This window comes from Xiphophorus couchianus, chromosome 16 (assembly GCF_001444195.1).
Source record: "Xiphophorus couchianus chromosome 16, X_couchianus-1.0, whole genome shotgun sequence".
Taxonomy (NCBI): Eukaryota; Metazoa; Chordata; class Actinopteri; order Cyprinodontiformes; family Poeciliidae; genus Xiphophorus; species Xiphophorus couchianus.
The window spans coordinates 8,398,091-8,511,856 of NC_040243.1; the positions used below are offsets into that span (position 1 = coordinate 8,398,091).

The 113,766-nt window shown below is 36.3% G+C and overlaps 1 protein-coding gene and 1 long non-coding RNA gene across 2 annotated transcripts; one reads left to right on the forward strand and one right to left on the reverse strand.

Annotated features, from left to right (window-relative positions):
- The first annotated feature begins 967 nt into the window (after window positions 1-967).
- LOC114160469 (uncharacterized) lies at window positions 968-2,019 on the forward strand. The gene is made up of 2 exons (XR_003598769.1): window positions 968-1,605; window positions 1,682-2,019. It is a non-coding gene; the product is annotated as an uncharacterized LOC114160469 (long non-coding RNA).
- On the reverse strand, window positions 1,803-82,636 carry hs3st4 (heparan sulfate (glucosamine) 3-O-sulfotransferase 4). Its single transcript, XM_028043070.1, has 2 exons — window positions 81,133-82,636; window positions 1,803-3,784 (listed from the first exon to the last, which is right to left on the reverse strand). The coding sequence occupies exons 1-2, from the start codon at window positions 81,726-81,728 to the stop codon at window positions 3,130-3,132; spliced, it is 1,251 nt and encodes a 416-aa protein (XP_027898871.1). The 5' UTR covers window positions 81,729-82,636; the 3' UTR covers window positions 1,803-3,129.
- Between the last annotated feature and the right edge of the window lie 31,130 nt (window positions 82,637-113,766).

Below are 113,766 nucleotides of genomic sequence, written 5' to 3' on the forward strand. Positions count from 1 at the left end.
TTATGCAGTATACATGAAGAGGAGCATCATAACAAAAGCCATAATGCTCCGCTTGTGAAAGTATATCTGTTGTGTCTCCCCTTGACACTCAGAAAGAAATTCTGGCCACACTGCCAGACAGGACATTTAAAAAAAAGAGAAAAAGAAAACGAAAACCGCAAATCTTATTCCAACAAACTTACTGTTAGAATAAAACTTCTTACAGGATTTTATAGGATGAGTCCTAGTTCTGTACACTCCCCATTGTTACATTTAATTTATTGTACTTTATTTTTTGCTAATCTTAATCCCATTTTATCAGAGAGTCTTAATTTTCCACCATCAATTAATTAAAGATGCCATGAGAAACACTGTAGTACTGGATATTTTCTCTAAAGGTGTTACAGAAGCACCACAATGCATCACAGTCCTATATAAATATATTTTACACACACATACACGCACATATACCTATATATATATAAAAAAAATTCCCTTCTCACCCACCGCGGGTGGTTCTTATCCTCTGAGCTCGGGTCCTCTACCAGAGGCCTGGGAGCTTGAGGGTTCTGCGCAGTATCTTGGCTGTGCCAAGGACTGCACATTTTTGGACTGAGATGTCTGATGTTGTTCCTGGGATCTGTTGTAGCCATTGGTCCAGTTTGGGGGTGACTGCCCTGAGGGCCCCGATGACCACAGGCACCACTGTGGTCTTCACCTTCCAGGCCCTCTCCAGTTCCTCCCTGAGGCCCTGGTATTTCTCTAGTTTCTCGTGCTCCTTTTTCCTGATGTTGCAGTCGCTTGGTATTGCTACATCTACCACAACGGCTTTCCTCTGTTGTTTATCCACTACGACAATGTCTGGTTGGTTCGCCATTACCAACCAGACATTGGTAATATATATATATATATATATATATATATATATATATATATATATATATATATATAATCACATGGAGTTGCCCCCACTGGGAGAGCACATGAAGGGCAGTTTAACATGTCTTTTATGTATTATAATACTCGCAGGATGTACCCCGGTGCCCTGACTGATTCTAAAACAAGCCGAGGGTATATAAACCCAAAAGGTGTACGTGCATATATGTTTTTCTTAATGAGAGGTTGGATTCCACATTTCACTTTGGAGAGAAATTCCCTCAAGCGTGTAATCCTGAAAAATGCAAATGACAGCAAAAGTGCATATTCATAGAACGAAAATGGAGTCCTCATCTTTCCTAATAACACTGTGGGGGGCCTTTTGTGGATTTCTTTGAGCATATTTACACTGAGTAGGAGGGACTTTCAGGGTTAGAAGGTGGTTTGTACATGCTCTAAACCACAAAGAGACACTGTTATTGAATAAATTATGACTTTTTTTTTTCTAAATGTATGATTAATATGTCATCCTTGCAACTCGGTTATCTTCACAGCGAACCATCTTTGTGAAGCTGTATTCCCGCATGCAACACCAGCTACGAAGAGAACGTGTGAGCAGAGAGACAGGAGGGGGAAGAGAAATGGGAATGAGGTAAAAGTGCTGAGAGATTGTCAGGAAAACACCAAGGGAGGGCTGCACAGAAAAGCCTCAAAGTGGAAGTTGTAACTCTGCAATGGCGCGACTCCGAGGTGAGTGTTCAGGCTTGGTGCTGTAAAGGGCAGCGCGGAGCTTACTTTGATTGAATCAATTGCTCTGTGTAAGTAGCTGCTGGTGTCGGCCTCCCCGGGGTGACAGAGAGGTCTGCAGAGAGTGAACCAATCCAGCCATCCATGGCAAGAGAACAAGAAGAATTAAGAGAGCAATGCATCATAGCTGTAGCAACCAGTGATGTGAAGCAGACTGTATTTATTGACTCATTGACTGTATTGATTGTCTCAATTGATGAAAAGTTCAGAGACAAAGCACAGACACACAGTGAGTTATGCAAAACAAAAAATAATAAGGTGATGGGTTATGGTGCTTCAGTGCTTGGGCAAATGGCTAATTTCACAGCAAAACCCTGTTGATCATGCCTTTGCTAATAAACTTCATGTTACACCACATTTACCAGGCAGAAACTGTCTCGTTCAAGTTAAGCACATACAGTAATGGCTTGGTAATTTACCTGGGCCTGTATGTGGCTTTACCTTGACAGCAAATTCTGTCTGACATTGACTTTGTTCCAGCGGCAGCAGTTTATTTAACACACCATTAATCTCTAATGACAGAGGACCGTGCTGCAGCAGATGTTTGGTAACAAACTCCTGCTCGGTCCTGCGGTGTTGCTTTTCCCCCTTGTTGACATGTATTATGTGACAAAAGAAGGGTCATAAGGAAAACAGAAGGATAGCAGTTAGCTGGCTAGGTTCTGGCAGATGTGCAAGAAAAGTATGGGCTCATTTCTAAAATTAAAACAGGGCAACAGAAACTTTTGCATTAAAGTGTACGGTCATCAGTATGCTAATGTTTAATACTGCTCTGAAAAAATCCAATACTTGAAAGATGGCCAGTGTGATCTAGCTAGTCACTTGAATTTTTGTGCAATTATTAATTGCCAAGCAACCAGAGCAGTGGCAGAACAGAGTAAGTGAACACTTTAGTAAACTTACAAGGATTGTTTCCACTCACAATATGGTCAACATGAAGGATGAGCTCATGTCAAAGTAAAATAGTACTTTATATGTTCTCCTTTCTGTCTTCCAAAGCAGCAAGACCTTGTAAAAAAAATAATACAGGGCACTTCATGGCCTTGATAGTTGAAATAGAATATCTTTTTTGTGCTGGATGCTGGTGAGTGGGTGTGAGGGCAACAAATAGCAGGAAAGTAAAGGGAGAAGAAACGGGCAGAGTTTACCCTTAGGGCTTATGAGGTAAGGACACTTAACTCATCACATGCATTGCCATAGTCAATGTGATTTTTATCAATTATATGCTTTAAAAACAAAATGAATAAATCATCTCATTTACACAAATATAAATATATTTTATGTTTAGTATACACAATAATGATTTGCCAACTTCAAGAAAAAGCATGTCAGTAAACTCTTGCTAATGGATACACAAACTGCAAGGAGAGCCATGATTGATTGGGGCACTCAAGTACTCTCTTAAGATGAAGTGGGACAATGGTTGTTTGAGTGAGAAGGCTGGTGGTGTGGCTCAGCGGTGCCATGCTAGTCCTGAGAGCTACGAGAAACACTGTCCTCCTCTAGCTCCCATTCAAAGTTCTGGCCAGTCATTTGGTAGAACATCATGTTAAAGGGTTTGTAGAACTTGTGCAGCCGCCGAATCACATCCGGGTCTATTTTGGGGTGAGTTCTTCCTTTGGACTTTCCAAGGCACCTGGGGGTGCTGCTGTCCTCTGGCTTCTTTAGACATGGGAATCCCTTAGTTTTATTGAAGTAGAAGTGTTTATCTGTGACAATCCGCTTTAAGCCCAAGAAGTCCTGCACTTTAGCCATTTCTCCGGCAGGGTCCACGATCAGACGCTCCCCACTTACAAAGTGCATCTGGGAAAGAGGGAAATACTGCATCCAGCTCTCCAGGTGAAGTGCATATATTCCAATACGCAAAGCACTCCAAGAGGCATCAATAAGCCCCAGCGTCCGGTTCTTAAAAGCCAGAACCTCAAAGGTGGGGATCTCGGGTTTCTTAGATAAGGTCTGTGTATAGTCTGAAATGGCTCTAGTGACAGGATTACGCACAACAATAATAAGCTTGATGTCCTTGGCCATGGAGTGGATGCGCTTGGGGGCATGGTTAGTCACAAAATAGCTGGGTGTCTTCTCCATGGTGATCTGCCCCTCCAGCGTAGAAGGCATCAGGTCTCTGGGAACAGAGAGAACACAAAAAAGAGCAGCTTAGGATAACATTATTCCCAACACCTCTTGCAGTGTAAATACAACACCCAAGGACATGGTGAAAGCAAATTTTGTACATTTATTAGCAGAGTATTATTTGAAATTACAAGGGGAAAAGAACTGGTATTATCACTGGACATTATGTTGTAAGGAGAAACATACAGCTAATTACATCCATGGAGTAATATGCCAGAGATAAAAGAAGGAAGATGAAACGGCAGGCAAGCAAGTATGCTCATTGCTTAATTGACTCCATCTGTGTTACTCCAGGAGCTGTTTTGGAACTTTAATAATGAGTTCACTGCATATCATTAATACTGGGGTGCCTGGGGTATTGTTTTGTCATACATTTATTATGCATGCCAGGCTCAAACTCCGTGCAGGCAGTTTTATTTCTTACCCACATGTACTTCCATTGCAATAGGTGAAAGCAGCTCCTTCTTCCCCCCTGTACTACATATAAGGTTACATGGAAGGCAGCTATAATTAATTATCAAATTAAAGGAAATGATTCCTAGTTTGCTGGCAATGGCCTGAAGTTGAGATATTTATTTGGGGGGTAATGGGAAGCTATTTGCAGTTGCTCTAAATGTTCTGTTCAGCTCACCAGGCCTGTAATATAATATGTACAGCATGACAGAGCAAGGGAAAATGTTCTTTCTGTGGTTTACATTTTTATGTCAATAATAAAGCATAGCGATTGCCATGGGCGAAACCTTATCAAATGTTTACACTCATGTTCGTTTCAATCCGTGTGGTTTTCTTTGTTTGTAGGCTATGTGATTTAGTGCTAAATTGGTATACTAAATCCTGTGTGAGACATGCAGATTATTTAACAACTAACACATATGAACACAGCTCCTGCTTCATTTTTTGATGTGGTGTAAAATGAAGCAGGAGCAAGGACTGTGCTTTTGAAAATGTGTGCACAACCAGTCAGCCATCCTGAAAGTCTGCAAGAACTTCTCCATCATTCTAGTATTAAAGCTTTCCCCCCCATGCCCCTCTTGCAGGAGTATGTTTTTTCCATTACACTGCCCTGCACCACAAACCCACAGTTGTTACCATATAGTCACATCAATCATTTGCATCTTGGACATATTCTAAATTAACTGTTCTCCAAGAAAGAATCCAATTTAGTCTGCTAAACATAAGAGCTGTTATGCACATATCGACCCCCCTCACACACATTCATCCATGGACACTGGGCTGAAAGTCTCACAAGTGGCCTGGTAATTGCATCTCAGTAGCAGTATTGCCTTCCTGATGGGTAATTTCCCTCTGGATTATGTTTGTCTCTTGACAGTATAGAACTGTGGTTACTTCTGGGCCTGTAATGGGATATCAAACATATCTACAGATAGCTTGGTGACTAGAAAGAGTATTAGTTTTCATTATATTTCCTCACTCGCCACCCCCTTCCCTCTAGAGTAATGAATGGCTAAAGATTTTTGTAACCTTTCAAGGACTTTGGCGCTGTCTGCTATTCAACTCCAAAGTACAGTGGGAGGTCTGAGGGTGCAACATCAACATGGAGTGGAAAAATAAATAAAACTCTAATATATCACCTCAAATCACCTTGAAGCAACCAATATGGACATGAGGTGTAATATCTCACTGGCAATCTTTGGAGCATATCCAATTGACAGGACAGATGTGCACTGTTCAAGGTTATTTTTTTAAAGCATGTACATAAAGCCCTCTTCCTAATCATGCTCAGTGCTTATTGTCAAACATTTAATTATACAACAATGGAAACGGTACAAGCAAAGTACTTTGTCATTGTGCTTTTGATTGGGAATCAGTCATGGATCATGTACGTCTAAAATGTCAGTGGGATGGTGAGGCGGGATGGAAATCAAAACGCTGATAAACAAGCTAATTTCTTCATGCATGGCAAATGTCTCCTCTGGCCTTGCAGTCTAGTGGAACTGAAGTAAACACGAGCAAACAGTTAACTCTCACTTTTTTCCTCTCTCTGCATCAGCTGCTCTGCTCAAGCACAGGTCATTCAGGTGGGTAGTTAGATAAAATCCATAGCGCTAAAGAGGCCTTCGTGGCCATCTGCTGTTTACTGCTTCACATTGAGAATATAACACACAACATTTATTTTCTTGCATTCACATGTCCATATATTTATTTACATAGCAAACAGAAGTGTGAAGACACACTTATGGAGCCCCATGCTCTTTAATGAGTAATATTTAATGCTCAGTGCTTTAGAAGCATGAGTCATTCATCAAGAATTGCTGGCAAAAACTTTATTACATTTAGGAAAATAATAACCTAAGCAATACATTAATATTAAGACTATGTTACTCTTTTAAATTATATTTCCCCTGTTGAATTAGGGTTGTGTACAAGAACTTGGCTGGAAATTCCACTTCACACCTACTGTTTGTACAATTCAAACCTGGAGAATGCCCAGTCATCTTCAAAGGCTGATTCATCATTCAGAATATGCAATAACTGCAATTATATTACATTTTTATGTTTGTTAAGAGAGATTTTTGGTAGATAATCAAGGTTCCTCCATGTCCAAACACCCACACCAAAAAGGATTGTGGAGGATGCCCAAGTCCTTATTTACAGACATGCATAAATTTGTTGGTACCATTCCACAGTAAACAACAACAAACTACTTCCTCTGAAACAATTTGAAACTGACAAATGTTTAATAGCATCCATTATTATTTATGCCATGGTGATCACAAATCACATTTAGTTGTTTTTTATTACTGATTTGGTTGCATATTATTTGCATAAAAAACTACTGGTGTCACAGTTTCCAGTTTATGTATTTGTATTTAAGGGTAAAAGGTGTATATTGAGGAAGATCACGTCCTGTCAGGTTTTTAAAGTATGTGTGTCATCTTTGATACACTGTAGGTTTGAATAGTTTATGTATATAAGGATCAAGAATGGAACATGTAATATTTCACCGTGTCACTATGGGATACATACATTTTTCCTTAATCTTAATGTTTCGCTATTTTAATATTGAAGGATCAACTGATGGAGTACAAATAAAATTAACAAAATGGTTTAAAATGACATAGATAGTGACAGGAAGTGACCTTGCTGCTAAGCTTAGAAGGTCTTACACGGCTTGCTTAACTCTTTTTTAATCATCCACATTATGCATCTCCTCAACCTTGCTCCATGAACAACATAGCTTTTAATAATAACACCAGCTGTGGCAACAGGAACATGAAGCTGCTTCGGATTCCTGAAGTCTTTACCTTGTATATGGACATTTAGAAGCATATTTCTTATGCCCTCGCAGAGCTCTCACCTAGACTTTCTCTAGTCCGTCTTCTATGATCTCTATTGATGCCAATAGCTCATATTTACTTGTGAGTAAATGATAAAGCAAGACAGGGAAATGAAAATCCCCCTCTAATTTATATTGATCAAATTTTAGCTGTTTAATATCAGTGGGTTAAAGTTCCTCTGTGTAATGTCAACTAGAATCCACTTTTCTACAGGAGAACACTCATAACAAGCCTGAAAGTTCATGAAGTGCATAACTTGGAGAAAGTTTCACTGAAATACAAGCATCTCATTTTAGTAAATATAAAAAAAGTAAATATATATTGACTCAGTAAAAGAGAACATCTTATTTTTAAAGATAGAATTACATTTAAGCCTGTAGTATAGAATAAGATTGATGTGATGAAAGACATTTCATCACAAATGAGAAAAAAAGACATTTCAGTAATTTTATATACAAAATATGTTTCTTTCTAAGCTACACTGTCAGTAATTTTTTTTTCTTTGACTGCAGGCAAACAATTTAGATTTAAGGAGTATGTGAATTTTTTATTGTATTATCCAATGTAGTACTGACAGTATCAATCGGGTTTGAACATCCATTTCTAAACAGAAGTCAATGTGGACATTTGAAGGGAAAGATATGGTGGGCAGCTTGCAATGAATAACACAAATAATTTCCCAGGAGTGACATGTTTGTGATTAGAGCAGCATACGTAAACAAACAAAAAAAATCATTTCAGGGCAAAAAGGAGAAAACCCCTCTCCCCCAAAACCTAGTCAAATGAATCATTTGTTCCTTAGCTCTCGACGATGGATGCGTACATGTTTGAGGAGGAAAGTTATCAGAGCGGGGTAAAGTAACAGCACATCTGACCTCAGCACTTGAGCATTGTGTTAGTATTTCTTTGGGGGTCAAGACTTAAAGCTACTCACTAGATATAATTCTGTAGTATTCTGAAAGGAGGAGAGCTATTGAAGATTATTTATTTGGTCAATCAATGAATAAAAAATACTCTTGTGACTCCAGGAATGAAACTTGGACCAGAGGGAGGTTTTCCAACTCTTGCATTACCAAGATTAAAAGGATACTGCCTTGCCGATATTTACATTAAGTTTTTTTATCCTTATTTTCCATCGCAATCTTTACACACTGTCAATTTATTTCTTGGCTTTTTTAAAAACTGCATCTTCTATATAGCATCCTTTGCCTTAATAGTTTAATCCTATGGCCTTTCAAACTAAATATGTGTAAAAATAGATGTGAACACTGTTTCTTTTTTCTTTATTTGAAGACATGAAAAGAGGCAATATGATAGAGCATATTAAATATTTTATCAGCGTGCTACAGCTTTTGAGCAGCAGTGAGAAAGAGGCAGAAAAATCAGGCCAAGACCGCTCGTCATCCTTCAAGTACAGGCACTTTGTCTTACACTATATATATATATATATATATATATATATATATATATATATATATATATATATATAGTATATTTAGTTTTTCTGTGTTCCATTAATTTTTTTATTTTTTATTTTACATTGGAGGCCGAATAAACTCAACTGATCAAAAAGCAATACCACTCTTGTGCATCATCATTTGGGCAATGATTCAACAGCAGCAAACCAGTTCTCAAATCACATGTTTAGGACATACTGACCTTGCTCCTTTGAACATATGATCACAAAATCATTGGTATATGATCCTAGTAACAATGTAGATTTCACTAGAAGCAAAGAATTGTTATAGGTTTTCAGTTCCATTTTATTTCCTTGACCTACTTGTTTGCAATTAAACATGATTGCATTTGCTGTGTTTTAGACCTTCATGCAGTTTCTCTCCAGTCTTGCAAAAGATTCTCTGAACAGTGCAGCAAATTATTTTCACATTTATGCAGATTACTGTTCTCAATGGTGTCTGGCAAAGCTGTGTTATAATAGCAGCAATATTCCTTTTAGCACTGCCGTATCTCTGGAGTTGACGTCATTAACGCTTTGAAAGATGCAGAAGACATGCAGTTACTGTCTGCACTGTGACATAGCTGTAAAAATTACAGTTCAGTTTTAAACCACATTTTTTCTTCCCAATAAAGTCACTTTTTGTTTGTCTTTCATATGAAATCCTTATTAAATGCATTGAGATATTGGGTATTTGACTTAATGAGAAAAAAGTTAAAGCATATGAATATGTTCGCTATCAATGCATGTATTGCATTTCTTCTTTTTTTGTAGGAAAAAAGAGTGTCAATCATACTGGCATAGACCTTTAAAACATTGTTATTTTTTATTGCATTTATTTTAGCAATGTTATACACGTTGCACTGCAGAAAAAATAAGAGTATAACAAATTAAAACATCAAAAACCTTCCTCTCTCTAAATAGGCTCATAATCTTGTACTTCTGCAGAAACTGTGGACTTGAATATTTGAGGACAACAGTGACAGCTGGTCCTGATCAAAACCTTATTCCCTACTCTCTTCCTGAGTTTCCCCCAAAGACCTTCCCACTTCCAACAGTGGATAAGCCAGGTACTTCTATGCTCGCATCACCAGACTGTAGTGCTGAGATCTGAAGCTCGGCTCAGATGGCCATTGGAAGTAGAAGACTGATATAAATTAAGACAATTGGGGAAATAAAGCGAATGTTTAGGAACATGCCATTCATTTCCATTGTTCTGTTCTTAATAGTATGAGCCAGGAATTATTGTATTATGCAATCAAATCCAGATAGAAAATGTGAACAATCTTATCTTGGATTCCAGACCGGGAGATTTCTTCCTTTTTTAAACCCCTGTTTCTAATCTTGTCATCATTGCCTACAGAAGAGCTCTGATTTCTCCTCATAAATCTAGAAATAAACATAAAGCACAGATCCTTATATAATAGTTCATCTGTGCAGTAGAAGAACTTCAATGTGTCATTTTTCTTGAAGATTATCTTCTTTTTTGTTCTTTACTTGTTTGCCTCTTACTTTATCCCATGATGCCCTGATGGGAGCACTTCAGGATAAAATTCCCCCTGTTTGATCTGCATTGACCTCAATACTTACCCACTGATAGTCACAGCTAAAACGAAGGCTTTCATGACATCTTAGTTCCCTTGCCAGAGGATCACAAAACAACCACATTTGCTAATTTTGTGGTCAGAACAAAAACAGACACCTTCCAAGGACACATTTGAAAGGCTATATAGAAAATGAAATAGTACAATTAACAGGCGAGTCCATACAAAACAAAGATTTCAGTTCTTTTGTTCTTTACACTGATTACAGTATTCCCAGAGCTACTTTATAGCATATGAAGGACAAACATTTGTTGTTGTTTTTTGCCTCCTCCAGTGATATTCACTTACAGCCTTATCAAAATGCATATTAGTTGAAAGAAAAGCACAAAAAAGCTACTCTAATTGAAAGTCACACCTGAGTACATCAGAGTCAAAGGCTGAAATTTACATCCTGGAAATGTAGCAGATCCTGTTCAGTTGAGCAGAACCAATTAATATGACAGTTTGGACATGATAGATTTGCTAGCCTGAGAAAACTGGCTGAATCCAATCATTTAAGTTGGCCGCTGACAGAACTCTGCACCTGTTTAACTGCAGCATGTGGGATACTGGTTCAAATGAACAATCGCGCAAACAATGATTTATTTATTTTATTTTTTTATGTGCTACCTTCATATTAGTTGACACTCTTGCCAATTAACTGTTATAACGGCCTGAGATATAAATCTTTAACATAAGAAGGTTTCTGGTATTTCTAAGGACACGATGCTCTGTTACAGAATTCCACATTACAATAAGATAAAAGATCAAAAATTGTGTATAAGAAAACTAACAAAACCATTGCACATTGCCAAATTAATTAAAATGTCCCCAAATGACACATCTGTGATTCACATTGTTTCTTAAAGCAGGTGATTAATTTTAAGCGTCACATGCAGATAAATATTAATTATTTGTACAGTATGTGACTCTACCAATGTACTCCTCATATTAGGTGCATCAAATGTTGGTAAAACTCTTTAAACAATGAAATAGAAATCATAGTCACTATTTTCCTATCCTTTTTGTGTTTCATTACTGTAGGTCAGTGTGACACTCAAAAGGAGAACGCTTCAGGGCGTTTTGCGGACAACAAGTGAAAATGACTAGAAGACAGATGGAATTATTTTAGCTGTCTTTGCCTTCACAAGAAGTATACAGCAGCTCACAAAAATACTAAAATCTCTATCACCATTACAGATCTTTCTCCATTTCCATCTCACATGGTTCTCTTTGAACTTCTATTATACTAAAGCCCTGACACCCCTTAAGTAAGTACTTTTACTATATATAAATATAATGTAAGAATATTTTTATACCTGGCATTAGTAGTGTAATTTAAATGAATCAATAATAAAACCATAAGCAGTTTTATTACAGGAAGTGCTACAAATGTCTTAAAATTGTCCATAAGAAGACTCTGTGAATAGAGGTTTATGCATAGATTAAACTATTTCACTTGTGTTGCGGCTTTTCGTTCTCTGAAAGAAAATGTAAAACAAAAAAAGGGTGTGAGATGTTTTCTCTGTGATTTTTAGCTGTTAACTGGTCAGCAACTAAATGTGACAAAACAGAAATGATTTTCTCTCCTGAGGAGGGGAGCCAGTCACTCTATCTGGCAGATTGCTGGTGTGTGGTGTTAGATTTTGATCATATTTATGAGACTGCTCTGATAGTCCTTTGTAAACAACATATTTCATTTTAAATATGGTGGGACTCGAATGATAAGTGCCAGTGTATCATGTTTATGTTGTCTTATATTCTTGCCATTGATGTGCTCACTTTGCTTTAACGTTTTTGATTCTTTGAATGCGATTTAGGGTTATGGTTTATCAAACGTAAGGAACATATATCTCATATGTCCTTGAGCACATGTGTTTTGCATTCAACAAATATTAAGGAAACTAAATAAGAAAAAGAATAACAAAGAGTATTTTAACAATAAATACCTTGTTCCCTTGTTTTCTTTTTACAACATGTGCAGCAGTGCCAATGCACCTTCAGTTCAACTGTTTTGCACAATCCCAAGATGCTTTTCCAGAGGATTTAGTTCATTGAATTATTCACCTTAAATTATTGATATCCACTGTGCTGCCAGTAGTGGAATATAGTGAGGTAGGACTAAAAGATAGCAAAAATGACACTGGGAAGAAAGTCTTTGTCAGTGTGTAATTTGGTATCCTTATCAACTTTATTAAATTTAGATCTCTGTTCCTAAACACTTTAAGTCATTGACCACTAATGGATTTGCACTCTCTGTCTCGATTGTTGGCTCACGCTGATAAGCTTTTCACATTAGTGACAGCATCAGCCTTTCAAGCTCTTAAGATCGACAGAACCAACATTAGGGAAACGACTTCCTTCCTAAACAGTTTTTATGGCAATATAAATGTTGGTTAGACCTTCATAAAAATAAATTTCAGAACTTTTACAAAAAGTCAATTTCAAACTCTTTACAGTTTTCTTCCATTAGACGTTTGATGTCTTATTAAGTCCAGATGGTATGTGTAGTTAGCTGAATCGAAAAGAGTGTCACAGTGGCATGAAGTCACCATTTATTGTTGCAAAATCAGCAAGAAGTGGAGCCAGATTACTCAGATTAAACAATAATGCTGGATAATCCCAGTTTTCTGATCCTAAAGAATTACACAAAGCATTCAACAGCACAATATTTATCTGTCTGCAGCCTGCTTTCACAAAGCTCTTGGCTGCCCTGCAGCATCTGGTTAGAAAGGGGTTGCTGTCTGTTTGTGCTGCTGGTGTATTCAATTAGCACCCAAACCACCATACCTCTCTTTAGCACAGGGGTTCACCAACAGTCACGGAGCAAGTTCTCAAAATAGCCAATGTCATTAGGGAGCACTGCCAAATAAATAATTTCATTTAATGTTTTTACATTGAAGTAATAACATTTGTTTATATTTAGAATAAAAAAAGTAAATTATAAAAAAAAAATTAAAATAAATTGCTTTATGCATAAAACTTTTTTATGGTTAAAGTTCAGAACTGCGCAGACGCTTGCAGGATATTATCGGAGGGCAGCAGCGCCTGCAGCTGTACGGCTGCATCCACTTTGTCTACCTTAAGATTTTCTTTAAAGTAAAAAAAGAAAATAATAATTTCTGAAATTTTTATTACCGAACCCTCTTTACAATTAACTAAATTGTGGAGAAAAAAAAAGACCTTATGTATCAAAACATCTTGTACCTAGCGCACATCTGAGTCTGTGGAGGTCAAAGGGCACGCCAAGACTTAAATCTTATTGGTCAGTTTGCTTTTGTTTATTTGCCAGGTTGGCGCTTTTTCTGTAAGCTAAAACTGAATGAGCAGAGTTTGAACCTCCCGTAGTTCTAAGAGCGGTTTGGATCCCGGCGGAACTTTTTACCGTGTTCGGTTCTGGTGGGTTGCCGTGTTATGAACTTGTTTGATGTTTCCCGAACTGGAGAGCTGATGGGTCACCCGCTAGCTGACATCTGCTGCTCTTCCTGAGCATCTCAGACAGCAGGTTAAACAATTTAATTTAGTCTTAATGTTCCCCAAAAGAGTAAAAATTAAGCAAACATTGTTGCTTCACCTTCTCCTCCTTTGAACGTCTGATACAACCTGGACCTAGGAATCAACGTCCTCCTCTTTCCGTGGATCACACGAGTAGGCTTCGCTTCCATGTCTTTATTATTTAGCGTCGTTTGTGTAAAAGAAAAAGGGGTGCGCTGCTTTAGTGGTTTAGGTTTGTGCTGGTTTTGTGCAACGCGCACATGATGCGCATTGGAGAGATGGTTGTGCTCCTGCAGGTCAGGTGCAGTGATAGTTTTGTGCCTTCCGATATGTCGGACATTTTTTCTCGACATCTGCTGATGTCAGCCAATAGGTGACCCGTCAGCTTTTAAGTTCGCAAAACCACAAAAAAAGCTAATAAACCGGCAACCTGCCAGAACTGCGCTCACTGTAAAATGCTCAGGCGGGATCTTAGAACAACGGGAGGTTCAAACTCCACTCATTAATTTTTAGCTCACAGAAAAAGCAAACTGACCAATAAGATTTAGGCATGCCCTTTGACCCCCACAGATTCACATATACAAAATATTTTGGCACAAAAGATCTTTTTCTTCTCTCCACAATTTTGTTAATAGTAAAGAGGGTTGGAGAATAAAAAAATACAATACAATAACTTTTTTTTTATTTAAAGGAAAATCTCACAGTGCATACAGCTATACAGCTGCAGATGTGGGCAATTTAGAATCACACAAAAAAGCTCCAAAAGGGAATCAAACTTAAAACTCTGAATTAAGAACTTCTGATCACATAATAGCAATTAACCATATCTGCCATGGTAAATTATTACTGATAACTATTTTCAGTAGTCCCTAACATTAATATGATCAGGCAGCATGTAATCATATATATATATACTATTGTTATAAAGGCTGAGCCAAGAAAATTTATGTCTGTATCAAACAAGTAGCCCTTTGTGTTACTCTGTACCCGTGAAGTAGCTCCCAGTCTCAAAAAGGTTGGTGACCCCTGCTCTAGCACATGAACCCATGAAGCAAAAGTGTGCTGTGTGGAAGAGACACCCTAATTACAAAAAAACAGATTTATTTTTTTTCTGTCAAGAAACCTAATCAAAGTTTTTAGTCAAAGTGATTAAGAAAAGTGTTTTAGGGTGAGAGTTGAGCTAAAAAAAAAGGTCATTGAAAACCCCCCCCACTATAGTTTGCATAAATTTCAGACCATCACATGCAAGAATAAACTATAGATTTTTCAAGTAATCTTCCTTTCAACTTATTTCCATTATTGACAGCACCATTTATGAACCTTTAACATCTCTAAACCTGTCCTGGCCTGTTGCACAGCAGTATTGATTGTAGTGAGGATCATCACATTGTGCTGAGAGGAGAACCATGTTCAATTATATTCAACAACAACAACAAAAAAAAACACCCTTGAAACTTTAAGCAAAGGTAATTTCATTAAGTCCTTTCAAACCATCACACATGCATACACACGTAAATTCCTCCTGAAAGCTATGACACATATCTTGTTTTTGAATTTAGTCCAGTGAAGAATGTGACCGAAATGTTTAAAAAAATGTTTATGGTGCTTTGATTCTGCATAATCAAATTGTAAACATGGTTCAAAGATAATAATATTTACATATTTGTAAAAAAACAGAAGCAGCGATGGAATCATAGCAAACAACACGCTCAGTTACAATTAGCTTTTATGTCAAACTGTGTGTGACAATATGCTGTATGATTTTTATGCCCCTGTAAACTAAGTGATTTTGTTGAGACAGGGATGTTTGGGCTGTAACATCTGGATGTGAGGAAATAGGCTGCTAAGAATGTTATAATCACGCAGACAAGGACTAAGCTGCACCATTAGGAGCTAAGCTGACCTATCAGTCGGGCTTTTGCTAATCCAAATTGTGCTTTAGCTGGCAGAGATTGCTACAGTTCAGACAGACTGTTGGGAGGGGTGGAAAAAAAGGAAACAGTTCACCTGCCATGTGAGCTGCTATCACGGATGAGATATTTATCTGTCAGCATTATGCAAGCACATGAGCAGGGGGTATTTTTTTCCCCACTTAGGAAAGCTCATTTTCGTGATTGATATTACACTTATTCTCCGTGTAAATACCGGCTATGGCCAGTTCAAAATGCCTAAAGCTCGCTTTTACTTTATGCAGATTAAATGGCCGTACCTGTTGTAGCATCATGTTCCAATCAGTTGAGTGACAGTTTTATTTACAGCTGTGACATGAGCACATCTTATGTCAGATTGTGAGTATTTTAATCTGTTTCTGCAATTTAATGGATATGAAAGGCCAGTTCGGCTTGAGGACATCTTTTTTTTTTTTTAATCAAAATTGGACTTTTAAAAAAAGGCCAGCCTATAGGATGACTACTTTATCACAATTTTATGTATGACTACACCTAATATAAGCAGCTCACAGTTTGTTCCATACATGAAACGTGTTACCCGAGCTGACATGGCACTGGGGAAATTAATTTGCCACAGTCATATAATGGTTAGTTATTCAATCACTGTTAGATTTAATCTAACACTATAATCTCTGCGGGCCATTCCTCCTCGCGGAGTGTCGTAGCTGTAAAGACTGAGGGGATAAAAGAATGGATTAGACAGGGAGTCCACTATGAACAGGACCTAACTCTGCAGCACAAGTGGGCTGCTGTCAGAGAGAAAATATGAAAACAGCTCCTAAACAACCGCTCCACTAAATGCCTCTCTTTATAGCAAGAATTACTTCATATCATGGCTTCTGAGCTTTCTGGCTTCTGTCATCTATATTTAATAATTTTCAAGATCAAAGCAAGGCAAGTCCCTTCCCACTCTTCTCACTCAAAAACTCAAAAACTGTTTTACCAGCCGAACAACATTCAAAGCTCTCACTGCACAGAACCCCTCTGCTAGACCTCTGACCTATTTATTATGGTGGTTCTGCTTTATTTCAGATGCTTGCAGCTGCAGCCCCCCAAAAAGATATTCTTTATCACTGAGGAAATGGACAGAAAACACCTCAGCTGTGAAATGGCTGTTATAAGTCATTGAACATCTCACTTGTTTTTAATACTCAAGATGGTGGGTGATATGAGGATGTAATCCTTGAATGGTTCTCGATATACCCCTCAGCCCTTTGAGCAGCTTGTTTGAGCACTTTCAGTAAACCCCGGTACACACCCTTAATCTCCCCTGCAGAGGTAGTTTTACACAGCAAGTGAATCTGCTATAAACACACAACAAATGCAGGATAATGTTTTGGAGATATACAGATTAGCTTCTGTAATCCAGACTGCCAAAGGGAGAGCTTAAAGAGAAAAGTGTCAACTGTTTATATATAGAATAAAACCTAGTATTAAACCTTAATCTTTAAAAGCTATTTTCTATTGTCACATGTTTAGGTTCATTCTAATGGAAGAATCAGGTTCATTTGTTCAAATTTAAGTGATACAGGCAACCCAAGCTTCTTTTTGAAGATTTTCAACTTTGTTTAAGCTAGTTTTTGAATAAAATTTAATTAGTTTTTATTCTGTAAATCACACAAAAAAATAAAACATCTGGCTTTTAAACAGATGCAAAAGTACGTTTTTTTTTTTTTTTTTGCGGCACTCCCACCCAAGTTATTCTTTTGGGATCTGCTGAACTGCTAATTTAATTGGACAAGTTCATGTGAAAAAATAAGAGTGAAAAACACATATCACTTCTATTAGTTATATTATTAAAGCCAAAACAAAACACTGTTTGCAACTACTCCTACTTGTGAAAGAATCCTGTTCTGTTTTGAAATGTTGTTATATTCCACAATGACAAATTAGAGGGGGTGTGTGCAAAGATTGGAGGCTAGTGGGTGATAGATTTTAAAATTTACTCTTTGATTAAATCCCGGCACAGAAGTTTTACTTTATTGTTCCCACAAACTGCTTTGAGCGTCACAAGACCTCATTTCACTGATTCATAAAAGCAAAGGCGGGCACAAAATAATGTCTGAATTTCAGCACACTTGGCCCACTTAACATGATTTATTTGCGTTGTTTGAGATGGTGGGTATTTTGACTCATGTATTAAACAATATTCATGCTGTCAAAGGCTGTAGGTTCCAAAAGGTCTGTGCATGAGCAGCCATGCAGTATGTGTAAATGGGACGGGCTCTAGCACCGTGGGATCAGTTTGCTGTTTGATAACACAACTGATATTCTGAATATGATAAAATAATTCTTTCTGGCATAGAAGACAAACTGTATAACTTTAGTTCTGCTTTAGCCGCAAAAACAAAGACTATAGATATTACTTAGCTCTGAAGGCTCTGAAGGCTAGAGATTCTCCTGAAAAAAAAAAAAAATCTCATTGGGAAAGTTTGTGGCAAGTGACCAGGTAAGTGCACATCATTTGAGTAAATACTATAAGTATCTGGTTTCCCCCCATGTGTGACAATAATGTAGAACAAATGATGCTGTTAGATTTCTTGACATATTCTGTCAATAAAAGTGTTTAAAGTTTGTCTGTTTAAAAAAAAAATGTAATCATGGTGCAGGGATTTTAAGTAAGTAAGCCACAGACTGCAGTTTTTAGATTTTCCTGTTAATGGGTGCATTTTATTCACAGACCTTGGACCTTTAGCTGTTCATATTAATATGTTTACTTGTAGCTTCATAATAATAACTTCATAAATATGACTTTAGATCATTAAGAAAAAAAAGCTAAATAAAAAACACATCTTACCTCTGGCATCTTATTAAGTCACAGTTAAATTAGTGTTTGTCACAGTTCACAGGAGTTTGTGTTTTGATTTTCATTTGCTGTTCCTCTCTAATTACTTCCAGGTTTATTATTGTTAGAAAATGTCTTGCCATTTTCAGCTGTTATTACCATTAAAGTGTCACCATATTTGTCTATTCAGTTGCATTCAGTTTCTTAGTTGTACATCTGTTTGCCCTATGAAGTGTTTGTCTCACTATACTGAATTTGCAGTACCTGGAATCAGATTTAGCTATTTTCTTAAAACACAGAAAAGAAAAAAAAACAAAGTGCACATTTACCTTTTGTTTATTCAGAGTTGCAGTCCAAATTTTGCAAATATGAACCATAATTGGGTTATTAATTGTGGCCGTATTTGGATCCTATCTTTGCCAAAGACAACTTGCTGACTGGATAATGCACCAAAAGTGGTACTGTGCTCCACAGTACCTGGATGCATGCACATATTAGCTGATAAATGCATATTTGCAAATTGATTTTGTGTGTCAAACTGAAGGAAATGTTGCCATCGAACCACTTCTGTCAACATTATCTGTCTTTAAATGCAAATCAACAGTACTTGGTTGAATCCTGATTACTTAGAAAGCAAAACAGGTGCAGCTTTATTGAACAGTTGACTGCATGCTAATTTTCCTGAGAAACAAACAAACTGCTGACGTGAAAATTCTTTATCAATAGCTACTTCTTAAAACAGGTAAACATCTAACATGGTGCATAAATGAGTTAAAGCAATTTACCCACATAGGCTGAGTAACATGTTCTAATTACTTCGAAACCTGCTTCACTACAACCCCTGGCAAAAAGTATGGACTCACCAGTCTTGGATGAGCACTCATTCAGACATTTCATGCTGTAAAACAAACTCAGATCAAAAACATGATACAATATTAAGGTCGTTCCAAAGTGCAACTTGTTGGCCTTCAGGAATACTCAAAGAAATGAAGAGAAACTATTGTGGGAGTCAGTGAATGATACTTTAATTGACCAAGCACAGGGAAATAAACATGGAATCACTCAGGTCTGAGGAAAAAAGTGTGGAATCACTCAAATTGGAGGTAGAAAAAAAAGGACACACCCAGTCTATTTCCTTTCCCTAAATGGACACCTGCCCCAGATTAGATGTGCCCGTTAGTGTGCAGTTCAAAACACCTGCAGTCATGACACCTTGGAGGGCTGCTGGACGAAGTGGAGTGGTGAGAACCATGGCTCCAACAAGAGAAATGTCCCTTGAAACAAAAGAGAGGATTGTGAAACTTCTTGAGGAAGGTAACCCTTCACGCATGGTTGCTAAAGATGTGGGCTGTTCACAGTCAGCTGTATCCAAGATATGGACCAAATACAAACAGCATGGAATGGTTGTCAAAGCCAAGCGTACTGGTAGACCAAGAAAGACATCAAAGCGTCAAGACAAACAACTTAAGGCCATTTGTCTTGAAAACCGAAAAAGTACAACTAAACAGATGAAGCCTGCGACAGACTGGCGACCTGTCCGGGGTGTACCCCGCCTCTCGCCCGGAACGTAGCTGGAGATAGGCACCAGCAACCCTCCCGACCCCATTAGGGACAAGGGTGAACAGAAAATGGATGGATGGATGGATGGATAAACAGATGAAGCATAAATGGGAGGAAGTTGGAGTCAATGTATGTGACCGAACCGTAAGAAATCGCCTAAAGGAGATGGGATTTCAATACAGGAAAGCTAAACGAAAACCAGCATTGACACCTAAACATAAAAGAACGAGACTCCAATGGGCTAAGGAGAGGCAATCATGGACTGTGGATGACTGGATGAAAGTTGTCTTCAGTGATGAGTCAAGAATCTGCATTGGACAAGGTGATGATGCTGGAACTTTTGTTTGGTGCCGTTCCAGTGAGATTTATGAAGAGGCCTGCCTGAAGAAAACAACCAAATTTCCACAGTCCTTGATGATATGGGGCTGCATGTCAGGCAAAGGCACTGGGGAGATGACTGTGGTTAATTCTTCTATCAATGCACAAGTTTACATTGACATTTTGGACAGTTTTCTCATCCCTTCAATTGAACAGATGTTTGGTGATGATGAAATAATTTTCCAAGATGACAATGCATCGTGCCATCGGGCAAAAACAGTGAAGGCATTCCTTGAAGAAAGACACATTCAGTCGATGTCATGGCCTGCAAATAGTCCAGATCTCAACCCAATTGAAAACCTGTGGTGGAGATTGAAAAAAATGGTCCACAAGAAGGGTCCAACCAGCAAAGCTGATCTGGCAACTGCTATCAAAGAGAGTTGGCACCAAATTGATGCAGAATACTGTTTGTCACTCATCAAGTCCATGCCTCACAGACTGAAAGCTGTTATAAAAGCCAAAGGTGGTGCAACTAAATACTAGTGATGTATGTTGAATGGTCTTTTGTTTATGCGTTTTTCATGATTCCATACTTTTTTCCTCAGAATTGAGTGATTCCATATTTATTCCCCTGTGTTTGGTCAATTACAGTATCATTCACTGACTCCCACAATAGTTTCTCTTCATTTCTTTGAGTGTTCCTGAAGGCCAACAAGTTGCACTTTGGAACGACCTTAATATTGTATCATGTTTTTGATCTGAGTTTGTTTTACAGCATGAAATGTCTGAATGAGTGCTCATCCAAGACTGGTGAGTCCATACTTTTTGCCAGGGGTTGTATTTCCAGCCTTCTGCATTTCACATCAGTATTCAATTAAGTCTTGTGATCAGATGATTTGGCAGAGCAAACTGCACTGCAGCTATTCTGAGCTTCTTCTTCTCTTGTGCAGGGACTCTTCTATTGAAAATACCCTTAACCAAAGATATATTCTTCAACCAGTCTTAGCGCATGAAGATAAAAGCAAACAAAAAAACGTTTCAGACATCCCATTTACATAAAAAATATGGCATGTCAAGTGTTGGGATCGCTTTAATTCAACACCATTTTCTAAAACTGAAATAAAAAACCTTGTACACTTGTATTGTTGATATTCAGCTTTCCTTCAGTTCACTGATTTTTGTGCCTCTATACATCATTAAACCCTCCGAGCTGTTTACCGATTTATCATCCGCATAAAACAGTCCCGGTATAAACACCAATCTGACCAATCCTTGAACTCTTCATGTTGCGCTCCAGTGAATATGGACTCTCCCTTTTCATAAAATAAAAGCTCAGCTCATTTGAAGAATCTAATTTCACAATCATTCCTAGCTCATAAATTGAATAGGACACTGGGGTGTGTAATGTTACACAATAAATTAATTTCCTAACGACTCTTGTACATACAAGCAATATATTCTCATAAAAGCAGTCATAAAGCAGAGAGCCCCACGTTTTATTTGAGAGCTTACAGAAACAGGGAACAAAAGCTCTTTGTAGCAGACATGTATTGTAATACTCAGTTGTCGCTCATAACATGATATATTATATCTCTAAATTCTTCAATAACAATCTACTTAAGTGATAAGTGTTAAAGGAAATAGAAAAATCGCTTCATTAGAGGAAATCTCGAGAGATTCTGTCACTCGAAAGCTAAAAATGCGTTAAAGAAAACTGTCATCTCTGTTTATTTACATCTGTTTGAAGCAATATTTGGGATAAACTGGGAATAGGCAATGCAGACTCAGAGAAAATTGCAACACTGGTCCCCACTGTACACTTTCACTGCTTATTTCTCGATTGTTTCCGTACTGTATTAGGTCTTCCTTCCCTAAAATCTGTTTCTGTCAGCGCTTGCCTGCACAATAGTCATGACCTGCAGAAAACAATACCTTCAGGCTGTTTCCTCTGATATAAAACAAATGCAGAAATTGGTTCTGTGACTAATGGTATTAGTTTGAGGTTGCTCATAAAAGTTTTGACCCAAATGCTGATTAAAAACAGTCAATGGAATATATACAAAATTTTCAGGAAATAACAATAAAATCATGGTTTTTCTCAGAATGCCATTAAAAGTATTTAAATTCCAAGGAAATTGTGGCACAGGGGCAAAAGTGGAAGCAGAAAGCAAAGAGATTACAATTTCTTAGCAAAAATACAGTAGATGAAATCAGCAAAATGTGAACTGACCAAAAAGACAGAAAGATAGAAAATAAACATAGAAAAGTTGAGCTCAATCTCTAAAGCACATTTGGAAGCCCTCTGAAAATATATAATCTGTGATATTTAGCAATCCGGTGTATGTTTTGTAGCCATTGTCAATTTTAAATTTTAAAACATCTGTTGCACGTTTAAGAGATCCAAGCGATTTGCCACAGTTTTTGCTACATCTTAGTACATTTGCATGGATCTTCATTAAGTTGTGTCATCTTTCTGGACAGATGCTGGTGTTATCAGCAACACGTACCACTTGGATTATTGCATCCAGTTTTCAAAGTGCAACTATCAGCTGACGGCCATTCGAACTGCTTGGAAGTTATGGAACCTATGAAACTAAGAATGCTTTCAGCACAGATAATCTCAGATAAAGTGAAATGGGTGCAGGATTATGTATGTTTTTAGTGGACAGTTTCTGTTTCTGGGTGGTTAAAAACCTGTCTGGACAAATTTTCTCCATTAATCCTCTTAATATGAACATGGTGTTAAAAACCTCAGCAATTTAGATAATATATTTTAATATTCATCAGCTGCCCTGGAATGCAGCGTATTTTTCTAGTTTTAACAAGCTGAGGAAGAGCAGCGACTGATTTTCAGGGGCATAAGGTTTCTGAGCCAGGAGAATTTCAGGATTTATTATGAGAAACAATATTATTGCAGACTTCACCTGATGATTGCCTCATTATAAATTGTCTCCGCATTGACTTTTACCTCACTGAGACAGAAGGCTATTAGAGAATGCTTTATTCTCTCTCTGCATGTTCATTATTTGTCAGCTCTCAAATAAAAATCCTGAACTGACCGGCCCCGGGCCTGTTAGGGAAAATTCAGATAAGCCTCGTATGCATATATTTGTTGTTGTTTTCACTTATTGTAAATGTCCAAAAAATTATGATGCATAATAATGATAATGACTTTTTGCAAACAATTGTTGTTCTTTTACATGCCTCATTTCTTAAACAGATCTGCAGTGTGCAGTAAGAAAAGGGAAACAAGGGCTTTGTTTCAACCGCTTGAGACATTTCTGGGACAGAATGATGAAATCTGTGAGAGATTTATATAATTAAAAAAGATGAAGCACAAAGCCATTTGAGCAGCTCTTTATTCATGACAATTTAATGTGCAGTTTGTGACAGGCACCAATCTCATGACCACAGTCCTGGACGTTTTCATTGAAACTTGTAATTATTCATGTTGTTTAAGTGCTTAAAGGGAAAGTAAAGTTTAATTTGACTGGCATTACAAAGATTTTCTTGAAGGCTATTAGGTGCGTTTCCTTCTCAGCAAAGCTTTGTGAGGTTTATGTGAAGCTTAAGGTTAGGGTTAGTGCTAAAGTGTCGGCAGGTGTTAAACAAATGCTTTATCTCTGAAAGTGCCAGAAGAAGCTGGTAATTTGTGTCTCTTAAAGGTTCATTTTTTTCCCAAAGATCAGTTTTTTTCTTGTGCCTGACATGCAGCTAATCAAATCAAACATTTATTAAGGTGATTTGATTACTGTATTGCAACATAGCCTACCCATAATAACAGCTATCACCTGAACAGCTGTTGGTGAAGTACAATATGGATGTTCTTACATTATTATTATTATTATTATTATTATAGAAATAGTTGACTAAATGTTTTGCACCAATCTGCTTTTAGACATGCGCCCCATTGTGCTGAGTCATGACTGAACGAACACCTTGACATGAGGTGAAGTTTCAGAGAAATCAGATGGATCATATCTCTCAGCAAATAAACACCAACACTCCAGACATTCCTGCATCATGATTTTCCTTACCATTAACTGGGGGATTATGGTTGCTCACTCATCCCAAATACGTCTTATACTAAATAAAAAGCAATGCGTTCAGCTCAGGCAGTTCTACACTCAATATAGTGCATTAAAGTTTAGGTGAATTATAGCGTCTCTCAAAAGATTGTAAAACCCCCCCCAAAAACAATCAAATGAAAATCAACCATAGCAATGTAATAGTTTGAGACTGCACATACAAATACAGCTTTTAAATAAAAAAAAAATTACTTTTTGGTCTTGATATGATCTGTACATGATATATGTCACAAAAACCAATTATTTGCATCAGGTATTGCTAAGGTGGAACAAAATATATATTATTTACTAAGATGGTACAGAATCACCGGATTCTGACCGAATAATGCTGCTGCTGCGTGTTCCTGTGAATATGGTGCAGAGGTTTATTTTGTTGTTAGACCATATCAAGATATTTACACCTGCTCAGAAATAGAAGCAAACTGAATGGTTTATTTGGATCTAGAATTCTCACACTGTAACATTTATGGATGGCACTATTCTGCGTTTCACGGTTTCACACATGTTCTAAAGATTGATTATGACAATCTAAGGTTAATATTTAAAAAACATTCCACAGTAAATTCATGCATTTATGCATATTAGCTGCATATTGCCTGAACTTGTTCCAAAGTGATCAGTTACCAGTATTGATAGGTAATATTAGCTAATGTTGTCATTCCTTTACAATAAAGAATGCTGTTGATGGTGTGAATAATGTGGCAGTTTCTACAACTGTTAGGGCGACCGGTTGCCAAAAATATTTTCCTTTAGTGATACACCATATTAAGATTTAATAGTATAGCCAGTGGGCTGTCTGTCAGTAATGTTGTTTTAGATGCTTATACAAAAATGCATTGTCATAAGCTTTTTATTGGTCAATTTGATGCTTTAAGGTTTGTTTCATGACAATTTACTTTACTTAGAAGAAACGCTAAAGGCCGTACAATTCCTCCATTTTAAAGCATACAAAAATGTTTTATTTAGACCATAATACATATTGTCTAAATGCATTCCCTGTTGCTTTAAAGACATCACATTTCCTTGCAGGCATAGTGTTTTGATGATATGACACTCTATTGCAGTGTTTTCAAGTGCGTGTTTATTGGCCCCAGACAATCCTCCACCTCTGCTGCAAGCTGATGTGACAGAGAGTCCCGTCTGGCTGTCATTTGCCCTGACCGTGACAGAGGAGCACATGGCTGTGAGCTGCATACACATCCCCATGCGCTGAATCTGCGTAAAACATTGACATTTTATCTCAGCCGGAATGAGAAGTGTGCAAACCCCGAAAGTCAACACCACTGTCTGTTACAGAAATAGTTTTGAAGTGGCTCTGAATACCTGTCAAGACGTATCAGTGTTGTTCCTTATGGCCATTTTAACTGAAGCAGCAGCAACACCCCCCCCCCCCCCCCCCCACACACACACACACACACCCACGCCCACACCCACACACACACACAAATCACAATGGAAGCTAATACAGCTGAGCTAAACTCCTTGCCCCAAAGCTGACAGTCTCGTCTGCCGGTACGCGTGTGTACATTTTAATAAAGACACAGTAATATCTACATAAATCCAGACCTGAAATTACTTCCCAGGTCTATATTTTCTAATTAACCAATAAGTCATTGACTTAATTGCTTTTGCCGAAGCATTTTCTTCATTTTATCTAGACCTACTTTCACTACTGTAAACAAGGGTGTAAATCACATCTCATTATTGGGGGAGGACCATAAACAGGGAAATTTTTTAAGAGCAATTTTTTGGAGGGGGGTGGGGTCGGCAAAGTTACAGTCAAATGTAACGTAAAATGTGGTTTAAAATTCCCGTCCCCCCGGGATGTGGATTTTAATTAATTATTTTCATTCCGCTTTCTTAAGTATTATTTATGAACATTAGATTTAATTAAATTTTTGAACATTTTTAAAAATGTTTCACAGATTTATTGTTTACTTCTAGTGTCCTGTTAATGACTGTAAATATGTTTTAAGTTTAGTGCTTCATTTGACAACGCACACTGCTGTAAGCAGTCACCCTACACCAGGTTATTTGTCTCTGTTTTATAATAGTTATATGAGAAAATTCTTTTCAAAATTACTTAAACCTGCAGTATGTAACATTAACAAAAAGTGTCAGAAGGCTAGAGGTGGTGTGAGCAGCACATACATGAGGATTATCGACCGCGGTAAGACCTCCTCATGGCTGTTTCTGATTGAGCTGTGTATTTCTACAGATGGCTGCTGGACCCCCAGGAAGAAGGCAACACAGATTTATTTCTTCACAGAATATCTGTCACAGAATATACTGTCAGGACATTGTTAGAGTTTTAGCAAAATGCTTTTTTTTTGCACATACTGAAGTTACATACTTCAGCTTTGACCAGTGACAAGATGTGAATTCTTGATTTTTTAAATTGTATTTAAGAAGCATTACATTAATTTTATTATTGTTTCAGATATTATGATATTATTTCTAAAATTATTTCAAAATTAAAAATTTGGGACAAGAGAAAAGCTACAACTTATCTTCTTTATTCAGTTTTGCATGGATTTCAAATATCTTTATTCACTGCTCTTACTTATTTTGTTTTGCTGTGATTAATGAACTTTCATACTTTTTTTATTGAATGTGGATTTTAATTAATTATTTTCATTTTGCTTTCCTACGTATTATTTATTATTAGATTTAATTAAATTTTTATGATTTTTCAAAATGTTTCACAGATTTATTGTTTATTTCTAGTGTCCTGTTAATTATCGTTATGAATTGAAGTAATTTTTTTCAAGCTCTCACTTCTATTTTCTAACTTCAGCTGAATACGTATTTTTCTTTAGTTTCCTTTTTTCATAGACTCTTCTTTTGTCCCACTTTGTGTTGACCTTGTTGTATATAAAAGTGCTGTGTAAATAAAGACTAGCAACCACCTTGTAATAAACATACCACTTTTGCTACCACAGGGTAATGGCAATGCACCAAGTTGTTTGCAATAGTGGAAATAGGTAAATATTGTTAGAGACCCAAGAAAAATTCACTTTCTTTCCATATCTTTATTTTGATGCACTTATCTTCTAAAAGAAAGAAAAATACTTTCCAGGTAAGAGTGGGATTTTATTTGATGTTTTTGAATGTTTTATTCAATAAATAGCTCAAGGAGACCTTATCCATTGTCTAAAATAAATACTGTTTTCAAATTCTTTAATTTCATTGCACTCAACATTATGATGATAAATATTGATACGGTATTTTTGTCCTCTAATTCCAAAGCCAAAAAGTATTTGTAACTGTAATAAAGGTTAAAATCCCCGTTTAGTTTTTATTCAATCAGTTAGTGTTCATTTAATAATGTTCTATAGAAACAAGACGGCCAGTGAGATGCATCAAAACACTGTTTTAAAGGATCAGAATAAATAGAATACACAAGATGAATGTTTATTAATTTTAAGTTATTTATTAGCTGTTATTTTATTAATTATAAAATAATCATATTATTTATCACTTTCCTAATGCAATTAGGAAAGTGATAAATACAATTCCACAATGATGGAAATGTGAGTTAAAAAAGAAGAATATTGATTTTGCTCTCATTTAAATTTCCCCAGAACAATGGTTGAGATTGAATTATTAAACAATAGCTTTACTATTTAGTGAAACATCTCACTCTTTTTCCACGCTGGGTGATTTGTGGATGTAGTACAGGGTAGTGATCAGGTATTGTTGCAGTTGAGGGGTCTGCCATAGTAGTTCATGGTGACATCTCCAAAGTATAGATGTGAGCTCTGTGAATATGACTCATTTTAGCCTATACAGGTAGCATACATTACATAAAAATGAGAGAAATTCACAAACATTATAAGAACTCAGTTTACTGAGGTAAATGCATGTAGGTCAGCTACATATAAACATTGACCCCCATACAACTATTGAGGAAAAATTCTTACCGTGATGATGATTAAATTTAGCATTGAGTGCTAAAGTTACTTGCTTTTACCTTTATAACTTTTCTGACCTTTTAAAACTGACAGGTCACTAAAACTATTCACTTGTAGCTAACACACATAGCAGGGCATGTCTTTTGTAGTTGTAGACTACTGTGGTTATGGTCTTCATGTGACATTCAAGTTATGTTTGTTTATGTAGAAAAAAAAATATATATGTTTGTTAAAAAAAAATATTTTTGTGTGTAGAGCATATTTTCAACAAGCAATATGCGAGTCTGTAAAATGAGACAGTATTTTGACGGATTGTGCTTTTATGCTCCGACATACCTATCCCTTTTCAACTTCCTTTACAAAGTGCATGAGTGTACCGTTCTTCCTTAGTGTACCGTTCTTCCTTATCAGATTAGGGTTGTATTCACATTGACAACTTTTCAACAAATATAGCCAGCTGGAGATACATTCTTTACCGTCAGATCTGCTGACGGCAACCTTCCTCCTTTGTCATCTGAGTGTAAGATATGCATCTTTCTCTTGTTAACCGTGTTATAAAGGTAAGGAATGCTGTGCCAGAACTAGTCTTTCACATTACTTGTATTCAATGGCAAGTTATTTCAGCGGGTTGACTGCACGTCATGGAGATTTTTTGTCATTTAGAACAGCAGCCAACTGAGACTGATCAACTCACTCAGGATTTCTTCAGGGAATAGCGTTCTGAAATACCATGCTTGTTCTGCTTACCATAAACAAAACGGGAATATTTTTAGATTTGTCAAGACATGGCACAGATATGAAAATACAAATATTTGTGGGGTTTTTTCTTCCATATGAGCGACTTGAGAATGTTGTCAGTCTGTCTTTACCTGACTGACTCCTGGGTTATTCTGCCTTTTTCTTCTGTGAACCTGCATGAACTGCTGTTGTACCTTAACACTGGAATAAATTTTAAATAAATCTTGTCTAAACGGCTGTCATTCCCTCAGAGTACAGCTCTTTCAAAGGTTCCACAAAAGAAGATGGCGAGGCTATTACCCTCATAGGCAGAAGTGTTTTGATAGCTTTCTTGATAGGGTGGCCTTGTGATATGTTGTGAAGGAAAATAGGAAGCAAATGTAAGTCATTGTAGTTAAATGCTATCGAACGTACAGCATGGATCAAGGCCTAAAACCTCACTGCAGCCAATTAAATATAACTCTGCCTCAGACTGATTTAAGAGATGTTAGGTTATCAGGTCACTCCTATTTTCAAGCAATTAGTCCGCTGCACTGTCAATGTGCTTGCAAAGGCTGAGTTTCTCACGTAACATTAAGAGTTTAAGACTGAGTGCATTACATCAGTTAGCTCAATTCAAAACGTTTGACCTTTACTGCCTCAAATACTATCGTGTTTTCTGCTCAGTGCATTTTACAGTTAAGGGGTTGTACATATCACAGCGAGAGCTGATCTGTCTTGACCCCACTGGGTGGCGAGGGGGGACTTCTCTTTAATAAGGACCTCGTGCTGCCAAAGTTGGTCTTTTTGATAGATATAAAACAGAAAATACATTTTGAGATGTGAGTAATCTTCCTATATAAATGTAATGAATTAATGTTTTTAGATAATAATCATAATGATGATTATGATTGATATTAGTAATGCTGGCAGGGTTAGGTTTTGTTTATACTTTCAATTACAGAAAAACGTGTCACATTTTTTTTCTTCCTATTTTTCTTGCTTATTTGCATGGGGACAATTATTTAGTTTAAGTTAGCTAATTTGGAGTTCTTGGCCCCAGATGGCCTTAGCATAAAACAGTTTAAAAGACAGCAAAATAATATAGCAAGTTACAATATCATAAAAAACATAAATCCTAAAATTAGCTTAAAACAGACCACAATGAAACAAGAAACATCATGAAATCGTTATGGGCAGGTTGTTTACCATGACTACAAGATTGATCTTCTTTAAGAAACTGCTTCAGTCTTAATACAGAAATGAATCAGTTTCAAGTCCTTATGTAAAGAATTTCACATATTCCACGTATTAACGGCTCACACAGTTAAAATTGTTTGTTATAATACAGCTTCTATTTTTATGCTTTATTACGCTTGTTAATGACTGTCACAATGTTTGTATCCTATTTCCCCGGATTTCTAAGTTCATAAAATGGGGAAAATAACTAAACAGATAATAATTAGCTGATGGAAATCCAAATCTGACCAGACAACAACTCGGGGCAAGCAACAGTTTTTAAAAAGATTGAACAGATTGGCCAATAAGCAGCAAACTAATGGCTGGAGGACTGATCCTGATAAAACTAATGAACCCTGACTGTTGGAACAGGAAGTGATGATCATTTAAATATTAATGTGCAGACTCAGATGGCTGTTTTGCTTAAAGATATACAGATATAAAATATTATTTACTTTTCATGTTGCCACATAGAATTATTCAATGCTCTTAAATCTTCCTGTGAAACCATCTTTAACCTCACATTACTGTTAAAGTATCATTAGAAACACAACTGCTAAGAAAAAAGTAGAAAAAAAGACTTTGTCTTCTTTATGTGACTTTGTGCATTATCACCCCTGTGGCTCTGAAGTGGATTTGTCGTAAAGTTTGATGTTCCCTGCACAAAATCAGATTTTATGTACTGTAGCTACAACTAAACAAAGAACGCAACAATTCTTCTTCTGCTTTTGGCTTGCAGCTCACCAGTAACTGAATTATTGATGTCTTCATGTCAGATTTGTGAGGCAGCCATCCAGCTTTGTCTGACGTTTACCAGGTTAATCAGTCTGCAACATTAAAGAACAGATTTTCACGCATTGTCACATAAAAATTACATTTGAACTGGGAGGATTCGGTTCTACCGGTGTAACTCACAAGACGGAATGGCACTCAAGAGAGAACAACAGACTCAGATACAAACAATATCATTAAATATGGATGCTTGTCTTCTTTTTGAAAACATTGTATTTGACCAAGTAATGGATTGTTCACACAGCAATTGAGGCATAAAAACGACAGCTATTCAAGCAAAACAATGCAGCCCTTTGAGATTATATGATCGCAGCAAAACAAAAAAAAAATATTTATATGTTGTGTTTTACTAGTACAACAGAAGAGTAACTTCAAACACTATTATGATTGTTTTTATACAGATTTTACATTTTAAACTTCTTTGGTTTCCCTATTATGATATTCAATATTAATTGTCTACACTGTTGAAAAACTTCTGTAGCCGTTTTGCCTTTCTTACTGGAAAGAAAACCAACTTATTTTTCCTCTCTGTTCCTTTCAAGTTAAAGGATGAGCAGGCAGTTTTTGGGAAAGGAACAAATGTGATGTTGTTAAATGGATTAACATATGTGTCACCTTTAAACTTCGCTAGTAACAGTGGGTAATAGCTGTAGGTGAGAACACCTTCGCTAACACTGACTGAGCCATTTATGTTGGTTTGCTCTTCTCTCGGACAAAACTGTGTGGTTTTAATAAAAATCTGCAGAAATAGATAGGTAATATTTATCTATGTATGTGAACTAATTCGCTGACAGTTTGATGAATTTTATTTCAGTGTGCAGTGAAGTAATTATTTTATGCCAAGAATCCTGTAGAAATGGAAACTCAGTTTGTGGGATTAACATGTCAATGATTTGTTTTCAAGCAGTAGAAGGAAATTCAGAGTAAGGTAGTACTTTCACACCTAGCAGGGAATCACAATTAATAGAACAATTTATTGCAGTTTACTAAAAGTATTTATGTAAACCTTATCATGTCTGCTAACTTCTACTGAACATGTGTCTTTTACATCCAACAGGGCTTCCATTACTGTTAATGGACGTAATGCTGAATGACTGATTCTTTGAGTAATTTGATTTCACAGTTGTGATGAGATGTAAATATAGACATCTGCTCAGCATAAAAGAAGGTGACTTCCATGTTGTAAAATAAAACTAAACAACCTAAGCAATTTCTGTGAGGAGTAAATACTACTTATGTATTTTTGTATTAAATTAGAATAAATGATTTTCATTTTTTTCCTTAATTTTGTCTAAAATCTGTTTATTTACATTGACAGAATAACATCTGTTCCATTTTTTTTGTTGTTTGTTTTTATGTTAGCCAGCTGAAGCATTTCCTTACTTTTTTTGATAATAATCCTCATGTTAAAGACATTTATGTCTTCATGGAAAGATGAAGAAATTGAAGGAAAAGTGGAAAATGTTCTTGCCAATGACACCTACAGCAGCGACAGTAAGATGTGCCCAAATAAAAAAGCAGAAAAACATCTACTGGCAAGTGTGGGTGTATTTAAAGAAAGAAGCATGGCTTCTTTATATATCTATATATATATATCTATCTATATATATATATATATATATATATATATATATATATATATAGATAGATATATATATATAGATATAGATATATATATATATATATATTTTTTTTTTTTTAAAGAGCAGTTTATGTTTACATGATTTATTTGAAAAGGCTTGTGGACCTCATATCCACTAAGACCTGGAAGAGAGATAAGCTTGCCCCTTCAATGTGTTGTTACCATGGGAACAATAAGTAAGGATTATACTGAGGCCATGTTTTCATTGGAGGAAAAAGTCCTGAAGAGAAAGAATGAAAAAAAAAAGACTCTGCTTTATATGCTTTGTATAAGTTTGACAAATTAATCTCATAGGTTCAAAACTTAGCCAATGGCACTCAGTTTAAAAAAAGGCTCTGCTAACATCAAGAAGCATATTGACTATAGATCAGTTTTAATCTTAGTAAGATTTTAAACTGTGAATGTTTCAGATTCAGTAAATCTCAGTTGTAGTAGCATAATTATGAAATTGCAGTAGCTTTTTGTAAAAGTGATAAGACATCCTGTAGTTATTTTTATTTTACATCATGAAACATACATACAATTCAGCAAACATTATAAGGCGTTTTTGGCAACTGAATACCACAATACAGAGCATAATTGTGACGTGTCAGAGGAAAATAATGTATAGTTTCCATTGCTTTTAACCAAAGAGAAATCTGAAAAGTGTGGCATATATGCAGTTCCTGAGTCAATGCATTGTAGATCCACATATTTCTCCTCTTGCCGCTGCAAGTCTTTGGTCTCTATCAGTTTTGCACATTTACATCTTTCTTCTTACATATAAACATGAATTTAGAAATCTTGTCACAGATTCTTATGTGGATTTAGACTTGGTAATTCCAACACTTGAATATGCCTTGATCTATGTTATACCTTTGTATCGCTGGCTGTATGTTTAGGCTTGTTGCCCTGGTGATGGGTAAACCTCTGCCAGCCCTGTAAAAGTATATAAAATCCTCCAACAGGCTCTCTTTGAGCATTGACCTATATTTAGCCAAATTCTTAAACTCTGATCAGTCACAACCATGTTTTAAGGGGAGAACAATTTTAAGGGTGTTTTTCCAACGCACATAGAGTTTTGAATGTAGGGTAAGAAGCTACATTGTTTGATCTCATCTGAGCATCTTCCACATGTTGGCTGTGTCCTCAACATGACATGCAGCGACTGAATAGAGAACCTATTATGGCTTTCTCTTAACAATCAAAGGATCTTGGCACTCTTCAATAAAAGTAAAAGATTTGTAGACTGAACAACTACTAGTTGTTCTGATGTCATATTTTCCCAGCTGAGCATTGTAGTTGGGTCATACTAGTATTTCTGTCATTTAGATGTTCATTGAATATGTTTTTAATAAATGTACTCGACAATAAACATATTCACATCTTAATCCTTAACATGTCTGGTGTGTTTTTGAGGATCATGATGCTTTTCTCACTAACATTATACAAAATACCATTAAAAATGTAACAGAGCAGTGGTATTTAAACTGAGATTATAATATAAACAGATGAACTCTGATTTCTTGAAGCAAGTAAATTTTATTTAGGCAAAAAAGAGTAAAAGAGGCTGAATACAAATGCACACTACACTTTTCTGATTTTTGCATGTAAAGACAAAATTGAAAATCACATTTTTTTGTGTGTTCACAATTTTGCAAAACATTGTGTTATTTTGTCAAGAAAAAAGTCCTAGTGAAAAACGTTAATGGGACCTGGAGGTGGGTATTGTGTATTTTTCAGGCACATTTCATTGCACAATCAATTGTGTTAACTTCAATTGTTATAAGAAAAAAAAATACTTAAAAAAAAATCTGACTTCGCAATTTGATGCCTATAAACCATTCTTAGGATCGTTAGACTGAGAAGCAGTAGTAGTAGTTTTGCTTTTAGTTTTGACTGTAAAACGAATTAATAAAAATTATGCTATGAGCAACTTTTGACTTTTCAATTTATAAAGTTGTTACTGTGTGACAAATCTTCACTCAACAGAACATGTTGACAATTTTCTCTAAAACTCAAACACAACTTTGAATTTACTGAATCCCCAAACTAATGTTGGAACATTCATAACCTGAGGCCTGTTAGTTGTGCCAGTCCCTGCACAGCTCTTAATTACCAACTGATGCCTAGATGTGAAATCCATAAATTTTTCAGTAACTACTAATGAGAAGGAGTTAGTGATCGCAATTAAAAGGTGTTATTAAATTCTTCTCTGAACCTTTATTACAGCTTCTATGAAAGATAATGTTTCTGTGTACCTACTGTTACCTGGCAAGCTGATTTATTTCCAACAGCTGAAAGAAAAATATATCTACAGTAATTACAATTTATTCAGCTGGATGGAAATTATTTTTGCTGTTAATCTTAAATTCTTTGTTCCAAGAAAATTGTCAGGGGAGATGGTGCTAAATTTTCATTTCTTTTCTCATTCACAATAGGAGTTGGTTAACTAACTTTCTCTCTTCCACCTAATATACTGTGGTGTTGTAAATTGCAACACATTTAAGTCCATAAACAGATTCAAAACAGGCTTAAAAAAGATCAGCCATTACAACAGCAAAATCTGGAAATGGTACAGCGTCGCTAAGCCACATACTCTTTTAGTAATCCTTTAAAACCCAACAAATTCAGGGAATTTGGGAAACTAATGTCACGCTTGACCTCTCTCACATGGCTGTGCTGCTTTAGTTTAACAGGATATAGAGATGGGCTTTTGATGTCTAAATCAGTGCTTGGCACAAGTTGCAATGTGCAGCTTCACCAAGTTAAGCTGGTAACTGGTTGCTGGTGAGGATCACTCAGTTATTTGGTCTGCTGAATCAATAAAATAATGGTAAAAAAGACAAACTAATTGAGAGTGTTAAGTGTTCTCAGACCAAATGAGGCACGATAAAATGCATCCTTAGAAAAATAAAACGGTAGCTTTTGGAACACAGAATGTCATTACATTTTTTGGGTAACCAAAGACATAAAGGCCCATGGTTGCATGCCCAACACAGAAAAACCATCAACAGAATCCCATGATTTCTAATTATACTGGAGAAATTCTAAATTTGCCTGTCTGCCATTCTCATTAAACCATGATGTGTTGTCTATTATGTTTCAAACCAGTGACAAATGCAGGCAGACCGAGAAAATCAAGATGAAAATGTTTGTTTGCAAAGCTTGTGTCAGACATCCGAGATAAATTTAAGATGCAGTCACTAAAAGAGTATTTTCTATCAGAATTCTTTGCTGCAAAATACAGCTTCTCTTGATGCATTGTGCTAGTTTTGCTTCTTGGTGACAATGAAAGACTGTAAAAAATAGACAATGATCAAAGGCACATCTGGGACTGGTGAGAAGAAAAAGAATTCATCAGCAGTCGGAGAAAGTGGGTCTGCAGTACACGCCATCTAAAAGCAAAGCAGAAACTGCAGAGTCGTTCCTCACGCATCTCCTCTGAGAGCCAGGTGCTCAAAATCACCTGAGGTCACCAACTGTCCTCCCACGTGGAAATTTGTGCCCTCTGCAGGCACTATCAATGTTTAAAAGCTTTGTAAGCGTGGAGATACTGAGAGGCAGAGAGGTTTGTCATAGAACACTAAAAGCAAGAGAAAAACAGTGCTAGAGTGACGATCAGAAGACAAAAAAGCTGGGTTTGGGGAATGGAAGCTGAATTGAGAAGAGGTGGTCATTTTTGCTCACTTTTCAGTAACTATCTCTAAAACCTCTTATTGCAAAACCCCACAAAGTGGACCATATAATTTGGCCAGTTTGTCTCTCACAAATCGGCTAATTGAAATCTCTAGTTGACAGCTGACCAAGACACAAGTATGAAAAACTGACAGGAGACAAAACAGACTGCTTCAGGAAAGCCAAATCAATCTATAGAATCTTAAACCTGCATCCACACAGGAACATAACTCAGCCTTTCCACTAAAAACTCCATAATAGAGTCTTCTAAAATTATTTTGCACTTAAGAGTCATGCCTATGAGTTAAAGGCTGGTATAATTAAACACTTAGTGGCAACATATGCACCAGATTTAATTATTCCCCATAGCTGCAGAGAAAGAAAACCTGATGCCTTTTTCAGTGATGTGGCACTTTTAGGGATAATGCTCAGCTCTGGTAGTCAGCCAAGTCACCATGTTGTAACATCATAATACTCTGTGTGTCTGCGTGCACACGCATCTCACAGGGAGTCACTTTCAGCATGACTGAGATCCAGAAACCTGCCGTGTAAATTACAACTACCTCAGCTACCGGCTAGAAATGGGCTTGTAGGGAAAGTCTTGAGATGATCCGCGTCATCACTTTGTGTCAGGTTATTTTTGGGAGAAAACAGCAGGTATGTGAAAGGATGTCCCTGATTTTGGAAATCTGCATGGACAAGTGTAGCGAGGTTGACGCCTGGTGAATGTTTTCTTTGACTAAGGCTGAATCATTGTACTGCTGCAGATATTGAATTGATGAAACTCTGACACTTATAGATAAATTCACAAATCTGTTTGCAGGAACTTAATGCGTGTAGTCCAGAGTTGGCACATTGCACTGCTTGTTATTCTAGATTCCTTTATACTCTATTTAGGTGGTTTTATGATACCTTCAGCTTTGGATTCTGAAAACCAAACACTAGTTAAACTAGTTTTTTGCATGACACAAAAGCTATAGTTTTCTGTATCATGCAGACTGTATGAAAAAAATATAGTTTGTTAAAAATTGGTAGTAATTCTGATGTAGGAGACTAGTAAGTGACATTACTAGCTTCACAAAAATAGGGCATGAATGTCAGCAACAGTACAGCTGATTCGGACTACTCTATCTTGCAATTGCAAATTACAGCACTGGACTAAGGCATAGAACAGACTGAGTGTTTCTGTGAAATGTGAAAAGTTTTTAATTATACTGAAAGAAAATCTTCATATTATGTATCTTTGTGGGCTGCACAGTGGTGCAGTTGGTAGAGCTGTTGCCTTGCAGCAAGAAGGTCCTGGGTTCGATTCCCGGCCTTTCTGCACAGAGTTTTCATGTTCTCCCTGTGCACGCATGGGTTCTCTCCGGGTTCTCCGGCTTCCTCCCACAGTCCAAAAACATGACTGTTAGGTATATTGGTCTCTATATTCTCTCTAGGTGTGAATGTGTGTGTGCATGGTTGTGTGTCCTGTCTGTTTCTGTGTTGCCCTGCGACAGACTGGCGACCTGTTCAGGTTGTACCCTGCCTGTTGCCCGGAACATTACCTGGGATAGGCACCAGCACCCCTCCTGACCCCACTAAGGGACAAGGGTGTAATTAATGACAACTAAATATATTTTTTGATTTCCAGATTTAAAAAAAAAACTTAGGTAGACATTCAGCTTAATGACATATACAGTGCTTTTTTCCTCTCAGAATAAACCCTAAAAAACATTAAAATGTAAGCACATATGCAGGGCACCCTGAGGTTCCATCCTGGGGTTCATTTTCTATGATATCTACATGCCCAAACTAGCTCAGATTATAGGAAATGATAAAATAAGTTACCATAATTACCCTTTTCTACAGCTCTACGTCACAGTTTCACCAGGTGACTATGAGCCCATTCAAGCAATCATTGAGCTGACGCTTAGAACAAATCAATGAATAGATGTGGCATAACATTCCCCAGGTGAAGAGAAAATAAATCGAAGCAATTATTTTTAAATCAAAACAGTTACAATCAAGATTCCACAAACAGCTATTACAGCTAGAATCTACTAGTCAGGCCTAGAATCTGGGAATAGTGATGGACTCAAATCTGAACCTTCAGAGAACATTACAAAGTCAGTCTTCTAACACCTGAAGAATATTTCCAGGACTAAAGGAATAATGTCCCAACAAGATCTTGATAAACTCATTCATGCATGTATCTTCAGTCACATTGATTACTGCTACAGTGTCTTCACAAACCCACCTGAAAAGTCAATCAGACATGCAACTAATCCATAATGCTGCTCAGTGAAACTAATAAAATAGAGCACATCATCCCAGTTCTAAAGTCCTTACACTGGCTTCCTGTAGCTCAAAAGATTGACTTTACAATACTTTTGTTTGCTTATATATCACTGAATAGCTGAGCACCAACATTTATCAGATACCGGTTATAGAGCCTTTTAATTCTCCAGAATAATCAGGTTTTCTGGTTCAACACTACGCTCCATTCCCAGAATCGGAACCAAATATAAAAAGAAGCAGCATTCAGATTTTATGCTCTTCTAATCTGGAACACAATTCCATAAAACTGCAAAACTGCTGAAACAGAGTTTTGTTTTTTTAATCAAGGTTAAAAAGTAGCCTATGATTTTAAAAAAATTGGAACATCTTTAGCTTTACTTTGTGTTCCAAGTTTTCATATTTTGCCTCTGCGATGCAATGTTTCCTGTTTGTTGTTAATGTTTTCAACATGTAAAGCCCTTTGAACTGCCTTGTTGCTGAAATATGCTAATAAACTTGACTTAATAAAAATACATGATATCTAAAATAAAATTTTTTTAATGTTTCTGTTTTCATACCATGTCTATAAACTGCATGTGTTGTGTGTTCACATTCAATAGATGTTGAGCAGTGTGTCATCAAACACTGCCTCATTAACGGCAACATCATTAGGCTGAACGGTGTGTGAGTGGCACTCAGCCATGTGACAACGCTGTCAGGAAAAGTGAGGTGTAACGAGACTTAATGAAAAATTTGCATCTCAAAACAAATCTTTCAGTGGGCACGATGGAACGCCAACTCTCACTGCGTCTTATGTATGTTTCAAGCAGTCACTGTTGGCCAGGTCACATTTCTGAGCGTAACACCGTGAAAGCCACCCACTGTGCTGTAAACGAGATGAGATGATTCCTGTTGAGGGGTGGCTGTGTGATCAGTCTCTTGTTGTGTGGCTTCGACCTTTTAATAGTCAAGCCATGTGGCCCAGGACGGTAAACTTGCCCAAAAACCACAACTCAAGCCCGAACGAAGAAAGGAAACATGAGCTAAGGCTAGAGCTCACTGAGGCTCATAATATAGCACTTTGGGAGAGTGATAACAAAATCCCTTTGACATTAGAAAAGTAGCTGCCCACCCATTTAATTACTTGAGAAGCTGCAAGCATGACACTATTAGCAGAGTCTTTTGATTCTTTGATGGCATTTATCATTTTAGAAACAGGGAAAATAGTCTAGTCACGCTAACCCTCTCCAGACTGATTTACAGCTAATCCAGGTGGGACGGAGTAATCAAATTGATAAACACTAAAAAGAACTGAGCAAGCAAACAATTTTAGCTGCGGCTCAGATCATGTCTTAAAATAAACATTCCTGTCAAAATACGATAACTGTTTTTAAATGGCTGTACTCCATAACACAAACTGCAGTGAAGAGGTTTAATAAAAGAAGCATAGTGGACAACAGCATGAGGTTTTATTTATATGGTAAAGTCTTCATACCCCTTTAGCTTTTATACATTTTTTCATCCTTATAAAAATGTATCTGCATTTAAATAACATTTTTATTATCCAACTGATCACGTAAAGCCTTAAAGTTACATTCACCAAGTTCCATTCAGGCAGCATTGAATTCATTGGTGTAACACTTGGGGTGAAGACTCTTATTCAAGAGTACGTACTGTACATCAACACGTAGCAGAGGAGAAAACTGGAATCAAACCCACGATATTCCAGTCACAAGATAACAACTCTTCCCACTGATGCAATCAGCCACAACATTATTAGACAAACACAAAGTAACACATAGCTGAATCAAATGAAAAAGGATGGTTTAAAACACAAAACCGTGGAAGTAATGTATCATTTTGTGATTGAGAAATAGTTTAAAAAATATTCTACTACTGTAAATTTTGTAATCTGAGGCATGTGCTACATATGCATTCAGTCCACTGGTTCCTAAGAAACGGAGGTGGCCACCAATTGACTGCATGCCTAAATAAGAACCTCTGGCCTCATCTCAGGTGTTTCGCAGCCTGCAACTGGTTTTCAACCAGGATTGTCCAATATTCAATACAATCTTCACATCAACTATGACAAGCCACAGTTATGCACTGCTTTGTGTTGGTCTATCACATAAAATACCACTAGCACTTATTTAAGTTTGCGGTTGCAATGTGACAAAATGTGAAAGATTTTATCTTTACTTCTGTAAGATACTGATTTTTAATAGTTGTTGCTGTTATTTCATAAGAAAAAACATTTCAAAGAAACCCCTGAAATAGTGAAACGCTCCACATTTATGATAGAATCTTTTCTGGCTCAAGTATTCTGTTCTGCTATTGTAAGTGATATGCCTGGGGTGAAAAGGCGCTAAAAGCTAGACTTTTAGCTAAGATAAGGTCTCCTCAAAGATCTTGTCCATTCCAATGCATGTTTACTGGCATGGAAACACTTAAGGTCATATGTTTGTATAGTAAATGGTCTGGCATTTCAACTCATACATGCTTGAGTAATTAATGAGGTCATACTTTTTCAGTTTGTGAGGTTTCAAAATCAAAAGAAATATGAATCAATCTGTCTTTTGATGTCAATTTATGGGTTCATAAAAATAATGTTTTTCTTGTGGCAAAGCCAATTTTTTAATGTTATGCCAACACCCACGCCTGCTCCTGTCCCTTGGCACTACATTTAAAGTCACAAAGAGCAACGGTTAAATATTTCTGTGCAAAATGGGGCACTGCAACTGGTGCCAGTTCACCATTAATTATCAATTATTTCTTGTACATAACAAGACAAGTGGTCAATATGTGTCGTGTAAATAGTTAACAAGCTCGTCACAGACTACAGAGAGATTTTTAAATGATTTTTATGGAAGAACAACTGTAATGGAATGAAAGTGACACAATGGAACACATCAGAATAGACAGCAAGAATAAAATATTATTTTCCTTTTCTAAATTACTAAAGTATTCTAAAACAAATTTGGATGTATGCACTCATACATTGGTATAAACAAAAACTAAGTAGTGAGATACAAGATTTATGTTTCAATGTTTTCAATATTTTTAAAGGCAATTAACAATTGGTCAAAATGATTTAAATTTGCTCTGGTGTAAAATTAAAATGAGAAAATACTCATTTTTGTGAATCTATTTGTAAGTGTAGCTTCTATAACTTTTTTTTCCAAGTGTGCCCCCGAAAGAATTTTGAGTTCCTGCATTTAAACCAGGAAGCTCTGGAACAAGACTGTCTGAGTTGATGGAAAAGATATTAAATGGCGTTTGGGTTTTGGTAAGAGTAAGGACAAGATTGCACAAAATGTCATTGAAATGCACTTGAACTTTTAGTGCCACCAGGATGCTACACCTCACCAGGACATACAATTTAGAATAAATAAGTCCAAATTAATCAACTTAGCACCTCATAGTTCACATCTGCCTCGTTCTCTTTTTAACTGTTAAGATAAAAAGGAAAGTTTTGATATTTCTAGTTGAAAAAATTGAAATCCAGCAGAAACATTAGGTTGTGATGATGTCCAATTAAAAATAAAGAAAATAAATAAATAAAATCTCTCAACAGATGATACCTTTATATCTGTTACATTATGTCTGCCTTTGTCAGTCAACATTCATTGAGTGTGTAAACAATCTCACACCTCTCTGGCAGAAATAAAGTAATTTATAGAGCTTCTTCCACTGATATATTAATTGACAGTCTTGAGAATCTAGTTTTTTTGTGTGTGAATCCAGTTGTGTCTTTTAGTCTTTTTGATGTGGTTTTTGCTCTTACTATAAATCTTGTTTATTTAGATTATTTTTCTCAAACATCAAAGGTCTAAAGACACGGGTGCTCACAAGTTTTTTCATAATACATTTAATGAAGAAATACTCCTGGAGCTTCGCTCAAACATCATTGGGTCATTCGGTCAACAAAAAAAGAAGTATATACAAGCCCTTCTAGTTTTCATACAGCTTTTTTCAGAACAAATAATTTCTTTCAAGACAGTTTTCCTCCAAAGCAGTGTTTATTCTGCAGTAAATAACAGCTTGAAAGCCTCAATAAATCTGTGATTTTCAGAAAACTGAAGCAAAATGTGTCTAAGAAGAGAAGAAAAACAGAACCACAATCAGCTAATTTACCGGCCGAGACTAGAAAAAACAGAAGAAAACGAAAACTTGAAAGACGCAAGTTTGCCAGAGTGAAGCAAAGTGTTCTTTAGCACACAATAAATTTCATTTTTCACTTTGAAATGTGGAAGCACAGGTGGAACGAGGGGGAAGGATGGACATCTGTTAAAGAATGATCTATTTATATTCAGAATGAAAAAGAATGTTTACATGCCAAGACTTTTATTCAATGTTCTGCATATTCAAGTGAAAGCCCATGCAGTGATACATGGCTATTAGTTTTCATAGTGCATGGTTTATTGTTTTACAGCTTTTGTGTATCTTCAACATTTCACTGTGCTTTGATCCCTTCAAAAGATTTACTTCAACTTACACTATGTTACTATGACATTTCAGCTGCCTATTGCTTTAAAAGTGTGCTCCGAATTGTGTAATTTGTGTGCACATCAGCAATTATTCAAATCGCCTTGACTAATTACAGGTTTGCAACACTAATTTCAGAACCATGTGCTTTTCAAAGATGTAACATTAAACCATACCTTGCTTGAAAGGAATTACATTCTCTCCCAAATGCACAATTTTCTGTCGCTGATAAAGTAGCGGAGAGCCTTCCAGGCATAAAGCAGAGTTTTCTCACAACTTCACATGACATGACAAGGTATTGGTGTTGCAAAAGGTATTGCAAAAAAGTGGAATAAAGCTGGTCCTAAAGACAAGCATGCATGTCCTTATATGTTGAACGATAATTTTTCTGAATATTTACTAACACAAATATGAAACAGAGAACAATCTAGTAATAGTTAGAAATAAATCAAATACTGTATATATGCATGTCTACTGAAACACACTCTTTGCTGTCACATGTTCCATTTTAAAAAATGCAACCTGTTTATTTTCCATATTTTTAAACAAATAAATTCAGTAAATACAATCTAAATTTCTGTACACATACTGCAAGACATATCAGTAGAGAGCTGTGCATGTTTTTGCAAACAATAATTGTTCAGACATTTCTATTGAAACCAGCCAAAACCAACGTCAACCTTACAGAGAAAACATATGAAAAGCCAGATCATCTGTACAGTGCTCAGGACTCAACATCCAGGCATAATGAATGCTTCCATTGTTCTCTGTTACCAACTTTGGACCGAAGAATAAGATAGACATGGAAAAACAAACTCTACATTTTCTGGAGATATGGAGGCAAAAAGTATAATTTCAATTGACTTTCATGATTTCTTTTTATGTATTAGTATTTAGTTATTACATTGTTTTGTTGTGTGCTATGATTGATGTTTTTCAGTTTATTTAGATTTTTGACATTTGGCTACATTACTTTTCAAAAGATATTTTTCAAACTTGGAAGTGAAGATAAATGTGTATCCAGAAAACTACTATGTAAAATCTATACTGTTTTAAAATAGAAATACCAATGAAAAACTATCCTTAAATCTTTTCTTTTTTTTAAGTAAAAAAGAAAATAATTAAAATAGTTATTGTACATTTCTCTTTCTGCTAAATCGGAAATATATTCCAAATGGATTGAATGCCTTAAATTAGAAAAGTCTTTACCTATTTGAGAGAAATTCATTTAGCTCGTGTGTTTGAGAACGGTTTGAAACTTCAAATCTAAATTAAATTTATTTCCTGAAATGAAGTCATTTTTTTAATATGAGTAACAAAAATTGGAGCATTTTCACTACAGTCAACCTTTTTGCAGATGAATGGACACATCAACCTTCAGTTCTTTGAGTTTTCTGAGGAACTATAAGATGTTCATACATGAATTCTGAATAGGTCTGAGTTTAGCTGATTGAAATAGGTGCATAACAGATTCTCTGATTACTGTGCTGCAGTTCTATAATTATTATTTAGATTAGGTTAAAAGCCCCTGCTTCACCAAGTTCCTTTCATAATGTGCAAATGTAGGTGTGATTTACTAAGTGCCTGTAAGTAAATGACACTAAATGCATTTAGAAAGACATTGACAGTGAAAAGGGTTGTAACTGTGATCTTTAAGCTTGTCACATATAATAGTAAAATAAAAGAGACTCATGCAAGCACCTAGAATAAATATAAAATTTTGAAGCAACCAGTTTCACTTTATTCCATTAACCCAAACTCATGATTATTATTTTTTTTGTTTATTAATCTCCTTCACATTTGCATTCAATTTGATAGAATGTCACACTCTGGGGCAGAGGGGGGGGGGGGAAGCTGAGCTGAAAAAGCCTTGTCATTCCAGGATGCAATAATTGTCAGTCAGTTTGGTAATTCAAACCAGGAAGAGTGAGACAGAGGACATGTAAACAGTATAAAGATGTATCATAAACAGCTCATATTTTCCGTTGTGTAAGAGTGTAATTAATTGTCACAGAAAACCATCTTGTGTGCCTACGCCCCTTGATGGGAACAAAAAAAAAAAACACAAAGGCATAACAGAGCTAGTTGTCTCCGATATTGGATATTACTCGCCATGCACACAGAATCACTAATGAACTTCATCCTCTTTCATGCTAATGGTTATCAGGGTGAATTCATTCCCTCTGCCTTTGTATGTAATTATTGATTTTTCCAAGAAGGTGGGGTGTTTAAAGCCCAGTAAACAGCAGGTAATTAGTATTTCTGGACCTTTGGCAGGATAATGTCCTGTGTTACTTCTATTTGTATGCATGAGGACAGAGAATGTAAGAATTCTTTTCACACCTCAAGATAACTGCGCCACAAAGAGCTGCTACCTGAGGCTTCACTTTATCTCCACTCTAACAATTTGAATTTACAGCTGGACATTACTGCTGTTTTCAATTAAAAACCCAAGAAGCAAAACAATCTTTCACGAGAATAGCTGTGCTGCAAGATAGAAGTCTCCCTTTATTCCTCAGTGGGTCTGAATGTGGGAAGGAATATTATTTCATCTATTCCCAACACACTGACATTATTCTAATGATTCATCTGAAGCTTTTCAAGAAATACAATATCTGAGTCCCTCTATCTCCTTGGATAAATGGTACAAATTAAATGTAATCTAGCAAGTTGGCTCTCATATTCGTGCAGCTCCTTGCAGCTTCAAGATCCAGTGATGGTTCATGGTATAAGTACTGCTGGTGAAAGGATATGTAGATGGAAAAGCAAATACTCACTTTCCCCTTACTACTTTATTTCAGGATAAAATCTGAACATATGACATAGTACAAGTAATTCTGTAATGAGTGCACTTTTGCAGACATTCAAAAGATGGTTATTAATGAGAAAAAGAGCATTTTCATTCAATTGACTGACAGAGCAATTGGCAAGTGTGATTAAAGTTTTTGTTTCATACTTTGCATAATATTTGTAGATATTTTGTTCCGTATCATAAGTAATCCACTTGCAGTGTGCCTTAGAACACGATTTCTTCAATCGTTAATTAGTCTGTTAATGAAGTTAAATCTTAATCAATTAAACATTTTTTTTTAATTTGTGGGAAATGCAGAAAAAATTTAATTAATCTACAAATAATTTCTAGAAGCTCAATAAATCATGACAGATATTTTGTCCAGGACCCATTAATGTTTTTTATTAAATCTTTTCAGATCAACAAACAGGATTATAGCCATGTGTGAAAATGTAATTGCCCCTTTTGGTAAGTTGTGAATAAACAGATATTAATAACAAAATCTGAGTGCAATCTAAAGAATAAATCAATTATTTAAATGTAATCTAAACAGTATTAAGGAGGCAAATAACTCGTTATTTGAAAAAAAATCTTGGACTTCAGTGAAGTTTCAAGAGCAACCAGGAGACCAGAACAACATCTAAAGCATTGGGTCTTATTTGCCCCAGTTAACATTTGTGATTAGGACTCAACACTAGAAAAAGAGACAAAAATGCAAAAATATTATCTACAAGAGTGTTTCAAGGCAAAAAAAACCCTTACTGAAAAAAGTAAATGTAATAGTCCATGTGAAATTTGCCAAAAAATGATCAAGACGTTTATGAAAATACTCTGGATTGATAAGACAAAAGTGTAATTTTTAGGAAATGTCTGTTTCATTGTGCTAAAAAATGGCAGTACCTGACTGAAATCTACATAACACTGCTCCTTTAAAACTAATGGCTGTGGGCAGGAAGGAATTCTTGTAGCAGTCTGTATTACAGCAAATCTGATGAAGCCTCTGATTGAAAATGTTAAATAAAATAGTGTTTTTGTATTATCTTTATTTAGAAACTGGGGGATCTTCTTTGTTGATAATAGTCGGTAATGCTTCTGGTGCATTCTTTGTATTTCTTATGTTGTGCACAACAAATTTGATCCGTTTCTGCCTGAAACTGTTAAGTTTACAGGATCAAATGTTGTGCCTCATTGTTGCTAGCTTATGACTAGCTTTAAATTGGTTGGGTGGGTGTGAGTAATTTTAGACTGTTCGTCAGATATCCAAGATTTGTTGCCTTTTCCATTTTAAATTTAATGTATAATGGAGGCACAGTTGCAGCTAAAAACACATTCCAGGAGGTTGCTTGTATATTAACCCTAATTTTCTTGTGGAACACAAGGGCACTAATAATGTCTTGTTTCTTATCTATTAACTTTAATGACTTTCTTTCTTCCAATTCTGAGCACTGACTACAAAACACTCTGTAGGTGGAAAGCACAAACACAACAATACTGAAGAGTAAGGCTGACGCTGGAGGAAGTGTCACTTTCATTCCCATCAGAGAAACAGGTACTTATAAACCAAAATCCGATTTTAAACAGCATTTCATGCAAAGTGAAACAGGAAACTGATTTGTGCAGCTTGGTGGAGCGTCACCTTCGCTGACTGAGTTGGGATGACCTGTGCCATGCTGGAAGAATGCAACAGACTTCCATGAAATGGAACACTCCATTAATGGACATTCGTTGTGGATCACTCACTCCAAAATGTCACAACACACTTCTAGGCCTTCCTTCTTTCCTTTCTCCCTTTCAGTCCTGGGAGTGAAGCAACACAGGGTCACTGTTTGAGAGCCCCTGCAGCTCTGCATGTGTATGCATCATTCATGGACTAGTGGCAACACACACACACCCACAAAGAATAGTAATAAAAATCCTGAAGGCAGGAACATTAAAGCAGCATGCGAAAGCAGACTTAAGTTTAACAGCAACAGACGTTGGTACTTCTGACAAAACAGCTAAAGTGAATGTATTTCTTTTAGTGAATAAATGTTTGCTGTAGTCTCTCTGATATTGTTTGTGATTGCTTAATTTTAAAAATGAAAAACTGAACCTGCTCCAAGTTCATATAAATAATTTTTTTACTAATTAATTTTTTTTGTTGGAATCTTCTAGAAGGAAGACACATTGTATACATATTTATCATAATACTCTTTCATTTTCAGTATTTGGCTTGAGACCTTAAAATCGGTATTACAGAAATTTTAAATAAGCACCGCCGTAGCTTTGACAACATCACTTGTTGAGTTTTCCTTTCTAGCCTAAAGGTGTATGAAAGAAGCATTTAATCAAATTGTCTTTGTTGTTACTTTAATTTGTGTTTGTGCGACGCCAACAAAATGAATAATAAATCTGAATGAAATTAGTTTTATAGGCCTGCTGTTGGACACCACCTGCAGTAGCATATGTTGTTTCTATTCTTCTTCTACAAGACTAAACAAATTGAACTAACCTCAAAATGGAACCAGTATGAAAGTTTACATAGCAAAGGTTGGACAATATAAGTATTCTAAAATGTTATGCAGAAGTTCTCTGGAATGAACCTTGGAGAGGTTTGTTTTCTTTTGTTGCAAAAGTTAGAATATTTCATGTCTTATTATATTCCACTAAATAAAGTTTACCTTGCATTAAGACCCATCAAAAAAAGAAAATCACATGGGGGGAATAGAGACAATGCCAATGAAGCCTATGGAGGCATATTGCTGTCACAAAGAAAAATAAGTTTTTAAACACCTGTTTTACATGATAATTATATTGAACAAACATGACAATATCTTGTGTTAACATGATAATATATTGTACAAATGTGATAATTATATTGTATAAATGTGATCATTCCTTCCAGATGACAGCGGTATATGCTTTTAGGCTGCATTGAAAATGAGACTCAACAGTAGGGAGAAGTTAGCATACAATTTTAATTTGGGATACATGTAGTGAGGAATGATTGGCTAAATGTATGGCTGGCGCTTTGTTGTGTTTCCTATGGAAACCATACTCTCCAGCTGGTCAGTGAGAAATGTCACCACATCTAGGGGATCACACTGTTTTGTCCTTCTGTACGGTGCCATTTTGTTTAGGATCCCTCACAGAATGTGCATAATAATAATGATTTCACCCACAATGTGGAGCAGCATCAGTATCTCTCCATGTGTTAGACCAAAATTAAAGTAGAAGTTGACTAACTCATGTAAATTAGCCACCGTACTAGCCTTCATTATGCATGTACTAAAAGCACCTTACTGCCCCCATCTGGAAGAGATTATTACGTTTATACAATTTAATTATCACATTTTTGCAATTATCATGTACACAATATATTATCTTGTATGCACAATATATCATGTTTGCATAATATACCATCACACTAGCACAATATAGTTATGTTATAAAGTGATAGCATTTAAAACATATTTTCATAAGACAGCAATACGCTGCTGTACAAGTTGACTTAAAATCAGTAAGAAAAATTAGGCACAAAAAGTGAAATATGTCATACTATTATATTTGGTTACTAGCTAAGACTAGGGAAAAGGCTCACAACAGGGTTCATGTTATTTCATTCAACATGAAAAATGAAAAAATAAATAAATAAAAAGTTATACTGATTCACTTAAAAAAGCACATGTCTCCATGAGATTCCTTTGACATTGCTTGAACCCATCCTGATGTAAAACGTTTAGATCCCTGAACTATTTCATCTCTTAGGCATAAAAGCTCTGAGTTGGAGCCTGCAAAACCTTTCTCCGTTTCTGCACCTAATACATAATTTAAGCAACCTCAGTGATATTGAAAGCTTCATAAAACTAAAGAGGCATTGCACTGGCTAATCTACACAACCTATTTATTTGCACTTGTGTACTGCAAGTGCTTCAGGTGCCTTGTCCAGTAACCTGGGGTGTCTTCTTCACTCCCAGATGAACAGGCCATCTCTGGCCTTGTCTGTTTTCTTCTGACAACAGATGACCAAACTGATTACAGCTACTGTCAGTCTCCCTGAGAACCGCTGTTCAATGTCCTGCCAAAATAAAAGCATCAAATGTGTCTCTATAGCTACAAAGTTTCAAATATTTACACATTATTTGCAGATAACATTCAGTGTCTAAAATTTAATTTACTGTGGGTTTTACCATTCTCTGAGATTAAGGTTATCAGACACTTTGATGCTGCTTCAGATACAGTTAAGAAAGTCCCAGATGGATGGAAATATAATGACTGAGCAAGGCAACCACAGAATTCAGATAAAAAATAATAATAATAATAAAAAAAACCTGTTCAGGTTTGCAAGATATATGATAATTACACCAGTGAAGAAGAAAATACTTTTAAAAGGGGAAAGCTGGAAGACATAACTGTATCTTAGACTCATCTAAGAGCCACATGAAGGTAAAATTAAAAAGACAAATGTTAGGAGTTGTAAATTAAGACCAGAAGTATATATCAAGACAACCCATTTTTAATCAAACAGTTTCACTCTCCTGTGTCTAGTCTAATGTAATTGGGTGCTAAAAGTTAGACAATTATGTCTATATTTTGTTCTCCACAGTAACAGCTACATAATCATATGCAAATTAGTTTTGATTACTGTTATCACTTAAACATCTGAATGGCATGTGCAAATCACCGAGAATGTAATTCTCAGCTTACTTATTCACCCATTAGTGATAGAATAGGGATTATGTACAAGAAACAAAAACCACAAACTTAATATTAGAAATAATTGTTATAATTGTCTTGATTCATTCAAATTCGCTTCATAAAAGATCGTCATGATATCTTCTGTCAGACTGTGTACAGTAATTTGCAGGAAAGCTGAAATGAACAGAATCTCAATAGGCTTTTGAAATGTAACCAAAAATTTGACAAAATACAGTGAAAAAAACCCAAAACATTTTATGGCTTTGAAGTTGTTGGTTTCAAGCAGCTTGACCAGTGACCAGAGTTCCAAAGCAATCCAAGGCAAGGCAAGTTTATTTCTATAGAAAATCCCACAAAAGCATTTAAAGGCGTCTTATATGATAAAAACATTAACAACAAACATTTCATTTTCACAAATATCATCATCAAACTAATCAAAAATCATAATCTTGAAATATTGGAATGAAGGTTAAATACAATTTTTGAAGTGTTTGAAATTAATCTTCCTGAGAATATTATCCCAATAGTGCAGTAGGGGTGATATTGGGATATTGATAGTAGGATGGCGGCATCATGTTGTGTGGGTGTTTTGCTGCGGGAGGGACAGATGCACTGCTCACAAATAAATGGCATCATAAGGAAAGAAGAGTGTTGGGACATACTGAAGCAACATCTCAAGACATAAACCAGGAATGCTGGGCACAAATGGATCTTTTAAACGAACAATGACCCTTAGCATATTACCAAACTGGTTACAAAGTCAATGTTTTAGGGTCATCATCACAAAACCCTGTTCTACAACAAATAGAGTATTTGTGGTTAGAAAAAAAGCAGTCAGTCTACAAGTCAGTTCTTACAAAAGGAATGGCCCAATGATTTTTTTTTTTCTTTATTTTGTTTCCTGAACATTTCAGCCCTGAACATATGCGAGATATGTTCGGGAGTGGGAAAACATCACTGAAGTGGGAAAACATCTTTTTTCCTAAGTGAAGGGAGGTTGAGAGTATCCTGGCAAAGGAAAGACTTCTTTTCAGTTGCTCCACTGCACCTCCTGGGGATCACTTATCAACAGGCAAATCAGCTTAGTCATTGACCTCATGCCCTCTGGCACTCATTAGTGCAGCATGTGACAGTGATGGAAGGGTGGGCTTGTCCTGGAACACACTACTCACGCAGGGAATACATGGTTCACAACTAGTGGGTGGCCAGATTAGTGTGTACCATAGAGAGCTCTCTGGTGTGCTCTGCCCCAGGCAAGCTTTCTCGTTCTTTGCCTCCCTCTGCCAAAACCCCCTATTCTACCTTTTTCTCTTCCAGTTATTCTATTCTTGTTAGTCTGAATATCGAAGGAGAAACTAGAACTGGAGAATGGCTGCACTGAGCGATGTCATGAGCTCAGGCAAGCACTCAAGGTATTATGGGCCCAATGTGCTGAGTGCACTGAAATGAGAGCGGATCATCTGTGGCTTTCTAACTTTTTCTATAGCATCATGGGTTGTGCACAGTGCCATCTTTGGAAACCCCCCAGGGTTCCAGTGGCAGAACATTTGTGATGTAGTTGCTGTGAGCTTAAGCCTGGCATGCGCCACTGTTTACCTGTTAGTCAGGCAGCAGATTTGAATAAATTATTTCAGACACCTATAGCACCATACATGTAAAAAAAAAAATACTTAACATATATACTTAATATCTTCTGTGACATTTTGAAGTTAGATTTTGTGTGTGTCAAGTTTTTTGTTTTTTTTAGTGTATTAAAATCTGTTTTATGATGAAGTACATCATTTCTATTTTTGTACTGGTTTAAAGAGAAATAAAAACCAGGAAAAGAGTAAATGTTTACATTTCGCCAGACCTAGAAAAATTATAATCTGCCTCTGAAGCTGCACAACCTCACCCTGCTGCTGTTGGAGGCACAACCTTGAAGCCTTCATGTCATCTAATGTCTTTGGACGGAAGTATGAATGTTTACGGTAACGTGTAAGGAGGCAGAAGAACTGTTAAACCACCCAAAGACTTTGTGATGGTTAGAAACACATGCACCTCATGTCTAAGCTCATAGCTCATCAAGTTTCATCCACTGATTACCTGTCCTTCAACAAGACTGGGACTGAATACAAGAACATGAACAAACACACATTTTGAATGAGATGATGATCTTTTGTACAGTTTTTGATACAGTTTGTTGATTATTTTTAATTTTTTTTTTATTTAATTGTTTTTAACATCAAGGTAGAAGTAAGGAATGAAATCACAATGAATTTTACATGTGTGCAGTTTGTGTATCATTCTAATTTTAATTTACACCAAACGAAGATTTGCCTACAGTAACACCTCTGTGCTAAATGTGTCTGTAAGTGATAGTCTCTAAGTGAGGCTTAATTGGTATGGCAACAAATTTATCCGCAGCAACCACCAAAAACTAAGAAACTTACAGTGATTGCTTAGAGTAGCAAAGAATATCAGTAATAGAAAATAAATAATGATATATAATAATATATTAAACATAACCTACCCACAATGCTTTGTCCGGGCAAAGATAGATAAAGATTAAACTGGATTGATTAAACACATGGGTGACATGAATCTAACTCAGCTTGGCTTCCTGGCCGAAGTCACATGACATGCAGCTGGGCTGCACCTCTTAAAGGGAAAGCCCCACACATACACACACACATAAATCCCCAACAACACACCCTCAAAAAAGTGAGGGATACGCTCACTTTTTGTAAAGCTGATACGAGACATTTCAGCTTTCTTTCAACAATGGCTTTCATTTTGCCAATTTTCCATGGCTAATAATTTTTCTCTCAACAGTTTTTCTGTGTATTGTCTGTTTTCTGTATTTCACGCTGCTGCCACCCAATAATTTCACAGTTCCGGGACCAATAAAATACACCTTATCTTATCTTTATATTCTTTTCCCATCATGTTCATCAATCTCTGCAGCTACTCCAGAGTTACTATGGGCCTCTTGGCTACTTTCAGTTCGATTACATTCTGTTCATTTTCAGATGATAATCCTTGGTTTTTGTGGTGCTGTTTGTTCTAATTTATTACCAAAACAAATCTTAGAGACATTCACATAGCAGCTATATTTATATTAATTTACATACACACAGCTGAAGGTTATTCTCTAACATGACATCTAAAGGCAGTTGGTTTTATTGAATTAGCAATGTCTCAGTAAAAAGGGATACAAACAAATACATGCCACACTAAATAGATTTTTGTTTTAAAAAATCCCAGCAAAAGTATGTTTTTCTTTCACTTTACTGTTATCAACTTTTTGTCAAACATTTGTCAAAGTTTGTAGTTTTAACCACATAAAATGTGGAAAATATATAGGGTATGAATACTTTTGCATGACATTGCACCTATAAATATTCTTAGATTTGCTCAGTTGTGTTTTTCTTCCGCCCCAAAATAAAAAACAGACAATCCATCCAGCTGGATTTTTTTATTGCTTAGGGACAACAACTGAAACATTTGAATAAGTCTTCATTTGGATTTCGCATTGATGTAAACTGTCTGCTTTGAGAAAGATTTCTGCAATGGATATAGTTGCTGTTTGCAACTAAAAATTGCAGAAGTAAATTGCAGAGAAAGAAAAGGCTTGAGGCTGTGGGATGTGTGGCTACTTTCATTCGTTAGCATAGGCGGGTGTTAGCACTTTGGAACACTGTGCACCAACTTACTATATTTCCTGATTAAACTGGTTGGACAGCTGCTCCCATGATATTTAATCGGCTTCCTCAGACCATAACCCCAGAATGGGAGAGTGCAAACACCCAATATTGTCTTTTCTTGAGCTCAGTACTATTTCTTATTCAGCCAGCATGGCAAGAGCAGACATGGGATCAGCAGCAGTGCTGATGATAGTGTGTGAGTTGTGTGGGGGGTGTACGTGTGTGTGCTTGCAAAGAATTGCTTTCATGCAAAGCTGTAAGGAATGACAAGAGCATGGAACTCCTGAGAGAGAGGATAAATAAAGGAATATCACAACCTCTAACAAGGATTTTAATTAGCAATTCAGAGACATAATTACAAATACATGACCTTCATTTCTGTTAATGGTATCCAAATTGACATTGCAACTATCCAGTTAGGGTGCCCTAATTATTCAGTAATGGAATTAAGCTATACCAGAAAAATAAAGCATTGTAAAGGACAAAATGTGAAGAGGTACAAGGGGTGCCCACTGCTTAGCATCACTTAGACTTAGTTTCACTTTGCTGCTTAAATGCCAAGAGCTTAAAGCAACTGAATTAGTTCTAAGTAAGAGACATGTTTTTAGGTATTTTTTAAAATAAATTTAAAAAGAGGGATCTCGAGAGCATCAACTCCCTTTAAGGTTTTAACACAGAAAAATTCCTCTGAAATCCATTTCTATTACCTCATTAAAATGGAGAAGGACGTCCAAATGAAATCAACCTTACGCTGTCTAACTGGAAAGTCATCACTATTTGCCTCTTTGAGGTTAAATATAAATTACAATGAGCAACAGGGTAAAAATGAGTTGGAAGATCAAACTGTCATCAAAGCGAAGATGAAGTGATAAACTTCACCTCAGAATATGCATTTTGCCTACAGCGGTAGTCAAACCTTTGAGCTATTCCTTGGCTCTTTGTAAAACAAGCACATATCCGAGCTACACAGAAGACTCAGGAGGAAAAAGTCTGAGGCAGTTAAGATGTTCTGGCAGAGCTCACTCCACAGATCAAAGTGTGAGGCTTTGTCCAGAGTGAGATCAGTCGGCGAAAATGGGAGCAGGGACGGGCAGACTCAGCTCTTTTCCTCGGTAATGGGTTAATGCAGTTTTGTCACTAAACCTGTCAGAGCCTGTAGCAGCGGGGAAGATGTACAGCCAGTTGCTCATATGTGCTTTTGTAACGGTAGTGCAAATGGCCAGAAAAATATTGTTGCAAACACAAACTGATTTAATAAACCGACTGTTCCAATGTAGGCACTTAAAATAACTCTATATAACATTTCCTTGTATATATTAGTATGAGTTAGAGTTGCTGCTGTGCGACACCCTGCTTTAGAGCACAGTGTTTCTCGCGTACGAGATGATACTCTCTCACAAAAGTTACATCCTGCCAGAACTGGCACTCAGGGTGTCAAAAGGAAATGAAACGAGAGAGTTCCCATTATTCCCATTAGAAGTCGGTACATCATCTGGTAATTTTAAATTTGTTAAGCTAAAAATACAATAAGTTCACATAGATTCATTTAAAATGCAGTGTAACCTGCAGCATGGATGTTTTCTCTGCCATTATTTTCAGTTAGAATGATTGCACTAAAACTGTATCTGCTGCTGGTGATTGTTGAGTAGTACATTAAAGTTTTTTGGGTTTTTTTGGAAAAGTTCTGCCATACATTTGTACCCCTTCTCAGCTTTGTAAACCTAATCATTGCTGGTTGATGTGAAACATATTATGGCCTTATGAAGGTTACTGCAGTACTAAGATATACTGACAAAAAAGAGATATTTACCTGCAGTTAAAAGTCATAGTACAAAGTCTGAAACCTTATGCCAAGGGCTTCAATGTAATAAGCATGAAAATACTGCTGTTATTTGAAAATCATGTTAACGTTCAATACTGCAGTTTAAAAGTAAAATGTGTTTCAGTTTTGAGTATAAAAGACTGACCTGTGATTTTAAAAGTTGAATAATTTAAGGAGACGTGATTGTTGTGGGTTAAATGTTTTAGCAGCAATTTTTGGTAAAAGTGAAAAGAAAAGGTTAGGGAATATAATTTTACACTATTTCTTTTAGAATATATAAGCTTTATCTTAATGATTTCACACATGTTGGAACTGGGTAATTAAAAAAAAAAATTATGCTTCTATTTTCTACGAAGATCGTGGAGTCGATTAGTTTTTTTTTCTCCTGGGGTATGAACTTACACAGAGGCCAGTTTCACTAAGCTGCTGTTTAAAATCTGAAAAACAAAGGACATGCCATTCAAGTTAGGCAGGTATGCTGATCTTCTTAAATCAGGAAATAAATAAAAAGCTACTGACCTGAACTTGCCTATGTTTGCAGTTTGAGCAACAATTACAACATTTTGAAACAACTGGAACTGTGACAAACAAGGCTGGATAAGCATCCATTTACATTTCAACCCCGTAGCGTGAGGAGGATGGTAAGGACCATTAAAAAAAATAAAACAGAAGCTGTCTTTTAAAGTAATAAGAGCAAGGAGCAGTAAAGAATGGGATATTTGTTTACAGATCTTTACCATCTGTGCCAATAATTTGGGAGGGCCCTTCATAAAGACGTCAGTTTTACTACAGAGTCCTGTCATATAGAGCTCTCTACAAAGAAAAAACTCACAATGCAAGTGTTGTGTTGTACAATTCTATCTCCATGTGTAAAACAAGAAAACATGGTTTTAAATATAATACAGACAAACGGAAAACAAAAAGAGATGCACAGCAATACTATTTCTGTTTGTATTCATTATGTTCAGATTCAGAAATTCTCAAAGGAGAAAATAAAGAAGATTTGCTTTGTTCAGTAGAATGTAGGTTATAAGCCTCAAAGCAAGGGTCAAGCCCCGGAGAGTATTATCTGACCTGCTCTGGAAGAGAATCAGAGAAAACCACTAAACCTAGACTTATCTAGTGGGATTTTGTACACTCCATTGTTATTACATGCAGTGGTAAAACAAACAAATCCATGAGTGAACAAACATAATTACATTATTTTGTTATGTAAGGCATGCTTCTTTCTTTTGTTTAACCTCTGGCCTGTTTTTACATCAACTCTAAGCCAGTTTTTACAGTGAAAGGCTTGTTCTTGCTTTTACAATTTCAAATCTGTGTAGTGGGCAGTTCTAACTGTATTTATAACATTATCATAAGATAATTTTGAAGACAGTCAGGGATTCAATTGTAGCATTTTTTTACTTATGGCATTATTTTTGCATTCAACAGGAATACATGGAAGTGAAAATATCTTATTAAGGGACTTTTAATTATCTTGAAGACTGGAATATTCCTAATCATGGTATCGGGACCACACAGGATGTTTAGTGGTGCTTTAATGAAAACAACAGAGGCCAGAATACCTAGAAAGAACCCACATATGCACAGAGGGAACATGCAAACTCCATGCAGAAAGACCCCAGGCTGGCATTCAAACCCAGGACCTTCTTGCTGCAAGGGAACAATGCTATCAATTGTGTCGCAGTGCCGCTCTGTTTGTAAGACACACATATGGCAGGGCTCTGTTGTGATTTCGATAAAATTGATAGGCAGGTGCCATAGTTCACTTTAGATGGTGTTTATTGTGCTCATCTTAAGGTGAAAAAAGTTGGAGAAGCTGTGCAGTATATTACAATGGGCATCAGGCATGTTTTTTTTTTTTTTAATAAAAATAAATAAATAAATTAAAAACATCAGTACCTTCATAGCAGCTCAAAGATCCATCACCTTCAGTGTAACCTCTTGGGAATCTAAAGTCAAACTGCCTTCCTGTGGTGTAGAGCCCCTTTTATATTCACAGGCTCCGCCCACAAGACAAAATAGAAAATACTTCTAACTCAAGTAGACACCTACCAAAGTAAGTACAAAATAAATAAAATAACATGAATACGATAACCATAACACACAAAAAGAAATCTGTAACCAAAATAAAATACTCAATTTAATAAATAGGAAACACTCAATTAATACAACGTTCTGATGATGTCACTCGTACCACAATACGAGTGACTCCCTAGCTTCAATCCAGAAACAGCATGGCTTGAATACGTAAACCGGGGAAATGTTTGACACTGGAAACTAGAAGCTAGGATAAACACCACAACTGAAGCAAGAAGCAATTTGTGCTGAAACCAAAAAGTAAGTTATGTCGGGTGTGCGTGTGTATGCGTGCCCAAGTGCTTGCATGTCAGCACGAACTGTGCTGTAGGGACTATGTCCCAGTTTGTGACGGCTCCTCTGACACACACGAAAGACTAATTTAAAAAAGACATGACATCAGAAAGTGTATTTATTTCAGTGTTTTGACTCTAAAGTAAAACATATTTTATATTGATTACTTAGAGTGATTTACCAGCATGTTTTTTTCAAATATTTATTATTTCAAGGTCGAAAACCAAGAATTCTGTGTTGTACAGACGAATATTACAAAGAACTAAAAAGTTTATATTTTAAACAGCAATAAAAGCCCTGTATGGTATATGCACAATACCTGGTCCAGATTTCTTTTGCATAATTTACCACATGGATGCAATCAGCCTGTCTCTGGTGAAGAGTAAAGGAAGCCCAGGTTGACTTAATAATTGTGTTTTTTTGCCATTTTGTTTTCCTCCTGATAAAATCCTGGAGATGCACTGTGAAATTTAGGTCAGGCAAATTTGCTGGCCAGTCAACTACAGTGATACCATGATTATTAAGCGAAGTATTGATATTTTTGGCAGTGCAAGAAGGTGCCAAGTCCTGCTGGCAATTGAGATTAGCATCTCCATAAAGCTTTTCACTAGGGGTAATTATGAAGTGCCCTTACACTTCCTGGTAGACGGCTGCCCTTACTTTGGATCTAAGAAAACACAGTGAACCATCATCAACTGAAGCAAAATTAATTAATTAACTCACTTCAGACCTTTCTGATAGTGTCTCTGATTGAGGAAGGGTCTAACACAGCTGCAGCCTACCTCCTAGACATGTTTGTGCTTGGTGATTATGAAAGCAATGTTTTTCTGCACAGTTCAACCAAAGGATTCCCCATCACTCTTGAAAAGAATTTTGATCACAATCCTCTCAAAGCTGTAGGTATCCTTTTTGGTTGTGCATTTTTACTGTATTGCCTTTTTCTTTTTACTTAATTTTCTAATAGTATAATTGGATATATGACTTTGTGAACAACCAACTTCTATTGCAATGACATTTTTTGGCTGATCCTACTTGTGGAGGGCGTCAGAGACTGTTTATTGAACAACTGTCAAGTCAGGAAAATGACAGTTAGTAGATAACATCTCTTTTAAAGAAAAAACAAAAATAGTTTTTATTGGTTACATGATTTGGTTTTGATTAGCTTTTTGCTTCCTGAACTGAAAACTGAATAAGTAAAATAGACCTTTTGGTAATTTCATGCTGAAAATATAAGTGGTTCAAAGTCTTATACTGTAGCTGATCATTATGAAGGGGAGTACCATTATTTAATGATAGCTTTGGTTCATAGCATATAGTTTCAAAATAAACTAATGAACTGAGAAGTAAAAGCTCCTCATGTCCACAGAGAGGTTCTGACCTGACAGGAATTTTGCAAATGGTGACCTGGCTGACCAGCCCTCATCAGGAGGCATGCAGCGGACATTAACATGGACAGGAATCACCACAGCCAGGATGAATGAGGAAAAGAATAAAAGTGGACATTACCATATCCTCTCATCACCACATTAACTGCGTGCATGAAAATGTGCCTCAAGCACATCCCTCAATTAAATTATGTCAAACTTCCAAGGTCATACCCACATTACCTCTAAATCTCAAAAAAGAAAACAAAGATGTCAGTTTTTTGTTGATGGGTTTCAACAATTGCATCTTGTGTTTTTAGCTTGTGCTGTGATTAGTGTCAGGTTTACTTGAAGACTGAACCTCAGCAGACAGATTTTCTTGTAAATTAATCAAGGAAGTGAATATTTAAACAAATTGCAAATTACTGACTATACAAACAGTGCACTTTAATCAGACTCTTGCATGACATATAAACATAGCTTGAGTAGACGATGCGATGGAAGCTATGTTAAAAGACACACCTGCTATCCATTTACTGGAAATGGCATGTGTGATTGCAGTGTGTCTGTCATGTTCTAGTGAATACTGAGTAAGCATATTGTCCTGTAAAGTCCAAACCAAACAAAGAATAATTGGCTAAATCAAACATTTAATGGGTGTAGATGGATGTGTCCAACAAATTAGCATCAGTGAGTTTGCAAACGACCTTAGATTCAGGCACATATAGAGCTCTCTTCCTATAGAGAACCTATCTATTCAAGGTAACTGAAAGGCAAATAATAAGATACTTAGGGGTAAACTGTTACACCGAATCTGTTCATAACAGGTAGCATGATGAAATTTCTCATTGAATATGTTCTTAACCTGAGAGCCTTTACATTCTTTGAAGTGGGATTATGTGGTTTTAAAAGGAGTCAGTATTTTGTCTGCAGTGGAGGGTTGTCTGAACAGCCTCTATTTGGAGATACACATTACTGAGTGGAGCAGGTTCCTACACCATTAGCTAATTTTCTTCTTGCATTCATTACCAGGCTAAAGTTACTGAGAGATTGGTTCCTGTTTCATAGGCATAGCTTAGTTTAATATTTTGGTTTAGCAATAATATGTATCCAATGTATGATTCATAGTTGTCATGTTTGCTTTAAAAATCTAACAGTGATGTGTGTACAACTTTACAGCAAACAGAATGTTCGGCACAAATTATGTACCTTAGGAATACAGATATTGCCTTTACTCTCTCAATTGCTATAATAAAGTTGAGAGTAACACTGAAATTAAATTATTATTTTTTATCATTCAAACACAGAACACTGTTTTATGAAACAAAGTGGATATATTTCAGTTTCTATGAAAAACAGAGAAGAATATTCACCATCAGTTCCTGTTTCTAATTTTACAAGATTCAAATACTCCATACATTGCATTTTATTTGCTTCATATATTCAGTGAAATTACACATTTGTTGATATGCTGCTATGGCTGGTTGTCAGTTTGAGGAATGACTCATCATAGTCATGCCCATGGGCAACGTGAATTGAGTTGCACAGCTGGAGTTATGTTAAACATAAGGTGAAGTGACAGAAATGCTAATCAAGTATCAAAACTGACACTGCATTTCCATCGATGCACATAAGACCATCAATGATTTATTAGTCAAAGTAAATGCATGTGTCACTTCGCTGAGTGGCTCAGTAGTAAACAGCTCACACCAAGGTTCAGCATTTAGCAACTCTCCCCTTCATCACCTCACATGAATGAAAAGCACGCTCCACAAGGGCCAATGATAGTTAAAGGGTAACTTTCAGAACAGATCAGGCACATGCAATATATCTGAGGAAGTCACTTAAAGAGTACACTAAAGGAATGTTTTAAGAGCGGAAGTATGGTAGTGTGTGTGTGTCCCTACTTCAAATAGTTTATTCTGCTGAGTAAGCTCTGCTCCTTTAATCCTCCATGAATCGTATTCCTTTCCTGTCCCCAGATCAGCAAGAGGATGGAGAGCAGGACCAGACCCCAATTATTAGACCGTCACTCACAATCCTTCATTTGCCTTCCCGATTGCTACTTTCTATCCTGCATTAATTTTATTCAGGAAAATCCAGCTGGAACCCCGGGGAAGTGTGGGTGGAGAGGTAAAACACTCCACAGACCAACTGTGTTTTGGCATTACAACCGAGACGGATAAGACATAAAACGCAGCGAGCGTTGCTTTTTTTTCTGTTCTGAATATCATTTGCATCATGGGGAGAGGAAGAAAGTTGTCTGTTTGCTGTGACTCTGCTTTGGTGTTGCCAATTAATTTTGAATTTCTTTGTGAGTGGATTGCTGGAAGAGGGCCTAGTTTGATGGATAAACAATGCTTCAGTGCATAATTTGGTTAAGCATGGGAGTGAAAAACGTGAGATCCATTCAATCTTCCTTTACCTAGTTGCTTTCTTGAAATCCACTTAAGTTGACTGCAGACTTCTATTGAGTTTGCTGTAATTGATAAACTGAAAAGTAGATAATTGGACCCTGTTTCTGACATTAAATTCTTTGGATTCACCTGTTACCAAGAGATCTAAACATGTGACGTCATACCTGCTACCTCCCACACATGAAGGGCTATCACATATACAGTTGTGATAAATATTGGAATAGCAGCTTAATGAATAATTCATACATTTTAACATCTAAGAGAATGCCCACCTACTCTGAGACGTTTTACTGGCTGCTTTGCAAATCAAGACAAAGTCCCGACTGCCATGTTTTGCAGCTATGGTGGCTTTGTACATTTTTAATGGCGAGTTGAGAAAAAATGGAATAGCTAATGATCCCAATGCTCAGTATGTCAGTTTTTTTTCCTGAGAAATGCACAAATTCACCATGATTGTAATTATTATTATGCTTGGCCCTAAAATCATGCATGTCTTTTTGTCAACAAGCGTATAAAGACACTTTCATAGCCTCTCTCCAAGGACCCTATTTGCATTAGCTTCCTTCAGTAACTTTGATGGTGTTTATCTTGAGAAACAAGATTCCTTTGTTCATTTATGTAATTAATGCAGAGTCTTTGATTACTGTGGCTTCATTTTCATCAGAGTTTGATACCAATATCTCGCCTTGGCAAAATGCATCTCCACAAAGTCAAAATTATGTGTGCAGAAAATGCCTTCAACCACAGTGTCCACTGTTTGTATATGTTTAATTTGTATTGTTTTAATTTTAATGTTTGTTTTATCTCAGAGTGTTTTGTGAATGTCTCTGTTGCAGCTTGGATCATACAAGCTGCTGTACAATGAGAGTAGCCTGGAGCAATATATGCTTTCATGTGAAAAGTGAGGGGGAGAATACGGTGTGAGCTTAATGGTACATAAACAATATAGATGCCTCAATAACCATAGAACTGGTGTCCTGTCTTCTTATTGTTTTTTTTTTTTATCTTTATGCATGTATTCATTTAGACAGTCTCAGTCAATTCAGTCAAGCATTAGCTTTGCTTAAAAAAGAAACAAGATTTTTACATCCCAAACGTATGTATGTGTTTATAAGGGCACCACTTCAGTAATTCATGATATGGTGTGAATATACGCAGCTAAAATGTACTCCGTACATAAGCTGTATTAATACGGTTTTCAAAACAAACACAGCTCCAAATAAAACTTTACATACACGTACACACATACACTTGTGCTTTATATAAAATGAAATCTTATTTTTTTAAAAGGGGTTTCCAATATTATTTAATCATCTTATTTGAATACCATTACTCAAATGAATAATTTAAATGGCAAACATAACTTTCACCCCCATACTGAGTGTCTCTCAATAACAATATCCAAACACTATTTTCCTTCAGGAAAGACAGAAATTGCAAAATGCAACACAGGTGAAAATAATTACTCAAAATTAATCCCCCAAATTTTGCAACTATATAATGAAACATTCTTTCTGGGTAGACTACATTACACAGAGCAAAGTCCCATATTGACATTAGTGTGCGTAATAATTCTGTTTAACCACACCATTATTTTGGATGATGAGCAAAAATTTGACAAAGAGAACATCTCTGACAACGCACAAGAAATGACTTCTGTGATAAACCATGCAATTAATAAAGACTATAAAATGTTTTGCTTTAGATACATTTGTTCAAGAACTTATTGAGCAGAGCTCACATTGCACCACTTACAGGTTAATCAAGAAGCCTAAAAAATGCACACATAAGAATACAACAATTAATCAGAGATTTGATTATTCGGGACATGGACCACATGTTTTCAATTGGGGATTGAAAAACTGCATGCAAATTAGGAAACTCCTCTTGGGCCCTGATTTAGTTGCGGTTATTAATAGAGTAGTGTTAAAGCAAGTGGTTTGTTGTTGCCAAAACTATATCTGACCTCTGAGAGGACATTAAATCAAGGCATTATGGAATAGAGGTATGAAGACGCAAGGCATTGCACTGAATCAAACACTCTCCTAGATGAGGCAGAAATTATACTCAAGGCCATGCAGCTGTTGTCTAATCATTCTCAAATGTTAAAAGGACTGGCAAAATGAAAATAATTTTTTTCTTGCTGCATATGTTGGCTAATTTATGCTGCATTATAATTTCATACCTCATTACCTGTACTAAAAAAGAGGACTCCTTTATATAAATAACTTGAACAACACATCCACATCTTATTAGGATCTTTTATTCCTTACCACTGACTGTGCATAACAATAAAAGACAGATTTTTGTTTATTTGTCACCACTCAGTATGAGTAGCTGCTAAACAAGTGAGACAATTAGACAGATATATGTATAAATTGTGTTTATTTGTGATTGTAAGGTAGAATACAAGAAATAAGCCCCATACAAGGGAATGAGTACTGAAGAACATACCCAAAAATAAAATTAATAGTGTCTGTGTCGAAGACCTAAAGTGGGTTCATAGGTCTATACTTAAACCAAAAATAATACGGTATATAGAGTGTTATTTAGAGTTAGAGAGCACTACAGAATAAATTTTAAAGTGTGTTTTTACATTCATCATTCTAAAGTTTTTCCTTTTTTGTTTCTCTGGAAATGCATCACAGACTGCATTTCAAGAACTGACATGCTCTAAACCTTCACATGACCAGATCAACATATGAAGAGCCTGCAAACAAGCATATAATCTGATCTGAAACATTTGGAAATAAGTATCCAATCACCTAAGCACTCCAATCATTTCCCCATGGCATTTATGTAAGGTAAAAAGTTCACCAATAATTAGCATATCAATCAAGTGGCATATAAAAAAAAAAGAATGTATACGGCATGTATAAGGTATAAAATGGTTTCTTTTGGTGCAGAGCAACAGAGCAGGACCTTCCAATTAAGCTTGTGATATGAGTCAAATCCAGGGTTAAATGTCATTGTAACACAAAAAGCAACACTAAATGTACTTGCAGAGTGGCCGTTTTATGCTATTCTTGTGATATTGAGATTTAATATGATGCCTTTTCTGTTTCAGATGTTATAGCAACATTATCAGGGTTTTTTGTTTGATTACAGATAAGCAGAAGAAAACTAGGCATAAAACCCCAATGAAAACTATCATGTGTGTCCTGCCTGCCATAGCGCTCAATCTGTCTTAATGCAATTGCAGTTTGTAAATTTCACAACATTTTTCCCAAGACACAAGGAGCATACAAAACATTATATTATAAGCAGAACTCGCATTTCATAGGCATGAAAACAGGTTGTGACCCACGTAACATTACAAGGTACACCACATTATGTGACAGGATTAGAACAAATGTTGGATTCTTCACAGTTTGCAGAACTACTAGATTGTGAAGACCTGATTCTAAAAATGTTCATGTACTTATGACTAGTTGTTGTCAACTGTGAGTTTCTGGTTCGACTCCAATATGACTTGGTAGGGTTACAAATAGAAGTAAAGCAAATGTTCTAATGGTGTTAAATTAAAAACTTTTTGACCATAAGAATAGAAAACCATGATGCAAATAACATCAAAATAAGTTTCTACTCCTCTGACATATTTTATATTGACCACATTAGGTCATTCGTTATGATTTTCAAAAATTACAATAAAATTAAGTTTGCATTTTAACCTCTTTTTATGCTTGTTTACTATAAGACATTGCATTTGAAGTTTGTTTTAGTCACCCTAACACATATTTGACTGTAATAAAATAATACAATTCCTCAACATTCTGTAGGAAAGTTGCTCAAAAAATGCACTAAACTTTCCGTTCTTTTTTTTTGTAATTGTGTCAGAACAATGGGTGGCTGGATAATTGTGTTCATTTTCACTGCATGATTTTTCTGGCAACTTTAGAAAACGACAGAATATGTGGTGGACATTGTTGTGCTTTTCACATTTTGAGCTTCACAAAAAGCTAAGAAAAGAGGAAAGAGGTCTGAGGACACAAAAACCAATGGATTCATAGAGGGAAAAAAGAACCACATCTGACTCTGTGGGTTAGCACTTATACAGGGCAGGAGGCATAGCCTGTCTGATGTCAAAGAGCCTGAGCAACCCACTCTCTCATTATACATCAGAATATTTTTCTTCTGCACCTCCACAGACATCCCTCTGTGAGGTAAAGAGTGTCAAGCCTAAAAAATCTAAAATATTCTAGTTCCTCCCCTCCCTCCTCAACATTGTTCAGGCACCAGTATATGTCAAATAGTACAAACATGTATTTCCTAAAGACAAAACTTGACAAGTTAAGGGAAAAGAAGCATTTTGAATGTGTAATCAGGAGTCTGTTCACATCTGGGATGTCAGGTGAAAGAAATTACCTGCAATCAACACAGTAGTGGAGAAAAACAGCAGAATTCTGGGTCCTCAGAGCTTTATTCCTTGTTGTCTGAGCCGTATAATGGTTTATACTGTGAACATGCTGGAGCACTGACTCCTCTATCGTACGCTTTGCCTTTATAGATTCTACACAGCAACAAACATTTATTTATTCAACATACAGATTCAAGCAGATTCTTGTAGCCTATAATCCCCTCACAGAGATTAGTTAAATAAAAACATGCCGCCGCACCAGCACCCTGTGTTTTTGCACATCAAGGCCATAAAAACAGCATGAAGAAACATGTGAACATTACAGCCTAGGAAATTTACACCGTACATTATTTAAACTCAAGGTGTGAAATTCCGTCCTTAAGCACTGCTCCATTGCTTACATAATTATCATGGTGCATTAAATTTCGAAGGCCCAAAGACCCCCAAAACAGTGTACATGTTTATTCCTGTAAAGAAAAGGTATAATGCAAAATAAGTTTAAGAGAAAGCTGTTTGCCTTGAGCCAAGACAACGTGTTGCCAGAAGCTCGGACTGCTTCATATGAAAAAGATAGCAGTGAATGTTAAACATGGGCTAGAAGAGAAAAAAAATGTGCTGGAGTGCCTTTCAGCTGATACACTGAAATCAAAAGACTCTGCCTTCCAGGATCCAACAGTGGACATGTTGACAAAGCCCTCATTTATTACAGATTCCCAGCCCTGTGAGCATAGCAACGGCAGGATTCTGATTGGTCGGCTTGCCCACAATAAGCCTAAGAGCCAAAATTTCACCACAAACCTATATTCATTTAGTTCTGCAGATTTACATCCGGCTTTGCAGGCACCAAAATCCAGCATGACATTAGACTATATTCTGCCCTTTTCAAAAAGGGAGTAATCTCTCTTTCTTTTATGAAACCTCAATCCTACAGTGACCAGCATGTCTCATATGATGTGGCAGCAGAGGCAATAAATTGAATTAAATAAACCCATTAGTTACAGCAGTCACCTTCTCACCTCAGCCCAGATACACTTTCATGGTAAGTTGGTCCTTTATAAAAACCAGAGGACACTGCTTAAGTCTGCGATGACAAAATGACCTTGAGTCAAAAGAAGAATGTGTGTTCGTTACTCAAATCAGTTAAGACAGCGGGGTTGCTGCACTGCATAGCCTCAATGAGTCATGCAAGCATTTTAGAGTAAATGTATGCTCATTCAAAAATCAATTCATAGTTAGGATTCTGTCTCCTTCCTACTTGTGGACATGAAACAAACCAGAGGTCGATTAGAGTACAAAGCAACTTTTCGTCGGTTCACCATGGTCGTACTTGAGATGCAAGGAATGAAAAACCAACTGCAGTTCACATTTCATATAAAAGAGAAACCAAGGAGCAGTCAAGGATCCTAATGGAAAATGATTCTAATAGAATGCTTAAAGCTTGCTGCTTTATGAGGTGGATGACTTGAACAGACTTCTGGCCAACAGTTTTATTACTCTGTAGCAAGGTATTTGATCTGATTTATTCTGTTTCTCTTGCCTAAATCTGAGGAACACGGTCTGTTTGGGTGAGCAGTGAAGTTCCAACAAACAGACTGTGTTTTTAATAAGCGCAAGATACTGTGTGAATTAAAGGTCAATTATTCACTTAGCATATTTTAGGTGAGAGATGTGTAAATCTAGGAAAAAGGATTTGTGAGTAGTCTTTTTCTTTTCCTGTAAGCTTTGTAACATATTGCAAATGTGGCTATATGAGCTATCAGCAGTAAAGGTGCTATTGAGTTTGTGATGATGTTAGCTGTTTTCATGAGATTTTTATCACTGTAAATACAGCATTTGTACTTTGTTGCTTCGCCTTTCAACACATCAAGTTGACTACTTTAATTTTTATTTTTTTGGTCTAGCAAGGGTCTCTTTTTCTTTTTCTCTGCATTGGGACAGATGAAGTGAATGTTTTGATACAGTTGCAACAAAGCAAAATGCTTTACTTTAGTAATTACAAATCTATGCATTAATATTCCAAATAGAACATGAATATTTTATTTTTTTTTTTCCTTAATGTTAATTTTCAGTATATTTTATAGTCATACACAGATTAGAAAATTAAATGCAAATGGAAACTTGCATCATAGCATGGGGCAGTTAGATGCTGCTAGACGTTAGATCAAACTAACAATCTTAAACTGTGAAAGCAGTACTACCAGTAAGCCACAGTTACTGATAGAAGTCAGTGAGATTGAAAGCAAACAGAAATCTGAACTCAGCAGAGAAACTTCTGTGCTTCCCTCGACTGAAACGTGCCAAAAATACTTCTGCAATACACTGCAGGAGGTAACGAAAGGTGGTAAATCTAAGTTGGTAAAGATTAAAAGTGCACATGACTGAAAAACACATTTGTCACAGAAAATGTAGAAGTTTCTCCAAGATAGGAAGCAAAAAAGATATATTAGTTTGCTAGCTAATCATTTGTAATTTCACACTGTTTTGCTCATGGTTAATTATCTAGAGGAGAATATCAGTCCCTTGATATTCAATGTTTTCAGAAGTGATATTTTGTCTTTCCCCTTTCTGTCCGTGGGGAACGAACATTTGTAGATGTTGATTCCCAGTACAAGTACTATGTACTCCGTGGCTTTAAAGTGCAGTAAAATGAAACCCTATGTGGACTACAATAGCACTGTTATTGTTTCCACATTCGTTCAATAATCAATGATGTTGTGGATGATGCAGTTTCAGTTTTTCTAAAAAGTGAGAGATGTCTTGTTACAACATATATTTTTTTTCTCCAAAGACGTATCCGATCCAAACCATCAAAATGAACAGATCTCCTGCTCCTGCTAATAATTTCTATGTGGTACATTTTGCTTTGTTCAAAACGTTCTCTACTGTTTTGATAGGACTCGTTTATAATTTAACTTTTAACATTTTTGGATAGCGTTTTAGTTAAAACTCCTGTTGTGGAAAAGGGCTACAGAAGTCACTTTCTACTGCTTCTTAAATTAACACTTTTCTGCTGCTTCATAAATTACACTACTAATTAAAATGCATGATGCAAATTAATTGGTAGTGTTCTAGCAAACAGAATACAAACCAGGCCAGACAGACAGGTTGCAGAAGCACAGATCTTCTGCATCTTTTTCACTGAACATCATGGCAAAGAGTGAAAAACACTTTGATTGTTGACAAAAACTTAGATTGGATCGATGAACAACACAATTTTCAATGCCTTTTGTTCATCAAGACATGCACTGTGATTTTTTTCTTACAAACTGAAGGCCTATATTTTGTATCACTTTCTTGAGAAATTATATCAGTCAATATTAACCATTGAAAAAACAACTTGATCAAAATGCTGAGGCCATGGCATCAAAACAGGACATCCCTAGTGTCAGGAAAATGTTAGTGCTTTTTAACTAATTTACCCTGAAAATCAGCCAACCAAGCAACTTGAAATCATGGCATTAAGTTTAATTTCTCACCAATGGATCCAAATTGATGCTCTTTCATAATATCCTTAAGGCCATATAATTGGCCTTTAATTAAAATATTCCAAACTGTCTCTTGTGTGTATATTATATATTTCACAGTGGTAAGGCCAGCAGATAAAGTTGGAGCCGTTCAGGTTTTTTGCTACCAAATAAAGCACCTCAAGAGTGGTGCAATTTTCAGATGCTGCCCTAACTGCACAAGAATGGTCAAAAAAATGTGCTGAAAGTTCAAAATCAATATCTGCCCTGTGATCACTTTTAAAAAATGCACATTTTCTATACTAATGCAAATTTTTGTACATGCTTGCAAAAGATTTTAAATTATTACACAAATTTGTATCAGTGTGGTGATCAATCTTGGTCTACAACTTCAAACTTTGGAATTATTTGTTAATTTTTTTTTTAACAAATGTTTTTATAATAGTAAAACTGTCTGGTGGAAGACTTACAATTAAATATATTTGTCCAATGACAGAGGCAAAAAAAAAAGGCATATCAGGCAAAATAAGTATTACTAATCTTCATAAAATCTTTTCAAAGAGTAAAGCTGTTCTTAGGAAGATTAAAAATAAATCATTTCTGACAATAGTATTCTGGGATGTTTATCTTCACTTTACATTAAGACAAGTTAAATGAAGACACTGCTAAGGCAGGTTGCCTCACTCTAGAAAATAATTGATTTCTAAAAGGTGCAGTTGCTGGGTGACAAGGTTGAAGAAGGCCCTCTGTTGGTCACAGACACAAAGCTTTTAGCATTTTTTAAAAGTGATTATACATGCAATGTTGTGATTCTAACATTTTAGTTTTTAAAATAAAAAAAAATATGTAGAACTCATTTGATGAATATTGACTATGAGAAGAGCCAGAGGAGGCCAGAAATAAATTCTTCACAGTAACCCCGGGGCAGGACTAATGCTGTTACATGAGCACTAATTTAAACTAAAAGTGTTTTCAATTTGTCTGCAGCATATTTTATTGTTCATTTCATTGTGTGTGATTGTGTTGTCTACTGTGCCTGCACAAGCTTGCAGACAATATTTCACTGATGTTAGAGCCCCCACAAGGGAAGAGTTGGCTTCATGGTTGAGAGCAGGTAACAACGTTATTAGAGAGGCAGAACACGTCAACTTTCTTCTGAATCTCTAATGCCAATAATCCAAATTACCCAGGAAAAACAATCACATCCTGATACAGCAATTAGCAATTAGCATAATCCCTAAAAGCATCCTTTTGCATTTCAGTGGCTTAATCCAAAGTCTCAGGGGAGTTTGGCAAATGCCACAGCTTGTGTTAATGACTTCCAAGTTACCAAATGCTTTGAGTGTCCGTGGCAGAGATGTCAGCAATATGTTTCGCTGCAGAGCTGCGAAATCGGGATTGCACTGTGAAGATTTCCAGTCCAAAGTTAACCCATCACCACAGCATCTCTCAGCTGCATGTTAGAAGGGGAGTTCACACGTCTAATACATAGCTCATACAATGTTTCACACTGTGCTAAATTTATACAGAACGCCACATGGTGATTTGAGAGAAAGAACATAAATGGGCAAACAACATAAAGCGATGAAAAACTTCAAAGATGGCGGGACAGGCGTGCAGACAACATCCTGGAAGCCAATGAATGTGTTTGTATTTGTTTGTGACAGTGACTCAGGGGTGTAAACAGAGGAATTAGCTCACACCTCTAGAGTCTCAACACATCACACAGCTATAATTGAATTAAGTCTGTCAGGTTTTTTTTTTCTTTTTTGTGAATTATAGCAGTTAAAAATAAATTAAATATGATCTGATAAAGACCACACATTTATGTTAATTTGTTTTGAAACTTTTTTTTTTTTCTTGATGAGAACAAAGATGTTCATTCAGCATTTTGGTGGATATATTTAGTGCGTAATGGTCATACTCGCGTGATAATGCTCCCTGTTCCAGAGGGAGAGGCAAACATTTTCTTTCCACCATCTTTCAGCATAACATACTACAGAAGCACCTATCAGCTCCTGGAAACACATTTGAAACATACTCCCAGAGGCCTCTGCATCTTGGCTCCATGACCATTCCTGTCAGGGTTTTCCCTTTGACTGAACAAATGCATCAGCTTGTGTCATGAGACCAGATCCCTCCCAGCCAATAAGGAGCACAGGCAGCACAAGTGCTCCAGGAGATGTGGAAGGGAAATTGGAATCCTGACAAGTATGATTGACATGCGTATTTGTCCCAAGGTAGCCTTATTTGCAGAGATTTAAAGACGTCTGTAAACCAGCATTCTGCCGAGCAGAGTCATTGTTTCTCCAGACTGGAAGCAGAACACTCCAATTCCGCCGCATGCAAATAATCTTTTGGGAGAAATGAATCCCTTTGAGCATAAAATGACTTCAGCTAATACTTTATTTTGGGGCTAAAATAAATAATTTAACAGATGAAGCAATGTCATTTTATTTCAGAAAGTCTGTCCGTGTTGTGGGCAGAAAAAACACAAGTGTGAGCCCTTCCCACTAACCCAGGAGCGTTAGAGGAATAGGCAGCTAAAGAATTTGATCCCACAATGTTGATGGACACAAAAACGTGGATATGAGACTTGATGGAAAACCATTACTCACGGCTATTTCAAAGGAACAGAAAAGAGGAAACTGGTGAATTAAATTCTTGCCATAAGTAAAATAGACTTTTACTTGAGGGATTGTAGTGTAGCTACAGCAGGCTAAAAGAAAAGGACAAAGGTATAAGAGAGAAGGAGGAGCAAATAAATAGATTTCAAAGGCAGGATGAAATTGACTCTGCCCATTAACTTCTCCAGAGGGTTTTTTCTTCATATGCAAATACTATGGTGTGTTATTACTTCTCCCATTGATCTCTGGGGAAAAAAAAGATCAAACTTATCTGTGGTTCTGGAAGCAAGGGCACTTTAATTTAGCAACAATGAATCAGTGGTAAAACTAAAAACCTTCAGAATGAAAATGTAACTCCGTAGCCTGCCCGACATGAAACTATCCCTATCAAATTGTAATATTTCCTGCAGATCAGATGGAAACCTTGTGTACTGCTTGAAATGGTTCTATGTAAAATAGATTGAGCTTGAACCTAATAAAATGTGTAGGTTTCACCTCATACTGAACAGAAAAATCACACATATTTACACCTTCATTGCACAGGTTTTAGTGTGAAATGTTTTTTTTCCCCTTGAAATAATCAACTCCGCTTTCCGTTAATGCTTAACATACCACCACCACCACATAGCGTGCCATTATAGAGACTTTAATATTCCATGTGTTTTATATATAAAAAAGAAAAGCTTCTTGGATGGTGTGGTTCCTGTTACATCTAGTATAAAACTAACACAGCATATCAAAAAAAATCCATCATTGCTGGAACCTTAAATTCTGATCTCTGTTCATCAGCTTTTGACCGTAAGACAAAGCTTGTCAGGTTATACAGCTGGATAGTTTTTGGTCCAGGTTAAAGTCTGGACTTAAATCTGATTGAGATGTTGTGGAATTATCTTAAATGTAGTGTTCTTACTCAAAATCCTCAATTGTGGCTGAATTAAAACAACTGTGAAAAGAAAAGTCCTGCACAAAATCCTGTACACTGACATAAAAGATGCACTGTCCAAATGATTGATGGCAGTTTTTGCCACAAAAATTAGAAAACCCTACTTTCATGCTTAGGGAGTAATTACATTCTTAAATAGAATCACATAGGTTTGAATAACTTTAATGCCTTAATGTCGATTATTATTTGAAAACAGTGTATTTACTTGGGTTTGGTTTGTTTCTATACATTTTTTGATCTTCTGGAACAAAAGAGCTAAAACTGCAGATCTGTAAAGGAGCAATTACTTCTTCACCGAATTGTATATGAGAGTTGCCACTTTTGCCTTTTAGATTGCAGAAGCACTCGTTGGTACTCTACTACACTTTGCAATCAGCTGAATGTTTGACAATCACCAACCAGTGCCCTTTCACCACAAGAAGTCAATTCTAACTTGAAGTACATGACTTCATCATAATATTGATCTAACAAGGAGGAAAAGATGATATAGTGGCAGAGTGGCTGCCTGATACATTATTTTAGAAATTGGTGTGTGTGTATGTGTGCAAGGAGCAGATATAATGTCTGGCTTACTAGTGATTTGAAATAATGTGTTATCTTTCTGAGCTGTGTTGAGTTTAAACAGACTGGCAAACAGGAAATAAGAATGATTGCTTCTGTTGTAGCTTAAGTCTCTCAGCTCTGTGGTGTTTGTTAGTTGGATCAAGTGGGAAGGGGGTGGGCAATGAGGAAAACCAGAGAGATGTGGTCCACTCTCCTGACAGTTCAGGGGTGTTCTGCTAATTAAAAAGTTTAATTCCACAACTGCAACATCGGCATCAGAGCACTGAGAGGTACGTCCTTGTGAGTCTTGGCGCCGTCTTATCAGGCGTCGGCAGATTCTACCACGTCGGGGAGCTGTGGGACAGGAAGGCACTGCTGCGGCTCATAGGCCCAGCTGGAGAGGATGGCATCCTGCCTGCTTGGGGATCTGGCCCACCTTACTCTGTCTCATCTTCTTAGTGAGTGGAGTCCTGGGCTACCAATCAGGTGGAAGGAGTCAGGAGCTAAGCTGCCCCCATGAAGTGAACCAAGAGAGGTAAAGAAGGGCTAAACAAGGGATAAATGTTGGATTTGGACTTTCTGCTGCTGGGCTTGCCCATGGATTCCCATCTCCATTAAAATCCTTCTGTCACTAAGTCTTTTCTCATGACCAAAGAATGATGACACACTAAACCCAATTCTTCACAATGTTTTCTTCGACAATCCACATCTGCTTATTTCACCGTAATACACTGAAGTTTACCAAGAATAGGTATTTACTTTTAAACATATATTCTTGCTGTGTGCAAAGAAATATTCTATCTCAATGATAAGGTATATGTGGAATGAATAAACCATATTGAGCAACCTTCCCTGAGCCAAAAGTTTTAGTTGTAAATGATCTATTGATTACAGAACACTGCAACTCATATAAAGCAAAAAGAAATCCTTGGAAATGGCAACACTGTGACATCTATTTACAAAGGCCATGTTTAATCATGAATAAAAGATGACTGGAGAACTGGCAACAAAACTAAAAACATATAGTAGTCTGTTGAATGGAATTGGCTGAAATGAAACTGGAGTCTGTGTTAACTAAATTCCTCTGGGTTTAGCACTACTGCTGGCTCCTGTCTGAGCTCAGGGATGGCAGCAGTGAAAGGGTAAGAAGATCTCTTGCAAAAGATTTATGGGAACATCCTTTTGGCTTTTATTGCAAAGGGGTTAAAGTGTCATTTTAATAACATAGAGATATTAGAGCTTGCAGACCTCAGTAAGACTCTGACTCTGCTTTGCAGGGAGCTGATTTATCTTGTGTTTAAATGTTTTTCCACTGGAGAAATTTGATTCCCTAAAGTGAGCACATTTTAACCTCTGAGGCACTAGTGATTTTCTCGTAAATTCTCAACATGTTATTGTTATTTAGATGAAGTTATAATTCTGTGCAGTGTACAAATCTCTTTTTGACTTTTTATTTTGCCTTTTGTGGCAAGTCATTTTTCAACAAAACCTTATAAAACTGCAAATAACTTTTTTATTTTAGACCACGTTTATTCCGTCAAAGCTCACATTTTTCTTTTCTTTTGCAGGTTTATAATTCAGGATCTATAGTCCTGTCTAAGGGTGTTACAATTCCTCCAGGCTGCTGTTACCTTTACGTGTCAAACCCCTCATAGCACCAGTTATTTGATGAAGTCCAGCACATATATTGATTTTTATATTCTGTAAAGCTTTATACTGATAAATGTTATGAGTGTATATTAACTTGCCACTTTTGCCCAGTATTTGTAAGGAGCAAGTTAAGAATTGCTAAATAATTTATTCATACGTGAGGATAGTCAAAAGAAAATGTTAGGGAAGTTGTTTTTTAACTTTTCTTCTGCAGAATCCGCTTTCAGAGGTATGTGTCCATCTCGCCAACATCCATTGGTTAAATTGTTAATTGCTTGATTTGCACAGTGCAGCGCCTCATAAAGACACCACAAGGCCAGTGGAAAGCTACCTGTAACAGATGCTTCATTCTAAAGTGGAATATTGGCAAATTTAACTTTTATAGCTTTTTCAAATTTCTGCTTTTACATTAATATAGTCAGATTTGTTAATTATCAATTTTACTTGTAACACATAACACAATTTTAAAAAAAGAAAAGTTATTAGGAACTGCTTACAATTTCCAGCCATAGTTACCAATAATTAAAAAGTACATTTCCGAGCACAGTTACAAAAAAAAACATTCTTACACCATGTGAACAGCCTAATAACATGTTTCAGACTGTCGCTGGCAGACATTAATGCTATGCAGAAGATAATCTTGGATGACGAGAAGTCCCTTGTTTGATCATAGTCACTTTGCTTTCCATTCCACATTCTTCTGAAATGGACAGCCTCTGTCAGTTCTCGACAGCATGTTATTCTTAAAATACAGGAAGGATGGTGACAACCATATCAACTGAATAAATATGTTATAATATGTACTGATTTAATTAATGTATGTTTTTTTTATTTTAGTTGAATAGATTCATTCTGTTTTACTAACAGAATGAATACCAAAGTAAGAATTATCTTACTTTGGTATTTTACTTTGGATAAAGTAAAATACTTTATTTGGTATTCATTCTGTTAGTTAACATTTCAGTAAACACCGTTGTTTGACATTTACCTAAAGTGAAAATACCAAACAGTCAACATGTCTAATGCATTACATACTCATTAAACATGTCAACACAGAGTAACTTCCTGCTGTGAGTGTTCACCCTCGGTGGGCACACATCTTCATGTATGACTGATAATCGATGGCATTCTTTAGTGCAATTTACGACCTACATTATCTTTCCACTAAAGCACAAACAGCAAAGACTTGAGAATTGGTGATAAAAACGGCTGTATTGATTATCATGCATCAGGAATTTTCGATTGCAAAGTGAGTGAGCATATGTACCAGTTTGAGGCAAAAATAAAGGGAAGAGATAAAGTACTTGCTGTGATGACTCATTCTCTTTACTGAGAAATAAAGATAGACGTGTTGAAGCGCTATTGGAAGTCCGGTGTGTGTGGTGATGATGGTACTGCTTAAAAATGGTAGATAAGCTGTTCAAGAGGACAAAGTAAAAAAAAAACAAGCACTGGACTCTGTCTGTGGTACCTGATGCAGACTTGGATTTTTAAATATTTTAATAGAAATCTGTGGATCTGTGCCTTTTTTATGAACATGTAAGTTCATGTTCTTTGAAAAAGCTAAAGCTGTTTTTACAAGAGTATGAGTAATCTCAGTGAGAAATACAGAACTGTCCAAATTTCCAACTTGAATTACTTTAACAAATATCTTGTAGCTGCCTCCACAGTTATTGAAATTTCTAAAATATCTTAAAATTAATTTTTTAATCTCTTGTGACAGCCACCCAGGGATGTCTTAACGTTTGCTCATAAAATGCACTGCCTATTTACTCAAAGCTCCGTCTTGGAGCTTCAGGCATCAGCCCGAGCTCCCGCTGCCCCCCATTCACCTCGACCGCAGAACTCAACCAGAATAGTGGTTGCAAAAATTTGCAAAAATCGGCAAACACCTGGTGAAATCTGTGTGACTGCTGAGATCATTATATTAACTACTTTTCAGTCTGGTGCTCTTTGAAAACGGCATCAATGGACACCATGGAAAAGCGTTGTCATGATGGTGTGTTGAAGGGGAAGAGTCAGCATGGTTATAAGGTTCTTAAAGAGACAGAGCACAATTTTAAGGGTATATCAGATATGGCTGTGATGCCATGTCAAATTTCCTTTAAGTCATGTTTGATATATGTATGATAAGTGAAGATAACATAGGTACTTGATTGTGCTGTAAAATGGCAGTTTGTGCCTAGAAAAAAACAGAATACCTTTTAACTATTTTATAAAAGGTTTTCATATCCTGTTTTTAAGATGATTTGTTGGGAAACTTTCGGTTAGTAGTCCATGACTTCCTGTTTTCCTGGGGTTCAAATAGAAAAAGACACAGGAGCCCATTTCTTTTTGCCCTTGGCCACTGGGCATGACAAGGACTCACCTTTATCCTGCCACACACACAGAGAGGAGGACAGTAAAGAAGTAAAACATGCTTCTAAATATATTTTTAATGCCATGCCGGAATAAAAAGGTTCTTTGTCCTATCATCAGAAATGCAAAAATGCAGAGTTCTCTAAATGCTACTGGGACTTGAACTGAAAATGTGCTCTGGTTGGATGAGACTAAAGTCACTTTCACACTGTTTCCTATTGTGCCAGGTATGCATGTTACATGTCTGCATGTGTTAGGACTTTTTTCTCTAAAAGAACAGTTGAACAGATGGTATGCCAAGTAACACCCATTGTTAACTACTGAGGAGGACCTGTGATGCTTGTAGCTTGTTACCTTTCTATATGCACATTTTACCTCATTTGAATAAATGTCATCTTGACATGTTTTTGAAATACCAGGACATTGTAATAGAAATCTATTAGTCTCTCTCAGAAAACCTTCAGTGTAGCAACCAATGAACTTACAATGTAGATCTACTGTAGATGGTGCAGAGGAATTGTCAAAGATCCCTCTCCCTATGTGCTTTAACTTTAAATTTCTATAGAAGACAATAACTGGCAAAAAAGGAATGGTACAATAAATGTGTTCTAATAATTTTTTGAAACACTGCTTTTCTTGTTCTCTACAAAAAGAAAAAAAAATACTTTAAAGGTTGTTTTTTTTTTTAGATAATTCTAATTTAACAAATGAATAATTTATTTTATTATTTTTTTATTTTAGTATTTGGAAATAGAACTGTAAGTACAAGAAATATAGGCAGGTCTGGAAACAATATTCTGCCTGCAATGCGCTGCTGTATCACTGGTGTGATACAGCACTTATCTGCACACACATTTTTTTCCAAGATATCCCTCACAGGGAGCTTATTCAGATACTGGACATAGAAAACAATAGCAATTCTAAAGGCTTTCAGGTTTAAAAGTTTTAGTTTCTCTTCTAAAAATTGTTCACGTTTTGTTTGTCTCTAATGATGAAACACTTCAAAGCATTAGGTTAGAATTTGAAATATTCTTTTTTTTTTAAATTTGAAGTTAATTGTGCAGTTACGTCTTGTATTTTTTTTTTGCTTGCTTTATACCATAATTTAAATTAAATTATTCCAAAAATAAAATAAACATAATTAAATAAATAAATATAGTCCATTAATACCAGTTCTCTCTTGAGATGACTAAAACTGGATATGTGTAGGACTGTGTAATGAGATTAAGAAATGTGCCAAACAAGGTTAGGATTTTGGGTAAAAAAACATACACACACACACATTAAAAACAGCTACAGATGAAGTGTTAGGGTCATATTCCCTGTAGTTTATATATCATCTCCATCAAGATGTGGAGCAGGTGTTACTTAGACAGCCCTAAATTTATGAATCACACTTTATGAGATCACTGGTCTCATTTAACTACACTGATGTTTCAAACATCTGTAAGTGATCATAATTTCACTTCCATTAAGTGCACATTAGCCAGAGCATTACCAGCTGAGGAGAAAGATGTCGTGTAATGCATCATTCGAGGCATGCTTTAGTCAAATTAATTTCTTTATCGATGAAAAAGAAAAGTGGTTTTCTACTTTTTAACCATTTACCTATGTTCCTTGGCAGCTGAAATGAGAATATAAATCTTGATTTCTTCAGTGTTTCCTTTTTTATTATTAAGGAATGTTTATTTTCCTTCTCTGAGAGTTAAATCCTTTGGTGGATGTCCTAAAACTGGCAAAGTTGAAAGTGAAATGAATCCTTCTTCTCAAAGTTTGTAAGCTCAGGGACCCAAAAAGCAACAAGCACATTTGTTATTATTTATGTAAGCATGTCGTCCTCTCGTCTAATGAGCCTTTCACCGTAAGCATAATGAAACAGCTTGCACTAGCACAGGCTAAATGAGCAGCCGAGAGTTCCCGTGTCTATGCAGCAGGATGAAAGCAGATGTTCCACAACCCAAACATAACAAACAAAGTTCTACAAAGGAGCAGAAGGGACTTAGAGTCAGCATCGTTCTCATCAGCTCATTGACTCAATTTGAAGATGTGTGTATGGTAGCAAATGTGTGAGAACAACACCTAAATGAGCCATGGCCAACTAACCACAAACAAGGCCTCAAATTGATTTTTTTTCTTCCCCCTATGAATGCATCAGACATGTACAGCTAATAAACCTGGAGTCAAAGTGAATGTGTTGTCAACGGATCAAAACGATTTGAGAACTATTTCCAACCATTTAGGTAACAAGCTTGGAACGTGTGTGTTATAAAAGTGTTTAGTTATTTACTATTTTAAATATTCAATGGATGGATATAGCAATATAAAAATAGTAAAATTTTAAAAAATCAGATATACGACAACATTTTACTCTAGAATAGCTCAAATATTATTGGTGTCAACATTGAGGCATCTGAAAATAACCGTAGACATTTATTACAATATCTACAGAGTATAAATGTAGAATGAGGGACTTTAAAGTGACATTAAAGAATAAAGTTACAGGAAAATAAATCTACTGGCACTTAAAACATCTATCTTGTTTTAGAAATCGGTAACGGCCCTGAGCTGAAAACTAGTCTTGTGTGCATTATTTTAAAATATTTATATTTTAATTGACACTTGGAAAAATTGAGTTGAAAATCTGAATCCTATTTGGACTTCTGATGAGGTAAAACAAATTATTATAATAAAAACAGGATTTTGGAGAAAAGTTTATTCACTATTATAAAACAAGTGTTTTTATAATATAAAAGAAAAGTCACAAAATGTGTTAATCTTTACAATGGGTGTTACATTACACTGATAGGATCTGTAAAAGTTATTATTCTCCTTTTGGTGCTGATACTGCACACTACGTTTAAGCCAGATAACGAAAACTAATTTGTGAATCAAACAAAGAATAATTGTCATCATCAATCATAAGCCAGGTGCTAAAAATTACGATTCACAAATCTTATTTGTGGTGATTTTAATTAAATCTGCAAAGCATTGTTTGAGCCCATTAAACGGTTTGATTTGAGAGCTCACCTGTACCAGTCAAGTCCCTTCTCGTAGTTCCTGTCAAAGAAGTGTGGCTCATTCCCAACGGCTCTCACGTCTGGGTGCACCCTGAGAGCCTCCAGCAGGGCTCGGGTACCCCCTTTCTTCACCCCGATTATAATGGCTTGGGGAAGTTTCTTCTCCCCGTAATCCGAGGTGCAGTTCACCCTGAGTTCGCTGTCCGTGGTGCTGATCTCCTGGTGCTCCCTCTCCGGCGCGGTGGGGCGAAACGCCGCCGTAGATTTAGTTGGAGATGCCTGCGTCCTAATCCACTCCACTGTCCTTTGTTCGGCCTCATCGTTCTCTCCTACCGTCGGAGCCGCGGTTGTTCTCTCAGCCTGTGTGAATTCCGTGAAGCCTGGTGAAGCCGAGTAAAGTTTCTCCCTCAGTGTCACAAAAGTTGTATCCTCCGTCACCAGCCTGCCCTGAAACACATAGTTCTCCTGCAGCGGGAACTGCAGCGAGTTGTAGCAGCTCATCAAGCTGTAGAACAAGTAGGTGACAGAAAGGGAGAGGGTGAACATGAATAAGATTTTCCGGGGCACTTTAGAGGTGAAAGCCGAAGTGCTGGACCAAAATGCCATCTCTGATAGCAGCGATCCTCTCAAAGAAGTGGCCAGACATGTTTCCACCCCGAGTCTTGCATGGACAAAATCAACAGTAAAAATCAGTCCCCATCAGCGCTGCTCCAGCTAAAAAAGCGCCAAGCTGGACCAGACCACCCTAATCCAACCAAAGCGCATATTTATCAGGATGGCTGAGGGGGGGAGAAGGGAGAGGGTCGTTAAAATTCCGGAGGAATATCACGTCTCTTTTCTTGAGTATTGATTTCTTATTCCAGTGCTGACAGACAATGACACAATTTATTGGACTGAACTTGCATATTTGAGAGACTGAAGGTCTGGCGCCCTTCCAGATGAACAGCCCGGCTTGAAGTGGACAGTGTACGATAGACGGAATCCCGGCATTTTATGAAGAAGGAAGAAAGAAGAAAGCAGAGTGTTCAAAGTACAGCCTTCTTCCTATCAGCCGCTGAGTCTGAAGTCCAGTCCCGTCTGCGATGAAAAGAGTGGATTTCCATTCAGACAGAAAACCTACAAATCCACCGAGTCTCTCCAACGTGAAACAAATGAACACAAGAGCATTTGTGCTTCTCTCTATTTACTTTGTGCTGCGGAAAGTCGACAGCCTTTGCACAAAAGCTTACACACTTCCCACTGACTACCAGGCTGCCGCTCGGTGTCCTTACGCCTTCTCACATTGGTAGGATCCTACGATGTGCGCATCGGCTGTGTGAGCTCATCTGAGCTGAGGCACAGTAAAGCCACACAGTACAACTAGTGTGTACACCCACCTTTCCTCGTGTCCGCGCAGAAAACAGCACTGTAAACGTCAGATTTCCTAATCTGAGAGAGTTTTGTGATAGAGAAAATTCCGCTCATTCCTGTGGCTGCTGGCAGAGATTAGACTCCCGCTGCTGAGATTTCTCAGCGCTTACCATGAGGTGAATTAACTCGGAGTGTTTGGAGTTCACAATTAAGATCAATCTCAGAAACATAATTTAGATATGTATTTTTTTTTTCTTTTTTAGAGAAAGCTCATGCCTGCACCCTGCTGGTTTTTTATAGAGAATTGCACTAGTTAAACTTACAAAAAAGTTTTGTTTACAATGCCGAATTGAAGTAGATAATGTTAAGTTGTCTTGTATTCAATTTATGCTTTATTCAATCACTGGACTTTTGAATCTCCTGTATGCACATCTACTGACACAAACTGTATAAGTTAAATAAATCACATGTACAGTAAATATTATACACATTATAAAGCAGAAAAGATCACCGGAAATGTTAGCAAAACTAAAAACAATCTCAATGGCATGTTCAAAAGTCTTGTCAAATAAAATAATCATCAAAATCTTGTCATACAGAAATTAGATCCTTTTGCACACAGTGAAAGAAATTTGTTCAAATGCAAATGATTTCAAAGCTATCTCCATGATTGAGGAGCAATGTATATTTATATATATTTTTTCCGTATCTCAGTAGTCTATGAATACCTGGCCCAGTCAATAGGAACAGAGTGTTGGAGTGAAAGATTTAACTTGCTGCATTTTTGTGGAAATAAAGACTTTACATATAACGATAGAATGCGAAGAATATTTTTCATCTATTTTCAGAACATCTAGTGCACTAATACAAAATCAAAAGGCGAGTCAGAGCTTTGAAGTTTATGGTAGACCATTTCAAGATATTTGACTGTAAATATAAACTGTGATTTAAATTATATCTCTGAAAATACAAATACAAAAACATAATGTACCTATGAGGCTTTTCAGCATCAAAAGATAGAACAAAAAATATATTTTTTTTTAACCATTTGCTTTATGTCAGACTTTAAGGAGAGAAGATCATCAGTAAAAATGCATCAGTGTTTTCAATCAGTCAGTACTTGGATCTCCAAACCATTCATTTGGATTTAGGCATTAACAGACAGTTCCCACCAGAAGACGCACATCCAACATCTAGGTGCTCTGACGCCATCTTGATAGGGCAGAAGCAGCTTTCCACTTCACTGATCACACAAGAGAGGATCACAATAGTTGGATATTATTGGACTCAAGTACGTCACATGAATATGGGTAATAAAACAGGAAAGAGAAGTTACATCACATGAAGGTGAGAAAACTTTACAACTACGCATTGAGCGCCGATGAGTGTAGCTGGCTATTCAGAGGGAACAAACAGAAGTCCATTATGTGGCATGGATATACTCCGATCACTTTATTAGCTGCAATCAAAATTGTGGTGCTAGATGCATCTCCATTGCACAAATATTTGTCCACATTCTGCTATTGTAAAAAAAAAAAATCGTGGCGTTTCCGTTCAATAACAAATTACATTAAAATCACAAATTAATACATATGTTCACATGATAAGTAATCAAAAATCATGGCAGCAACAGACGTAAACAGCTACATGAGACATGTTCATATTTCAGCCATGGCGCTAGCACTCTACATATGCAGCATTTGGGGAAATTGTGGTTTTCCCGAAGAGCTATGGATTCAATATGTTCAAATGACACACAACTGTGCGATTTTTGTAAGAGCTCTGGTGGATCCAGCCGCACATTGTCCAAAAAAACAAAAACAAGCCATCATCCTCCTACTACTTCCTGCCATCTTCTTTGTGCTTTGTGCCAGTGGCCACATCCGGCTGTTGATTACCGCACTCCTGTGATGAAAAAAAAAGTGTTTCCATTGCAGTTTGGTGAGATACATCTATTTTGATACAGCCACAAAAACCACCTCATCCTAACACAACAACTTTTTAACAAAAAATTTGATTATTTTATTTTTCGAAATTGCCATGTTTTCATTTAGCAAATTTATTTCCACAAATTAAAATTTTTGTAATTTCAATTTGTGGAATTCTATCATAAATGGAAATGCAGTTTATAGTGTGTTGAGCAAATTATTATAAAAGATGTACTTTGTAGGTAAACCTGCAGAATGTATGACAAATCCATTAACACAAAGTATGAAACAAAGTTAAGTTTCATACAAAGTATGAAACGTAACTATAAAATCTTGATGTGAAAATGTAAAAATATGCATTTCTTCTTGCTGCATACCTGCACTTCAACAAAAAACAAATCTAACATTCAGAGCTGCTGATGTACTTCAGCACATATGATTACTGCTTATGTGACCATATTTATAATCACACTATGTTAATAAACAATACTTGCTAAAATGTACATTCCATTTGCTTTTTATGTGACACAGTTGCACGTAGTACAGATGGAGGCAGTAGACGGTACATTCTTGTTGATACTCAGGCCTATATGTTGTTACTAATGCTTCTTTTGCTGTTTCTGGAGTTTACACTTACAATCAGCACAACAGAAAGATCCCCTCAGGACACGGATCAACTTTATCCACTTAAAATGCAACATGCAGACAATTCTTATTGATGCAGCCAGTCACATCATCATTCTCCTCATTGCTGTCAGAAAACACAAATGACTTGTTGACTGTTTTATAAGTTCTACTTTTGCTAGACACTGAACTGGTTCTCCTGAAGATTAGAAAAAGCCTGAAAAAAAATGCTACTTCTATATAATACTGTTTCCTATCAAGATGGTGCATTTCTGGGATGACTTACTTCTGGTTTGGTCTTGTGGGAACTATCTATAGTGACAAATGTTAGGTTTAAATTGGGTAGAGTTGGAGTTTGGCATGCTCCAACTAGTCTTCCAAAATACTGTAGTTCAAAAATAACAAACTATCTTAAAGTGTTTTAAAATAATTCTGGAGCTAAGGTGATTAACGGGGAGCAGTACAGTATCATAAGCATAAAACAGAAATTAGTGTTTAGTTTAGATTACACTATGTTAAGATTGTTGATGTATAACACAAAAAAGAGTGTGTTGTAATATTCTGATACCAGAATGAGAGGTCAAGAGGAATGTTAAGTTTTCCTCTGTAAATATCAAAGAAAGCAGTCATGTATTCTGTACCATGCCTCTGCTTTGGCACATCATACTCTAAACATATTACACATTTATGGGCACTGACTGTAATTACTGCCTGGAATATTCAGTGGACCTCAACTTGTACACTCTGTTCCCACAATATGATGATCTAAAATTGCATGTCACCCACATGCCTCCCTGTATTAGTGAATCTAATTCATCACACACCAGGAGAGTCATCGTCACAATAAGTAATCAGTCACAAATAATTTGCAGGGCCTGGTTGTCTGGACAAAAAAGCTGCTAGGGTTTCTGTGTTGGGAAAGAGGAAATATTTATATGAACTTGCTGCTTGATTACATTTGTCAGTTCTAAATGCCTGTTACTTACTGGGGATGCATTTGAGGAATGGTGCAAAAATCCTTGATATCTTTGACAAAGTACTGCCATTACACATTGACATTCAACAAGTGTGTTCCCACTGAATGAGAAAGCCTGTTGCTTTTCAGGTTTTCATACAGAGCTGAAGAAAACAGTATTACTGCAAACCTTTCTGTGCCTCATTCTTGTGCTCAGGTTAGAGGAGGTCATGTTTAAAATCTAAAACTAGTATTTTTACTAAGAACAGCGAAGATCCTTTTTGGAAGCAATATCAAGTAGTTATGAAATAATGCTGATGCCTGAAATGAAATGAAATATGGGCTTACATAATGCAAATTAAACTTCATCAAATATAAATAATATGTCAAGCAAAATTCAATGTGTTAAAAACAGTTGTTTATATGTGATCACCAATGTTTCCGTGAAGAGTAACTTTAATCTTTTGCTGAATGAAAACAAAGCAACATTCTAACAAAAAAATATAAAATCTGAAAAAGTCTGTTCTGACTCTCTGTTCCAACTCCGTTTCTCAGTTTGAAACATCTCGTGCGTGACAAACAAGAGCTTTCCGTAGCAAAGCAGGTGATTGGGTGAGTGGGAGGAGAGCACGGGCAAGTGTTTAGAGCACAATGGTTCCTGGATGTTTTGCTGTCAAGAGAGCGTAGGAGAGCTCAATGAGTTTGTTGAAATTGTTGTATTCGCAAATTGCCACTTGGTGTAGCAGAGAGCTCTCTAACACCAACTGCCACGTTTGTAAGGTCCTGCCGTTTTCTGACTACCTGTCTAAGAGCCACCCAGACACAGTTTTGTGAGCATGCTCAGACAGCCATGATATAAAACAGCTAAAGCAGAATGTCTCCGTTTAACAGTAGGAATTATCTTTATTAAGATGGCTTCTCCTCCTCCCCACTGATGATAAATTACTATCTAAGCACGAGAGACAATATATTGAGCTGTTTGATCTTCCATTTGTTGCGCCTGTTATCTCAGCCATTCATAAATCGCTCAGACATTGTGCGTCCCCATGGACGCTTTGTGATGAGATAGTGTCTATTTGCGTTAACAAATAAGCAGTCACTCAAGAAAAATTGTGTTCAATGAGGATGAGGTGGGGCCAGACAGATCTGTTGCATAAGATTCAGCAAGTCGAGTTTAAAGGAAAATGTCAAATTTAGCTTCAGGCAACAGGTCTTCGTAGGATTAAATTATTTAATGTTATTTAAATACGTTTTTGACCAGTGCTACATCAAATATAGATAAACAGTGCTGGTTAAATTTATTGGCACCCTCAGTGAAGTTGTATCAAGACCCTTAAATAATTTTATTGTTTATTGCAGTAGAATCCAGCCTTTAATTTGAGTACACTTAATAGAGTGGTGGGAAAAATCCAGTGATTGAAAATGAAATCATGGTGAAATTATTGGTGTCCCTCATAATTCAAAGCAGAAGAGTAGTTAAACATTTTACAAATTTGGAGCAGAGAGAGATATTTCTTTCAGAACATCCAGGAGCCAGGCATCTCTCATGCTCTCTTCTCCTCAATGTATCCACCAGGGTTTCTATAGATTTTAGTTTAGGGGAATATCATAGTCATGGAAGTCGGTCTTTGATAAACCATTGCTATATTGATTTCAGCAACCTAATGAAAGAGTCAGTAACAACAGATTTTTTGTTTTCTGGTAAAGTGTAAATAATTTTTATTTGAAATGTTCTGGTGCTTAAAGAAGTTTGAGATAATATTTTTAAGCTTCCAACATAATGAGGTGAGTGAAGCATTGCAATAGTTTAGAGTGAGAACAACATCACTGAATATAATACGACACGTTAGTCACTCCAGTGCAGTAAGTTAAAAGTAAAAGATCAGGTTTTAACTTTGAACCTCATGTGGCACTGTACCTCAAACTTGAATTCTGATTAAATTTGCCTGATGATATTATCTAGTTTGTTAAACAGATTTATTTACCTGGTTTGTTGGAAATATAAAAAGGCAATAATCTTCAGCAGTAGGTTGTTATTGTTCAATATATGAAACCCATGCTCCTCATATTTTAATGAACCCACTGTTTAATTTGACAAAAATAAATGAACTGAAAACAAATGTATGGAGTCTTTCAGCTGCGCACATCATTTGGTCAGCAGTTCTGTTGTGGGAATTAAACTTGGTTATCCTGAAGGTAATTAGCATCTTAAACAACAGCCACACTCTCATTGATATGCTAATGACGTATTAATGTGAGAACAGATTTCTTTCATGATGTGACTCTGCTTCAGAATGTATAATACAGAGTGTGGAGAAATCATAAACCCCTAAGAGTAATTCAATTTCTGTCCAAATTTGTAGAATTCAACAAACATGATGTTCCTATGCTGTCAGTGTAAAATACATCAGCCCCGAGGCACCCTCTCAATATAGTTACTGCTCAGGAGCTGCTGCAGCACCTGTGAGATTTGGGTCTTCTGCTATGAAATGACCTGATTCTGAACTCTGATGGAATTGAGACAAACAGGCACTGTGTGCATCCGTTAGCAGGTACAGACATACTGATACCTCAATCAATTATTTAAATCATTAACTAAAGCTAAAAAGCAATCAGCTGGGGTACAAAAAAAAAAAAATGTCTAGAACAATCAAATTGAGTTGGCGTAGACCATCTCTATATCTGTGAAAAATTAATTGCTAAGGGACTTTGTCCAGTAATGCAATTGAACATAGAAAACAACAATAAAGGAACACAGGTTTATGAGCTGCAAAACACAACAATCCTCAGACTAAGAAATGACGAATCAATAACACCGTGTTATTTATTTTCTCTCTTTTCATTGCGCCCTCTGAATTGTTCATAGGCTTTGTAGTCACAAATAAAAGTGCATGTTTTAGTCTTGCGAAGAAATGTATAAAGTGAAAAACAAACTGAAATACACAGCAGAAATATAAAGTATATTGCACTGTTTCCGATTGTGTTAACTTTAGCTGTCTATATTTAAGCATGAAAACAGAATTCCCGTGGAAAATGCTTCTGAGTATCACCTAAACGCATATTCCCATTCTTTCTGCAGAATGAATGGATGAAAGAATACTTTATTTAATTTTATGTGTTGAGAAACACCCTGAAAAATTTTTGAAATTATCATTTTTAGTATTATTAAGCATAGCAGCAAAGAGCAAGGACTGCTACACAGCTGAGAATAGGAATTTCATTTAAGCCAACGAAAATAAAATGCCTTGGGCATTTTGCCAGTTTTGAAACTCCTTGTCCATGTTTTATTGACAAAAATCTCTGGTGAAATCTTTTTTTTTTTGTTCACTGGTATACAAATCATACAAGCAAGAATCTGGTTAATGTTTATATTCATGCACGATACGGAAAAAATGGAGCAAGCAAAGTCATGAATTCTATCCATCTAGAGACAGGAAGCCTCAGGGTTAACACATAAACAGAGCCAAGATGTAAACACATAAATATAATGTGCAAATACATGACTTAGTCTGCTGTTGCATGCTGGAGCTTGGCCTGATGCATTTTGATGTTTTGAATGATGTCTATTGACAGGCTTCTCTTAATACAAGGTATGTCACACTGTGGTCACATTATGGGCTACAAGAAAAGATTATGTGTTCGTATTTACAATATATGTAATCATAATATATGTTTGTAATGACTATTTCTGGAGTCTGGTCTATCCTGAATAATTCAAATAATATAATAGGTTTTATGTTCAGTTACAAAAAACCCTTCCTTGAAAATAAATGCAACGAGTGATTAAGTGTGACATCCGGAGAAAATTTCTCATTTAGTTTCATAAACTAAATATTTAGTTGGTAAGCTGTTATTTTTTTATTGTGTAACTTCATGAACAACATCCCATAGACACAAAACTGCTTTCAATGTATGAAAGATGAAAGATCAATGCAGGGCCAGCTGCCAAGAACTTAGAAATGTATTTCCCATGTTAGCCAAGTGGTTATAGAATCAGGAACAAGTCTATTTGTGAGTACAAACAAAACGTTGTGTGTAACATTCATGATTCACATCCCGTGCTGTTGCAATGATATTGTCTTCCTTGTTTTTAAGTGGCTGGAGGGTCAATGCTGAGGTGAAATGATAGATACTGTCCTTTACCTAATCAATAATTCTGCCTTCTTCCAGTGTTGCACTGGCTGCCACACTGTAGACTAATTAGATGATAAAAAGTGATGGATATGTATTAAATTCAGGAGGCCCTTAAGAGAAATCCTGAGGGCATTGTCCAATTTTCAACCGACCTTTTGAACCAGCGTGTTACTGCGATGCAGTTTGATCAGTTTTCGAGGGGCTTTTGTTGTAAAAATTACGGGTAGACAGAAGAAATAAGGAAAACAGCATAAACAACTATTGATTTACAACAGATGTTTCTGCATAGGTCACAGTGGCTTTGCTTCATTAAAATAGACAAATGATCCTTTTTCAAGTGTCGTGTCAGATATCCCAATAAGTTATATGAATTAAAAAAAACTCTGATAATGTGTTATAAAAGCATAATGATCAGTTTCCCATTTAGTTTGAAAAAAGAATAGTGTAACGAACATGAATGTTCATAATATTACAATATTACTAAGCAATGCCAAGAAACATTCTTTAAAAGCCTTAGGATTTTGAATCAAAGAAGGCAACATACATTTTTTCTTTCTATTATGGACAAAAATATGACTTCCTTTTTTTATGAACATGACAAAACAATATTCAGGCCCCAGAAGCAAAAGCTAATTCTTAGATTTTCTACTCCATATTTTTCTCCCTAAACATTTACTACCTTAATGTTTTTTGATAGAAAATGGAGTCCATAGGATTAAAATAATTAAATAAAGATATTTAATTAATATTTAGTCTTTTAAAATACCATAAACTAGTTTTCCCTAAATAAGAGCAGCTTATGTCAAAGTAAACTTGGAAGAGAGTGGTAGTATCTTTCTTTTTAATGTTTAAAGAGGACTTAGTGTTTTCTTCCCATTTTCTCAAATTGTTTGCTCATGCTTTCTGATTGCACTCTCTTCTTTGCCGTCCTCCCATCGCGGCAGTGTGTTATCTTCAGGGTGTTGATGTTAGACTGATGCAACACTTGGCCTGCTGTGCTTTGTGCTTTTTTCTTTAAACATGTCGGAGCACAGTCAGATAATAGGGTACAATTAGGGCAGAGGTGAAAATGTTCAGTGGGAAGCATCATCACAGAAAAAGCAACTTCTCAAATGACTTTCATTTGAGACTGGTCTAAGAGTCACTTTTCTCTAATGATCTATCAATTGAGTGTCCCAAGCTAATGACTTTCTCTTGCACATTGTGCAGTGTGTCCTCGTTCCAGCAATAATGTCCTCTTTGACATTGTTTTAAGGACTCTCTCTTTTACTAAAGTGATACAGTGGAACTTGGGCTGATCTGCATGGAACACTCTGTCTGTGGACCAGAGGCCCTCTCCTGAGTCGTTGTCTCTGAGTTAGCAATGTCCCCCCGGTGTCTCCCAGGTGTGGCTCTCTCAGCATAATTAAGGTGGGATCTGCCAGGGCTTCTGGGCCAGGGTCATTCATCAACTGGATCACCCGTAAGATTAATGCGCTCTTGCTGCAGCGCTCCAATGGATTGCTGCCACTTGCTGAGATCATTAGCGTTGGCCTCCGTATGACTGCGGAGGGCTCCACTCAGTGTATGGGAAGATTTGCAGCTTTGCATACTAAATGAACAGTCCATCATTGCCTAATTAAGGGATTATTGGAGACACTTGTGTCCAGTCCCCCGGACAGTAAACCATAACTGAAGGGCAAACTAGATAGATTAGCTCCACCTGCTTGGTAGCAAAGTGCAAAGTAATGAAACTGCTGACAAGAGTAAGCTCAAAGGAGGGAGTGTGTCATCACACAGCATGTAAATCCCAAAGGAACTTAAATTAATAACTTATGCTTTCATTGCATATAGAGCGAAAGCTAAAATATTTTGCCAGCTTTCACTGATTGTGCTTAAAGTTAAGTGTTACTTGTACTACTAGCGGTAGGTAAATAGTTTGTAGGACTTGGTTAGAAGTCTGATACAAGTCTAATGTGAGTATTTCCTGTGTGCTAAAATTTTGCTTTTGACTCTATCTTGTGGTTTCTAATGTCACATCTGATGGCTCTTTCTCATTTGCTTAGATGTGTCTGTTTAATTTTGGTTATTTCTTAGTGTTAGCCAGTGGACACCATCCTTGAGTTTAACTTGTTTTCCAACTGTCCTTTATGGACACTGCATTTATTGATTCCTTCCTTCAATATACAAAGACTCTATAATTTTCCATATTAGATGCAATATCCTTGTTATTATTTATGCTCAAAACATTCATGTATTTTGGATTATTTGCAGTTTTGGTAAGCAGTTTATGTCAGTTTGTTATTGGTTAGCTACATAATGGCTGCTCTGAGTTATATTTGTCTCCTCCTTTAGGAATCCGCTTTTACATATAGTGATTCCTTCCAATGAAATATACTGGAAGCAAACATTCAATTATTGCTTTGTGTTATTTTGACAGACCACTACGACTGCATCTATACTTTGAATAGGAAGATCTGTCATTGCCTCACCTCTTTTAAGTTAAAATCAATAAGTCTATTCACTCAGTATTTATATATCCCACAGTTATGTAGCACTGTTAACATTCATTCAAACGCAGTAGGAACATAATTACAGTTCTTTCTGATAGCTCTGTTTATAGTCTCTCAATCAGCTAATTGCTAACTGTGTCTGTCTCCTATTTGGCGCTGAGCACATGGTGAGCTGTGGGTGTTTAGAACTTATTTGCTATATAGGAATAACTCGCACACACGAACAAAAAGCTGGAAATCACTATAAAGCTCTATAAAGTCAAGTAATAATTTTCTGTAGGTCACCAAACGACCTCGTAGCAATAAATAAGCTCAATATTAATACTGGGAGCACAGTCTCTCCCCTTCAGGTTGCCTCATAATTCTTTCTCCTGTCTGTCGTGTTTGCTGGCTCGACAGTGCATTCATGTTAGCACACAGGGATCTGGTAGGTAGCACTGAACAAAGGAACTTACAGTTTTTCTAAATAAAATGGGATTTTCAACTAAAATCTGTGAACTCAGACAGATGCAAAATGTATACATACTGTAGATATTGCAATATAGGGAATAAGAAGTTGAAATACAGTATTCAAAGAATTCTGATAAAGAGGACTTTAATCTTTTAACATTTAAACCTTCCACACAAAGGTTTTCTTTTACGAATACTAAATCTTTGTCATATTAACCTAGGTAATTTTTGTTTTTTATCTCTAAGCCAATCATTGAAATACACTAGGTTTAAAAGGTTCCACAAATGCAGGTCAACATGTGTACACTATGCCTGCGTGTAGGCTGGGAAAAGCAAACAACTGATATTTAGTTTGCAAGGTACTCAAAATTTTAGTTTGTCTTCTGATTTGATGATACAAGCCACAACTACATGTTCACCAATTAGCATTTATATTTAAAACGTGGTGAAATATAGTATTACCAGTTGTACGGAGAAAAATCAAAAACAAAAAAAACTTGCACACATAATAATTAATGCAAATCTGAATGTGCCAAAATGGAATAAAAATCTTGTGTAAAGCATTATACAGCTTCACACTGAGATATGAAGGGAGGGCTGAGTGCCGCTTCTCCGGCTGTAAGCCTTCCTGTATATGAGGCTTGTTTTTCATTGACTGTGTCAGGAATCAAGAGGGCTAATCCCTCAGAGACTTCAGATGAAAGTTTCAAAAGAAATAATGAAAGGCATACTGCCTCAGGGTGTGTATCGGGGTGAACGTACAGCAAGCTGGAGAGAACAGCAGCAGCGCACGACAAACAGTAAAGGAAGAACATAACAGCTTCCCTTGCTGCCACCCCCACCAGTCTAACTATAAATCACATATTCTGTCTCCAAGACATAAACAAATACACAGTGGAGCACATCAAAAACTTGGCACAGCATGAATACTTACAAAACGTGGTATTTTGCAGCTTGTACTTTTAAAATATCTGAATGATCCATAAAAATGATGAGAGACTTTATAAAAAGCAACATGAGACCACTGCTTTTTGCAGCTGGCTTTCTGTCAAAGCTGCCTCCTCGAGTATGAAGAAATCTACCAATATTAACAGTTTAATAAGCATTTTATAGAGTAGAAATACTACTATTAAATCATGGCTTGTAATAGTTAAATGAAAAGAATCTGTGTCAGTTTTGGTATCAGCAATATGGGTCCTGTATTTACTTCTTTAATATAGCATTGTACATTTCAAATTCACACTGGAAATACATAGATGTGAGTCTTAAGATTCACAGTCTTACAACTTGAATAAAATGAAACAACAAACAGAGTTTTTTAAAAAATTGATAGAATTTGTTCATTTCAGTGGAACATGTGTCCAGCTCTTTGTATTTTCCATTTTTACCACACAAAAGCGTGACTGTGCCTCTAATATACCTGTTAACCAGCTTTGCTGTGAAATGTGACAAAAGACTCAGTTAGTCTGCAGAGTGCTGCAAGCCTGTGAGAATTCTCGCTAAGCTATCTCTATTTTCGTTTTTAAGAGGAAGATTCTGAGAGTAGGAAACTAAACCATATGTTTCTGTTATTCTTTTGACTTGAAAGATAAAATGAGCTACCACGACATAAGTCAGAGTGACATAATACTTCCAGTTGATTTTATGATAGGTTTCCCAAACAAATTATTCTTATGGCCTTGGCTCCTGCAGTAGATGAGACATGCAGTCTCTAGCTCCAGGGCTTGAGCTGCAGAGAGTGTGCCCCATACGTCTGAAATGAAAAAGATTAGAATGCCACACTGTTCACAAAACATGTGCAGTGAATGGAGAACACCCTTAATAGTGCTGGCAAAGAATTACATCTGCATTCTGTTGGTCATGCATATGTAAATCCACTCCCTCTCTTTCTCATAGTAATGACTTCTTGGAAGGACCATGCACCTTGGTCGATAAACCTTGCAAGTATTAATGTGCAAATAAAACATATTTTTTTAAAAGATCTTGATAGAGTTCTTTCAAAAATAAACACCACAAGGCATTTAGCTGTCTGTCATGTGCAAAGAAGATCATGGTGGTCCACTTATTAATCAATCAATTAAGTTTATTGGTACACCACATTTCAGCAGCAAGGCAGTTTAACGTTCTTTACGTAATAAAAAACCTATCACACTTCTATCACATTTCTTGGATAAAACAGTGAAGCTCTCGAATCTTAAACAGTTCAGTTTCTTCAACACTGATGATTGACGAACCCTCAACCATAATCCAGTGCTATGAACAGTCCTCAAAAAATTGTATCACACTTTGGTTAGGCTACTCCTTAAGCCTCTTGTATTGCATTGATGTTTTCAGTGAGCATTACATATTTTTTTCTTTCCTTGACATACCTTTTTAGGCTTTTAACCTCACAGTTTTACTTCATATGCTTTAATTACAATGTTGGTTTTTTAAATCCTCTCCTCCTTTCAGCTAGTTGATTTTTTTGTAATTTAATTCCTTCTTAGAAGATCTTAATTATACAGTTCTGATGAGTGTGTGGCTAAGCAGTTTTTTCTGAGTATGCACTATGAATTAGACTAGTAGAAGGTAAAGATTGCACCACCATCATTTGTTCTACATGTTGTAAATTATATTCCTCTATACTGAAAGAAGTGGAAGGAATAAAGCAATGTTTCTTCCTCTGAACATGCACGGAATAATTTAAAGGATTTATCATAGGCAAAGACTGGTGTAAAGAGAACATTTGTCCACATGGGTGATTTAGAATATACAGTAGCTTTCTACTCGGGGAGGACCAGAGGGTAAATGTTCACATGAACAAGAAATATGGTCCTGCTCAAAGGTGCTTGATAACACTCAGGCAGAGGTTAGGTTTATCCACTATGTCGAGAGATAAAGATTCTGGTTTGGTTTTTCCATTTTTTCCAGGATATAGTGAGTCCTTATCACTAAAGGGTGGCTCAGTGAAAAACAGAAGCTAAACTTGTTGGAACATTGGAAAAGCAACATAGTAGACAACATATTAGTTATTACTCAGATCAGGCCATGATAATTTATGAAGCTTAAAAAAATCCTTGGATCTAATAATTCTTTATTTGTCATTTTCCTTGACATGGGAATATTACTGTATATTCTTTCACCAGTTAAAATACAGCTACTGTGAACTGGATAATTTTTATTCATTTGTATGACTGCTCCATCTAACCATTTATGATGGCAAACTGATGGCAGGTTGTCCCTCTAGTTAAAATGTGAACATAAAGGCAAACAATATTGACTGGGGGATTTCATTTTCTATGTTTTTTTTTTAATCATACATTTAAAATAACTTTAGGTTTATTTAATTAGGAATAATATGTGAGAATTTCTGACCATTTCAGATTGTTCATTCATGCCCATATGCATTACAATAATCATTCTATTAAAGTTAAACTGCAGACCAAAGAAGGTAGATAAGTGAAATGAGTTTTAACTTTACTTTTCTGTTTTTCTTTCAGAAACTCCTAATTGCACTGTGCAAATTGTTTGAGGGTGAAAGCTAACCTTTCTAACATTAGCCTTAAGCTAAGGATGAGTAAATTAAAGTTAGCAAACCAGAGATACTGAAGTTGACATGTGTTTCTTGGCTTCTTCTTTGAAGGAGAGTAAATGCTTGTCACTGTAACCTGAATCAACTTAGTAAAAGTAACAATAAAAATTGTGTGTTTACACTGCTAAAAATGCTTTCAAATATCACAATTTATGTTAAAACCTGACAATTGTTTAAACTAATATTCCCAGGTTTAACAAGCACAAGTATTGAAAGTTACATTTTCTAGGTATCAAGTAGTTCAGATGTGTAAAATATCCATTTACATAACCAAAAAAATTGGAAGCTACAAATCACCTGCCAACTCAAATTATATATTTTTCTTCTAATAAAGTAAAACAATACAAGAACAGGCTTTTCAAACGTTCACCATTCGAGCAGTTACTCATTGTATTTTTTATCTTTTAATTTCAAGGAGAATTTGTGACCAGTAACAAGAAGGCATTTGATATGGACATTACAGGCAGTAGCCCAGGGCAGCATTAGCAAAAAGGGATGAAGATGCAACAGTTAAAAAATATATAACCTATTTGTCAGTTGCATCTTAAACAAGTTTTTTATTGCTTTTATGCATGTGCAGCCAACGCGAAATTTGCCACTCCCTGCTTTAATCGTTTAAAATGCTGTTTGAGGAACTGCACTGTATCTCACCCTGCCTCAGATAGATTAACCCTGCATGTCAATTGGTTTGATGGTGGCTGACAGAAGCAGGGCCTCGCCTAGGGCGCAATTCATGAAAAAGCTGCTATTGACTGTGCAGCCACTTTCTGTGGTATGTATATGTAATTAGAATATTAAGGGATCAACATTTAAAATTGGTTATTCAATAAACATTACAAACAACACTGGGAAAACTTTAGAAAGAGAGAGAGACATCTACTTTTGTTCGCATACCATTTTGGTCTATGGAAAATCAATATTATACTGGAACCAATAACGTTTGTCTCCAACCTGAGCAATTTGTTAAGGGTTAATAAATTAACAGCTATAATATTTCTCTAACTTTCTGTACCTTGTTGAATGTCACAGGGAATAAGTAAACTGAAGAAGAATCTTTATCAATTCGTGCCATGTTCTGAAAGAAAGCAGCTCAAGCAATACCATCAATTCATAGGATTAAACTGTCAAATTAGTTTTATCTTCACTTCACAAGAACAAAAACGTCACTTAATAGAAAAGGTGATAAAAACATGCGACTGTAACTGTCTAAAGAATCAAGAACTGAATGTATCACCTATTAAATAACCAATTGAATAATGATTCCAAAGCTCTTCTTCTATTACTGCCTCTTTTTAGGGTGTCATGACCCTCTTTATAGGGTGTCATGACTAATTGTCACTTAAATTACAAAGGAATCGTCCAGTTATATATCAGCCTTTAAAAAAGAAATTACATTGCTGTGTGCTTTAGACACGGTGTTACACAACAAATGGGTGTGCTACAAAATCCCTGATGTTGCATCAAACAGCAAGAGAAAGTCAAACACAGAAATGAATCAACCTCCTAATGGGCAGCACAACAATATGAGAGGAGTTATTTTTAGTTTGCCTCGCATTTCTTTCAGATGAATTTCATTTGAGTTACAATCACAAGATAGAGGTTGTATAATGGCAAGTAGAAATTTTAATTATGTAGTGTATAGTGTATGTAATTGTGATTAAGAGGCTGTGGCAACCTGGGGGTGGATTTTCTTTATTATGAAACCGACAACGCCACCTGGAATAACTCCAGGAAAATAGAATAATAATAATAATAATAAGGACACAGGTACGTTCTACAGGAAATGAGACAAGATTCAGACAATTCTACAAAAAATTTATTAAACTTTAATAGGTTGTTTAATTTAACAATAACCTGAAATCGAATAGTTAAAACAGTGAATGCATTTTTAATAAAGTTGATTATAAAATGTTTACATTTCAAAGGAAACTGAGGCTTACCAGTGGGGGGAGAGTAGTGAGGAAAGGGGCAACATCCAGTGAAGAAAAAGGGATCACCCAGGACACTACAAAGACACGGCAAACACACACACACACACAAAAAAGGGGTGTTCCACAAAACACACAAGACAAGACACCGCCACCAGGGGTCACCACCGCCACCACAGAAGCCTCAGTCCCTAAAAGAAAGACAAAAAATGAAACAATATGAGTAAAACAGTGATATAATAGCACTAAAATATTGCTTTTTATCCCGGTCGTAGTGCCATCAATGCTCCCGGCAGCGGGGGAAAGTTCATACAAATCTTTTAAAACAATTCATCGTAGGCAAAACAGCAGCGAGTGTACGTCCAAATTTAATAGTTGTCAGGGACTCAGCAGGAGGCTGTAAATTACTACACGGCCAGACAAACAGATCCACAAGGTCACTTATGGAGCGCAGCTTCCCGGCAGAAAACAAACAACCGAACAAATCGGTCCAGGAGTTGGAGGCACAGCAAGGGAGGCCAGCACAGCTCAGCAAACAAACTAAGCAAAATGAGTTGACGTCATGACGCAAGTAGTCTTGTGACAGGTAGAGACCTGCTTATATGCAGCAGCTGAAATTGATCTTAAAGTGGCAGCGTACCATTTATGCTGCTACAATCGCAAAGTAATGAACCCTGAAAATAAAACTAAAATGAAATTAAAACAGATCTGACTAGTAAAGAATGACCGGCACCTTTTTAGTGTACTTCTGTCATTAAAAAAAAAAGCATGTGAGGCCATTTTTTGGTTGCTGACACTTTTTAGAATCTGTATTATCAAAACTAAGATAAAAAACAACAACAACAAAAAAAAAACGTTCATTGTTATGATGGAATCAAAGACAAAACTTTAAAATGTGATAATTAAGGTTTGGACTGTTAAGGTAAATTGGCCTCACATGTGATTGTTCACATTTTGCATCACAAGTCCAGGGAAATATGCTTATACATATTTAACATAGATTAAATGTGGGTGAAAAGTGAGATTCATGTTGATCCTTGAATTACTGGTAAGTTTAAAAAAACTTTCTTAAGTTTCCTTTTTAAGATGTACATAAATTAGCTGAGATGATTCATATTTATTTAATCCAATCAAATGTCATACAGGAAGCTCATTGTGAGCTGTGTGTTTAAGTAATACATTTCTGTCATGAGTCAGTTGCAGTGATATCTGCTGCAGTCATAAGGTGAAAATTGTAGACATGAACACAAATCTGTGACAGCATGACTTATTTGATGGTCAAATTGTGTATACTACAGTGTCAAACATATAGTTAAGTGATGTTTGAGAGTTATTGATTATTTATTAATTGATTATAAAGGCTCTTGCTTTCTTATGCCATGGAATGATGAACAGAAAACTGGAAAAGCAAATATCCCGAGGAAAGTAATCAGACATAAACAGTGTGTAAGAGTTGTGTATAATCGGAGAATGAGATCATGATGCGACTCGGCTGACCAAGATGGAAAGGTAAAAACAAATGCTAGAATATGACAAATCTGACCTGAAGTCGGGACATTCATCTAAACATACAAAAACACATGAAAACATAGAGATAATAGAAATACTAACAAATAGACAATAAAATGCTACAGATACTTGGAAAATACTGTTGTAATTACTTTAAATGCACACTTATATTGACCGTTAATCAAATAACTCAAAGGATGTGTGACAAACATTTTCTGCATTTTAAAGTGCTACAGACCATCTCTGAAAAGCATTAAATCAAATTGCTGCTGTCTTGCTGAATTATTGTCACCCTACATTTTTTGTGTAGAACAACACATGGTGTGTGTTTTGCCTCAATTTTCATTAATATAACAGCCTTGAGAGAAATATTAATGTGAAGCAAACAACCAATCTTTGGGGCCCAGCTCGCTTGTGTTGATAAAAGCCTGTGCCACATTACAGTGTGATGTAAACTCACTGCAATCAAATGTTTTTGTGCTTTTTTTTCTACCTCAGTGCTGCTGGCATTTGTACCTAAATTTTCCAAGGAAACATTGCTATGATTTTAAGTGCTCCACTTCAAAGCATAAAGCTTTTTTTTTTTCTGCCTGCCATCTTGAGAGGTTCCCCTCCAGTGAGGATGTAGACAATGCCTAGAGCACTTGTCTGTGATGGTGAGAGCTGATGAAGAAATACAATGCCATGGCCAGCGGTCAGTAGTGTTTATGAGGAGTGCCATCACAGTTGACAGCCTTCCTGTTCTATGATTTATACACATCCAATCACAGCAGACAAGTAACAACTTGCCTGCAGAAAAGTGTTAAAGTGTTTGGAGATTGTTGCGTCCTTGAATGACTTTGAATGGCACAGTTCAATATTTACATTGAACAGCTGGAAAATCATGGAAATGTTTGTAGAGACACGTTTTGTCAGGAAATTATCTTATTTACAATTGGACACTTCCATCTACTCATATTTGTCATTTTATGTTGCAGTCATATCGCTAAATAGTTCAAATAATTCCTGACTTTAATGCAATATTACCCGTAGGTCGTTCTTAGATTTGTCATGTTATGTAGAATAAATGTTTCTGGAACTCTGTGCCCAAAATCATTTTGATGATGTGTAGAGTTGAGTTTGGCGAATGCATCCATAGGCTCACATCTAAACGTTTTCATAGAAAACAATTTACTGAGAGGCTAGGTTAATGCTTGCATGTCTACTCTATGTTTTGATGTGACCAATTAATATTTCACCTTGTAACATATTTTGGGATAATTCTAAATAACAGAAAAAATATTTTCTTCTAATTCAAAGAATTAGCCTTTTGGGCTATTGTCCAAAAGGCAATAGCCCTTTCAACGGTGAGTGTTTCATCTGTGCTCTGTGTGGAATAAAACACAAACAGCCAATGGTCTTTTTTTGTGTTTATTTTAAACTGCAAATGCCATTGTGAAAAATAAAAAAAAAACACTTTGATTGGTCTGGACAAAGTCAGATTTGAGAGAATGGTATCTAGTTTTGCAACACTTTTCCAGGTAACTGAAAATGGGTCATGATTTGTAAAACATGACTGAAAGAGAGAGGGAGACATTAAACACCAAGTATTGAATGGGAGCAAATCTGAAAGGGATATCTCAAAAAAAGCCTTATTTTTGATAATCAACTATTGTAGTATTGTATGTTTCATTACTGATCATCTTGAAAAATCATTATGTCTGGGAATCAATAAGATCATTTGCAATAGTTTTGAAACCATGCCTTTGATTTGGTACCTAAACTAGATTACTTTATGTGTAACATTTCCTATTTCTATAGGACAACTGGTAGTAACCCCACAGCCAATTTTAGCATGGTGCCTATATAAACTTTGCTAGATGCATGCTCTGCATGCTAGATGCTTGAGACTTACTGTAAAATTGATGAAATCACACATTTTCTGATAAATCTGGCTAACACAGTTGAAACCAGATATTTAAACAAACCTAATAAGGACATATGCACATTTTTTCACAAATCTTTTGAGTTTCCTTCAACAAGTTTCAAAGTTTGCTGGAGTTCTAGCCCACTCACCCTGACAGAACTGCAATAACTTAGGTTTGTAGACTGCTTCACTCTCACAAACCTTTTCAGATAGTAAAATAAAAGGTGTTTGTGTCTTTTTTTTTTTGGTGTATGTAAACTTCTGGTTTCAACTATGAACATTATCTTTACTCTAACTAAAGCTACTAAAATGTTTTGAATCTGGTTTTGACATTAATTTCCAACTTGCTTACCAACCATTCTCTAGTGATTACCAACTCAACTATGAAAACTTTTATAAGCATCTTCTTAATTTAAAGCCTTGCTTTGTCTTTCAGTGTCCATTCTGTTGCTACACGATGTTTGCCGTAAAATAAAAATCCATTGAATGTTTTTTATTTCATATTGGATGTAATTTTGCTGAATAAATCAGTGTTTTCTTTTTTTTTTAAGCCCAAACTAGGGAGCACACATTTGTGGTTTTTCTTTGTGCCAAGTTAATATTAAATAAATACTGAATAACTTTCCTTAAAACTAATGCAAAGTAGATTGGGTTAGAAGTAGCAGCTTTTTCCTCTGGGTATCATGGACAAAATGTGGATGATTAATAATTCATGTGATCTGTTTGATCCCATCATCATAGAAAGAATTTTCTCCATCCTAATCCTCATCAGTCCAAAAATTGATGTCTCTGGAGGACAGTACACCTTGTTTCACCTCAAATGTCTCTGTTCTTGTAACTACTTTGATATGGACTGCATCTCAAAGATGATGTATTGTTAGGTGGCGGGGAGAATTTCATTTCAGACCAGACTTCAAGTAGCTGGATTAGATTTCACAGGGCAGAGTTGTTAACACAAGTACCCTTATTGTGTTGGAGGCACAGAAGGGAACTGATTGCGAAATGAATGAAGGAATAACCAGGTCTCTGCACAACATTTATTCACTTTGGGACAGCATTTCATCTTGTTTACCTCAAGGACTCCATTCAAAGTGAAGGGGTTTAAATGAAATGGACTGTAGAATTAAAAGTAAAGTTTCATTATGATATGCCCTCCTTTATACTGCTGACTGGTTCCTTTAAGATGTTGCAGTGCACCCCTAGTCCTATGTGCCTTTAAAGGATTCTTTTCTTTGTTCTAGGCTATTGTTTCCTAGAACAACAGCCCAATTGTGATTAATTTTCTAGCTGTTACAGGAAAACAGCGGACTTAATGTCTACATTTTTTGGGCCCAAAGTAAAGACAAAACTGTATATACTACTGGTACTTGAGGATAAGAAACGTGTTGACTTTTTCTGTCCAAGATGTTGAAGGAACCATAACAGTAATGTGGAGATTCTTATTGCTGTATTAGAATCATGCTTTGATCTGTAAATAAAGGAAGCATAAACCTCCATGATTACAAATGAAAGTTGCGGAGCAGCTCTGATTTCTACAGAAGCGGATCGGATTCACCAAAGGAAAAAAAATCCTTTCCACTTCAATTTCAGAAAGTAAAGAAACTGTTTGCGTCATTGTGTGGAGTGTATAAATATTTGATCTTATCTGTGTGTAACAGGGAAGTCAGTAGATTGTGAATATATATCTTTGCATTAATATAATACATGTGGAATGTCAAAAGTTGAACAGGAAACCAACAGGGCAAAAGTTATGACATGTTCTAAGAGCCCAGTAAATCTGTGTTTGTCTTGAAACTGAAAAAAAGACTTTTCAGATTAGTCATTTTTAAATTTTGATGTGCTTTCTTGCACAATGACAATAAAGGACTTTTGAATGATTCAGTTGGATGAAAATAATGAAAAGTCCTCAAAATCTTTAATTAAGTGTGAAAAGGACCTAATCATCTTTATATTTTAGTAGCCCCTACACAGTGTTTGTGAGTAGTTGCTTAGTCTGAAAATATGTCTATCTTTTTATGTTTTCAGAGATGACTGGAGACTTTTTTTGTTGCAGATAATAAAGGAAGGTAATGCAATGCGTGGTCATTCCACATTGCAAAATCAAGTTAATTGTTTATATGCTTAGACATGTGGTGCTCTGTGATGCTTGTAGAAGATGTTTTGCACTGTGATTATTGATTTAGTTTTTTAGGAACTGATATAGTTTTCTTTTTTCAATTTGAGATGATTGACTCACTTTTTAAAGGTTTACCATGTCTGACAAGTATTTGCAGACACGATAAACATTCATTAATAAGTGAAAATGAACATGAATACCAGAACATGGTGTGATTTAATGGCTTATCCTTTATGAAATGACTCAACCAACTGCCACCTACACATAGTTGAGAGCAAATATAAGCTTGTGTCACTAATGGGGGAAAAAATATATCCTGATGTTGTAATCTAGGTCAGACAGATATTACTTCCAAGTGTTTTATAAGCTGAGTGAGGTTATATTAGCGATCTTGTTGTGTAAAAAACTGCATGTAACAAGACCATATGCACATATTTACGATAAGCTGTTGAACTGATTTTTGAAATGTTAGCAATTTGTGTAGAGCTATACTCTGAACCAGAAAAAAATGAATTAAAATACATACTTAAAATGTAAAAAACCCAAAAAAACACATAAATGAAGATTTTTTCTTTATATACCACCTTATCAAGGTATTTGAAGAGAACTGTTTGTGCTTCTACTGCTAGCGTCCCACTGCAAAGGCATTCGATCCTGTGTGTTAGGATTCAGCAGGAAGTTGATTCAGTTGAGCAGCAGAGAGGAGCTGACATGCACCTTTATCACTTGGCTTAAGGAGACTAAGGCTGAGGAGTAGACAGGGGTGGTGATGAATGGGCTGCAGGCCTTGCCTCCCTTCTTCCTTTGACAGAGCTGCTGTAATCTGTTACAAAACCACCGTTGCCTCTATTAACTTCTGACACATGCACACCTGCACACTCAGTACCACTGACCTTCCACTCCTCCATATTCAAGCCCATTTATTCTGACTGCAAGGCAAGTGAACGAGACAAGGCGAAGCCAAATATTTTAATGTGTTTGCTAACAGTCAGCTTTGACACTGGCATTTGTCACAAGTGTTGTGACACATTTTTCTTGTATGCCAAATATTTTGTCAAAGCTGGTACATGTTCAGTGGAAAGGAGTAGCTATTTAAATGTCTAAAAGTTTAATTATTGTCAATCTACGTTTACAGTACATTGCCGAAAGCTGATTTAATAATTATTTTTCTGACATTTAAGATAATACATGATAAATCTAAAAAAACAAAAATCAACATTGAACTGAACTTTCATCATGACAGAAAAGACTGGCGTTTTCAAGGGAACACTTAAAATCTAAAAACTATAAAACTACAAGTTTACACACCCATAACGTCTACAGTTACATAGCCTGTAATTGTTCAATGTGGCACCTTTAAGCGTTTGTAAATTGTTCCCAAGGATGAACCAGAATTGTGCAGTTCCACACTTCATTTGACTTTCCACAGGTGTCAAACCAAAAATCAGTGTGTTCCAGCTGTGTTCTTAAAATGCGCCTAGAATTAACTTAAATGTGTCAGTTATCATACCAGGCGTTTCCAAAGATATGCCATCACCATCTGTCCCTCATTGTTTAAATCTGTATATAAACTTCTGATTTTGAAGACAATAATAAATGAATCCCTGACATATTTTTTCTCTGACTGTGAAATTTAGCAAATAGGAATAATGTTGGTAAGTTCAACTGATCTGATTTAACTTATTTATATGTGTATACATATCTCGTTTAAGCTGTAATGTAATTTTGTGGATTCTTGAGTTTAAAGGTTGAAAATTTATTTCAATTATATTTTGGAGTAAAGAAAATTAAAATATAAATCATAAATAAATAAATTTTAAATTTTTTTTAAGTGATTAAATAATCTTAAAACACTTTTCTAATGTTGAAAAAGGTTGTTTGAATCATAACCTTCATACCTGATATGTACTTTCATATCAGGTATTTAAAGGAACAATCATTCCCAAGCTGAGGGGGGAGAAGAAAATACAGTTCTTTCTTACCATGTCTCTTCTGTCAGCAAAAAATGTCTGCTGATGTCTACAATATGGGCTAAATCAATGAGCGCTCAAACCACAAAGCAGTGTCAGTTCCTGAATGTATGGCATGCTGGGTGAAAACCTTCTGCTGCCAACCATGAACCAGTCAAAATGCAGGAATCCTATGGAGAGTTAAAACAGCCAAGTACTACACAAGACGTAAAACTGTCTTTATAATCTAGGCCAGAAATAGGTGGTGTCAACTCCCCATTGATTGCATACTCATTTAAATCAATCATTTATTTATATGGTCCACATTCACATGCGCAATATCCGGTGACCAAACTGCTTAACAAAATCAATATAAAGGAGAAAACATAAAAAGCAGGATTAAAATAATGTAAATAAAATAAAATAAACTGAACAAGGCAGATAAAACCAGAAATTTCCACCACATTTTCAATGCCTGTATATAGAAAACATTTTCAAGGCTGAACTCACAGATCATTATCTTTTTCTCTAGTGCTTGCATGCCTCTGGTTGTAATGCTTCCTTGCTTAATCCCTACACAGCCTGCTAATATAAGTTGAGCTGTTAAATTCTCGGGTAGTGTTAGTACTTTAGATCTTGAGAATAAAGCTCTCAGACAAAATGTATCCTGGCTTCCACATACTCATTAGATAAATAACCATATAAATTTTTTACTTATGAACTTAACAACTTTACATTCTCCCTCTTTAGCAACATTCAGCTGCAATTTCAGGTGCCTTGTATTCTTACTAGAAATGCTTACAGAATGGAAAAAAATAAGTCCATATTCAAGATTTGATTAAACAACAGCTAGAATAATCTCCGTAGGTAATGGATAGTAATGACCAGGAACAATATAACCTAACAGTACAAAATTAGTAGTTAATTTTAAGCTGCTATCTAAACAGAGAAAAGCCCTGCATGAAAATAGTTAATTGCTGTCAAAAACTATGACAAGACAGACTTGTTCAATAAATGGAGTCCTGATGTCCTGCCATAATTACACTACTGAACTATGTACAAAAAGCTGATCCAATTCATCTTACGGGTCAAATTAATCCCCTAAACCTACAAAGAAACCCAATCACAGTCAGTGGAAATGAGATGCCTCAGGTTTTAAAAGTGACAATCTGTGTTTATTTACACAGAAAGACATAATTAACCTGAACATGAACTCCTGTTGTTGAGTCTATCATGACCCAGACAGGCTGTAGCTTTTAAGTGAACTGTTTGGCTGATAGAAATCTGTCTCATCATTTTTTTATTCCTGACGTTTGATCTCATACTGGCAGAAACACGAAGAGCTGAAAAAGAAATACTGTGCTGTCTAGTAACTTCAAAGTTTATGATAACATTATCTGATTTGCTGTTTACCTGAACATAACTGCTGTTTACCTGAAGATCAAGTCAATCGAGCCTAATTGTGATTTACTTTTAGAGAAGTATTATATTGTGTTCAAATCTGGCAATCATTTTTGCAGTTGTGGTAATAGTCTTTTTCTCACTTTAATAAGGACATGATGCTTTATTTATTTTTTAGATTTGTTTCTATTCTGTTGCCTCACCAACTTGGTTTGATACATTCTCTAGTGCTTTGAGGCATTTGCTGACATTCACAAATTATTTGAAAAATCTTCAAGACCCGTTATCTTTTTAGTGCTTATTGTTTCTGCCAGAAGTTGTCATTGCTGAAGGAGTAAAGACACACTTTTCTGACAGCAACACATAAGTTAATTGCTGGTTACTTGAGTGATTCTGCAATTTTCTAAAATGTCCAACAGGATGAAAATCAACAGCTGTCAGACAAGCTTTTAAACGGACCGCCCGGGTTGGTTAAAATTATATGGAACATAAACAAGAATTACTGCTCAAATCATGATCACAGCTTTTACAGCCGCAATACACTATAAAAAACTTAATGGAAATAATCTCACACCCTTACTTTTAAAAGAAATGGATTGAAGTAATGACTGTTTGCTGCACTGCTCACTTTTTTCCCCCGATTGTATTTTCTGTTACAGCCATATTATAAAATGCCACGCAATAAAACCCAGAAATAGAATAAAAAAGCTCATGCAGCTTTGTTCAATTTAAAAATAAAAAAATAACACAATCCTCTGTTTTGAATACAACATTCATAAAATTCTGTTGTGGTTCAGATTAGCCATTTTTTATATAGAAAACACAAACAGGATAAAAAAGTTTTTTTAGGGTTGACAGAAAGCAATAGATGAGAGTCTGACATTCTGTTTCTCTTGGGCACTGTAAATGTTCACATAAAGATGACAGACATGTTTCTCCCCACAGTGTTTCAGCCACTGGCTGAATAGAAACACTGATAAAGACTTTAAAATCAATAGGTCACCCACTGTTTTACGATCTTTCTGCATCACAAGTGCTTATACAGGAGCCAGCCTCTGACCTAAAATGTATTTCTTAAACCAGCTTTATTCTGCTGTCTTTTATCTTGTCGACAAACTTTGATGGCAAACAGCAGTGGCTATCATTGGTTAGGAAGTGCAATTCACTTTTATTTATTTATTCTATCTTCTCAATTTTTTTTTTTTATTCCAGTCACAACTGCATAGATGTCCATCGGAACCCTAAGGCGCTGGTGCTTAAGAGCTCTAACAACACTGACAATATACAAGGAGCTGTTGCCTCCAATGATGTTGCATGCCTTCTGGCTGCAGCAGCAAAGGTGAGAGTTCATTTGTTTTCATGAGGTGTATCCAGAGGAAGGGGAAGACAAATTGCAGAGCTGTGTGGCATTGCCGTTCAGCTGAATGCCTCATCCTGCTGAAGCCTCCCCCGAGTGTCCCTCTGCCGGTGTCAGATTCCTTACAAGGAGGGCAGAGAGGGTATTGGCTCCTGCCCACACAATCAAAATATAACATGCAGTATGGCTTTCAGTGGTCAGCTCAAGTAACGTGGTAATTCAATTCTGTGTTTCACAAATCATTAAGGTCAAGCTCAGATCTTTGAGATGCGATAAACAGTGGTCTTCTACAATGTGGCATTAATTTATTAGGACAGCTTTAGCTTTGAACCATTTGGCAGGATAGTCAAACTTTGACACTAGATGAGACTGTAAATCTTTGGTGCTCTCTAATATATAAATCTTTCATGGGTTGACTTAGCTATTCTTGCAGGGACCCATCTTTTCATTCAAATTTGCCTTTCAGTGGTGGCTAATGTTGACTTGCCTGATTGGCTCGTCATGACCTGTTTAGAAATGTGCTCTTAATCAGCTTTGCTTTGCAGAGCAGCCGCAGAGGACTGACTTCATCTGGATCAATGTTTAATGTGTCTGTCCTTGCACGGCACGGCAATGTGTGAATGAATATGTCAAGTGTAACCTCATAGGAGAGTCTCCAGAATAAAGCTATGATGCAATCTCTGTCATGGTTTGTGTTCTCTTCAAGCAAGCAGCAAGTTATTTCTCTCTCTCTCCGTCTCTCTCTCTCTTTTTCTCTCAACAGATGAAGGTCCAGACTTTTATGGAAATGAGGAACCCAGCCACAGGGTGAACATGTTGAATGAGGCACTAGATAAAGTAAATGTATATAGGTTGTTCATCATCTCTTTTTCAGGGCCTGTTTTAACTTCCAATTTGAACTTTCTTCAGGTTCTGCCTTTCATCTCTCTTGGTGTTGCTGCAATTTACACTTTGTCGTTCAATTCATTCCTGTCCGTTGTGGATCTTCGGTATCTGTTCACCTCATGCTTTTCCTTAGTCAAACCTCTAAAGGTGCTGGGAATGAATCACATGAGGTATTAACTTTGGCGAATACTGGGCAAATTATTTCCAACCAAAACACCCTCCTCCCTATTTAATGTCTTTCCTCACTCTCCATTTCATCCCTGACAAGGAGCAAGGGAGAATTTTCCCTTGTTGATATCATAAATCTGAACTAGATTAAAAGTACTACTACACTGTTGGGGAAGCTCTGCGTTCTCATCTGTCACTGCAGGAAGAGTTAACATTGGAGACAAGAAAAAAAAGGAAAGAGCTTATCAGCTTGTGCCTGTTCAACTACTGCCATCTGCAGCACATTGCGGTCACAGCTGCCTTTTTCCTTTCTCTATTCAATTACAGCTTCAGGAAATATGTGTTGGCTCTGTGATCGCTGTGTGTTGTATGCAGAACCAACAAGCATGAAATATAAAACAGAATAATTACAGCACAAGCCAAATAGACCCAAGGCATAGTTTGCAGAGAAATACCTTGAAGCTACAACAAACATTTAGTCTTGACTTTGTCTCCAGAAGAGGATGCTGAAAACAAACAGTTCCACTGTGTCTATTTAGTGTGCCAGGTTGGTGCGATTTGTTAGCATAAAGGGAAGAAGAGAAGACATAACATGTGGTGGCGTAAAAAGGTAACTTCCTAAACAAAAGCTTCAGCACCTGTACACATCCTTGTTTAGACAATTTAAGTTATATATTTACATGCATTATATAAAATTATTAATAATTTTTTCCTCACTGTTAGACAATGAATAAGACCAAACCCTTCCTGTTTTTGCGAAGTTAGACTTACCAAAACTATTTCCTTTATATGTTTGTTTCTAATTTGGAAATTCATACTTCTATGTACACTAAGATTATTAGACCTTTAAGAAATTTAGCAAAAACCCTACAATAATGGTAAATAGTCTGTACATGTATAGTCCAATAGACTAGACTCATTTAATCACCCATTCACACACACACATTCCAACCGGCAGCTCACCGGTTACAGGCTAAACCCTGACCTCCCTTTTGTGGATGTGCATTTTAGGGCAAACAATATATTATGATATATATACTGTATATATATATATATATATATATAGAGAGAGAGAGAGAGAGAGAGAGAGAGAGAGAGAGATAGAGAGAGAGACTATGTCTTATTTATTAAGAGGACAAGAATAGAAAAAAGCCCTACAAAAAATGACATTAGCTTTTTTCAAAAGTCACAAGATTTCTTTTTCACCAATCAAACTCTAGAGGAGAAAACAATATAAATTCTCAATTTATATTCCGTCTATCACAGAAATGGGACGAGAGAGGCAATGCTGTGAAGACGCACAAATCAGAATATCTGTCTGTAGAAAAATATTCATTCCATTTGTCCAGGCCTGAGTATGTTTTTCTTGCTGTGGAACATGAGTCCTTTGCTTCTAGTCAGATTCCTCACTTATACCAGCTAATTGTCAATGTTAACTCTTTTTAACATTGACATTATTGTTGAAGCCTTTTACTTCAATAATGGTAGAATATTTATTTTTTTTTTTAAAGCCTGCAAATAGTCATTAAAATTGATCTGATCAGAATAACATCTCAGAAAGCAGTATGTAAGCTGATGTGTGTTTAAGCCTTGTATGTTTAAATGTTTGGGTTGAAAGAGCAAGTTAACATAACCTCAATTCCATCCAAGACTAATAAATACTCACTAGAGCCTGCAGCAGAGATGCAACATTTTTGGTTTCTGGTTATGGTTGCTGGGATTTAATCCTACAGCCTGAATATCTCCCTTTATGCAGGAGTCACATTATGCATGTTTACCTCCGAACAACTAGATCTTATAAAATCTAAAAATAAAAATGCTGCTTGATGTGAATGGTGAGATGTGAGTGGTGGATTACAAAGATATGATCTATGCTATTCATTGGTTAGACACTTCAAGTCATCAGTGGAGCAAATGACGGGGAAATAAATGAGCAAAAGGAATGTTGAAAGATTCAAGAAATATATACATTTGTTTATTCTTGTTTGAAACGTGTATTAACCTTGAATACTCAGAGCAAAGCATATTTAAAGCAAATTATCTGTTGCAAGACTCAATCTTATTCCGATGTACTGATACACACATAGGCACCAGTTTGAACTTTGCTCATTGCCAGTTTATTCAGGCCTCCAGATATAATCAAATTTCTCAACGAATGCCAGCCCCTGCAGATTGAATGAACAAGCACCTGCTGTGCCAGTCTGGGAAGGGGACAGAGAAGGCAGCTTGTAGATTAAATAAAGCTGTCTAGTGTGTGCCAAGGTAATGGCTTCTCAAACCAGTGTTAAATGAAATACTTATTCTGTGTCAGAGTTGTTTTGTAGAATAAGACTGCCTCATCTTTTGAAGGAAGAGAGAACTTTCTTGTTGCTTTTAGGGCTCAAACAGAGTTCACATAAATTGTGGGCCCCCTATAAATGTGCTTTTAGTGTCAATTGTGCAACAAACAAACAGCACAGGGGTTCACTGAAAAAAGCTGTTCAGCAGAAGGTTAACAGCATGAAATAGAAAGAAAAAAATCATGCTTCATAATTCCCAAATTGTTTTAAAGAATATATTTTGAGTGTTCAGATTTGATGAGTATTTTATATTTTGCTAGAAATGATTAAACTACAGATTTCCTAAAAATTAAATAGCTGTTTAAAATGGCACCCAATAGGAGTCCTGAATTACACAGCGACTTTAAAATCATCAGCCAGTTTTGAGCACAACAAAAAACAATAGAAAAACTAATTTGAAGCAAAAGTGACAAAGTTATTGATATAATTTTAGGATTTTTTTGTGATAGAATGGGCGAGCCAAATTGCCGATATATATTAAAAAAAAAAAAACTTTCACAGTATGGTTGTTTGGTTGTGTTAGATTTAATTCAATTTTGAGGTTTGTGGTTAAAAATGAAGAATTTAAGGAAAGCTAGCTGTAAAACGTAAAGAGAGAAAAGGCTTTTTTATAACAAAAAATGAATGGACTTAATCCCTGTCTCTTTACTCATGAGAAATGGCTGCTTGGCTGGGAAGTTTTACTAGTTGTTCCACAGCATGACTGTGTGCGTGTTTGTTTCAGGTTCTGAGACTACCTGAGGGGAATGTGATGAAGAGGAGGTAAAAGGGGCCCTGCAGGATTCTCTTGGGTGATGTGAGGAATCAGATCAAGAGCAGGTCAGAGGGCAGCCAGTGACCCTCTAAAACCCTTTGGAGATTCTTTTTTTTCTGCAGCAGCACAGCTTGAGTACCACAGAGTGTGGCAGTAGGTTAACATCTCTCAGTGGTAGAAGCTGACCATCAGCTTCCAATGGTATTCTATTGCACTTTAATTCCCCTTTCTAAGAAAAGCCTGTGTTGATTTCTTAAAGGGGGAGTATTATCTCAGTCCAACGCTCCAAAGAATGCTGTGAAAGGCATAATAAGAAGCAACGTTGTGATGATGTGCTGAATGCAGTGTCAGAAAAGCAGGAGCTTCTTAAAGTAAAAGAGGCCCAGTACCAAGGCGTTATAAAACAGCAAAGTCAGTTATTTTTAAGTAGCTTTATAAATACAGAATCTAAATTGAGACATACAGGCATATCCATGAAAGTCTAGTCTTTGGAGGGATATAATCTGGTAAATGTATTGCAGACACTGACTTTGTCATATGTATATTTAAATATATTTCATTTAAATATTAGTAAATATATCTCTGTGTCTATGTGTTAAACTTGTGACAGACTACTGCTATGTCCTTGATGTTGCATGCCTTTCAACTCAAGTCAGCTGGCACTTGAGTCCCTTACAATCCTAAAGGATAAGCAAGTATAGCCAAAAGATGAGTGGATTGCATTAACGTCATAGGTTCCTGTAACTAGGCAACCACAACACTATGACTGGTTAAATAATTTGTAAAAAACAAAAGTGTGTTTTACATATCCATTCCAGAATGCAACAG

Coding starts and splice junctions, on each gene's coding strand:
- hs3st4 (XM_028043070.1), bottom strand. CDS start 81,728: ATGGCATTTTGGTCCAGCACTTCGGCTTTCACCTCTAAAGTGCCCCGG. Junction 3,785..81,132: donor AAGGGACTTGACTGGTACAG/GTGAGCTCTCAA, acceptor CTCTGTTCCCAG/AGACCTGATGCCTTCTACGC.